At 47.4% G+C, this 112339-nt stretch overlaps 1 protein-coding gene across 1 annotated transcript; it reads left to right on the top strand.

Annotated features, from left to right (window-relative positions):
- The first annotated feature begins 19525 nt into the window (after positions 1-19525).
- Positions 19526-97413, top strand: DNAAF9 (dynein axonemal assembly factor 9). Its single transcript, XM_040419331.1, has 37 exons — positions 19526-19695; positions 31093-31172; positions 31343-31462; positions 31549-31673; positions 31759-31855; positions 32453-32559; positions 32867-32944; positions 34379-34477; positions 41232-41287; positions 48659-48794; positions 51647-51728; positions 52136-52172; positions 58378-58465; positions 59208-59284; positions 61915-61959; positions 62840-62885; positions 63684-63795; positions 64753-64823; positions 65293-65343; positions 65715-65802; positions 66986-67089; positions 69763-69909; positions 70253-70344; positions 73047-73148; positions 74121-74238; positions 76081-76169; positions 76877-77035; positions 89058-89183; positions 89288-89325; positions 89420-89555; positions 91919-92005; positions 93459-93565; positions 94307-94381; positions 94773-94978; positions 95060-95125; positions 96145-96238; positions 96748-97413. Exons 1-37 carry the CDS (start codon positions 19646-19648, stop codon positions 96858-96860), a joined length of 3504 nt encoding a protein of 1167 aa, XP_040275265.1. The 5' UTR covers positions 19526-19645; the 3' UTR covers positions 96861-97413.
- Positions 97414-112339: the final 14926 nt, after the last annotated feature.

The following is a 112339-nucleotide window of genomic DNA, read 5'->3' on the forward strand; positions in this document are numbered from 1 at the left end:
TGTACGGACGCTCTCTGTGGATGTGATGTACGGACGCTCTCTGTGGATGTGATGTACGGACGCTCTCTGTGGATGTGATGAACGGACGCTCTCTGTGGATGTGATGTACGGACGCTCTCTGTGGATGTGATGAACGGACGCTCTCTGTGGATGTGATGTACGGACGCTCTCTGTGGATGTGATGTACGGACGCTCTCTGTGGATGTGATGTACGGACGCTCTCTGTGGATGTGATGTACAGACGCTCTCTGTGGATGTGATGTACGGACGCTCTCTGTGGATGTGATGTATGGACGCGTTCTGTGGATGTGATGTACGGACGCTCTCTGTGGATGTGATGCACGGACGCTCTCTGTGGATGTGATGCATGGACGCTCTCTGTGGATGTGATGAACGGACGCTCTCTGTGGATGTGATGTACGGACGCTCTCTGTGGATGTGATGTACGGACGCTCTCTGTGGATGTGATGTACGGACGCTCTCTGTGGATGTGATGTACGGACGCTCTCTGTGGATGTGATGTACAGACGCTCTCTGTGGATGTGATGTACGGACGCTCTCTGTGGATGTGATGTATGGACGCGTTCTGTGTAGCATCGCTCCGCTGGCTAGGACACCTTTCACACGTCGTGATGACATCCGTGACAAGATGGTCAGTGGTTTATCCATGAAAAGTCCATGTGTCCATTTTTCGCCACCCAGGTGTCATCCGTATTCCATGGACACTACTAGAAATCCAGAGCATACTTCAGAAATCGTCAGTGTAAACCACTGACAGAACAGGGATACGTTTATGTTGTGTCAGTGGTTTTCACAGACCCATAGACTTGAGTGTTTTGTCTGAAGGACCAAAGTGGTCAGTAGAAAAAAAAGCATTGAAATCAATGGGTATGTGTTAGGGCTGGGCGATTAATCTAATTATTTCTATTAATTTGCCTATTTAGTGGCTGACGGTATAGCTCTTTAAAAAATTGTCATATTGATTATTTTTTTATTCTGGAGCGCTATGTCCGCCCAGTACGTGCAGGTCTTTTCAATCCCTGCTGTGACCGCCGTTATGAGGCTCATCATTGGACGTGGCACCTATGGCCGTGGACATGGTTCCCGATGTGCAGCCCCGGCCCAGTCATACGGGGGTCATTTACTTTTAGTAGTTGCAGGGGCTGTTTTTTTTTAAGTGTATGTAGTGGTTTTTTTTTCAACCCCTCCAGTATCTGGTTATATGTGTATATACCACCCACCAATTTTACTGATGGCCCCGGACATAAAGATCCAATGAGAAATTCAATAAGCTAAATGTGGAAATCAACAAAGTGCGCGCCGATCCCTCAGTCTCCTCCTCCCAAAATAAGTGCAAAGTCTGTGGAAAGGGGAGACAAGAGTGAGTATAGTGAGGGAAGAAAGGGGAGAATAGATATTAAATATTAATAACAAATCATATCATAGATATAATAAATATATATATAGTAGATATGCAAATAAATTAAATATGATCATGAAAAATCATGAAATCACTAATAGACCTGTATCGTTATATGTGTAAGTGAGTGAGTACATAAAACCTTATTATAAATAGCGTGACCAAAAATAGTATACATATACAATACATAACAATTCATATATGAAAAGAAAAATATTCTTACATATTAAAAAAGCATTGTGAATAATGAAATTATTAGATACATGATTGAAGTCCCTAAGCGTAGAAAGTTATATGCTATATATCATGTGTGTTCTTAAGCGTCCCAAGGCAGTAATTGCTCGGTCCGTTCGTTAGAACGTTCTCTCTACAAGAAGAGAGAGGGAGAAAGAATTCCCAAATCCTCCAGTCAGCACAGTGGGGAAAAATCCACCACCATAAATGGAACCAGCACAGCAGATGCCACCACTGGACCCACCAGGACACATATATATGTATATATAAAATAGAAAAAAAGCAGCAGCGCAGTCACTGATAGGAAGGGGGGCAATTCCTCCTGGATTTCAGGCAAAGATCCATAAACTCCGGGCTCAGTGAAGGCTGCTAGACCCGTTTATTTCCCAGATCAATGAGGCCTTTGTCAGGCATAAGAATGATGTCATGTGCAAACATTAAATACCCAGCAGGTAATGATAAGACAGGATTGGATAATTGATAATCAATAAACATGATTCAATGTATTTACATTCCTAAACGTGAATCCCTGATTCAGAATATACATGGTCGGTGTGCGCCATACTCCGTATCTGATAAATGACCCTCAGATATAGATACATTGATTGATAACGAGGAAATAATAAAGTGCCGAGTGATGAGTAATTGTGTAAAGTGCAATTATGTGAAATCCCAAACAGCAGCAGCTGCACAGTGTGACCATTACAGGGATTCTGTCACCAACACAGCTACTTGTCGGTCTCCCTGCGCTGTATTAAATGATGCCCTTATTAACTAATAGTCTTGATTTATTTCTTTATAAAATCGATTTGAGTTGATATGCTAATGACTTACATAAGGTTCCAAAGGGGATGTCCTTTCTTAACTTGGTGCCCAGCCGCACCCCTCGGTCCGGTGCCCAGCCGCACCCCTCGGTCCGGGGCCCAGCCGCACCCCTCGGTCCGGCGCCCAGCCGCACCCCTCGGTCCGGCGCCCAGCCGCACCCCTCGGTCCGGCGCCCAGCCGCACCCCTCGGTCCGGTGCCCAGCCGCACCCCTCGGTCCGGTGCCCAGCCGCACCCCTCGGTCCGGTGCCCAGCCGCACCCCTCGGTCCGATGCCCAGCCGCACCCCTCGGTCCGGGGCCCAGCCGCACCCCTCGGTCCGGTGCCCAGCCGCACCCCTCGGTCCGGTGCCCAGCCGCACCCCTCGGTCCGGGGCCCAGCCGCACCCCTCGGTCCGGCGCCCAGCCGCACCCCTCGGTCCGGCGCCCAGCCGCACCCCTCGGTCCGGGGCCCAGCCGCACCCCTCGGTCCGGCGCCCAGCCGCACCCCTCGGTCCGGTGCCCAGCCGCACCCCTCGGTCCGGGGCCCAGCCGCACCCCTCGGTCCGGCGCCCAGCCGCACCCCTCGGTCCGGGGCCCAGCCGCACCCCTCGGTCCGATGCCCAGCCGCACCCCTCGGTCCGGTGCCCAGCCGCACCCCTCGGTCCGGTACCCAGTCGCACCCCTCGGTCCGGTGCCCAGCCGCACCCCTCGGTCCGATGCCCAGCCGCACCCCTCGGTCCGGGGCCCAGCCGCACCCCTCGGTCCGGTGCCCAGCCGCACCCCTCGGTCCGGGGCCCAGCGGCACCCCTCGGTCCGGGGCCCAGCCGCACCACTCGGTCCGGGGCCCAGCCGCACCCCTCGGTCCGGGGCCCAGCCGCACCCCTCGGTCCGGGGCCCAGCCGCACCCCTCGGTCCGGCGCCCAGCCGCACCCCTCGGTCCGGTGCCCAGCCGCAGTATCCTGATCGGGGGGGGCTAAAAAATAATCCACAATATATTTGATTGTGGGGATGTAGATTGTGGCCACATGTGTGGTGACCAGAACTTGTGCCGCCCCCCAGGAGGTACTGAGCCATGGACACTGGTGTGTGCCTCCCCAATCCCCACCTTCATTTCCTATATAGGGGTAGTTGTTCTGCCGTTGATAATGGTGACACCCCCCCCCCCTTATATTTTCCTCTAAACTCTGAACATTTAGTGCCTCACTTTATGAACGGGATGTTTGTCCTCAGGAGTCGTCCTAACTACATAAGACAGTAGTTTCGGTCAGTATATTCTATGTGGGAGGTTCCTATTCTGGCCATATTATGTTTGACGTCTAATGACCCAGTCATGTGACCGCCCGCTCCCTGGGCTGTGCCGCGACTTTCTTGGAACGCTCACGTGACAAAGGCCTCATTGATCTGGGAAATAAACGGGTCTAACAGCCGTCACTGAATATATATATATATTATAGCTGTATGTGTATACAGTGCACTCCTCTATATACAGGACACCTCCTCCATAAAGTGCACCCTTTTTATATTCAGTGCACGTTTTTTTTAGTTAATTTAACAAGAATATTTTTTTTTTCGAGATGATCTAGAATTGACTATAAAATGTATTATTTTTGGCCAGTCGCCCAGCCCTATTTGTGTGTGCTGTCTGTGGAGCACGGGGGCAGCACAAGTCTGTGAGTCACTGATCCGTGAAAGAGCGCGCAGTGTACATCAGCGCCGGACGTATGGCACGGTATACGGGCTCCCTGGTGGATGCGGTACCTCAGTATAGCGTGCCCAGTGTGAAGCTGCCCTGTGAGAGGTGGCCCACATGCATTACCACTTTAGAGGGGTTTTCTGGAGTAGTGCGGAAGGTCTACTACAGCCTTAACCCCTTCAGCACCGGACCGATTTTCATTTTTTGCGTTTTTGTTTTTGTTTTTGCTCTCCGCCTTTCAAAAGCCAGAACTTTTTTTACTTTTCTATTCACACAGACGTATGAGGGCTTGTTTTTTTTGCGAGACAAGATGTATTTTTTTAGTTAAATTACTATATCTTGTATTGAAAAAACTATTTGTGGGGTGAAATGCAAAAAAATGCATTTCCTCCATTGTTTTTTGTGCTTTGTTTTTACTGTTTTCACTGTGCGATAAAAATGACACGATGACCTTATTCTGCAGGTCACCACGATTATAGCAATAACAAATATATATATAGTTTTTAAGATGTTTTAATTGATGATGTTTTAAAAAAACACTTTGAAAAAAAAAACATTTTTTTTTTTTTGCTTTGCATCGCCAATCGCCATATCCTGACAACCATAACTTTTCTACAGAGCAGTTTTTTGTGGGATGAAGCTTTACCTTTTATTGGTTCCTTTTCGGCTTTTTGATTTATTTATTTTTATTCAATTATTTTAGGGGGGATGGTGACCAAAAACAGAGATTTGGTTGTTTTGATTTTTGTTTCTGTTAGGCAGTCATCATACAGGATAAATACTTTTATATTTTACTAGTTCAGACATGTTTGGATGCGGTGATACCATTTGCTGTATTTTTCACTCTATAAGACGCACCTGACCATATGACGCACCTAGGAGGAAAATAAGATTTTTTATTTTTTTTATCAGACCTCAGATCAGACCCCCAATCTTTATTAGACACCATATCAGACTTCCCAATCTATATCAGAAGCCCAATATTTATTAGACCTGAAATCACACCCCCCAATCAGACCCCCAGTCTTCATCATACCCCCAAATCAGACCTCAGATCAGAGAGTAAAATAAGCCACTTACCTCTCCTGCTCTGGACTCTCTGCCTGCACTACATGCACTACGTTCTGACGCTATAAGCAGTCAGGACACAGAAGACCAGGGAGCGGTGAGTACAGCCAGCGCTAGCAGCACTACACTCATGGCTCCCTCCGCCTCCTGAATACTAATGAGTAGAGTTTGGCGCAAATATTCGAATAGCGAATATTAATCGTGAATATCGGCACTTTGAGAATTCGCAAATATTTAGAATATAGTGCTATATTCGTAATTTCGAATATTCTAGATTTTTTTTCATCAGTAACCTCCCCTTCTTGCTTGTGGGCCAATGAGAAGGCTGCAATGTCTTTGTCTGAGCTTAGCAACATCCCTAGCAACCAATAGGAAAGTTGCCGACCCCTTACTATATAAGAACCTCCCCAGCAGCCCTTGTATGCAGTATTCTGCAGATCTGAGAGAGAGCAGTGTTATTGCTGTGCTCTGTGCTCTGCTGTGTCATTACATTAGTTAGTTAGTTAGTTTATATATATAAGGCCTCCTGCACACGAACGTATTTTTTTGCGGTCCGCAAAAACGGGTCCCGTTTTTCCGTGATCCGTGACCGTTTTTTCGTCCGTGGGTCTTCCTTGATTTTTGGAGGATCCACGGACATGAAAAAAAAGTCGTTTTGGTGTCCGCCTGGCCGTGCGGAGCCAAACGGATCCGTCCTGAATTACAATGCAAGTCAATGTGGACGGATCCGTTTGACGTTGACACAATATGGTGCAATTTCAAACGGATCCGTCCCCCATTGACTTTCAATGTAAAGTCAGGAGTTAATATACCATCGGATCGGAGTTTTCTCCAATCCGATGGTATATTTTAACTTGAAGCGTCCCCATCACCATGGGAACGCCTCTATGTTAGAATATACCGTCGGATTTGAGTTACATCGTGAAACTCAAATCCGACAGTATATTCTAACACAGAGGCGTTCCCATGGTGATGGGGACGCTTCAGGTTAGAATATACTAAAAGAACTGTGTACATGACTGCCCCCTGCTGCCTGGCAGGTGCTGCCAAGCAGCAGGGGGCAGACCCCCCCCCCGCCCCCCTAGTTAACACATTGGTGGCCAGTGTGGCCGCCCCCCCCCTCCCCCCCCTGTAGTTAACTCATTGGTGGCCAGTGCGGCCGGCCCCCCCTCCCCTGTAGTTTACTCATTGGTGGCCAGTGGGCCCCCCCTCCCCTGTAGTTAACTCATTGGTGGCCAGTACGGCCGGCCCCCCTCCCTCCCCTGTAGTTAACTCGTTGGTGGCCAGTGGGCCCCCCCCCCTGTAGTTAACTCGTTGGTGGCCAGTGGGCCCTCTCCCCTCCCTCCCCCTCCTAATTAAAATCTCCCCCCTATCATTGGTGGCAGCGGAGTGTACCGATCGGAGTCCCAGTTTAATCGCTGGGGCTCCGATCGGTAACCATGACAACCAGGACGCTACTGCTGTCCCGGTTGCCATGGTTACTTAGCAATTTGTAGAACCATTATACTTACCTGCGAGCTGCGATCTCTGCGTCCGGCCGGGAGCTCCTCCTACTGGTAAGTGACAGGTCATTAAGCAATGCGCCGCACAGACCTGTCACTTACCAGTAGGAGGAGCTCCCGGCCGGACGCAGAGATCGCAGCTCGCAGGTAAGTATAATGGTTCTACAAATTGCTAAGTAACCATGGCAACCGGGACAGCAGTAGCGTCCTGGTTGCCATGGTTACCGATCGGAGCCCCAGCGATTAAACTGGGACTCCGATCGGTACACTCCACTGCCACCAATGATAGGGGGGAGATTTTAATTAGGAGGGGGAGGGAGGGGAGAGGGCCCACTGGCCACCAACGAGTTAACTACGGGGAGGGAGGGGGGCCCACTGGCCACCAACGAGTTAACTACAGGGGAGGTGGGGGGACCGGCCGCACTGGCCACCAATGTGTTAACTACAGGGGGGGGGCCCACTGGCCACCAATGTGTTAACTACAGGGGGGGGCTGCCCCCTGCTGCCTGGCAGCACCTGCCAGGCAGCAGGGGGCAGTCATGTACACAGTTCTTTTAGTATATTCTAACCTGAAGCGTCCCCATCACCATGGGAACGCCTCTGTGTTAGAATATACTGTCGGTTCTGAGTTTTCACGAAGTGAAAACTCAGCTATGAAAAAGCTTTTATGCAGACGGATCTTCGGATCCGTCTGTATAAGGCTCCATTCACACGTCCGCAAAATGTGTCCGCATCCTTTCCGCAATTTTGCGGAAAGGGTGCGGACCCATTCATTCTCTATGGGGACGGAATGTGCTGTCCGCATCCACATTTGCGGATCCGCACTTCCGCATCCGTGCTTCCGTTTCCGCAAAAAAATAGAACATGTCCTATTCTTGTCCGCAATTGCGGACAAGAACAGGCATATTTTATTATGTCGGCAATGTGTGGTCTGCAAAATGCGGAATGCACATTGCCGCTTTCCGTGTTTTGCGGATCCGTGTCTCCGTGTATCCGCAAAACACATTGCGGACGTGTGAATGGAGCCTAAAAAGTAACCTACGGCCACGGATCACGGACACGGATGCCAATCTTGCGTGCATCCGTGTTCTTTCACGGACCCATTGACTTGAATGGGTCCGTGAACCGTTGGCCGTGAAAAAAATAGGACAGGTCCTATTTTTTTCACGGCCAGGAAACACGGATCACGGATGCGGCTGCAAAACGGTGCATTTTCCGTTTTTTCCACGGACCCATTGATAGTCAATGGGTCCGCGAAAAAAAATGGAAAACGGCACAACGGCCACGGGTGCACACAACGGTCGTGTGCAGGAGGCCTAATACAGATAGTCAGAGTAGATTAGATAGTGATATAGTGTAGCTGATAGGTTCCAGTGCAGGGTGTTAGGTAGTGTGATAGGGATTACTGTTTCTCTGCTGTCCATACATACATGCTACAGACATAGTGCTGTGATGTCACAACAATACTTAGTGCACCAATCAGTAATATCTACTCAGACCTGCTAGAATGTGAAGTTTTACATATTGCGCCAAAATATTCACATCATTAGTGACGATTTGCGCAATCGGGAATATATTGGAGCACTCTATCTGCATATAAAGCCATTGTAATGTTCTGCCGTGCCAACCATTTTCTCCAGTCTCAGGAAACTTCTAGCAGCTTGGAAAATGTAGCAAAAGTGACCCACGCCGGTATTGCGCGCGCTTTATGCGACTATTACATTGCCGATTTTCGCAATCAAGAAAATAATCGCGAATTCTTGAATTCTTCTACAAAATATTTGTGAAATATCGCGAATTCGAATATTGCCCCTGCCGCTCATCACTACTAATAAGCACTGCCATAATAAAAGCGCTCATTAGCTTTTAGGGGAAAAAGTGTGTCTTATAAAGCAAAAAATACAGTATGAGGTGATTTCAGTTTTTAAGCGTTTTTTTTGTATTTTAAAAACATGATTTACCTTTTTTTACTTTTTTTTTGGTCCCCATAGGGGACTTAAACATACGATCATTTGATCACTTATGCCATAGACTTTAGCAGTATACTATAGCAGTCTATGAGTAATGCCGTCTGCAGGGCTTAGTAGGCAGTTTACTATGGCAGGCCTGGGAGCCTTCAGATGGCAGCGCGCCACCCCGCCATTGGATGTCACAGGCAGCCCCTTCCCATTGACTAACGTCTCAGATGTTGTGGTTGCTATTGACCATGGCATCTTAATGGTTAAATGACCAGGATCAGATTTTTCTCCAATCCTGGTCACTGCGGCCAGGTGTGCCTGCCCCATACCCCCCTCCTTACTGAGGTATTATTTTGTGGAGCAGTTCAGAAGGGACTAATTGAAGTCCCCCAGCCTGCAACATCTACTGAAAGACTCAGATTTACCTGCTTCTCGCCATAAACTAGCAACAGAGACCCCGATTAAAACGCTGTTAGTATTTTTTTTAGTCCTGAGCACTGGCGTCCAACCAATGTGCTCTACACGCGCAGGGTCCATGTGTTCAGGAGCCCCCAGCTTTCTACCTATACACAGTACAAGCTGTCAGCCATCTGGGGGAGCCACCGAGCCGGTGTCAGATAGGGCGGTGTAGAACTGCTGACAGATTCCCTTTGATGGGGTTGTCCCTAACAACTTCACTTTATAGATGTAGAATTTGATGTTATAAAAGTAATACAGATCTGTGGGGACTCCTGCAGGATAAGGGAATCTCAGAAATAGCTGAATCTGCTGTTCTCTACCTGCAGGCATAATACTGACCACAAGAGGTCGCTCCACCACAGCAGATACTAATGGCGTTAGCAAGAAGCGTCTTCTCCATTACTGTTATAGTAAAAAAAATATCTTTGAACCAAGTTAGCGAAAGAAAATATAAAAAAGAAGATTCCTTAGAAGATGACACCTATTAATGTCCGACAACAACTCCTCAGGTCTCTTTGTAGTGTCCCACTACGTAAGGGTGGGCACTACTCAAGGGTCAATTGGGTCACGTTGTTCTCCACCTCCTGTGGAACATGGTCATGGTATTTTATATTGTATTGTAATGTGTATTTTCATATTGTCTCCTGTGTACCAGGCCTGTTAGGGGTGTAGTTCCTCCTCCTAGGCAGTAGAGGGAGCTAGGGAACCCCCTAGTATATATAGTCATGTCCAGTCCAGAGAGAAGGAGTGCACTTTAACCAGAAGATAGCTGGGAATCAGCTTCTGACATGCAGCTAGATAGCCCAGGCTCCTAGCTTGCCACCAGGGGAAGAGGTTCCCTCCTGAAGGTATATAGCACCTTTAAAAGTACAGTGCAGAGCCACTTTCATCCAGCCAAATAGAAAGCTGAAGGGCAGAAGGATATTTACAGCAAGAAAGGTACCGTATATACCAGAGGAAGGTTTCTCTACCCAAGGATAAAGCCAGCAATAGGGCATACGGGCCTTGGATGAAGACAGACAGGATCTGAAGACAGTACAGCCTGATCTGTAAGTGTTATTCCCTCTGAGTATCTTGCAAAGACTTTGCCTGCCATTTATATCAAGCCTGCCTGTGACCAACATTGTACATGTGGAACTAACTGAAACCTGTAAATAGTTGGACTGTTCAGTAAAAGAAGTTCTGGGTTACTGCAACTTTGTGTACCTCAATTATTCCTACAATAAATCGGTGTGCCACCGTTACCGGCACTGGCGTCACGAACTTTAAGGGATCTTGCCACAGGCACACTAAACCTACAACACCCAGGGCACCTCACCTACCACCTGGACTGGTCCCTATACACAGAGAGTGCCCCAGAGGATCCATGTGCCAGCCTCTCCATCACTGCTGTACGCCTGCCCAGGGTCTTCTACAAACTGTGAGTACCAAGAGTAACCCTCGGTCTGTTAACTACCCCTGTGACCTCACATTCGCTCCCCCTGCAGGACTGCGTACTGCATCTTCATCAGGCATTAGACCCCAGCAGTCTCAAAAGCTTTCAGTTTAGTCATCTTTTCCGTTAGCCATTACTAGGTATCAACCACGAGGAATCCCTTTTTTATATGTTCTCCAATACTGTGCAGACCTCTCCCAGTGAGCACGGCCTGTGTCTCCATCATACCCCCCCGACGTGCAAAGAGACCAAGGAGGGACATTATCAGCGCTGCGCCTCTGCCCAATGCCTATCTATACACGCCCAGTACAAAAACGTTGTGCCCCCACACAGTAGTTTACCCCCACACCATTGTGTAGCCCCCTTACAGCAGTGAAGCCTGTATAATCTTTCCCTAACCCTGTGTCCCCGGTGATTGGAGCACAGCCGGCTCTCCCCAGCAGCGGGCACCACGGAGTGACGTCATCACGCCCGCTGAGCGAAGCGATCATCATTCCCCGGCTGTGTGCTCTCCTGGGCCAGACAAACAAACCCGCAGTGTGTGTCAGTGTGAGGACCCGTCCTGACCTCCCCTCCTTGGATAGGATGGCATAGGGTTAGGACTCGTTCACACGACCGTAGGTGTCCTGTTCCCGTACTGCGGACCGCAAAACACGGGCACCGTTCCGTTGTCATTCCGCATCACGGATGTGGACCCATTCATTTCAATGGGTCCGCAAATCCGGAGATGCTGAACGGAACACTACGGAGTGTTTTCTGGGGTTCCGTTCCTCCGCACCGTAAAAAGATAGAGCATGCTCTATCTTTTTGCGGAACGGAGGGATCACGGACCCATTCAAGTGAGTGGGTCTGCGATCCCCATGCGCCTGCCCCACGGAAGGTGCCCGTGCATTGCAGACCGCAATTTGCAGTTAACAGCACGGGACACCAACGGTCGTGTGAACGAGCCCTTATTATGATGTATAATGCTGTGCGACCCGGAGAGTCCTGGAATCTACTGAATTTGGGCTCATGTACACGGCCGTGCCCGCAAACAGCGGGTCTGCAATACACGGGCACTGGCCGTGTGCTCACTGCATCACAGATGTGGACCCATTCACTCTAATGGGGTCCGCAATCTAGAAGGTCCGGTGCAGAACAGAGGCACGGAATCCACACGGATGTTGCAAATGGCGGTGCATGAGGCCTTCCTTACACTGACACACGCTGCAGGTTTATCCCATTGAACTGCCTAGTGTGTCTGGCATTATTCTGCGCCACAGGCACAGTGACGTCAGCGCGCCTGGGACGGCTCCCTGCTTCATCACCGCACTCAGCCGCCTCCTCAGGACGCAGATACAGCGGAAAGCGGGACGTACCTGATATCTCGGCGCACCGTTCTGCAGACGTTTGGCGGGAAAGCATAGGACATTTCTGAAGGCGGCATGCACTTAGCTGGGATCCGTGTTTTGTGGATCTACAAATTGCGGACACACACTATGTAAATACCCACAGCATAGACTGACGTGCGGGCAGATATGACATCCGCAGTTTGTCCATTTTTGCTGCGGATCTCCTCCGTGGATTTCATGGACGGGGTGAAACGTACAGATATCTCGGCTAGTAATTAATAAGTAAGCGTAATCCAGAGCGCTGTATCTTCTTCATAATGGTGACCAGCGTGAAGCTTCTGCCGGGGCAGCTACCAGAGGGCCCGGCACCACAGGGGCCAATGACCTGGAAACTCAATTACAAGGAGCCCCGTATCCCTGCTGTGCCGGGCCCACATATAACTGCCGTGGCACAGTACACAGGGCCATCAGATCTCCTCAGTTTGCCCCCAGGACAGGACACATTATTTGGTAGGTAGAATATGCCAAAATCAGGACCTGCTCTCCTGACCGCAGGGGCCAGATACTGGTGGATATAGATGCTGGGCAGTGGTGCACCTTCAATGGAGGCAGACCACCGCACTTGCTACAGGGCCCGGGGGAATGGGAGCCTTCTTTCCATTGTCATGCAGCCACCACTAGGGGGAGCTCAATGCCAATCCATTATTTCCATTCCAGTAAATGGTAACTGTATACATTCCTATGTACTGATCTCCCCCTAGTGGTGGCAGCAGGCGGCCAGCTTTGTAATAGATGGGAAGCAGGAGATTCGTCTGGTGTGAATACAGAGAGATAGGGTGGAGGGAATGTGCGCCGTATTCATGGAGCACCTGTTCCGGTTTACTGACCTGGAAATCAGATACAAATTCATAGGGGGTTGCACTTTGCATTCTGGGGGGTTGCACTTTGCATTCTGCACTGCCTTGGAGTGATTGACGCATGTGTATTGGGGATCTAGGTTGGGCAGGGGGGCCATAGTAAGTTTTGCCATGGGGCCCTATGAGATCTGTGTACACCCCTGGTGTATTATAAAAGTCAGGCCTGCTGCCACTTTTGCATGCCCTCTGGCTACCCCAGGGCTAGGCCGAATCCTAAAGGGCACCTACAGGCATCTATATCATAAACTAGCCTCAGCAGTGATATAGCTGTACAGTAGTCATTGCAGGCAGCCAGACAGTGCTGGAGGGGGCAGACGTGGCTCACTTTTGTATACGGAAACATATAATAAATATGCAATGAAATAATGGTACAAACCAGCGCTGAGCAATAGTAATGTATTATAATAATAATAATGAGCGCTGAGAGTGGCCTCTAGTGGCCACCGTCAGTACTGCAGCTGCACAGGGCAATGACAATGAACCGAATGACCTCTAGTGGCCGCCAGCAGTACTGCAGGGCAATGTAGCGGGCAATGACAATGAACCGAATGACCTCTAGTGGCCGCCAGCAGTACTACAGGGCAATGATAATGAACTTAGTGACCTCAAGCGGCCGCCAGCAGTACTGCAGCTGCACAGGGCAATGACACTGAACTGAAGTCAAACGTTTGTTTATGAGAACGTACCACCGTGCAGGGAGAGGGGGGGGGGGTGGACGAGATAACATCCTCTGTTATTCCTGACGTAAACACCAGATAGGAACATTTTCTCTGCATTGTAACCTCAGACAGAGAAGAACCCGCCGACAGATAACAGATGATTGTAACAGTAGTGTTAAAGAGAGCGCTCCCCCTCCCCATCTGGGAGAAATGGTACGGGCCGTCGCCCGGGTGCTGCTCTGTGGCCGTTAGATGGGCGTGAGGACGGGAGCGCGCAGTCTGTCTTGTGCGCGCGCCTGGTAGTTAACTCTTTCACGTCTGCACTGATGTTTCTAAATACTGTAGAGGTGTGACAGAGCACGCAGGATGTACCATGTCTCATCAGGAGGGGGGGGGGGGGGGGGGGTCCTGAGCTGGAGACCCCCCTCTTGTCAGGGGCAGTTTTAGGGGTGACACACAGGGCAGTGTCCCACATTGAAGGGGTTGTCCACACTTTTTATGCATGTATATATGACGGTATTATATGGACACTGTATGGAGTTATTAATGAGGGGTTATATGACGGTATTATATGGACACTGTATGGAGGTATTAATGAGGGGTTATATGACGGTATTATATGGACACTGTATGGCGGTATTAATGAGGGGTTATATGACGGTATTATATGGACACTGTATGGCGGTATTAATGAGGAGTTATATGACGGTATTATATGGACACTGTATGGAGGTATTAATGAGGAGTTATATGACGGTATTATATGGACACTGTATGGAGGTATTAATGAGGGGTTATATGACGGTATTATATGGACACTGTATGGAGGTATTAATGAGGGGTTATATGACGGTATTATATGGACACTGTATGGCGGTATTAATGAGGAGTTATATGACGGTATTATATGGACACTGTATGGAGGTATTAATGAGGGGTTATATGACGGTATTATATGGACACTGTATGGAGGTATTAATGAGGAGTTATATGACGGTATTATATGGACACTGTATGGAGGTATTAATGAGGGGTCATATGACGGCATTATATGGACACTGTATGGAGGTATTAATGAGGAGTTATATGACGGTATTATATGGACACACTGTATGGAGGTATTAATGAGGGGTTATATGACGGTATTATATGGACACTGTATGGCGGTATTAATGAGGAGTTATATGACAGTATTATATGGACACTGTATGGAGGTATTAATGAGGAGTTATATGACGGTATTATATGGACACTGTATGGAGGTATTAATGAGGGGTTATATGACGGTATTATATGGACACTGTATGGAGTTATTAATGAGGGGTTATATGACGGTATTATATGGACACTGTATGGCGGTATTAATGAGGGGTTATATGACGGTATTATATGGACACTGTATGGAGTTATTAATGAGGGGTTATATGACGGTATTACATGGACACTGTATGGCGGTATTAATGAGGGGTTATATGACGGTATTATATGGACACTGTATGGAGGTATTAATGAGGAGTTATATGACAGTATTATATGGACACTGTATGGCGGTATTAATGAGGTGTTATATGACGGTATTATATGGACACTGTATGGCGGTATTAATGAGGAGTTATATGACGGTATTATATGGACACTGTATGGCGGTATTAATGAGGAGTTATATGACGGTATTATATGGACACTGTATGGCGGTATTAATGAGGAGTTATATGACGGTATTATATGGACACTGTATGGCGGTATTAATGAGGGGTTATATGATGGTATTATATGGACACTGTATGGAGTTATTAATGAGGGGTTATATGACGGTATTATATGGACACTGTATGGAGGTATTAATGAGGGGTTATATGACGGCATTTATATGGACACTGTATGGAGGTATTAATCAGGAGTTATATGACGGTATTTTATATGGACACTGTATGGAGGTATTAATGAGGGGTTATATGACGGTATTATATGGACACTGTATGGCGGTATTAATGAGGGGTTATATGACGGTATTATATGGACACTGTATGGAGGTATTAATCAGGGGTTATATGACGGTATTATATGGACACTGTATGGAGGTATTAATGAGGAGTTATATGACGGTATTATATGGACACTGTATGGAGGTATTAATCAGGAGTTATATGACGGTATTATATGGACACTGTATGGAGGTATTAATCAGGAGTTATATGACGGTATTATATGGACACTGTATGGAGGTATTAATGAGGGGTTATATGACGGTATTATATGGACACTGTATGGAGGTATTAATGAGGAGTTATATGACGGTATTATATGGACACTGTATGGCGGTAATAATGAGGAGTTATATGACGGTATTATATGGACACTGTATGGAGGTATTAATGAGGAGTTATATGACGGTATTATATGGGCACTGTATGGAGGTATTAATGAGGAGTTATATGACGTATTATATGGACACTGTATGGAGGTATTAATGAGGGGTTATATGACAGTATTTTATATGGACACTGTATGGAGGTATTAATGAGGGGTTATATGACGGTATTATATGGACACTGTATGGAGGTATTAATGAGGAGTTATATGACGGTATTATATGGACACTGTATGGCGGTAATAATGAGGAGTTATATGACGGTATTATATGGACACTGTATGGAGGTATTAATGAGGAGTTATATGACGGTATTATATGGGCACTGTATGGAGGTATTAATGAGGGGTTATATGACGGTATTATATGGACACTGTATGGAGGTATTAATGAGGAGTTATATGACTGTATTTATATGGACACTGTATGGAGGTATTAATGAGGGGTTATATGACAGTATTTTATATGGACACTGTATGGAGGTATTAATGAGGGGTTATATGACGGTATTTATATGGACACTGTATGGAGGTATTAATGAGGGGTTATATGACGGTATTTATATGGACACTGTATGGAGGTATTAATGAGGAGTTATATGACGGTATTATATGGACACTGTATGGAGGTATTAATGAGGAGTTATATGACGGTATTATATGGACACTGTATGGCGGTAATAATGAGGAGTTATATGACGGTATTATATGGACACTGTATGGAGGTATTAATGAGGAGTTATATGACGGTATTATATGGGCACTGTATGGAGGTATTAATGAGGAGTTATATGACGGTATTTTATATGGACACTGTATGGCGGTATTAATGAGGGGTTATATGACGGTATTATATGGACACTGTATGGAGGTATTAATCAGGGGTTATATGACGGTATTATATGGACACTGTATGGAGGTATTAATGAGGAGTTATATGACGGTATTATATGGACACTGTATGGAGGTATTAATGAGGAGTTATATGACGGTATTATATGGACACTGTATGGAGGTATTAATGAGGGGTTATATGACGGTATTATATGGACACTGTATGGAGGTATTAATGAGGAGTTATATGACGGTATTATATGGACACTGTATGGCGGTATTAATGAGGAGTTATATGACGGTATTATATGGACACTGTATGGCGGTATTAATGAGGAGTTATATGACGGTATTATATGGACACTGTATGGCGGTATTAATGAGGAGTTATATGACGGTATTATATGGACACTGTATGGCGGTATTAATGAGGAGTTATATGACGGTATTATATGGACACTGTATGGCGGTATTAATGAGGAGTTATATGACGGTATTATATGGACACTGTATGGCGGTATTAATGAGGAGTTATATGACGGTATTATATGGACACTGTATGGCGGTATTAAGGAGTTATATGACGGTATTATATGGACACTGTATGGAGGTATTAGTCAGGAGTTATATGACGGTATTATATGGACACTGTATGGCGGTATTAATGAGGAGTTATATGACGGTATTATATGGACACTGTATGGAGGTATTAATGAGGAGTTATATGACGGTATTATATGGACACTGTATGGCGGTATTAATGAGGAGTTATATGACGGTATTTTATATGGACACTGTATGGCGGTATTAATGAGGAGTTATATGACGGTATTTTATATGGACACTGTATGGCGGTATTAATGAGGAGTTATATGACGGTATTATATGGACACTGTATCGAGGTATTAATGAGGAGTTATATGACGGTATTATATGGACACTGTATGGCGGTATTAATGAGGAGTTATATGACGGTATTATATGGACACTGTATGGCGGTATTAATGAGGAGTTATATGACGGTATTATATGGACACTGTATGGCGGTATTAAGGAGTTATATGACGGTATTATATGGACACTGTATGGAGGTATTAGTCAGGAGTTATATGACGGTATTATATGGACACTGTATGGCGGTATTAATGAGGAGTTATATGACGGTATTATATGGACACTGTATGGAGGTATTAATGAGGAGTTATATGACGGTATTATATGGACACTGTATGGCGGTATTAATGAGGAGTTATATGACGGTATTTTATATGGACACTGTATGGCGGTATTAATGAGGAGTTATATGACGGTATTATATGGACACTGTATCGAGGTATTAATGAGGAGTTATATGACGGTATTATATGGACACTGTATGGCGGTATTAATGAGGAGTTATATGACGGTATTATATGGACACTGTATGGAGGTATTAATGAGGAGTTATATGACGGTATTTTATATGGACACTGTATGGCGGTATTAATGAGGAGTTATATGACGGTATTATATGGACACTGTATGGCGGTATTAATGAGGAGTTATATGACGGTATTTTATATGGACACTGTATGGCGGTATTAATGAGGAGTTATATGACGGTATTATATGGACACTGTATGGAGGTATTAATGAAGGGTTATATGACGGTATTATATGGACACTGTATGGAGGTATTAATGAGGGGTTATATGGCGGTATTATATGGACACTGTATGGAGGTATTAATGAGGGGTTATATGACGGTATTATATGGACACTGTATGGAGGTATTAATGAGGAGTTATATGACGGTATTATATGGACACTGTATGGAGGTATTAATGAGGAGTTATATGACGGTATTTATATGGACACTGTATGGAGGTATTAATGAGGGGTTATATGACGGTATTATATGGACACTGTATGGAGGTATTAATGAGGGGTTATATGACGGTATTATATGGACACTGTATGGCGGTAATAATGAGGAGTTATATGACGGTATTATATGGACACTGTATGGAGGTATTAATGAGGAGTTATATGACGGTATTATATGGACACTGTATGGCGGTATTAATGAGGGGTTATATGACGGTATTATATGGACACTGTATGGAGGTATTAATGAGGGGTTATATGACGGTATTATATGGACACTGTATGGAGGTATTAATGAGGGGTTATATGACGGTATTTATATGGACACTGTATGGAGGTATTAATGAGGGGTTATATGACTGTAGTATATGGACACTGTATGGAGGTATTAATGAGGGGTTATATGACGGTATTATATGGACACTGTATGGAGGTATTAATGAGGAGTTATATGACGGTATTATATGGACACTGTATGGCGGTAATAATGAGGAGTTATATGACGGTATTATATGGACACTGTATGGAGGTATTAATGAGGAGTTATATGACGGTATTATATGGACACTGTATGGAGGTATTAATGAGGGGTTATATGACTGTAGTATATGGACACTGTATGGAGGTATTAATGAGGGGTTATATGACGGTATTATATGGACATTGTATGGCGGTATTAATGAGGAGTTATATGACGGTATTATATCACTCACAGGCTTTGCCCCTGGTTGCCAAGCAGCAGAGGGATGCTGACAGGGGAGAAGGCCCGTGAGTGGTCTGTGAAATCACACACCCCGCAGCCAGGGCAAAAACCGCATCAGCCTGTCCCGCCAGCTCTGAGCTGCGGCTTCTCTGCAGGACGGTGACCATTTTACCTCACATTTCACTCCTGAGGCGCTCGGGCGCGCGCACCTAGTCTCCCCGCCTCCCGGGCGCAGCTGCGCATGCGTGGACGAGGCTCGGGCGCCGGCCGCGCGCTTGGAGCCCGTGGACGCGCCTGGTGAGAGGTCGGGCAGGAGGAGAACGGTAACGGGGCCATGCCAAGCGGTGCGCGCGGCTGTACGGTGTGAACTGGAGCCAGAGAGACGGCGGCACCATGTCCCAGAGGAGAGGAAGCCGCTACCAGAGCTGCTCCCCCGCTGGCAGGTAGGTGCAAGGCCTGGAGGAGCACAGGTCCCAGCATGCCCCATTGGCACCTCAGTAGCTTTTGTTGTCGGGGCCTGTTGTCATAGAGAGACGTCTCCATGGCAACCGACCCGACCAATACGAGAATAATGGCGCTCGCCAAAGGGAAAAAACGATGGCGATTCGTAATGTTACGCTTTTATTGTGTCACGTAATGGCGGTTTTACCGATTGTGGACACCATTGATGGCGAAGGAGAGCACGATGGCCATTCTAGCGCAGATTGTTCCGATATCTTATGACGGGTTGGTTACTATGGTAACGGCGTAACTACACTGTGACACTGTGACGAAAAATACCCGCTGTGCGTATATACATTGTGTTGTCGGTCTGTAGTCAGGGTTTTGTTGTCGGGTAAGTTGTCACCGTCGGTCTCGTTGCTATGGCGATGACCCTGGTGAACAATCCGGTTGTCAGGTCCAGTACTCCCCTGTATCTGCCGTGTACCCCCCCCCCCCCCCCCCCCCAACACGAGAGGGTTACAATCGGTGCAGCGTCCTGCGGATCTGATCGCAGGGACTGGACGCGCCGCCGTGAGCTGTGCACCAACCCCTGCAAAACCCATATACATATATAAGACCGATGCTTGATGTCAGTGAATAGAAACATCCTTCGTTACGTCCACAGCCTGACTTAGGGGCTGGGTCACTTCAGCAGAAATCATTTATTATGTAGATACAATGAATACAAGGCTCTTACTAATGTATTGTTATTGTCCATATTGCTTCCTTTGCTGGCTGGATCCATTTTTCCATCACATTATACACTGCTCGTTTCCATGGTTACGACCACCCTGCAATCCATCAGTGGTGGTCGTGCTTGCAGACTATAGGAAAAAGCGTCGGCCTCTCTGGTGACCGGGACCGTGGGAGCGCACATAGGCTGGTGCTGTGTCCTATTCAAGTACGACCACCACTGGTGGATTGCAGGGTGGTCGTAACCATGGAAACTAACAATGTATAATGTGATTGAAAAATGAAAGGAAGCAATATGGACAATCACAATACATTAGTAAGAGCCTCGTATTAACTTTCTCTTCATGATAAATGCTATTTGCTGGAGGGAGACATCCATATTGGGTGCTATTACTACGACATTGCCTAACTTTTTATTTTTTTGCAAAACTGCTGTTTTTGTTTCCAATATTTGGGGTCATTAGAGCCTAAAACCTCCCCTCTGCGATTTGACGGCACCATATAAATGCCCTCTATGGCTGCGATCCCATTCCCTGCCAGTGAGGTGTCTCTTAAGGAAGAGAAGAGTCTCGGCAGCGCCACCTAGTGGACGTGGTCCCTGTGAGGTAAGATCCGACAGCTGTTTTGGGTGGCTTGCCCCTCAGATCTTCACTCATAGGGAGCCACTTCCAGTAGGTGGCGCTGGTGAGACGGTTCTCCTTCTCGGGAGACCCCTCTTTGGATATTTGCTTCCCATGTAGCATTGCCCATAAGTCTCCATGTCAGGGCGCACTCCCAGTAAGTCTTTGTACCGGGGCGCACTCCCAGTAAGTCTTTGTACCGGGGCGCACTCCCAGTAAGTCTTTGTACCGGGGCGCCCTCCCAGTAAGTCTCCATGTCAGGGCACACTCCCAGTAAGTCTCCATGTCAGGGCACACTCCCAGTAAGTCTTTGTACCGAGGCGCACTCCCAGTAAGTGTCCGTACCGGGGCGCACTCCCAGTAAGTCTTTATACCGGGGCGCACACTCCCAGTAAGTGTCCGTACCGGGGCGCACTCCCAGTAAGTGTCCGTACCGGGGCGCACTCCCAGTAAGTCTTTATACCGGGGCGCACTCCCAGTAAGTCTCCATGTCAGGGCACACTCCCAGTAAGTCTCCATGTCAGGGCACACTCCCAGTAAGTCTTTGTACCGGGGCGCACTCCCAGTAAGTCTTTGTACCGGGGCGCACTCCCAGTAAGTCTCCATGTCAGGGCGCACTCCCAGTAAGTCTTTGTACCGAGGCGCACTCCCAGTAAGTCTTTGTACCGGGGCGCACTCCCAGTAAGTCTTTATACCGGGGCGCACACTCCCAGTAAGTGTCCGTACCGGGGCGCACTCCCAGTAAGTGTCCGTACCGGGGCGCACTCCCAGTAAGTCTTTATACCGGGGCGCACACTCCCAGTAAGTGTCCGTACCGGGGCGCACTCCCAGTAAGTGTCCGTACCGGGGCGCACTCCCAGTAAGTGTCCGTACCGGGGCGCACTCCCAGTAAGTGTCCGTACCGGGGCGCACTCCCAGTAAGTGTCCGTACCGGGGCGCACTCCCAGTAAGTGTCCGTACCGTGGCGCACTCCCAGTAAGTGTCCGTACCGGGGCGCACTCCCAGTAAGTGTCCGTACCGGGGCGCACTCCCAGTAAGTGTCCGTACCGGTGGCGCCCTCCCGGTAAGTGTCCGTACCGGTGGCGCCCTCCCGGTAAGTCTTTGTACCGGTGGCGGGCACAGTTCTTTCATGGGAGTGAGGCGCATACGGATGGTAGACAGAAGGGATCCGGATCTGGCGGATCCTCGGTTTGCAGAAGGTAATAACGGACCGGTGCGTGCATGAAGCGGAGCGTAGCGGGGTCAACTAAAGGGCCCAGAAGGAAAATGCTGTGTGAAAGCAGAAACCTATAGAGGTATCCAGACATAAACCCGCCATACGCCTGTGTTTGCTGGGACAGTAGTGCCGTATAGGTGGCGGTGGAGCCTTGTCCTGGGCCTCAGCTTGTTGTGGACGGGAAGCTTGGATACGAGGGGGTGGGGGTGGGGAGGAAGTCATCAATTAACGGGATGTGAGCGCTGAGCTCACTGCGTCCTCCCCTCCCCCGCCTCTAGAGGAATCTCACTGACCCGGATCATGTCACTGCTATTGGCTGGTGAATAGAGAGGTCAGAGAGCCCCCTGACAGGAGGAGTTATAGGGGGATTTCCAGTGATCTCACTGCCCCCCATAACAATAAGCTGAGTGTTCTGATATGTATTCTCCAGGCACCGCTGTGTACAGATGAAGCAGAGCTGAGCGAGTTGTGTGCCGACAACAATAGTAGATCTTCTGTTTTATTTTTTTGCGAGCCTGCGGAATGGAGGCGAACGGTACACGGAGTGCTGTCCGCTTCTTTTGCCGCCCCGTTGGAGTGGATGTGTGCGCTTCCGATCTGCAAAAATCACGGATTGAATGCGGAAAAATAATACGTTCATCTGCATAGACCCTTACATGTAAGATGAAAGTCAGCCAAACCTCTAATCCTAGTTGTATCAGTGATCTCCCAGTGTGGGGGGGCGTCCCAGCCCTCTCCTGTAGGGCCCCTTTCACATGGGCGAATAGTCCGTGCGGGTGCAATGCGTGAGGTGAAAGCATTGCGCCCGCACTGAATCCAGACCCATTCATTTCTATGGGGCTGTGCACATGAGCGGTGATTTTCACGCATCACTTGTGCGTTTTCCGTGCAACGCAGGCCCCATAGAAGTGAATGTGGCTGCATGAAAATTGCATAGCAAGTGCGGATGCGGTGCGATTTTCACGCACGGTTGCTAGGAGACGATCGGGATGGAGACCCGATCATTATTATTTTCCCTTATAACATGGTTATAAGGGAAAATAATAGCATTGTTCACGCAGCCGGCATCTCTTCTGTCTTCATCTTAGCTGTGTGTAGGAGGAAAAGGACCTGTGGTGACGTCACTACGCTCATCACATGGTCCGTCACATGATCCATCACCATGGTAAAAGATCATGTGACGGACCATGTGATGAGCGCAGTGACGTCATCAAAGGTCCTATTGCTCACAGAAGAAGACAGAAGAGAAGCCGGCTGCGCGAACAAGTGGATTAAGGTGAGTTAAATTATTATTATTTTTTAACCCCTCCAGCGCTGTTTTACTATGCTTTCTGTATTAAGAATGCTATTATTTTCCCTTATAACCATGTTATAAGGGAAAATAATACAATCTACAGAACACCGATCCCAAGCCCGAACTTCTGTGAAGAAGTTCAGGTTTGGGTACCAAACATGGCGATTTTTCTCTCGCACCTGCAAAACGCATTACAATGTTTTGCACTCGCGCGGAAAAATCGCGCATTTTCCCGCAACGCACCCGCATCTTATCTGGGCAAAAAACATGACGCCCGTGTGAAGGAGGCCTAATGGTTTTACATGGTGGGTGACGTGGGGGGGGCTGACACCCACCATGGTTTTACATGGTGGGTGTCAGCATGCCGTCGACCAGCTGCCGGTTGAGGTGTCGGAGAAGGCGTGCGCACACGGCCGCCCTGAGAGGCACTACTTCCATCCCCATGTAATAACAATTCTGAAGCATCTCCATGGTGTGCCATTCCTGTATTATTCCTGCTAGAAGTTATGAATGAATTGCTAGAAGTTTACAGTGAAGATCCAGATGGGTGTTACTAGTTGGGGATGTGTCCCTGCAGAGTCTAACACTAGGAGCGCTGATTCATGGACACCCCCCTCCCCCCCCCAACTGTTAACACCCATCTGGATCTTCATTGCAACTGCTGATAACTTCTAGTAGGAGTAATAGAGGAATAGCACAACATAGAGTCATAAGAATATAGGTTCCAGAATTGTTATTCCTTGGGGAAAGCCAGGAGTCAGTGAGACAGACGTGTCAGGAGAGGAGACTGTAGGGGATCTCAGCCTCTGGATGTTCACTGACAGCAAGCAGGTGTCTTTAACATGGTAAGGAATCTGGGAAAGTTAGCGGTTGACTGGCGTGAATCCAGTGAGCAGCACGCCAGGTAGTGCCTCACCTGTGTACTCATTACCGCACCCTGTCATTTCCAGCAGTGATTACGGCGATCTCCTTTACCTTTATGACGTGTCATAATTGAGTGTAATTACGTAGTGCAGCAGCCGGCGGTCACGCTGCCCCGGCGGTCACGCTGCCCCGGCGGTCACACTGGCTCATGGAAGACGGGCCCATGTTGACTTTTGGCGTACAAGGCTGCAGTTTAGGCCACGCCCCCTGTCCAGCTAAACCACACCCCTTAATTACAGAAATACGCGATGCAGCATTTTGCTTCAAAGTTGTGAGCAGAATCCGTAGTGAATCTGAGCCATTGTTTTGTGCCTCAGGACGGTTCAGTGGAGGTCCTGATGTGCCCCACTACTACCTCCTGACATTTACCTTTTATAGGGGCTGGAGCTCCACATCCAGAATCTGTCTGCCTGCTGCCACCACTAGGGGGAGCTCACTGCCCCACGTCCAGAGAATACACAGAGGCCGTCACATGCTCACTGTGGTTAAAGGGATTGTCCAGAAACCCTCTTATCATGCAGCAGGGAGGTCTTTACCTCCTGGCCAGGATGGAGAGCAGTTACCAAGAGCGTCTCTCTCTGTGGAGGACCAGTCATGTGTAATACCTAATTTCCCCTGTGGTGGCGCTGCAGGGAAATTGAAGGAGATTTATCAATGTGGCATCAAAAAGTCACAGATTATGGTGGCTGCCATATTTGTGCCAAAATGTAAAACTTCTTGAGCTTCTCGACACTTTTTAAAAGGAGCAGGGCTTAGCGAGTGGGGGCGGAGCCTCCCGCAACCCGCCAAACTGGCCTAAACTGTGGCAGGAATCTGTGCCAGCTCCTAGGCGGTGGACAGTTTTTGGCACATGGATTAGATTTCTGGCATCTTATTCCAGCGCAGTCGCCAGTGTAGTGACCGCCGGACAGCGCTGGGCTCATGTACACGACCGCGCGCCCTGTATCACCGATGCCGACCCATTCACTTGAACGAAGGGTGCGGTGCCAAACGGAGGCACAGATCGGAGCGCCTCCGTGGGGTTTCTGTTTGTGCCTCCGCACCGCAAAAAAGTAGTGCATGTAGTAGTGCGGGTCGTGGGCCCGTGTCTGCAGAAGCCATGTTTGGATTAACATGCGGATTCGTCATCACAAAAAATGGGGAAGATCTGCGTGCGTTTTTGGCGCAGGATCCGTGCCAGAAATCCTTTGTACGAACGTTCCCTTAGAGCGTGTTCAGATGGAGGGTTTTCCCGAATCTGCGCTGAGGCCGTACCACAGTCCATGCGGCCGAGGCTTGCAGCGCGGTCTTCAAGATGTACAGGTCTATTCTTGGTGCGGTTACTGCGCAGGCCCCCCTTACTGTCAGGACACCCCGCAGATCACTGGGGTCCAGCAGGGGGACACTTTGTCAGTGGAGAACCGGGATGTAAGGGGTGTACTGTGATGTACGTAGACCACGAGGGAGAAGACTGAGGGGATCGGGTAACTACAGGAGCGCGCCTCAACAAGGGGAGCAGACCGGCGGACACACGGCGCTGCGCTGGAGGGGGGCCTGCAGTTCATGGAGCTTTAGGTCGGCTGTCCTGGGTCCTAGAGATCCCGACCTGTCATCAATACCCCGGCAGCAGCACTTGTTTTGTTACAGTGTATCAGCAGAGGATGGTCTGAACAGTTGGAGCAGACCCTCAGCAGTGACCAGTATCGGCTTAGACCCTCAGCTTAGATGGGAATCTCCATCATATTCGGCAGCCGCCAGAGTTACAGAATGGGCCGACTGGACTATACAATGCTGTTTCTGTGACCTCATGGAAGTGAATGGGGAGAGCGCAGCCCACTCCGTATTTCCGTAATCCTGACCACCTCCAGCCCCACCGTGTGGCGCATGTATTCCAGTCTGTGACTGAGATGGGAGCACTGGTTCTAGGCCACGCTCCCTCCTGGAGACCACACTCACCCTTTCAATTATTTTTGTGCATTGAAGGACTTTTTGTGCAAACTGCAGCTTTCTTGAAGGGCTGTTCGATGCCATAATCTGGGGGGATGTGAAGGTGTCTCTGGCACGGTGGTCCTGGTCCTTGAGGGGGCTGATAAGAAGACACCAGGATTAGTAATGGAGGTTGGGGCTCAGTGAAGTCCTTGATTTGAGGCTGTGTAATCCCAGAGGTGAGCTCCGCTAGGACGGCGTAATGTAATCTGGAGGTGCGGGGTGTCAGGAGCCATAGGTTCTCCTTCCCGGGGTGCAGTATATACAGTCGTGGCCAAAAGTTTTGAGAATTACATAAATATTGGAAATGGGAAAAGTTGCTGCTTAAAGGGGTTGTCCGGGATTGGGAAGATTGGAGTATGTGTACAACAATGCCCTAAATGTTACAATCGTGCCTGTCCTACCTTTACCCGACATTTCTAATGCCCAGTTTTCACATCTCCAACTCTCAGCCGGAAGCGCTGTGTTTCCAAGACTCGGTGACGTACCGGGTCCATTTCTGCCGAGTGAAGCCTCTTCTTCCGCTTCGCAGGGAGCCCGGTGACATCACCCTCAGCCACATGAATTATTCAAAGTGCCTGGATGGGTGGTAACAAGGCGGCAACCAACCGCGCTAAGCCACGCCCATCTGGCCTTGTGACGTCACCGGGCAGGGCGCTTTATTATGAATGAAAGAGGCAGAGCACTGAATATTAATTAGGGGGCGGAGTCACGGCAGAGATGAAACCACATGATGGCGCGATGCGCTGGGAACCACAGTGCGGCAGGAAGGTAGGAAAAAATAAACATAGGTGTAAACAAAGCGTGGGGGGACCGTCTGAGCCATATAGAAATGGTGAAAATACTTAAAAACATATGGGGGGACCTTGATTCAGCTGTTAATAGGGAGTACACTTAAAAAAAAAAAATATAATAATTTGATCCCGGACGACCCCTTTAAGTTTTTATAATAGCAATTTGCATATACTCCAGAATGTTATGAAGAGTGATCAGATGAATTGCATAGTCCTTCTTTGCCATGAAAATTAACTTCATCCCAAAAAAACTTTCCACTGCATTTCATTGTTGTCATTAAAGGACCTGCTGAGATCATTTCAGTAATCGTCTTGTTAACTCAGGTGAGAATGTTGACGAGCACAAGGCTGGAGATCATTATGTCAGGCTGATTGGGTTAAAATGGCAGACTTGACATGTTAAAAGGAGGGTGATGCTTGAAATCATTGTTCGTCCATTGTTAACCATGGTGACCTGCAAAGAAACGCGTGCAGCCATCATTGCGTGGCATAAAAATGGCTTCACAGGCAAGGATATTGTGGCTACTAAGATGGCACCTCAATCAACAATTTATAGGATCATCAAGAACTTCAAGGAAAGAGGTTCAATTCTTGTTAAGAAGGCTTCAGGGCGTCCAAGAAAGTCCAGCAAGCGCCAGGATCGTCTCCTAAAGAGGATTCAGCTGCGGGATCGGAGTGCCACCAGTGCAGCGCTTGGCAGCAGGCAGGTGTGAGCGCATCTGCACGCACAGTGAAGACTTTTGGAAGATGGCCTGGTGTCAAGAAGGGCAGCAAAGAAGCCACTTCTCTCCAAAAAAAACATCAGGGACAGATTGATCTTCTGCAGAAAGTATGGTGAATGGACTGCTGAGGACTGGGGCAAAGTCATATTCTCCGATGAAGCCTCTTTCCGATTGTTTGGGGCATCTGGAAAAAGGGTTGTCCGGAGAAGAAATGGTGAGCGCTACCATCAGTCCTGTGTCATGCCAACAGTAAAGCATCCTGAGACCATTCATGTGTGGGGTTGCTTCTCATCCAAGGGAGTGGGCTCACTCACAATTTTGCCCAAAATCACAGCCATGAATAAAGAATGGCACCAAAACACCCTCCAACAGCAACTTCTTCCAACAATCCAACAACAGTTTGGTGAAGAACAATGCATTTTCCAGCACGATGGAGCACCGTGCCATAAGGCAAAAGTGATAACTAAGTGGCTCGGGGACCAAAACGTTGACATTTTGGGTCCATGGCCTGGAAACTCCCCAGATCTTAATCCCATTGAGAACTTGTGGTCAATCCTCAAGAGGCGGGTGGACAAACAAAAACCCACTAATTCTGACAAACTCCAAGAAGTGATTATGAAAGAATGGGTTGCTATCAGTCAGGAATTGGCCCAGAAGCTGATTGAGAGCATGCCCAGTCGGATTGCAGAGGTCCTGAAAAAGAAGGGCCAACACTGCAAATACTGACTCTTTGCATAAATGTCATGTAATTGTCGATAAAAGCCTTTGAAACGTATGAAGTGCGTGTAATTATATTTCACTACATGACAGAAACAACTGAAACAAAGATCTAAAAGCAGTTTAGCAGCAAACTTTGAGCTGCATCACGATTGTATATACGCTGTGCTCTCCCAGATTCTTGGCTGCAGATTCGGGAGACTAATTGAGGCCTCCCGTCCGGCCTCATTCCAGCCGTGTCTTCTTCTGCCCGTCCCTGGATGATTTAATTACATTATAGATGAGCGCAGCGCTCCCCGCAGCAGTTTTCTCACCTCGATGAATCCCTTGAGGCCTGAGCCGCGGTGATCTCTGTAGTCAGACGCCTCGTGGTGACTCCTCCGTAAGAAGCTTTCATCTGGGATCGCCGCCTTACAGCGTGGATATTGAGGGGTGGCTGCAGATCACCCCAATCCATAAGGGGCTGATTGGTGGGATCCTCATCTACTCCTGCTGGTGACATGGCGGTTACAAGATAGTCACCGGAGATTATATATATATATATATATATATATATATATATATATATATATAGCCTAAAGTGACAGCAGGTCTATAAAACCCCGGTAAGTGCCGCGGCCTCCTCCTAGACCAGTGACGTCCCGTCCATCGGTTACATTCTAGTGAATGGGTCTGGGCTGCAATACCAATCACCGCCACTACACAGCGTATGGCGCTCTGCTTGGTATGCTATGAGGTCCCGGAGCACCACAACCTCTCCAAACAGTGCCAGGTGTCGGACCCCCACCTATCCTAAGGGTAGGCCATCAGTATAACTCCCAGGAGACCCCTTTCTATAGCCCCAGCCTATTCCACAGCACTTTACAAGTGGACGCATGGACAAATACAATCAGAGGTTATAGAGTGAAAAGAAGAAAAAGCAAATCCAGAAAAGAGGAGTGAGGCCCCTGATGAGATAAGAGCGCCTGCTGAGTGCAGTAGTCCGCCAGCGTCTTCAAGTGCAGGGAGGGGGGATACTGCTGAATGAGGGGACCTGGGGGGGAAGGAACAGATTAGGGGATGTGATCGGCCACAACTACAACTGTGGAATGAGAAACTGATGCAGCTCAAGAGAAGTCTTGAAGATGGGAGTGAGAGGTTAAAGGGTTAACCCCTATAATGACCGGGCCCCTTGTATCCATTATACTTACCTGCTCCTCTGCGCCGCTCTAGATTCCTGCACGGCCAATGCTGCAGCTCCCCGTCGGTTGGATCAAAACAGAGCCATCGGTTGGGAGAAGCCAATAGCAGGCCGCGACGGGGACGAGCCTCCGTGGCGTCGCCCCCGAGATGGTGGAGGCACAAGTGCACTAACTGGAGCAGGCTGGAGGCACAAGTGCACTGACAGGCACAGGGTGGAGGAGTGGGTATAGCGGCTGGACAGATGGACGGCGGCTGCAGGGTCTGACGGGAGCCTCTTCATAGTGATATAGTGGATAACCCTGTCCTGGCACCACCGCGTGCTCTGCGCCATCCTTGTCACTTGCTGATAACAATCCTGTATTGTATGTGTAGTGACGGCGCCGCGCTGTGCGGTCAGACTACGCCGGAATATTCCGGGCTGTGGCCGAGACCAATTTATTGACTAAAGACAAAAATAGTTAAAAGAGGGACAGTAATGTTTCCTGGCCCCTTCCCCGGTCCGAGGACCGTCTTGTAAAGTGATGGCATGTCTCCAGCTTCCAGCTGATCCAGGGCGTTGCTGTGCTGGTCCCAGAGGTCAGACCCTCTTGGATCAATGGTTTGTAAGATGGGAGTACCCTCTGCACAGGGCAGATAAGTGTGTGATTGGTGGGACCTGCACTGTACGTAAGGATCCCGTGCCCCCCTGTGAGCGCTGCGCTCTATTCATAGTCCATGGGACTGCTGGAGATGGCTGGGTACAGCGCTTGGCGGTCTCTAACGGAGTGGCATATGCTCAAACTGCCGCTCTATTCATGCCAGGGCGTCCCAGCGGTCCCACCCCCCCCCCCCCCCCCCCCCCCCCCCCTATTGTTCAGATACCTGTGGAAACGTAAAAGATCAACTCTTTTAAAGGGGTTTTCCACGATTTTAATATTGATGAGCTATCCTCTGGATCTGATCGGTGGGTGTACGACACCCGGGACCGCCGCTGATCAGCCGTAAGAAGGGAAGGCGCACGTGCCGTCTCCCGTCTCTATTCCTGCTTGGTGCTATGTCTATGGCAAAGCAGCGGTGCCGGGTGTTGGACCCCTGCCGATCCTGAGGATAGAAGCCCGGAGACCCCCTTTAGTTCCCGACTGTCAGATCAGCTCAGACATCCCCCCTGCGAGCTCTGCGGCCATCTTTCCCTGTGGTGCAGTCGCCTGCTGTGTGTACACCTCCAGTAACATCGTTCTCTTATATCTTCAGCTGCAGTCGTCTGAGGAAAATACAAGAAATCCTCTCAAAATCCAGCAAATCCTCTCCAGATGGCATCCTGTGTATCCTAGGTAAGGGGGCGAAATGAACATTGTACCTGCTGGTATTGTAGAAGGGGGGGAGACGGGGTGGCATAGCGGGGCTAGCTGGTGCATGGGTCCGCTATGTGTAGGGAGGCGATACAGGCTGCACCTCTTGTTTTGAGCCCCCCGACCTCCATTGTCCTACCCTTGGTCTCCAGGAATTGACAGCCGCTACAATGAAGGATGCAGGGAGCTGGCCAATTACCTGCTCTTTGACTTGTACAGCCAGAGAAGCATGGAGTTTGAGAAGACGGCCTTTCCAGAAGAAGTCCTTGATGGTGAGACGACGGGAAGTCACTCGGGGGGGTCTCGTCTTTCTGGAGATGATTGTAGTGACCTTATCTTTGTGGATTCTTTCTTGTAGATGTCATAATCCTGATAAAGTCAGACAGCGCCCGCCTGTACTGTAATCCTGTGAACTACTCCTACCTGCTGCCGTACGTCAGCTGCTGGAGGAACCTGCACGTCCACTGTATGACCCCCAGCGAGGTACCTAGACCTACTCTCCTGAAGAGCTGACAATTAGTTGCATGAAGGAGGTATTATTCAGCGTTCTGTTCTCTATTGTCCTCAGTATGAAGATGAAGAAGCAGCAGAAGAGTTTAAAATTGCAAGTTTTGTCAACATGGTGCGAGACTGCAGCCGCATCGGGATTCCTTACAGCTCCCAAGGTCAGCGGTAATACAGTCCGGTGTCCCCCTCAGGACCGTCCAGCTGGTGGTCCGGGCAGAATAGAGTATCTGTACTAGTGCATACCCGACTGCTGGGACCCCTACTGGAAAGAAGTTCATCATCTCTACAGAGACAACAGCCTTGCTGCTCCCATTGACGTCAATGGAAGTGGTGACCTCAGTCCACTGTCTGCTTCAGGCACAAAAACTATTACTGATTGGTGGACACCTAGGGGTCAGACCCCCACCGATCAGCTAAGGATAGGCCATCACTTAATAAAAGGTGGACAACCCCTTTAACTCTAACTCTGCCCTAGACCATGAGGTAGGCAGGCATTAACTGCTAGTGGACTTGACCCCCTTAAATCCTTGAAAAACCCCTTTAATGTCTGCTTCTCTCTTGGTGTAGGGTAGTGGAGAGGTCAATGCTTGCCTGCTGGTCTAGGGTAATGGAGGGGTTAGTACCCGCTTCCCAGGAAGTCTAGGATAGAGGAAGGGGTCGGGAACCTTACTAAAAATGTGCCCAGTAGTCTGAAAACTCCTGGGGCTATAACCCTGCATCCACAGTGTCACCATTTCCCCATGTCTCACCCTCAGGTCACCTGCAGACCTTCGACATGTTCATAGTGGAGAAGTGGCCGATCGTGCAGGCGTTTGCCTTAGAAGGCATCGGAGGCGGTGGTTTCTTCACAATGAAGTACGAGGTACGTGAGACAGACCGAGACTCCTGTTCCTTTAGCGTTGTGGCACCATGCGGCTCGTCCTGTGCTCGGCTGCTGACTGCCTCCCTCATAAACTTTCCCCGTCCTCCTCTGTTCACTGTGTGTGGTAGGAGGGTGGGGACAACATGGACAGTTGGTGCTTTAGATCCAATGTTAGGAGGAGAAGGAAGACTACTGTCCCCAGCCTCCTGCCGTCGGTGTATTGTGGGGTGGAGGCCGGTACTGACTAAGGCTGTGCGTTATGTGCCATTCTCATAGCATAGGTGTCCCGTCCCTGTGTGTCTTACAGCTAATGGACGTGAGCGAGTCTCTGTGGAAGGTGTACAGCATCATGGACCCCGTGTCACTAGAGGCACTGCTAATGGAGGTACGTTTTGTTTCTATATTTATAGAACATTCCTGATTAACAAAAACCCAAGAAATATTAGTTCTTCCATTTTTTAAATGATGTTTGTCCTTGGCGACTCTAAAAGTGCCCATTCACGTACCAGCAGCCCTTCAGGTTATTGTCAGGTTAAAGGGGTACTCCAGAAGTTTAGCATTGATGATCTATCTTCAGGACAGGCTGTCCGTATCAGATCGCTGCGGGTCCGTCCATTGTATGGTAAATGCAAAGCTGCTGACATTGAAGTGAATGGGAGCAGCGCTGCAGGAACTGCACGATGGACGCAGCTGCGTAGTTCCCGCAACGGTGCTGCTCTGAAACGGCTGATCAGCAGGGATGCGAGATGTTGGACCCCCGCCAGATATTGGTGGCCTATCCTGAGGATAGGCAATCATTATTGCAATCCTGAAATCCCCCTTTAAAACAGCATCTCTAGGGTATAATTCTAGTGGTAAGATGTCACCGTTGTCTCCTATTTTCTTCTACATTTCTGGGGCGTCTGAAAGTGACGAGACAAATTCCTGCCGTTCTCTACCCGCTTATTACACCTGACAGTATGGATGGAATCTAGTCAGTTACAGCCATGTGATGTGCCATTACTGCCTCTGTCCGGCATGCTTGTCATCTGTACATTAGTCAGATATCTGGACATCCATCATCATGTGTAAATACCAGTTGCACATGGTTTGATTTATGGGCAGGCGTGGATGTGCATGGACAATCAGAGATGTCCCGTGACCTTTGTTGGCAAAAACGAAAAAATTTCCTGTGTCCTTAATGCATAAATTATATTACTCACGTTGTACTTATTCAGAGTTACGGCATGTGTTCTACTCCAGAGCTGAAATCACAGTGCTGCTGGTTTCCATTGGAACTAGTCAGCGAGCTTAAAGGATTATTCCGGGGAGATCATTTTAAATAGAAATTGGGGCAGAAATAAGAAATGGTGCGCACTCACTTTAATAATTCCTTGCTGCTTCGCTCCTCCTTTACTTTCGCTTCTCAGACTCAAGGCGCCAAAACGGCTTGACCTGCCAGATCAGCCGATCGCCAGCTGCACCGGTGAGCCGCCTCAGCCAGTGACTGGGCAGGCCACGTCGTTGCCAGCGTGCTGAGCCAGAGACGAAGTAGTGGACAGCACCGGGCACCAGAGTAGCGGCACACCGTTTGTTATTTTGCCCTGTGTAACCCTCTTTTTAATAGGATCTCACCGGAATACCCCGTTAATGAGTGTTCTACCAGGTTTGAGGAGCTCCTATGATACATCAGATGCAGTGGTGCACAGACCAGGTTATAAGTCACCAAGCTCTGTGCAGACACTGAACCAGCAGGGAATGCTAGGAGATGTATGGGAAGACTGTCTGCTGCGGTGTCGAGTGTTCAGTGTGGGACTAACCCCTCTGGGTTTTCCTATAGGATCTAGTAACATTTCAGCACCAGTGGAGCGGCTTCCTGTCAAACTTTGAGACTGAAATTCCTTTCCTCCTGGAGTTGTCGGAGTCACAGGCGGGGGAGGTAAGTGGTTATCTCACGTATTAGATGTTTTATAGTCCAGCACTTCTCAATGAGCAATCCCTTTAAGATTGGGGCTTCAAGCATATGGTTGGGCTACATACGAATGCAAAAGAAACATACCATAGCGGGCTCTATTAGATTTTATATATATTTAATTTTTTTCGTGCTAAGTTATTGCTTCCTACAAGAATTAGTCACCTGCACAGAGGCCCACCATGGCAGAAGACAAGGGGGGAGATATATAATCAACCTGCGCCTAAAAAGTCACAAACATGCATTGAAAAAAAATAATAATGCAAGTGGTATTTTTACGCCACACTGCCCCTTTTCTACAAGGGGGCGTGGCAAAGGCAGGAATGGGGCGTGGCCAGCCACAGCGGTAGATTTATCTGCCGTAAATGAGCACAGACATCTGCGACTGCTCAGAACTGCTGTAGACTTCTTTTTAGGCGCACGGACTGTCGGAGCCCGCTCCTCGTAACTTAGGCGTGTCCTCCAGCAGTGCAGGGGATGTCAAGGCCGACGCAGAAAACGTCATTTCTCACCCATTTCCTTGGGGGACGCAGGAAACCTTGGGTATAGCTCAGCTCCCTAGGAGGCGTGACACTAAGTGAAGACTGTTAAGCCCCTCCTCCACAGCTATACCCTCAGCCTGGAGAGAGAGAGACTGCCAGTTTTTGCTTAGTGTCCAAGGAGGCAAGACACTCCCTGCTCCGCAGGGCTGTTTTTTCTCCTTAATTTTAATTTTTTTTATTTATTTTTTTAAATTTACAGGGACAACAGAGACGCCTGGACCTCTCTGTTTCTCCCGGGGTCGAGCTGCGCCAGTGCCGCACTGCTGCCTCCCCCACAGAAGACAAGGAGGACCAGGGCAGCCTAGCTCCCCTGCATCCCGCCAGCGTAAGGGTCGCCCACACGTCAAGCCCCTCTCCAGCTTCCTGCCACTGCGGTGCCAGTAGCTGAAGGGGCGACCCTGCTGGAATGGACAGAGGGTGAAGACTTCAGGATGGTGAGAGTGGCTGTTCCAGCCCCCCCCCCCCCCTCCCCTCCTCTCCCGGACTTCGCTTGGCCACCTGTTTTTACCCCTCCAGGGCCTCCTCCACCTTCTCAGGCCGCCCCTCCAGGAGGGCATCCAGGCTGGGATCCTGGGACTTCACAGGTGCCCTACTACAGGCCAAGAGCCTTTACTTCAGGGGCATCCAGGCTAGGATCGCAGGCAGGCGCCTGCCGCAGCAGCAAGCAGCGGGCACACCCCTTCACTGCTCCGCGCGCAGGGAGAATCGCGGCAGTCGCTCTATTCCTCTGCCTTAGGAGAGAGCTCCTTAGGAGAGAGCGCCCCTCGGGTCGTGTGGTTTATCTATGGGTATATTCATTGTGCGCAATGGGGTCGCGGCCTTGAATCGTGCGCGCGAACGAAGCATCGTGGGGGGGGGGGGGGGGCTTCGCTTCCCGCTCCACTCGCATTCCTCCCGCCTTCCAAGCCACCGCAAGAGCCTGTTGCCACCGCTGCTGTCTCTTCTCCCTGAGGCTTGACGCTCTGGATCTGGACTTCTGGATGTCCCTCCTGCCACTGTTGCTGCTACTGCACTGCTGCCGTTACCTTCCTCACTCCCTGAGGTCTCCGGGTCTGGTAGGACTGTTAACCCCATCCTAGCACCAGCGGCCCCTAGCCTGGACAGCCCCCTCTTCCAGGAGCTGCCTATTTTTCTCATCACCAACATGTCTGACCCCTCAGGGGACCCTAGACCCTGGTACCACGCCTGCACCGCCTGTGAAGCACCCTTTCCACGGGGGCAATCTGACCCGCATTGCTCTGCATGCCAGGCTCCAATACAGGATCTGCCACTTGCTGTGCCGCCCCCTGTTTCCTCAGATCCACCTGACTGGGCAAGATCCCTGTCCCAGGCCGTGGAAAGCCTTACTCATGTTGTGGGCCGCCTTGTAGACACACAGCATGCCACGCAGCCTGCTACACCCCCTGTCGTACCCTCTGGGTTCGCTGCTTCTGCCGACCCGTAGGGGTCCCACTCTCTCAGCGACCCTTTCAGGGCCCGGCACCTCCAGAAGCGCTCCAGGGCGAAGTGCGCATCTTCCTCGGATACGTCCCTTTCCCCGCGTGTGCGGACTCAGTCGGGTCACTCCTCCTCACTCGACATGCCCTCTGAGGGAGAATTGGTGGATTCAGATTGGGACATGGACTCGGCATTGCCGTCCAAGCTAGCCTCTGCTGTGGGTCATCTCATCGCTAATATTCGCGACGCCTTTAAAATTCACGACGACCCTCCCAGCACTGACAAGGCCGGTGTGTCCTTTTTCAGCCCCAAACAGGCGTCCATGGTTTTCCCTCTCCACGCCGACTTCTCTTCGATGGTCTCTAAGGCTTGGGCTCGTCCTGATGCCCGTTTTACCCCCCCCCCCACAAGAAGTTGGATATCTGTTATCCCTTTCCAGCGGATTGCATCTCCACTTGGGCGTCTCCACCTAAGGTCGACCCTCCCGTGGCCCGCCTGTCTAAAAGCACGGCCATTCCTGTGGCGGACGGCTGCTCTCCTACAGTCCACTGAAGACCGTCGCATGGAATCCCTTTTCGAATGCCATATTTGCCGCCTCCGGATTAGCCCTCAGACCGGTCTTTGCTTCCGCCTGGGCCGGGAAGGCGGTCTCGGAATGGGCTTCCCAACTTGACCAGGAACTTGATTCGGACGTCTCTCTTCAGGACCTCCGTTCTTTAGCCCAGCTCGTTGTTCAGGCAGGGAAATTCATTTGTGAGGCCTCCCCTGATGCGGGTGCCCTCATAGCCCGTTCCTCTGCTCTGGCTGTCTCAGTCAGGAGAGAACTTTGGCTGAAAGTTTGGACGGCGGATGCCGCTTCCAAACGGTCTTTTGCTGGACTCCCCTTCGCGGTTTCCTGTTTATTCGGGACCCGCTTGGACGAGATCATTTCTGAAGCCACAGGTGGAAAGAGCACCCGTCTTCCCCAGTCCAGGACCAAGGGCGCCACTCGAGGCCGTCCTGGGTTCTCTAGTTTTCGGTCCTCCCGCAGGTCCTCTGCCCGAGACCGGTCCCTCCTCTAGTTCCTCCCAGGATAGGCGGAAGAAGCTCTTTTTTTCGGATTCAGCCCTCCTGGCGTAAGTCCCAACCTGCTCGCCCCTCCACGGCCAAGCAGACCTCCGCCTGAAGGCCGCCCCCTGCTTTTCAGGGACATCTGGCAGGCACACGTCTCCGACGCCTGGGCACTCAAGATTGTGTCATCTGGATCCAAAATCGAGTTCCCGTCCCTCCCTCCGGATCGTTTCTTTCGGTCCCGTTCTCCGCGGGACCCCGAGTGTGCTGCCGCCTTCTCCGAAGCCATTCGTGCCCTTCTGGACAAGGGAGTTATTACTCCCGTTCCTCCAAGGGACAGATTCAAGGGGTTCTACTCGAACCTCTTTGTGGTTCCCAAAAAGGAAGGCTCGGTGAGACCAATCTTGGACCTCAAACGGTTAAACCGTTTTCTCCGTCTCCGCCGATTCAGGATGGAGTCCCTCCGATCCGTGGTAGCTTCTCTGGAGAAAGGGGAGTTTGTCGTCAATCGACATCCAGGATGCTTACCTCCACGTCCCGATCGCTCGGTGTCACCAGCGTTTCCTTCGCTTTGCGGTGGGGAACGACCACTATCAATCTGTCGCCCTCCCCTTCGGCCTGGCGACGGCCCCTCAGGTGTTCACCAAGATCCTAGCCCCTGCCTTGGCCTTGCTCCGCTTCAGGAGTGTTTTTCTGCTTCCCTACTTGGACGACCTCCCTTTTCCCAGACGTCCGCCAGACCCTGGAGCGGTTCGGTTGGATTATCAACCTTCCCAAGTCTTCCCTTACCCCCTCCAGACAACTCGTCTTCCTGGGGATGCTGCTGGATACGGAAGCGGCGGAGGTTCGTCTCCCACCGGAAAAGCGTCTGACCCTTCACCGTTCGGTTCAGACCCTTCTTCCCCACCGCTGTCCGTCCTTCCGGTCCAGCATGCGGGTATTGGGACAGATGGTGTCCTGCTTCGAAGCGATTCCGTTCGCGCAATATCACTCCCGCATCTTCCAGACGGCGATCCTGTCTGCCTGGGACAAGTCCCCGGAGAGTCTGGACCGGACCTTCCTTCTACCTCCCCACGTTCGGACCTCCCTCCTCTGGTGGTTACGGAACCCCTCTCCAAGGAAAATCCTTTCTGCCGATGACCTGGTTGGTGGTCACCACCGATGCCAGTCTGCAGGGTTGGGGAGGGGTGTTTCCTCCCCGGTCTGTCCAGGGCACTTGGTCTCCATCGGAGTCCAAGTTGCCGATAAACATCCTGGAGTTGAGGGCGATTCTCCTATCGCTCCGGCACTGGACTCCCCTGCTTCGGGGCCATCCCGTCCCTGTCAAATCGGACAACGCCACGGCCGTGGCGTACGTAAATCACCAGGGGGGCACTCCCAGTGCAGCGGCTATGCAGGAAGTGTCCCACATCCTCCTCTGGGCGGAAGCTCATGTTCCGGCCCTGTCAGCGATTTACATCCCAGGGGTGGAGAACTGGGCGGCGGACTTCATCAGCCGGACCACAATCGACCCGGGCGAGTGGTCTTTACACCCCGATGTGTTCGAGTCCATTTGCCCCTGTTGGGGTCGTCCGGATGTGGATCTCATGGCCTCCAGGTTCAACCACAAGCTCCCCACCTTCCTGTTCAGGTCCAAGGACCCGAAGGCGTACGGCGCCAACGCTCTCGTTCTTCCGTGGACGGAATTTTCCCTCCTGTATGTGTTTCCGCCCCTCCCCCTTCTGCCTCTGGTTCTCCGGAAGATCGCGACAGAAGGCGTTCCTACGATCCTGGTAACTCCAGATTGGCCTCGCCGGCCTTGGTAAGCCAACCTGATGCTGCTCCTGGGAGACACGCCTTGGCCACTGCCTCTAAGAGAAGACCTTCTCTCTCAAGGGCCGATCTTCCACCAGCATTTAGGGTCGCTACGTTTAATGGCGTGGCTGTTGGGACCGCAGTTTTGACGCGACTGGGTTTTTCGGCGGATGTGGTTCGCACCATGATCCGCGAACGGAAGCCGGCCTCGTCAAGGATTTATTACCGGACTTGGCGGTCTTACCTAGGATTCTGTGAGAATCTGGATGTTCATCCTCTTCATTTTTCCCTCACCACGGTCCTGTCCTTTTTACAGTCTGGCCTGGACCTCAGCTCCTTAACGGGTCACGTCTCGGCGCTGTCCATCCTCTTCCAGCGTCCTTTGGCCCCTCTCGGGCCTGTCAAAACCTTCATCCAGGGAGTTGCTCACTCTGTTCCTCTGTATCGCTCTCCCATTCCGCCCTGGGACCTTAATGTTGTGCTCTCGGCGCTCCAAGCCTCCCCCTTCGAGCCGTTACGGAAGGTCTCTATTCGCCTTTTGTCCTGCAAAGTCATGTTCCTTGTGGCCATCACGTCTCTCCGACGGGTGTCTGAAATGGCGGCGCTTTCTTGTGCTGAGCCCCTTCTGGTCTTCCACCAAGATAAGGCTGTTCTCCGTCCGGTCCCTTCCTTCCTCCCGAAGGTGGTTTCCGCCTTTCATCTCAACGAGGACATCGTCCTCCCTTCCCTTTGTCCGTCTCCTTCTCACCCTCGAGAACGGGAGCTGCACCGCCTAGATGTCGTTAGGGCCCTGAAGATTTACCTGGAGATCACCGGCCCCTTTCGGCGCACGGACTCTCTTTTTGTGGTTTCGGAAGGTTCGCGCAAGGGGTTGGCGGCGTCCAGGGTGTCTATTGCCCACTTCATCAAGATGGCTATTGCCAAGGCTTACCGCCCCAAGGGCAAGGAGCCGGCCTTTGGTGTTACCGCTCATTCTACCAGAGCGGTCGGTGCCTCTTGGGCCCAGAGGCATCGGGCTTCGGCTGAACAACTGTGCAAGGTGGCCACCTGGTCTTCCTTGCACACCTTCACCAAGTTCTACAGGTTGAACACCTATGCATCGGCGGATGCTGCTTTGGGCCGCCTGGTCTTGCAGGCGGCGGTTTCTTGATTCCTCCGGTGGTTTCGCCTTGGGCTGTGGTCCCTCCCCTCTTGGACTGCTCTCGAACGTCCCAAGGTTTCCTGTGTCCCCCAAGGAAATGGACGAGAAAACAAGATTTTTGTATAACTTACCAGTAAAATCTCTTTCTCGCTCTTCCTTGGGGGACACAGCACCCACCCATTGTTCTGCTTCTACAGGTTACGGTTTAGTTGCCCTGTCGGGTAGTTTACTTGTTTGGTTCCGCATGGTTGGTCATTGCCTTTTTTTCACTACTTGGACACGCAACTGGCAGTCTCTCTCTCCAGGCTGAGGGTATAGCTGCTGGAGGAGGGGCTTAACAGTTTTCACTTAGTGTCATGCCTCCTAGGGAGCTGAGCTATACCCAAGGTCTCCTGTGTCCCCCAAGGAAGAGCGAGAAAGAGATTTTACTGGTAAGTTATACAAAAATCTCGTTTCCTTTCGCACACCGGTTTTGTGAAACCTCCCCCTAACAGTCCCACAGGCTACATACACATACAAGCGCATGGGCATGAGCCCTTTCACGTAGTTCTGTGACCATGTGATAATGCACAGGATTTTACAATTTGCCACCTGGTTCCTCCTGTTGTATCGACGAGTTATTTTTATGCTTTGTTATTATAGTGTGTGAAGGTTATCAAGATGTGACTCATCTGAAGCATCATTGTAGTGAATTGATTACTTGATAATAAATGATATGAATTCTTATAAGACTGTGTCATCTCTTATTATCCTGCAGCCGTTCAGGAGTTACTTCACCCACGGGATGCTCTCCAGCCATATCGCAGATAACAGGTTTGTGTGTCTCATTTTTGGAATTCTCTGTCTTTCTGAACAATCTCTGTTATTATCATTCCTAAGTTATATGCTGAGGGCTCCGGATGGAGGAAACAGTTACTGTACTAGAAGAATACCTCTGTGTACAATAATGTTATCACTGTAATACTGCCCCATGTATAAGATTGGAACTACTGGATCACTGTTTCCTAAGTACAAGAATATAACTACTATAATACTGCTCCTATGTACAAGAATATAACTACTATAATACTGCCTCCTATGTACAAGAATATAACTACTATAATACTGCTCCTATGTACAAGAATATAACCACTATAATACTGCTCCTATGTACAAGAATATAACTACTATAATACTGCCTCCTATGTACAAGAATATAACTACTATAATACTGCCTCCTATGTACAAGAATATAACTACTATAATACTGCCTCCTATGTACAAGAATATAACTACTATAATACTGCTCCTATGTACAAGAATATAACTACTATAATACTGCCTCCTATGTACAAGAATATAACTACTATAATACTGCTCCTATGTACAAGAATATAACTACTATAATACTGCTCCTATGTACAAGAATATAACTACTATAATACTGCTCCTATGTACAAGAATATAACTACTATAATACTGCTCCTATGTACAAGAATATAACTACTATAATACTGCCTCCTATGTACAAGAATATAACTACTATAATTCTGCCTCCTATGTACAAGAATATAACTACTATAATACTGCCTCCTATGTACAAGAATATAACTACTATAATACTGCTCCTATGTACAAGAATATAACTACTATAATACTGCCCCTATGTACAAGAATATAACTACTATAATACTGCCTCCTATGTACAAGAATATAACTACTATAATACTGCCTCCTATGTACAAGAATATAACTACTATAATACTGCTCCTATGTACAGGAATATAACTACTATAATACTGCTCCTATGTACAAGAATATAACTACTATAATACTGCTCCTATGTACAAGAATATAACTACTATAATACTGCTCCTATGTACAAGAATATAACTACTATAATACTGCTCCTATATACAAGAATATAACTACTATAATACTGCTCCTATGTACAAGAATATAACTACTATAATACTGCTCCTATGTACAAGAATATAACTACTATAATACTGCTCCTATGTACAAGAATATAACTACTATAATACTGCCTCCTATGTACAAGAATATAACTACTATAATACTGCTCCTATGTACAAGAATATAACTGCTATAATACTGCCTCCTATGTACAGGAATATAACTACTATAATACTGCTCCTATGTACAAGAATATAACTACTATAATACTGCTCCTATGTACAAGTATATAACTACTATAATACTGCTCCTATGTACAAGAATATAACTACTATAATACTGCCTCCTATGTACAAGAGTATAACTACTATAATACTACTCCTATGTACAAGAATATAACTACTATAATACTGCTCCTATGTACAAGAATATAACTACTATAATACTGCCTCCTATGTACAAGAATATAACTACTATAATACTGCTCCTATGTACAAGAATATAACTACTATAATACTGCCTCCTATGTACAGGAATATAACTACTATAATACTGCTTCTATGTACAAGAATATAACTACTATAATACTGCTCCTATGTACAAGAATATAACTACTATAATACTGCTCCTATGTACAAGAATATAACTCACTTAAAGAAGCACTCCCAGAAAAAAAAATATTCTCTGACCTATTAGAAAAGTACATGATGTAAACTGTAGTGAAGGTTATCTTCTCACCAGTGACTGTATTTGTGAGTTATAACCTCCCTTCTGATCCTCAGGTGTGTTGTGACCAGCACTCTAATCTCTAACTGAAACCAGACAGGAAGTCAGTTACTTCTCTATTTATTTCTATGACACGGACATGGAAGCTCCTATAGAAATACATAGAGAAACTAACTTCCTGTCCACACATAAGATGCATGACACAGCTGAGGATCAGAAGGGAGGTTATCACTCACAAATAGTCACTGGTAAGAAGATTTCCTTCACTGCAGTTTACATAATGCACCTTTCTAACAGCTCAGAGAATAATTGGATTTTTCTACTTACTGTAAAATTCCTTTCTCGTTCAATTCATTGGGGGACATGGCACCATGGGTCTACGCCCAGCTACCACTAGGAGGCGACACCTAGATATGAAAAAGGTTGGCTCCGCCCAGGTAGCCTAGGCCCTCTCCACAGACACTAGGCTAATCATTTTGTAGCAATAGCAGTAGGAGAGAGAAACAAAAGCAAAGAACCAACATGTCCTAGACCGGGGAAGGAAAGAAGAACAGCAGCCCGGTGACTAAGAGAAATTAAAACAAAAGGGTGGGATCTGTTTACCCCAATGAACTGAACGAGAAAGGGATTTTACGGCGAGTACAAAAATCAAATATTCTCGTTAATGTCATTGGGGGACATGGCACCATAGGACATCCCAAAGCAGTCCCCGAGGGTGGGAAGGAAATCTCATCCAAAAAGTTGGGTGCACAGGTGCAGGAGAACCATGTGACCCAGCCGGACCAGGAGAGGCCATAGCATGATATGGTAGATAGAAAACTAATGAAGCGAGCCGAGAGGCTCCCGAACCAGGAAGAGTCCAAAGAAAAAAATTATGGGAGATCGCCAGGATCCCAAGGACAAGTGCCTGGGAGAAAAGGCCATATGCAAGAAAGGAACAATGGGAAACGCCCAGCTCCACCCAAGGTGGGAAAAATAAGGAAGCTAGAGAATAGGGAGCAGGGCTAGATGTCCTGCGCAAGGACCGAGTGTTGAACAAGTGCGCACTAGAGAGCCAGAGGAAGGATCTGGAAGAACCAAGGCTCCTCCGGAAGAAACATAGAGCAGCACAACCAGAAGGCGTCTGTTGGTCATGGCCTAGCGCTCTGCATATAGAAGGATGCTCCAGGATCTATAAGAGGACAGACCCGACAAGAAAAATTAGACTATGAGGGAACCTGGCAGGAGAGAAAATGTCTGGGAAAAGGACAGGAGCAGTCCTGGAGACAAGCTAAAGGAAGACCCTGTGGACCACCGCTCGGCAAAAGGAAGGCGATTCCATAAGGCCTGGAAGCAAAAGAACCCGACCAGTAAGAGGACCCAGCAAGGAAAAAAACTCTAAATTGTCTCAAACCAAAAACATGGCCTGTCCGTGGCAAACACCATGTAAAGGCTAGGGTAGAGGGGAAACAAGGAAGCACTGGAGGCTGAACGGTTGAGAGAAAGAATAGCAAAGACTCACCATGGGAAGGGAGCAAGCCTCCTTCCATTGCAAGGCAGGTGGGGAAAAAGATAAACACCCTAGGAGAAGGTGGACACCCCATCCTGCCAGAGAAAGCAGCCAACCTCTGGGGGAGAAGGGGGTCCTTGGTAATGGCCAGGAGAAGGGAACGTAAAGACAAGGTTCCCACACAAAAGAAGGCGAGAATCGAGCTTCAGAAAAACTGGAACAAAATATCACTGCGAAATGTAAGACCAGAGAAATCCCTGGCCACATGAAGTCTCGGGAAAAAAGGAACCAGTCGCAGGCCCTGGTAATACAAGTGGAGACACACTCGTCTGAGAGATATTGGAGTAGAAGAGAAAGGACTCCAAACAGCCTAAGGAGGAACAGTTCTCAAATCGAGGGAAAAGTTCCATCCCAGAAGTGGCCAATATGAATGTAAATTTCAAACTGGAGCAACAAACCCCCAGGTACCAGGACCCGAACCTGGGGAGATGGGACAATAGGTTAGAATCTCAAGAGGGAAACAAGTCTATGGGGATCCAGGAGGGAAAAGAACCAAACCAGGCCCAAAGAAGTAGTAGTTGTCATAGAGATGCAGTGAGTAGCTTCCCCAGAGGGAATCGGCCAGCTAGATGGTGTAAGAATCATTGGGACAGGGACTCCAAGCAGGATTACCCAGTCAGAGGATCAAGTAGGGTCCACAGAACTGGGCCACATGAGGACAATAATAGCCAGATTATCAAAGGAAAAATAAAATGTAGTAACCATAGGGAAAAAAAAACATCAGCCATGGTTGGGGTACTTTTACACTTGCGGCAGAGGATTCCTGCCAGGTCCGGCAATTCGGACGCAAACGGATGCATTTGTGAGATGGATCCGGATGTGTCTAACAAATGGATTGCAATACCAGATTCGTCTTTCCGGTTGTCATCCGTGGATGGCAGGGAAGTCAGAAAACTGATGCGGCCTTGTCACAGCCGGAGCTAGGGACTAAAGTAGGTGCCGCAGCCGAAAATGAAGCACCCTAAGCGGGCGGACACCACGGGACCTGGACAGGACAGGAGGGAATGTCCTGGGGGGAGGGAAGGGGGGGTTCATTGCGAGAGAGAGAATGAGCCACACAGAGATCCTGGATGCCAGGAAAAAGGCCGGGACTGGTGTGGCCTAGTCCAGGCACAAGCCAGGGACTAGAGTAATTAGGAGTCCGAGGAAGGGAGGGGACCCGATGGAGTATGGATGGATGGGAGGAAAGGAATCCCTAACTAGGGCAGGGAGCATACTCGCCATCTGGCGTCTTCAGGCGCTGCATGGTCACCCCTTCGGTAAACTCTCACTAGAGTTGGATTACCGGTACTCCACTGCAGATGCAGTAATGGGGGAATGGGTGACCGGTGAGGTACCGAGGTAAGCGCCCGCAGGGGGTGCTACTAAAGTGGATTTCTCGCACATTCCATTGGGGGACACAGACCATGGGTATAGCCTAGGACGGTGATGCAGGAGGCGGAGAGGATCCTCCAATGGTCGGAGACTCATGTTCCAGTACTGTCGGCAGTGTACATCCCGGGGATCGACAATTGGAAGGCGGACTTTCTAAGCCGCAACACGGTGGATCCAGGAGAGTGGTCCTTAAATCCGGAAGTTTTCGAGGACATCTGTCGCCAGTGTCGACCTGATGGCGTCCAGGCTCAACAACAAGGTTCCCACGTTTCTGGCCCGTGCTCGCGACCCAGAGGCGTACGGGGTGGACGCGCTGGTGTCTCCGTGGCGAGGCTTCCCTCTCCTTTTATGTCTTTTCACCTCTGCCTCTACTACCAAAGGTCCTTCGCAAGATCACGTTGGAAGGGATTCCGACCATTCTCATCTCCCCCGATTGGCTGCGCCGCGCCTGGTTCTCGGATGTCACTCAGATGCTGGCAGACGTGCCGTGGCCTCTTCCTCTCAGGGAGGACCTACTGTCTGAAGGACCGCTCTTCCACCAGAATTTACGGTCACTGCGTTTAACTGCGTGGCTGTTGAGACCGCCATCCTGAAGAAGAGGGGCTTCTCGGACTCTGTGGTGAAGACCATGATCAAGGCCAGAAAACCAGTTTCATCCCAGATATACTATCGTACCTGAAAGGCCTTTCTTGCGTTTTGTGAGAAACTGGGAGTTTTTACCCTTCGTTTCTCGGTTCCGGTGTTCCTCTCCTTTCTCCAGTCGGGTCTTGAGATGGAAATGTCCTTGAGCTCTCTGAAGGGTCAGGTCTCTGCTCTGGACATTTTCTTTCAGCGATCCCTGGCTCTGCTCGGTCCAGTGAGGACCTTCCTACAAGGGGTGGCGCATTCGGTCCCTCCGTATGTTCCTCCCCTGCCCCCCTGGGACTTTAACTTGGTTCTGTTTTCCCTCCAGGCGGCTCCCTTTGAACCTTTGAGGGAGGTTTCTTTGAATCTTCTCACCTGGAAGGTGGTCTTTTTGGTGGCGATCACCTCGATCAGGAGGGTATCGGAGCTGGCCGCGCTTTCCTGTAGGGAGCCCTTTTTGGTCTTCCATCAGGGTAAGGCGGTGCTGCGCCCGGTCCCTTCATTTTTGCCCAAGGTAGTCTCCGCCTTCGACCTTAATGAAGATATAGTCCTGCCCTCTTTTTGTCCATCTCCGGCGAACCGCAAGGAGCGCGCTCTCCATTCCCTGGACGTTGTCCGGGCTCTGCGTGTGTACCTGTCGGTGACTGCCTCTTTCCGCCGTACGGATTCCCTTTTCGTGGTTCCGGAAGGGCCTCGTAAAGGTCTGGCGGCTTCCAAGGTCTCGGTAGCCTGATGGATTCGGACGGCTATTGCCACGGCTTATCGTGCCCGTGGCAGGGTTCCCCCAGCTGGGGTTACCGCGCACTCCACCAGGGCGGTAGGGGCCTCCTGGGCTAGGCGTAATCGCGCCTCGGCATCTCATCTTTGTAAGGCGGCCACCTGGTCTTCCTTACATACCTTTTACAAAGTTTTACCAGTTGCACTCTTTGGCATCGGCTGATGCTGTCCTTGGGTGCAAGGTATTGCAGGCGGTGGTTCCTGTTTGACCGCTGGCTGTTTTTCTCCTGGAGGTGCCGGTTTTTCCCACCCCATGGACTGCTCTAGGACGTCCCATGGTCTGTGTCCCCCAATGGAATGTGCGAGAAAAGGAGATTTTTTGTGAAACTCACCTGTAAAATCTTTTTCTCGTCTTTTCCATTGGGGGACACAGCTCCCTCCCATTCTTACCTGTTGTAGGAAGGGTTGGTTTAGTTCTTCCGGTCCTGAAGGTTTTTGGTCCGATGGCGGTATTGCCTTGTTCTGGTCTCTATGGCTTTGGTCTCCTTCTCCTACTGCTTTTGCATGCACTGGGGTCCTCCCGGTGGAACATGGGGGTATAGCCCAGGGAGGAGGAGCTTTCTTTTCTATTTGCATAGTGTCTCCTCCTAGTAATGACCTAGGCTATACCCATGGTCTGTGTCCCCCAATGGAAAAGACAAGAAAAAGATTTTACAGGTGAGTTTCACAAAAAATCTCCTTTTCCACGATGAAGACCCCCTGCTGCAGGATAAAAACCTGTACCTATAAAGTGAAGAGAAAAAAGAAAGAAAAAAAGAAAAAATAGTAGCAGCAAGACCTCTAGGAGAAGAGCAGGTTGTGTCTGCCTCCTATGGACACTAGACCAAAACTGATTAGCCTAGTGTCTGTGGAGAGGGTACAGCCCACCTGGGCGGAGCCAACCTTTTTCATATCTAGTGTCGCCTCCTAGTGGTAGCTGGGCGTATACCCATGGTGGCGTGTCCCCCAATGACATTAACAAGAAAAAACTCTTTGTTGGAGCGCTCCTTCAATAATATTGTTGCAGTCCATAGTCGTGGTGTGCTGTTTTGATTAGAGGGTATTAAGGGATTGCAGGCTACAGAATGCCATCAGGATTTCTCGACAGGCAGTGAACGGCTTCCTCTGGATTTGTCTTCAATTGTTATCCCAGATGTGGTCTTGTTCCTGTTATTCCCTTTGTGCCTCTATAAGTCCAACAATCTGAATTGGTGAGAGGCATCTATTTGGTCTTTTCTAATTGTCTGATCTTCATGTAGTCCTTGTAGGCAGCCATTTGTACTGTTCGGCAGTCATTCCACCAAAGAGAACCTGAAACCTGGCAACTTTATATTCCCATCAGAAGGTCACCTGGTCAGGAACACAGGGCCTGGACGCAGCACAGCCAAACACCTGGTAAGGAGCAAGCAATCTGTAATGTTCCATAGCTATTTACACTGCATAACAACCGAGGCACATTATTTATCTTGTATTGAGTTCTATCCTGTATTATACTCCAGAGCTGCACTCACTATTCTGCTGGTGCAGTCACTGTGTACATACATTACTTATCCTGTACTGATCCTGAGTTACATCCTGTATTATCCTCCAGAGCTGCACACACTATTCTGCTGGTGGAGTCACTGTGTACATACATTACATTACTTATCCTATACTGATCCTGAGTTACATCCTGTATTATACTCCAGAGCTGCACTCACTATTCTGCTGGTGGAGTCACTGTGTACATACATTACATTACTTATCCTGTACTGATCCTGAGTTACATCCTGTATTATACTCCAGAGCTGCACTCACTATTCTGCTGGTGCAGTCACTGTGTACATACATTACATTACTTATCCTGTACTGATCCTGAGTTACATCCTGTATTATACTCCAGAGCTGCACTCACTATTCTGCTGGTGGAGTCACTGTGTACATACATTTACATTACTTATCCTGTACTGATCCTGAGTTACATCCTGTATTATACTCCAGAGCTGCACTCACTATTCTGCTGGTGGAGTCACTGTGTGCATACATTACATTACTTATCCTGTACTGATCCTGAGTTACATCCTGTATTATACTCCAGAGCTGCACTCACTATTCTGCTGGTGCAGTCACTGTGTACATACATTACATTACTTATCCTGTTCATATCCTGAGTTACATCCTGTATTATACTCCAGAGCTGCACTCACTATTCTGCTGGTGCAGTCACTGTGTACATACATTACATTACTTATCCTGTACTGATTCTGAGTTATATTCTGTATTATACTCCAGAGCTGCACTCACTATTCTGCTGGTGCAGTCACTGTGTACATTACATTACATTACTTATCCTGTACTGATCCTGAGTTACATCCTGTATTATACTCCAGAGCTGCACTCACTATTCTGCTGGTGGAGTCACTGTGTACATACATTACATTACTTATCCTGTACTGATCCTGAGTTACATCCTGTAATATACTCCAGAGCTGCACTCACTATTCTGCTGGTGGAGTCACTGTGTACATACATTACATTACTTATCCTGTACTGATCCTGAGTTACATCCTGTATTATACTCCAGAGCTGCACTCACTATTCTGCTGGTGCAGTCACTGTGTACATACATTACATTACTTATCCTGTACTGATTCTGAGCTACATCCTGTATTATACTCCAGAGCTGTGCTCACTATTCTGCTGGTGCAGTCACTGTGTACATACATTACATTACTTATCCTGTACTGATCCTGAGTTACATTCTGTATTATACTCCAGAGCTGCACTCACTATTCTGCTGGTGCAGTCACTGTGTACATACATTACATTACTTATCCTGTACTGATCCTGAGTTACATCCTGTATTATACTCCAGAGCTGCACTCACTATTCTGCTGGTGCAGTCACTGTGTACATATATTACATTACTTATCCTGTACTGATCCTGAGTTACATCCTGTATTATACTCCAGAGCTGCACTCACTATTCTGCTGGTGCAGTCACTGTGTACATATATTACATTACTTATTCTGTACTGATCCTGAGTTACACCCTGTATTATACTCCAGAGCTGCACTCACTATTCTGCTGGTGCAGTCACTGTGTACATACATTACATTACTTATCCTGTACTGATCCTGAGTTACATCCTGCATTATACTCCAGAGCTGCACTCACTATTCTGCTGGTGCAGTCACTGTATACATACATTACTTATCCTGTACTGATCCTGAGTTACATCCTGTATTATACTCCAGAGCTGCACTCACTATTCTGCTGGTGGAGTCACTGTGTACATACATTACTTATCCTGTACTGATCCTGAGTTACATCCTGTATTATACTCCAGAGCTGCACTCACTATTCTGCTGGTGCAGTCACTGTGTACATACATTACATTACTTATCCTGTACTGATCCTGAGTTACATCCTGTATTATACTCCAGAGCTGCACTCACTATTCTGCTGGTGCAGTCACTGTGTACATACATTACTTATCCTGTACTGATCCTGAGTTACATCCTGTATTATACTCCAGAGCTGCACTCACTATTCTGCTGGTGCAGTCACTGTGTACATACATTACTTATCCTTTACTGATCCTGAGTTACATCCTGTATTATACTCCAGAGCTGCACTCACTATTCTGCTGGTGCAGTCACTGTGTACATACATTACTTATCCTGTACTGATCCTGAGTTACATCCTGTATTATACTCCAGAGCTGCACTCACTATTCTGCTGGTGCAGTCACTGTGTACATACATTACATTACTTATCCTGTACTGATCCTGAGTTACATCCTGTATTATACTCCAGAGCTGTTCTTACTAATGTTTTGCAGCAGCAGAATAGCGAGTGCAGCTCTGGAGTATAATACAACTTGCTGAGCATCCTGTTTACCATGCAGTTCTGTCACACTGTGACATTTAGTGATGTGTGTGCTGTATACATCCCCCCCCCTCCCATCTGACAGGACATGCTGCTGTGAATCTGGCCTGTCAGTGCTGGCTCTGGTAATTACACGTTCTGTATGTGATGACTTCAGGAGTGAATATTCCTTGTGTAGACGGCAATGCTGTCCTTGTGTATATGTGTACTGTATATACTGTGTGTGTGTGTGTGTGTATATATGTATATGTATATATATATATATATATATATATATATATATATATATATATATATATATATATATGGCAAAAAGTGCTGCTTCTTTTCTTTATTTCTCTATATATATATACTCAGATCTCATTTTTATTCACAGGTTGCACAGTGCGTCTCTGCAAAGGGGCCCTTAGCCTGTTCCAGGACTTACTTTTTTGGGGCCACCCATGTTCCATATTTGGGTAGGTTCACTCTTGGCATTGCGGACTGTTAGTTGTTCAGGACTTCCTCCCACTTCTATACCATTAATGAGGGGGAAGCCCCTCTTACACTGTCCAGCGGGCATCTTTCAGGGCAGCCTACGTGTAGCCACTGAGCTGCGTCCCCGCTGTCATGGCCGTCTTTCTGCACGGTCTGTGGCTTGTATAAACTGTGCTGCCGACCACAGAGCTTTGTGCCATTTCCCTCCCAGGGTAGGTTACCAGCACATTACCTTGGTAGTGACCTGGGCACTATTGGAAGGGGCGCTCTGCCCAGTCCCGACCCACAAATACCCAGCTATCAGTAGTATCGCCCTATCGAAAAGCATTGATTCATCCTGACTCACAAGACAAATGTCTTCATGACTTTTCCTTCTCTTTTATTTTAGGTTGTGACAATGAGACTCACAAGAAAAATGAGCAAATGTGAGTATCCCTGTCATGGAGTATCTGTAATTAGTGTAGTGCTGTAAGCATGGGGCCCCACTGCACCCACCGTGGATAAAGCTTCCACACCCATCAAGGGGGCCCCCACTGCACCGACTGTGGATAAAGCTTCCACACTGATCAAGGGGCGCCCACTGCACCCACCGTGGATAAAGCTTCCACACCCATCAAGGGGGCCCCCACTGCACCGACCGTGGATAAAGCTTCCACACCCATCAAGGGGGCCCCCACTGCACCCACCGTGGATAAAGCTTCCACACTGATCAAGGGGCCCCCCACTGCACCCACCGTGGATAAAGCTTCCACACCCATCAAGGGGCCCCCCACTGCACCGACCGTGGATAAAGCTTCCACACCCATCAAGGGGGCCCCCCACTGCACCGACCGTGGATAAAGCTTCCACACCCATCAAGGGGGCCCCCACTGCACCCACCGTGGATAAAGCTTCCACACCCATCAAGGGGGCCCCCCACTGCACCGACCGTGGATAAAGCTTCCACACCCATCAAGGGGGCCCCCACTGCACCCACCGTGGATAAAGCTTCCACACCCATCAAGGGGGCCCCCACTGCACCGACCGTGGATAAAGCTTCCACACCCATCAAGGGGGCCCCCCACTGCACCGACCGTGGATAAAGCTTCCACACCCATCAAGGGGGCCCCCACTGCACCCACCGTGGATAAAGCTTCCACACCCATCAAGGGGGCCCCCACTGCACCGACTGTGGATAAAGCTTCCCCACTGATCAAGGGGGCCCCCACTGCACCGACTGTGGATAAAGCTTCCACACCCATCAAGGGGGCCCCCACTGCACTGATCGTGGATAAAGCTTCCACACCCATCAAGGGGGCCCTTACTGCACCGACTGTGGATAAAGCTTCCACACCCATCAAGGGGGCCCCCACTGCACCCACCGTGGATAAAGCTTCCACACCCATCAAGGGGGCCCCCACTGCACCGACTGTAGATAAAGCTTCCACACCCATCAAGGGGGCCCCCACTGCACCGACCGTGGATAAAGCTTCCACACCCATCAAGGGGGCCCCCACTGCACCGACCGTGGATAAAGCTTCCACACCCATCAAGGGGGCCCCCACTGCACCGACCGTGGATAAAGCTTCCACACCCATCAAGGGGGCCCCCACTGCACCGACCGTGGATAAAGCTTCCCCACCCATCCCGGATTTTGCTGTATGCTCTGAGTTGGCTTCCTCTTATTTCCTATAAATGATGCCAGCTGGACACAGCATAGGGAATACGCTCCTGATGTCTGCAGTACTGAACTGCTGGCACCTGGAGCAAGGACCTGGTCTGAGCACTCTCCAAAGGATAAGTTCCCGCGTCCTGCCTCTCCGTTCATTCTCTGTGGGCCTAGATATAGCCAAGTGCTGTACTGGGCTATTTCCAGTGGCCCCATAAAAAATGAAGGGAGTCGCAGGGTGCATGCTCCACTCTTGATGGAGTACATCAAGACGGGGGAACGGTACACCACATTCTCAGGATTAGAGGGGGTCCCAACAGTCGAAACCCCCCACTGTCCACCGAAAAGGTTAGTTATCCTATATCCTAAATTGAAAACTTGGCACATCCCCTTTAGGGCAGTCTATTGTAATAAGAAGTACTAGAGTGAGTGAGTAAGAAGTCCCAGGATGGAGCGCCTCCTGCTGGGGAGGATCCAGCAGCACTGAAATCACTGACATATCCAGTAACATTCTGCTTTTGAAACATGTATTCAGCTAGGGTTGGGCGATGTCAAAAATATTCCCACGATAACAATATTAAGACATTTATTGTGATAAACGATATATATCGCGATAAATACCCATTTAAAAGAAGAAAACCCTTAGGGCCACAAGGAGACATTATACTCTATGGGGGCCACAAGGAGATGTTCTACTGTATGGGGGCCACAAGGAGACATTATATTGTATGGGGGCAGCCACAAGGAGACGTTCTACTGTATGGTGGCCACAAGGAGACGTTCTACTGTATGGGGGCCACAAGGAGACGTTCTACTGTATGGGGGCCACAAGGAGACGTTCTACTGTATGGGGGCCACAAGGAGACGTTATACTGTATGGGGCAGCCACAAGGTGACGTTATACTGTATGGGGCAGCCACAAGGTGACGTTATACTGTATGGGGCAGCCACAAGGTGACGTTATACTGTATGGGGGCAGCCACAAGGAGACGTTATACTGTATGGGGGCCACAAGGAGACGTTATACTGTATGGGGGCAGCCACAAGGAGACGTTATATTGTATGGGTGCACAAGGTGACGTTATACTGTGGGGGCAGCCACAAGGAGACGTTATACTGTATGGGGCAGCCACAAGGAGACGTTATACCGTATGGGGCAGCCACAAGGAGACGTTATACCGTATGGGGCAGCCACAAGGAGACGTTATACTGTATGGGGGCAGCCACAAGGAGACGTTATACTGTATGGGGGCAGCCACAAGGAGACGTTATACTGTATGGGGGCAGCCACAAGGAGACGTTATACTGTATGGGGGCAGCCACAAGGTGACATTATACTGTATGGGGGGCAGCCACAAGGAGACGTTATACTGTATGGGGGCAGCCACAAGGAGACGTTATACCGTATGGGGCAGCCACAAGGAGACGTTATACCGTATGGGGCAGCCACAAGGAGACGTTATACTGTATGGGGGCAGCCACAAGGAGACATTATACTGTATGGGGGCAGCCACAAGGAGACGTTATACTGTATGGGGGCAGCCACAAGGAGACGTTATACTGTATGGGGGCAGCCACAAGGAGACGTTATACTGTATGGGGGCAGCCACAAGGAGACGTTATACTGTATGGGGGCAGCCACAAGGAGACGTTATACTGTATGGGGGCAGCCACAAAGAGACATTATACTGTATGGGGGCAGCCACAAGGTGACGTTATACTGTATGGGGGCAGCCACAAGGAGACGTTATACTGTATGGGGGCAGCCACAAGGAGACGTTATACTGTATGGGGGCAGCCACAAGGAGACGTTATACTGTATGGGGGCAGCCACAAGGAGACGTTATACTGTATGGGGGCAGCCACAAGGAGACGTTATACTGTATGGGGGCAGCCACAAGGAGACGTTATACTGTATGGGGGCAGCCACAAGGAGACGTTATACTGTATGTGGCAGCCACAAGGAGACGTTATACCGTATGGGGGCAGCTACAAGGAGACGTTATACCGTATGGGGGCAGCCACAAGGAGACGTTATACTGTATGGGGGCAGCCACAAGGAGACGTTATACTGTATGGGGGCAGCCACAAGGAGACGTTATACTGTATGGGGGCAGCCACAAGGAGACGTTATACTGTATGGGGGCAGCCACAAGGAGACGTTATACTGTATGGGGGCAGCCACAAGGAGACGTTATACTGTATGGGGGCAGCCACAAGGAGACGTTATACTGTATGTGGCAGCCACAAGGAGACGTTATACTGTATGGGGGCAGCTACAAGGAGACGTTATACTGTATGGGGGCAGCCACAAGGAGACGTTATACTGTATGGGGGGCAGCCACAAGGAGACGTTATACTGTATGGGGGGCAGCCACAAGGAGACGTTATACTGTATGGGGGGCAGCCACAAGGAGACGTTATACTGTATGGGGGGCAGCCACAAGGAGACGTTATACTGTATGGGGGCGGCTACAAGGTGACGTTATACTGTATGGGGGCAGCCACAAGGAGACGTTATACTGTATGGGGGCAGCCACAAGGAGACGTTATACTGTATGGGGGCAGCCACAAGGAGACATTATACTGTATGGGGGCCACAAGGAGACATTATACTGTATGGGGGCAGCCACAAGGAGACGTTATACTGTATGGGGGCAGCCACAAGGAGACGTTATACTGTATGGGGGCAGCTACAAGGAGACGTTATACTGTATGGGGGCGGCTACAAGGAGACGTTATACTGACATATGGGGTCTTGTGGCCACCATACAGTAATGTCTTCTTGTTGGTCATGTATAGACCATGAGGACTCATGAGGACTCATTCCCTGATGCCTGCTATTTCAGTGTGCAGTAGTGCGGTGCAGCTTGCAGGCAGTAAGGGGTAGGCCAGAGTCAGACAGGGCCGCAGTAGAAGACATCCATGGTCACCGTCATGGACGGACATTACACCTTTATTCACTTGGGTTGGGGCCGGCTGTAATATATATTAGGGTCTCTCTTCACTTGCACGCGAAGTTGTGAACTCTGTGGGGGTCGGACTCGGAGTAACTTGAGAGACTTTCCTGCCACTCGCTCCTGTCTTGCTTCTCGGCGGCCTCGCTCATCATCTGATTCAGATGTCGGTGGGCAGAGACTTCATTATGGGAGCGAGGAGGAGCCGGGGGCGGCCGCTGCAGGCAGTAATGGTGCTGGGGGTATGCAAACATTCAGGGGCGGGCAGCCGCGGATGCAGATTTTGAAGCGGTCAGAGCACATGACCGCTTCTATGACGTCACAAAATACTCGCCATATCGCTATTTCCTAATACCGCTGTATATTGCCAAGACCGGTATATCTCCCAACCCTATATTGAGATTTACAGGAGATCTCAGTAAATGACAGGGATTTTCCAAACCGGACTCCACCTTTATATCTATATAGGTGAGATTTCAGTCATAACACCTTGGTGTCTGCTTCTCAGATGCGCTGATATGTTCTGGAATGTCACTGATAAGGACTTCATGTTTGGGCCCGCACATCGGGTCCTGGAGCACTGCTCTGGAGGGTCCATACCGCTCTGCATTACACTGCTGTTAAGGCTGTATTACACTGGCCGATATTTTGGCCGATAATTGCTAACGAGCGTTTGCAGTGTAATTCTGACGCCAAAGGCTATCGACACTTTAGCCCTTTTACCTTCCTAAAGGCAAAAATTAAGTAACTTTCTCTATAGTCTTCATTAACCTGTAGGATACCAATGCCGTACATGTACGGCGCTGGGAAGTGTGTCTGAATTCCCAGCGCCGTACTGCTACGGCGCGTTGATTGGGCGGGCGCAGGGTTCCAGCAGTCACTGATAGCCGGACCCCTACTGTATGCGCTGTCATCGGTGAAAACACAGATGCCGACGCATTAAACCTCGGGCTGTCGTGGTCAGCTCCGACTGCGGCATGTGCCGTATCCTGACGGATACCGGGTGTCCATTGGGTCCCCGCGCTGCTGTGACGGAGGCCCGATGGCTGGGATGGCAGCCTGTGAGATCCAGCCCCCTGTATTACACTGTGTAATACACTTACAGCCAATGCATTACAAAACAGAAGTATTGGAATGCATTGTAAAGGAGATCAGACCCCCAAAAGTTGAAGTCCCAGAGTGAGACAAAAAAATAAAGTAAAAAAATAAAATTTTACAAATAAAAAATTTTAAGTTTCAAGTAAAAAAAAAAAAAAAGCATCCTTTTACCAAATTAGTAAAAAAAAAAATAATGTGTAATGATTGATAACCATTTTATAAAGTATTACTATCTGTGTATTTAATATTTAGAAAATTGTGAATTTTTTTCAAATTTTTTGTGAATTTTGGATTATTTTATAAATAAAGGTGTAATATATCGACTCAAATTTACCACTGCCATGAAGTACAATGTGTCACAAGAAAACAATTTCAGAATGGCTTGGATAGGTAAAAGCGTTCCAAAGTTTTTACCACACAAAGTGACACATGTCAGATTTGCAAAAATCGGCCTGGGATTTAAGGTGCAAAGTGGCTCGGTACTGAAAGGGTTAAATATTCAAGATGCAGAGTGTGTGTAACTCCTTCACATAGCTGGCTGTGCTGATGCTTCAGGATGTGATGGCTCTCTCTGCACTCCCACATTTTTCTCAGTGCTATAGACAGCAGTAGGAAGTGAGGGGGTGGACAGAACAGATCAGAGAGTGGAGGAGAGGGAAAGCATTAATCTCTCCAGGGAGAGCAGATCACACAGGCTGCCCTCGGGTATTGTAATATACAGAGTGAGGCAGTAGTAGTGGACACAAGCCAACTAAACTTACCCCAGATGGGGTCAGAAGAAGCACTGCACCACCCCACTGACTCGGGGAGGAGTAGTCAGATGGTAGCATAAAGGGCATGTTCAGGTGAAGATTTAGTTGCACATTTGCAGCAAAAAAAGTTTGCATTGTGTGCACTCAGCCCTAACGTTTGGGATTTCTCTTTTAGCACGCTGCTGTCTCAGATCTACGCTGCAGTGGTGGAAGCCGTTCTCACCGGGATCGCAAGTTACGCCAAGTGTTCCAGTTTCACCAAGGTAACGGCCGGGTTTTCTTACATTGTCAGCATTCGCCACTTATGATCTGCGGCATTGGTATCCAAGCTGTGGATCTCGATCTGTTGTCAGAACACGCTGGGAGTTGTAGTTTCACAAAAGCTGGAAAGCCACAGGACCTGTGCTGGGCCATACAGGGCAGAAGATCCTGGGTGTGGTGGCTAAAGACATCAGAAGAGACAACGAATCCTTGCAGGGGTTATGGGACTTACAAATGACATGTTTTTGAGTACTTTACCCCCCAGTCACACAGCTTTTCATGTCTCGTCAGGTGATAGGTGATAAAACTGGAATTATAAAAATCTGTAAAACCAGGCAAAAACCTGCATGCTTATCATGTAGTTACAAAAACAAACCGTGAAAAACCCATCATAAACTGGGAGTTAGAAAAGCTGAAGACGTCACCCGGAGGGCGGGGGAGCAGTAAAATGGAGGCTGCAAAACAAGGAACTGCCCAGTATACCCATTATAACCGGGCTCCTCACCTGCACACAGTGCATTTTCCAGCCTCCCCCTTGTCTGAAGTGACTGATAACAGAGAGCAGTAGATGCTGTTCAGTTGTATAGCAAATGGAGTTTAAGGGACACTTTAGGTTTAGTGACACAATGGCAGACCCCCACCACCACTTAGCGGCCTCTGGTGCATTCATTTTGTGGTCCTACCAGTTCAGATCTGAGGACCGAGCCGACCCTGTGACTTACTGCACGTCTCGTCTTTCCCCAGGCAAAGGAAGCGGCGGAGCACAATCTCTGGATGCTGCTGGACTCCTTTAATCTCGTTCAGATGAAAGCTGCTCTGAGGTTCGTTTGATGTTTTCTCCCGTTTTGTGGAAACATCAGGTTCTGTAATTGCAGAAAGCTTTCTTGCTGGGGCCTGTAATCCAGTGCGGAGGGGGTAACATCAAGACGGGCGCCTTAATTAGCTTTTTAATGTGACAGTGAAAGTCCTGAAGAAAAAAAAAAAAAAGTAAAGTGATTGTCCACACAACCTAAGGTTCTGTTCACATCACTTTTGATCTTCCAGGACTTAAAGAGGACCTTTCACCGCTTCTGACTTGCCTGTTTTAATAGCTTCATGCATTCCCTATGTAATATGAATTCTGGAGCAGCTATCCTTATGTCTGTATGTTGTGCCATTCCTGTGTTATTTCTACTAGAAGTTATGAATGAATTGCTAGCAGCCTGCAGTAAGGGTACAGAGGGGCGGTAACCAGTTGGGGGCGTGTACCTGCACAGCACTGATTGGATAGAGTCCGTCTGTGCAGGTACACGCCCCCAACTGGTTACCTCCCCTCTGTACCCTTACTGCAGGCTGCTAGCAATTCATTCATAACTTCTAGTAGAAATAACACAGGAATGGCACAACATAGAGACATATGGATAGCTGCTCCAGAATTCATATTACATGGGGAATGCATGGTGGAAGATCCTCTAAGTATAGATGACCTATCCTCCAGATAGGTAATTTAGATCAGATACGGGGGGGGATCAGCTGTTTGAAGAGGCGAGTGCTGCACTGTACCAAACAAAGCTCTGTACAGTCGTGGCCAAAAGTTTTGAGAATGACACAAATATTAGTTTTCACAAAGTTTGCTGCTAAACTGCTTTTAGATCTTTGTTTCAGTTGTTTCTGTGATGTAGTGAAATATAATTACACGCACTTCATACGTTTCAAAGGCTTTTATCGACAATTACATGACATTTATGCAAAGAGTCAGTATTTGCAGTGTTGGCCCTTCTTTTTCAGGACCTCTGCAATCCGACTGGGCATGCTCTCAATCAACTTCTGGGCCAATTCCTGACTGATAGCAACCCATTCTTTCATAATCACTTCTTGGAGTTTGTCAGAATTAGTGGGTTTTTGTTTGTCCACCCACCTCTTGAGGATTGACCACAAGTTCTCAATGGGATTAAGATCTGGGGAGTTTCCAGGCCATGGACTCAAAATGTCAACGTTTTGGTCCCCGAGCCACTTAGTTGTCACTTTTGCCTTATGGCACGGTGCTCCATCGTGCTGGAAAATGCATTGTTCTTCACCAAACTGTTGTTGGATTGTTGGAAGAAGTTGCTGTTGGAGGGTGTTTTGGTACCATTCTTTATTCATGGCTGTGTTTTTGGGCAAAATTGTGAGTGAGCCCACTCCCTTGGATGAGAAGCAACCCCACACATGAATGGTCTCAGGATGCTTTACTGTTGGCATGACACAGGACTGATGGCAGCGCTCACCTTTTCTTCTCCGGACAAGCCTTTTTCCAGATGCCCCAAACAATTGGAAAGAGGCTTCATCGGAGAATATGACTTTGCCCTAGTCCTCAGCAGTCCATTCACCATACTTTCTGCAGAAGATCAATCTGTCCCTGATGTTTTTTTTGGAGAGAAGTGGCTTCTTTGCTGCCCTTCTTGACACCAGGCCATCTTCCAAAAGTCTTCACTGTGCGTGCAGATGCGCTCACACCTGCCTGCTGCCAAGCGCTGCACTGGTGGCACTCCGATCCCGCAGCTGAATCCTCTTTAGGAGACGATCCTGGCGCTTGCTGGACTTTCTTGGACGCCCTGAAGCCTTCTTAACAAGAATTGAACCTCTTTCCTTGAAGTTCTTGATGATCCTATAAATTGTTGATTGAGGTGCAATCTTAGTAGCCACAATATCCTTGCCTGTGAAGCCATTATTATGCAACGCAATGATGGCTGCACGCGTTTCTTTGCAGGTCACCATGGTTAACAATGGAAGAACAATGATTTCAAGCATCACCCTCCTTTTAACATGTCAAGTCTGCCATTTTAACCCAATCAGCCTGACATAATGATCTCCAGCCTTGTGCTCGTCAACATTCTCACCTGAGTTAACAAGACGATTACTGAAATGATCTCAGCAGGTCCTTTAATGACAGCAATGAAATGCAGTGGAAAGGGTTTTTTTGGGGGTTAAGTTAATTTTCATGGCAAAGAAGGACTATGCAATTCATCTGATCACTCTTCATAACATTCTGGAGTATATGCCAATTGCTATTATTAAAACTTAAGCAGCAACTTTTCCAATTTCCAATATTTATCTAATTCTCAAAACTTTTGGCCATGACTGTACATTGTATAGTGCTGTGCTGGGTGTTGCACTCTTGAATGGACTGCACAAAGGATGTGTGACTTGACGTCGCATTTGCTGGCTGGCCTCAGCGGTGATGTGTCTCCAAGCGGCAAGTCCCCACTGGTTCACGTGCCGCTTGTGGACAAGTCACCGCTAAAGCCAGTCATTGACCATGTATGCTGAGGTGAAATCCTTTTAAAAAATCGACAGTGTTGTGAACATAACCTAAAAGACACGGCTTCCCCTGGTGATAACTCATTGTCCCGCAGCTTCTTTGTGATATTATCACTGTAGTCACTCTTACTGGTTACGCACGCTCTGATCTGTGCTGTATGTCTGATTTTAGGTCCAAAGTATCATTTCAGATTGAAGCTGTGAATAGTCTGGGCCGGTGAGTATTATATTTCCATTTTACAAGCTTATTTATCACTGGGGTGTGCCGTCCACCTCTGGGATCCACTACTGTCTCCAGAATGGGGCCCCGGAGGTGAAGGGAGAGAAAGATGTACATGCGTGGACACCCTCCGTTCACTGGTATGAGAGCTCCGAAAATAGCTGAGTGTGAACATGTCCCATAGCAATCACTGGAGAGCAGGCTGCACATGAGTGGTTTACAGCTCTTAAATGTTAAAAAAATGAAAACCTCTTTGCCACCATTTTTTAACTTTGGTAATTACGGTGGTGCCATCACACGCCGTTTGTTGACGCTGGGAGGCATCTCTGTAGTCTCAACTTCATGCTGAGACTACATTTCCCATCCTGCCTTGCACACTGTAAGCAGAGTTCTGCTGATCGATAGCACCCATCATCCGGCCCCAACCAGTGACTACCCGCAGAAATTCCCCAAAGCAGCTTTCTGACTGCACAGGTCAGAGATCTTGACGCATGCGCTGTGCTGTCTCTGTGTGTGCGGGCATGAGAGTGCAGAGAGGGCACCTCTAAGGGCATGTCACCAGTGACCTCCTGTATACTGGGCTGGTGCTCCTTGGCTGTGTGATTGGTATACAGAGCAGGCAGACAACGGCCCAGTTGGAAAACAACGGCACGTTTGTAAATGTTAAAATCGGTGCCAGCAAAATTTGGGGAAAACCTCTATAAAAAATAAAATAAAAAAAAGCAGCTTCTCATTCACTGACAGCAAGCAGATGTTGAATTGAAACACAAAGTATTGCATATTAGAAAATGTCACTACTTGTCAGTATGCACTCATTAACATTTTCTTACGTAACACTGGCCGACCCTTTAACAGATTTTCGTTCTTGCTCCTTCAGGAGTGTCCCGTTGGACCATGAGGACAGCGCAGACTTAATAAAGACTGTAAGTATCGCACTGAGGATATACACCTGCTTTCTGGGGCCCCCGGGGTCCTTCTTGCAGCAAAAATCATCTTGAGCATTTTCCTAACATACTTGATAAGGCCGCAATCCCCTCTTCCTGTGCAAGTCACTCGGCTAAGACCACTAGTGGGCAGGCTGTATATGGCTATTTAAAGGGGTTGTGCACTTTCAGATTTTTTTTTTTGGCAACCCCCTCCTCTTGGTCACACCTGTGAGGGGCCTCCTACTTACCTGCGTCATGGCACTGGCTCCCCCCGATCCTTGTCACCTGGCCTCGGCAGCTCTGCTGCACTCTCAGGATGTCAACTTCCGTTTTGACACTGCTGCAGCCAATCGCTTGCCACAGCATCACGTGACCATTTGACATGACCAAGGGGAGCGGCGTTAAAACTGAAGTTGACATACCTTTCATTTATGTGTGCCTGTTCAACAAAAAATATCAAGGGACTACAGGAGCCTTAGCTGTAGCATGGCTGTATAAGGTGAGAAGACACCTTCTGCAGGGGAAGTAAGAAGGGACTTTACTGTCAGCTGCCAGGGGGTGAAGGAGACTGATTCTGCTCAGCAGCACAGATTAGCCAGAGGGGGAAGATTAATTATTCTGTGCAGAATCTGTCCCCAGCAGCAGAGATTAGTGGGAGGACCAAGGGGGACACATGGTCTGTAGCTTTGAGGGGGAGTTGATCAGAGCCATTTTCTTCAGATGCATATGAATGATAGTACAGTATAGTAAAGGGGGGTAAGCAGCCTCTCATCCTGATGTGCACTTGTCTTCCAGGCGTCCATGACCATCTATGACATTCCTGACCTGCAAGGCGGAAGAGGAAATTTGGGATCCATCGTCTTCTCCGAATCTTTTCTGAAGTCGGAAATACTTGTTAGAGACAAAGGTGGACTTATTTCTGCGTCTTATTACTTCACTCTTCCTTTTGCTTGTGCTGCAGGAGAGGAGCGAGGATTCCGGGGGTGTGATTGTTTACTTTGGTGCTGCCTGGTTTTGGGCGGCTGCACATTCCCCTGTTGTGTAGGATGTCTGTGTTAGCAGGTAAACATGGAAGCAGGAGAGCGACTACATGATCCGGGCTTGTAGACACATAATTACAGGCTGGATCTTCTGCATCTTGTGTACACGCCAGTGATTTATGTGATAAGTGGGAGATACAATAAGCGGGTGGTAATGAATGGTGACATTGTGGGTGAGATGTTCAGCGGGGGTAGTGGGGCGTCTGTCGATACTGGGAGCACATGGCATAGGCACAGCAGGGTCATACTTGGGGTTGGTATGATGACAGTACAGGTGAATGAAGCTCATACAGGTTATACTTACCTCGCTCCCCATCACCCGCTTCACTCCTGATTCCCGCACGGCGGCCGCTGCCTCTCCCTGTCACTTGGATCAAAACATCCTGGGGGAGGGGGCAGGCCGTGACGGGATTGAGCCTCTAAGCATCACTCTGCATACAGAGGTGAAAGGGCTTGTCCCATTAGAAACAATTTAAGGGATAAACATGTCATTGGCAGAGGACGGGGGCCGCTGTTCCCCCATTTGAATGGAGAGATGGGCAGGCACGCTCGCTGCACTCTGCTCAACTCTCTGGGGCTGCCGGAGATAGCCGAGAGCTTCTGGCAGTCCCAAAGAGTTGAATGGAGCTGCAGCGTCCATGCGTGCCTGTCACTCCATTCAAATGGGGGACCCCCACCAATGTATTCAGTGGTCAGACACCTGCTGATCATCATAGGGGATGCGTTGTTGCATTGGGACAACCCCTTGATTTGGGATGACCAGACTCTACGCGTCCCCCTACAGAAAATGTATCACTGATTATCCCGTCTCCTCTCTATCTCAGATGGAGCGCTCACATCCGACTGTAACTACATCATCCTGACCGCTGCTGTGCCTCGCTTCATGTCATGGCTGGTGAGTACGAAGCCTTAAGATCATACTGGGATTCACCCCTCCCTGTACAGTGTGTATTAAAGGGGTTCTGCCGTTTGTTTTAACTGATGATCTATCCTCTGGCCCAGGCCAGTGATACTAGTCGTGACATCACTGGGCCAGCTGTAAACCGTGAGAAGGCCGCCGATCAGATGCAGAGGATAGATCATCAGTTAAAACAAACTGCAGAACCCCTTTAACCTTCAGTCTGCAAGTCCCTATAATCCTCTCAGGGGCGTCCGAAGGATCAATGTGCAGAGTTCACGGCTGACAGCAGGGCTCCAGCAGGAGAGAGCGTCTGCGAGCTCAGGAGTGGGGGTCCTGCTGCTCATTAATGGAGTTTGTCTAAAGTGGATAAGTGGAGTCCCCCATTAGTTTATGTAAGGTTAGTTTTTTTTTGGCAGCCATCTTTGTACCTTTCTTATTTATTACATTGTATTTCACCCTGTAGGTGGAGGAGAATGAAGTCAAACTTTCTGAGAAAGCTCTGAATACTGTGAAGGTAGGTGGGGGTCTAATCCCCGGACTACTTGATTTTAAGTGGCTATGTTGGGTTACACTGTCTCTGTTCCAAATCCGTCTCAACACGAGGCTGTGAACATGATGAGTGCAGTGTATACTAATTACCGATGAGCCGAAGTTATTGCTTCGCAAAGTCTTAAGAGACTTCGTGCAATAACTTCATAAATTGATTTCTACTGTAAAAAAATAAAATTTTGGAACCGAAACAGAGTTTGGGAAATGTTTTTTTTTTCAGTACAAATTAATTTCTGAAGTTATGACGCAAAGTGTACAGTATTGGAACGAAGTTTTATGCGCATTCACTCCTCCCTGGTTATGACGCTTGTATAGCTGATGACCGTTGTTTTGCAGGAAGAGGAATCGTATCTTGGCAGCTTCCTGTCCGGTGGTGATGGGGCGTTCATGTGTTCCAGTAGTCAGCACATAGCACCTGAAGAAGGTACACCTGCTGCAGTAGATTATAGCCAAGAGAAAGAAAGGACTTCCAGATTTTATAATATATATTGACAAAAAAACACACCAAGATCGAAATGCAGAGCTCAGCGTGCGGTTATGTCTCAGGCAGATATGGAGATGGGGGTGTAGTGAAGGTGCTACTCGTGGGAGATGAAACAATCCTCTCTACTGGTCTGTCTAAACCCTTCCCGAGCCTCTTCACAGTTTGTGCACGCTCTCACGTAGGGCAGAACGGCTTAGGTGGCAGGTACTTCGTCAAAACGACCATCCTGCTTCTCTCAGGCCAATGATTCACCTCCACTCAAACTCTGTCAACTGGGGAGAGAGAGCGTTTTCGAGGCATGTTTAGCAGTCAACGATCTCTCAGCAAGAGGTACACTACCCAAAAGTAGCCTCTGAGAAACTTTTTTATAGGACAGCAGGGGAAACATTTTTACGCCTTCTTATGGCAAGACCCAGAATCTAATCAGACCTCACCTGTAATCATTAATGTACCGTATCTGCCTGATACATAACTGCATGGTGAGTTTTGCGGCTAATCTGACATTTCTATCTGGGCATGTTTGTGTTTTTTTGTCCCTGAGTGAATATATTGGTGTGTAAGTATACATACATTATCTATCTATCTATCTATCTATCTATTATCTATCTCCTATCTTTCTATCTATCTATCTATCTATCTATCTATCTATCTATCTATCTATCTATCTATCTATCTCCTATCTATCTATCTCCTATCTATCTATCTATCTCATATCTATCTTTATATCTATCTATCTATCTCCTATCTATCTATCTATCTATCTATCTATCTATCTATCTATCTATCTATCTATCTATCTATCTATCTCCTATCTATCTATCTCCTATCTATCTATCTATCTATCTCATATCTATCTTTATATCTATCTATCTATCTCCTATCTATCTATCTATCTATCTATCTATCTATCTATCTATCTATCCTAGTGATTGCTCTAGTATGGCAGCTGTTATAGACATCTATGCGCTGACCCTGGACCTTAAACAAAAAATAGATGAAGAAAAGGGTCAGCAGCCTTTTGGGACCTTTTGTATGAACTTGAGTTGTCGGAGAACCCCTTTACAAAACCTGCATTTATGAGCCGGACAGACTTTGTGATTGGTTGCATTTTATTTTTCCTCAGGTAAATTGTATTTCTTCTCGGATGGCGTCCTGTTTGTTCATCCAAATCATGGCAGTGTCGCCATATCGAGGAGACACATGACCGCTGAAAAGTTCTATGATGGGGTAAGTACTGGGTAAGGACCACTGGCGACTGGTGAGAGTTTTGTGGCGGTCCCTGCCATCTGTTACACACATCCGCCTGAGGTTTCAGTAAGGAAATCCTCCCTATGGAAGCCTTGGACGCTCACCGCAGATACAGTGGGACAAGGGCTCAATGTGCTGCCAGCCTCGCGGTGCGTCACTTGTCACGGTGCTCCTGCGCAGCAGCCAGGCCACGCTCCTATCTGCACCTGAAGTGAACTGGTTAATCACAGTTCTTACTCCTCGACAATGGTTTCAATAATAGGAAATGAATATTTGCTGCAAGTAGAAAGCACACAATAGCGGTCATGTGTTTTATCCTGACTGTGCGCTTATTACATTATCTTCCTCCACCCACTGCGAGCGCCGACCTTCCTGCTATTGTGGTGGGCAGCTCATGAAGTGGATATCTGTGCTAAGTATAGTCAGGGCACAAGGCCAGGTCTGAAGATAAAAATATATATATATGTGCTCTTTTTGTGTGATAAGGAAGCCATTGCCGGAGCAGTCAAGTCCCTGGGGGTCATTTACTAACAGTTTAACGTGTGTTTTATGTTAAATTGTGGCACAACCTATTTTTTTTGCATATTTGTAACGCTCCTGTCACATCATTTTTTGCACAGTGACCAGGGCCCTAGTCAATTTACTAATTCTACGTCCGAAAAAAAGTCTTGCGGAAAAATTATGCCAGACAGAGTGGGCTAGATTGTACGGCAGGCACACGGCCGGATGTGCCTAATGTATGACCGGGTGCGCGCCCTGTCATCGTCCAGCAGTGATGGTAGTAAAAAGACCGTCAAAAAATGACAGTTAGGCCTCATGCACACGACCGTTGTGTGTTTTGCGGTCCGCAAATTGCGGATCCACAAAACACGGATGGTGTCTGTGTGCGTTCCGCAATTTGCTGAACGGCACGGACAGCCATTAATATAACTGCCTATTCGTGTCCGCAAAACGCAGACAAGAATAGGACAGGTTATATTTTTTTGGTGGACCACGGAACGGAGCAACGGATGGGGACAGCGCACGGAGTGCTGTCCGCATCTCTTGCGGCCCCATTGAAGTGAATGAGTCCGCATCCGAGCCGCCAAAACTGCGGCTCAGATGCGGACCCAAACAACGGCCGTGTGCATGAGGCCTTAATCAGTGACCCCTTCTGTCTCCACTGGGGCTCGCAGTCTAATTCACAGGTAGCTCATTAACCTGTCACTGTGTTTTTGGAGAGTGAAAGGAAATCCGGAGAACCCAGAGGAAAGATGAGCTGGAAATAACATTGGTTCATGCTCGTCTGACCGTTCTCATGCTGATCATCCTCCATATTTATCAAGCCTTCCACCAGAAGGGGGCACGCCCGTGTTTTCTGTAGAAAAAGGAGTGCAGCTCCTGGTATGAGAGCAAGATCATGAAGGCCTAATGAGCGAAGTGCAGGCATCACTAGGTGAAGGCACAGAAGATCCACACAGATTTCCATGTGGATGTATGTATGTTTCTGCAGCATATCCGCACTACAATCCACAATGTCTAACAGCGGATTTGATGCGGTTTTGCCGCAGATCTCGCCCTTCCACTGAAAAGGGGTGAAATCTGCAGCGAAAACCTCAAACATAATTCACACGCTGTGGATTTGGAAATCCAAAGAAGGTCAGTTTCCTCACGGAAAAAAATCTGCCACGTCTAGATGAGATTTGGGTAATCTGGTACTGTAATACGCTGTGGATTTTCTGCACAGGAATCCACACAGAAAAACCGCACCTTATGCCACAACGTGTGGCGCCTTCACGCTCTGCAGGTTTTGTTGCAGAAAAATCAGTCCCTTCATTTGAATGGGGCAGAAAGCACGTGGATTTCAGCGAGCCCTGTTCAGGTGAGTGGAACTGATTTTCAATCGCGGAATGTATGTGAAGGCGTCCTAATACACCCCCGCAGCGACGAGACCCTGTGATCTCCACCATTTAACAGCGTGATCAATGGTAATTACCGAGTTCAAATGGAGGAACCTTCCTGTTTGATCATGTCACCGGCGCAGGGCTCATCCCTTGTTGAGAAAGCATCTCGGGGATTTCTGACCCATTAGGGCATCCGTCCATCCTTGGGTGTGCTGTCAGTAGAGATGTATACATATGTGATAGTGAAGAGAACTAATCGATATGACAAATCCTCCTGGGATGGAATTCAGTCTCTCGATTATGATACATTCAATGCGAGTCTCATGGGGGTGCATAGAGGAAAAGAAAGTTCTTGTCCTCACATCCAAAATTGTCCAGGGCCTCTAAATGCCTTTAAACTGTAATCAGCAGGACCTGATGGGTGTCATATTGTCGGATGGTCATAGAAATAAGGTCCCATGCACACGACTGTATGTATTTTACTGTCCGTGGAGCCGCTAAATACAGAGACCGGCCGTGAGCTTGCCGCATTTACCTAATAATAAAACTGCCTATTCTTGTCCGCTAAACAGACAGTAGGGCATGTTCTATACAAGTTGTAGAATTATTCTTGTGTACTTTCCGTATAATTTCCCTGTGGTCTTCAAGATCTCTGCTTGCCGTGATTCAGTAGGAACCATCATGGATAAAGCCCTGTCTGATTACCAGACCACACTCGCTCAGCGGTGTCTCCTCCGTGCCTTACACTGCCGCTGTTTTCCTTCCGCAGGACTCCAGCAGTACCACCGCCATCCTGCTCATCGACTACAAAAGTTCTCTGCTCCCCCACCTGCCCCTGCATTTCATCACTCCCGGCAACTTCCTTACATTTGCACTTTTCCCCAAATCCAAGAGCTACCGGGGCTTCTACTCCCAGGTGATGTAGACGGCGCTCTGTTATTTACTATATGGCGATGGAATATAACGTGTAGAGAAGACATTGGGGCAGAGTTATGAAAACTGGGGCACAGGAGAGGCGGAGCGGATACCCATAGCGGCCTGTCGGGTGCCCCCTTCATGTGAGTGCTTACTATGGGAAGCTGCTCTGCTTTTCCTTTGCACCAGTTTGATAAATTACCCCCACTGTATTTACATGTATACGTATAGACATAACCCTGCTGTATCCATGGCAACTGGAATAAAAAAACACCATCCTTTACACTGAAGGCTGAAGCTTTGATGTCTTGTCAGTTTCTAATGATTTTTATCCTTTCCTGTAGGTGCTGAAGAAATGGCAGGGGCAGACGGAAAGCTCGGGGATAACCCTACAGCTGATCCAGGAACACCAGCTCTCTAATGAACAGAGGAGAATGTAAGTGTTACCGCCACGATACAGGCCGTGGCCACCCGTCACAGCGTCCCTCACTGGTCAGTGAACCCAGCATTACAACTTACATGCTTTCTCATGCCTCCCAGTTGTCTTCTAATCCTCCTTTGAATCCAGTAGGTAATAATAATAGATTTGCTCCAGACATGCGCTCTCTCCGATTTCCAGCTGTACGTTGGTACTGGGGTACTGCACGACATTGGAAGAGACGGCCACGTAACACACTGGCCATGCAGCTACCACTAGGGGGAGTTTTCTGTATATGGATTTCTACAGCTCTCGTTGAACACATTGGGGGTCATTTATTAAGAAGCCTTCGCCAGTTTTTGGTGTAGAGAAAAAAATAAAAAGATTGCCATAGCCTGTTTTGTGACCTTTTTAGTGGTCATGCAACAACATTTTGTCACATGGGTGTTTTTACGCTGTCCTCGCCACTTGGGACTGACAAGGGAGCGCCGGGAGCTGGACTGGGGATGGGATGTCGCCCCAAGCAAATTTACTAGCACTCCTGGAAACAGGTGTAAAAGAGGAGTTAAAAGTTCTCCGCTCAGGGGCTGTAGTAGATTTTACCCCAGGCGCACGGACCGTTGTCGTAAATTATCTGCTTCTTCCGGCAGCGCAGGGGCAATCGATGGCCAGTCTTTGATAAATGACCCCTCTTCTGTAAGAAGCTCCCCCTCTGATGGCTGCAGACTGGATTTTATTATTTGCTGGGGAGCAGAGAGTCGGTCTCATGGCACATACACCATGTGAGACCATGGCTGGGCAGCTCACCTCATAAAAAGAAGCCATGTTTAGACTCCGTATTACCTCCTTTTCTGTAACCCTGGCGTGTCTGCATTCAGCATGTCCGTTTCTGTCTTGGGGCTCATTCACACGACCATGTGGTTGCCATGACGGGCATCAGCCATGTGCACTCTGCTGCGATGCGATCGCCGACCCATTGACTTGAATGGGTCCGCGATCCACAAGATACGGCAAAAGATAGGCTTTCGTGCCTCCCTCCTGCCAAAGATTGGACATGTCCTATCTTTTGCCGTATCTTGCGGATCGCGGACTCCTTCAAGTCAGTGGGTCCGCCGCACAGAGTTCACATGGCCGGAGCCCATGTTTTGACCACGGCCATCCCTTGTCCTCACACTGCGGAGGTGATCGCTGCGTGTAATTACAGCTTTTCACCTCCACTAACAAGCCGGTTTCTTCCTGACGCGCTGCAGGTTGGAGCGTGTAAGGCTGAGTTCACACTTCAGTTATTTGATCCATTATTTCCATCAGTTATTGTGAGCCAGATACTACTCAGATATAAGATCTAATAGAAAGATCTTCACCTGGTCTGTGTTTCTGACCCGCACCTGGTTTTGGCTGACAATAACTGATGGAAATAACTGACCAAAAAACTGAAGTGTGAACTGAATCAGCCTCCCACCTACTAACATTCTGTCTGCTTCTCATTATTGTGGAGATACATATAGATCGGTGGGAATGTCCTTTTAAAGGGATTGTTACCCTGTACCCAATGGCAGATTGTAATAGGGGCGTTTGGTTCTTTAGCCCTGGACCCGACATCTCTGTGGGGCCCAACGCCGCCCCAAACACCCACATTGAAGAATACATTCAGCAGCGCCAAGCATTGCGGTGTCCCCCTAAGCGGCACAGCTTCCTTTCCTGGCTAGTCTGTAACCAGCTCAGGGCCGCTCTGCAGTCCCGCTGTAGTCCCTGCCTCCTCCCTCTTGCTGCTGTTATCGATGTGTTATATGGGGTGTTACATAGGACTGCAGGTAGTATCTACTACATTATCTGTACTTGGACAGTTATTGATGTGTTATGTGGGGTGTTACATAGGACTGCAGGTAGTATCTACTACATTATCTGTACTTGGACAGTTATCGATGTGTTATATGGGGTGTTACATAGGACTGCAGGTAGTATCTACTACATTATCTGTACTTGGACAGTTATTGATGTGTTATATGGGGTGTTACATAGGACTGCAGGTAGTATCTACTACTTTGTCTGTATATGAGAAAAGACGAGCCGGATGGAGTCCAACAGAATAAAAAACGCCAAATTTTATTCGTCTATATAAAAGGAAAATAAATCCGATCCGTGAAAGGTCTCTGCACAGACATATGCGTGTCGCACATTCAGGGTATACCCCGCCAATCAGCTGTTTGAGGAGACCGTGGGGTTCGCTCGCTGCATACTAAGCACAGCGCTGTCCATTGTATAGTGGCTGTGCTTGGTATTGCAGCTCAGCCCCATTCACTCCTTGTGACTGATGAATGGAGTGTCTCATGGCCTAGGAAGAGACTGCAGAGCTCACGGAGCACCACAGCCTCTCCATACAGAAATAATAACTATTGGGCGGTGCACGGAACGGAGGATGTCAGGGGAAAATGGAGGCAGACGGGCCCACGTTGGGTAGACACTGCCCCGGGCCCATGATGCACTTGCATGCCACTCCATTCATCTCTATAGGAGTTCTGGGAATAACTAAGCATTGATCTCCGCTGAGCCCCCCTGCCCCTTTGTTTTAGAGAAAATTATAGGTACCCTTTAATCACTGTATTAAAATCACCGCAGTGTGACCGGTATAATCTCCCCCAGCGGTCAGTGTCCGGTCCTTTGCTACCTTCCAGGACTGCCTGGGGTCTGATTAGTCATTTTCTTTTAATTTTTTTCCCCAGTTACTTGAACATGCAGAGTCTGTATGAGACCTTGTCCTTCTCGAGCACAGAAAGATGGAGTCATCGAGCAGTGATCCCTGCCAACCTGCCGGGGCTGGAGAGGTAACCTACAGCGGGGCTCCTGGTCTGTCTTATAGTTATGCCTTGTATCATGTAGGTGCACATGTCTGGATTCATCCACGTCATCTCACGCTTTAGGGCCTTTCATACGGGCCGAGAGTCTTAAAGATAGGAGCACTCGTTAGTGATTATCTGGCGGTGTAAATGCACTGACAGTTACCCGATGAACAAGTGGAACGCTCGTTCATTGGGTAATCCGATCGTTTGTGCGGACGCAAAAAACATTGTTTGCCGGCAGCCGACTGCGCTGTGCAATCACCGAGTCAGTATGGGGACGAGCGATGGCGTTAGTTATCACTCCTCCCCATACATCGGTCTCCTCCACCAGCGAGCAGCAGATTCCCTCCCGGCAATCTGCTGCTGTCTTGTGTGAATGGACCTTGAGATATGTACTAGAACATGTGGGGAAAGGTGGCCGATGGGGAAGGGGGGTTCGTCCGATATTAGCTGCCACACTGTGAATAAAGAAGTTTTCTAATTTAGGAGATTTCTGGTTTTAGTTACAGTGGTTGTCCAGGATTAGAAAAAACATGCTTGTTCCAAAAACAGCGCCATGCCTGTCCTCAGGTTGTGTGTGGTATTACAGCTCAGCCCCATTGACTTCACAGGCACTGAGCAGTGACACCAGGCACAACTCAGACAGGGGTGCTATGGTTTTCTAATCCTGGAAAACCCCTTTAAATTACACTCGATGGATGTTCAATGAAATATTTGACATGCCAAAAAAATAAAAAGATCCTCTTGATATTCTTTGTATTTCGATTGATCACCAAGTTTTCTGCTTGCTGTCAGTGACTAGTAAGACGGATCTTGGCTTATAATCATAACCTGATGGATTTGTTGCACTGCCTGGATACAACTGTAACAAACCCTCAGATAGTGGAGTGCACACATTAGCTCATGTATGATCACTTGTCGGGACCTTCCTGTAATGCTTCCACTTTATATCCTCAGCTTCTTGCTGCACCTGGCTGTCAGCAGCGTGAGCCGAGAACCCGTCCCGAGATCCCATCTGCCAGCGCTGCTCCAACACTCGGAGACCATCGCTGGGAGCCAGGCGCAAAACGACAAGGTGATTACCACCCAGCTCATGAATTATGGAGGACCGGGGTGTGAGGAGTAATATAATGGGGCTCACCGCCTATTAACTAACAAGGGCTTGGGGGGTTTAGTGTCAATTTGATGTGTCCTACCAATGTGTGATATGATAGTATGAGAGGGGTAGGAGGTGTGACCCCCGAAGGGGTGGCCACAGCCGCTGTGTACTGGTGTCCACCTCACAATGGCCTTTCCTCCTTCTGTTTTCTATCAGGCAGGTCCAGAATTAGAGACGGCCCTCTGAATATGCGTGTGGTTACACATTAGCTGAAATTAAGAATACGTTTCGGGTTTTAATACGTCCTTCTTCAGGGAGATAAGAGATACGATTTTAGGGCACATTTATGGCAGTCCCTTTGCACGGTGAAAAAATTAAGCCAGACCCTGGCTGGTGTAGTTTTTTGCTAACATAAATGTTTTTAAATTTGCCTATGCTGGAGCCCCGGCCCCTGACATGCTGGAGCCCCGGCCCCTGACATGCTGGAGCCCCGGCCCCTGACATGCTGGAGCCCCGGCCCCTGACATGCTGGAGCCCCGGCCCCTGACATGCTGGAGCCCCGGCCCCTGACATGCTGGAGCCCCGGCCCCTGACATGCTGGAGCCCCGGCCCCTGACATGCTGGAGCCCCGGCCCCTGACATGCTGGAGCCCCGGCCCCTGACATGCTGGAGCCCCGGCCCCTGACATGCTGGAGCCCCGGCCCCTGACATGCTGGAGCCCCGGCCCCTGACATGCTGGAGCCCCGGCCCCTGACATGCTGGAGCCCCGGCCCCTGACATGCTGGAGCCCCGGCCCCTGACATGCTGGAGCCCCGGCCCCTGACATGCTGGAGCCCCGGCCCCTGACATGCTGGAGCCCCGGCCCCTGACATGCTGGAGCCCCGGCCCCTGACATGCTGGAGCCCCGGCCCCTGACATGCTGGAGCCCCGGCCCCTGACATGCTGGAGCCCCGGCCCCTGACATGCTGGAGCCCCGGCCCCTGACATGCTGGAGCCCCGGCCCCTGACATGCTGGAGCCCCGGCCCCTGACATGCTGGAGCCCCGGCCCCTGACATGCTGGAGCCCCGGCCCCTGACATGCTGGAGCCCCGGCCCCTGACATGCTGGAGCCCCGGCCCCTGACATGCTGGAGCCCCGGCCCCTGACATGCTGGAGCCCCGGCCCCTGACATGCTGGAGCCCCGGCCCCTGACATGCTGGTTTTTCGATAAAAATAGTCTCTAGTCTCTTAATAAATGACCTCCGTTATATCTCGTTTTATAAAGAGCCTGAAGAGGGGCGCATTACCACCTGAAGCATATTTTTCACTTCATCTAATTTGTAGACATATTCACACCATAAGGCCTCATTCACACGTCCGTTGTTTCTTTCCTGATCTGTTCCGTTTTTTGCTGAACAGATCTGGACCAGATCTGGACCCATTCATTTTCAATGGGTCCTGAAAAAAATCAGACATTGAGCTGTCCGTTTTTTTCCAGGACCCATTGAAAATGAATGGGTCCAGATCTGGTCCAGATCTGTTCAGCAAAAAACGGAACAGATCAGGAAAGAAACAACGGACGTGTGAATGGACCCTTAGGGATGTCCCTAATTCTGGAATTGTTGGAGCTTTGACCCTCATTTCTACCCTCCTGTTACTGGTGATCCACTGACTGTAATGACACATCAGTCGCCCCCTAGTGATGCCCAGGAGGTATAGAGCTCACAGAGAGAGAGCATCAGCCCCTTATTACCCGCACCCCCAGTAGGACTATCTTCTGGCATGTCTGTGTACTGGGAATTGGTGCAGGGAGTTACACCTAATGTCTCTGTCTTGCAGGTGGCTATAAACATTATAGTCGGGCTACCAGGAAGTCATTGTAACGAGCTGTGTGATTTTCTGGTGTCCTTCCAGAAGGAGTATGGAAGGTAGGTCCTCATACAGGAGCTCGCGTCTGACAGTCGCTGCTCTGGCGGTGTGTGCAGTAGATGAACACAATCCAGTATGTCATCATGGCTTGGTTGTACTGACCATGGATTATAATCCCATTTTATTCTCCAGTCACACCCAGATCTGCATTCAGTGTACAGAGCAAAAAGCAGACAGCTTTCAAGTGAATAGGGGCTTTGCTGCAGTACGCCGGCGCCAGAAACAGCACAGTGTATGGAGCATTCTGCATCCATTCCTTACACTGTGTAGTTTACAGCACCGTGGCTACCCGAAACAGCTGATTTTACGGGGTATCGGACCCTCACTGATCTGTATCTATAACATCCCTGCACTTCTTTACTTTTTTTTTCTTGCCTTATGTTGTAATGATCACAAATTGACACCCAGAGCTGCATTCACAGTTCTGCAGGCTGCCAGAGATAAGTCCAACTCCTGTTCTGTAGAGATCCTATAAAATATTGCATTCTCAACACTTCGAAGTTGCTGGCATGATTTGAGGTTCCATAGCTGAATTCTGAATGCAGCTCTGGATGTAAATTCAGGATAAGTAAAGCATGGCATTTGCAGCATGTCTACAGTTTTCAGTATCTGAGCACTTGTGTGGTCGTGGGACACTGCTCTCGTGTCTTCTGCTTTGTCTTTCTGTTGGTCATGATATAGATGCTTGCTGACTGTTTCCTTCCAGGTGGATGGTGTACCGTCAGCCCACGGATGGCACTGAAGAGTTCAGTAAAGCACAGTTCCAGAGGTTCCTCTCAAGCATCCTGGAAGCACAGCGCAATCGTAGTGCCCGCCAGGCCGTCTACTCCAGGAAGAAGATGAGAGTCCTCGCTGCTCTAGAAGGGTAGGTAGTCCGCAAGAATAGGCTTTTCTATCATAGGGCTGGCAGTTCAGTTCCTGCAAAATACGTAGCGCACACTGCTGGTATCCGTGTTTTGCAGACCGCAAAACGGATACGGTCATCTGAATGAGCCCTATGGATGAAAGACAGGGGCTATATTCTCCACAAAGTAATTGTAATGTAATCATACGTCCGCAGATAAAGGCCGTGGAACGGTAATCGTACATGAACAGGCTTACTTAGATGGATCACTATTCATTAAAGATCCGATCACAGATATTAAACGCGATTATAAACGAGAAGATTTCCTACGTGCTGCCGACCGCCGACACCACTCTTATTTATTATTTACCCATGTAAATATTATTTACCCACCGTTTCAGCAGACAAGGGGTTAAAATCCGTTCAGGCGATATGCCCCTTTCTGAGAGACAGGCCCAGCTACTGCAGAACACCAATGTCCCGAACTGGATACAAAGTAGCACTCCAAACTGGAACCTCACGAATAGCTGCTAGCAGACGAACAGGGATCAGCTTACACTTCTGGCAATCGGTCCTCTAACAGCATACAGCGAATCCCCCCAATAACGAGACAAGGCTCCATGTTGAGGGTCAAGCAGTGGTCTGACTGTATTTAACGTACAGCCTCTTTTATTCATAAACCACAAACATAGTACTGCCCACAGGGGTTTGAAATACAACCAATCAGTAATTTACAACACATACAATGTAACTACAGCAACCAATCGTTCACGCCCCCAGAGGACCAGAATGAAGACTGTGACATAGGACAACATATCCCCACAATGCATCATCGTTCCCTCCTCTCTGTCCCGGAGACAACCTGAGGAGCAATCCAATTATCTCTCAGGACAAAAGGGAGATCGCCAATACACATGTAGATACAACAGGACAGACATCACCATTTAAACACACAATGGGACAATGGCACAATAGAAACACACCCGCATATTCCTCCCAAGCTGACAAGTTACACTTATTATAAATTTTTGCAACTTTGTGAGTTTACATTGGCCATACATATAACTTACATCAATTTAAACAGTATAACTTGGGGACAAACCTATCCAAAATTCACTTGAATAGGTTCAGGGGTTTAAAAGTTAGTATATGGCCCATAATCCTGGGGCAAGAGGCCAGCAGCCAGTCCTCTCCAAAACCCAGTGGCGAGGTTGGTTTCGCCACACATCTCCCCCCCCCCCAGGGAAGACTAACCAGATACCTGACCTCACGCCGGTCGGTACCTGAGTTAGTCTGGCAGCCCACCCACAACCCAATACTGGACCTGTTGCATTTGGTAGCCTGTCTCTGTCCAGTGAGTCCACCAAGGTTATGTTGGAAGCTGGTACTCCCGGTCTCTGTGTTGCTCCCTGGCTTGGAGTGGAGGTTGCTTTGTGGGCAGGTATCAGCGGTACTCTGCCCTGGTGCCAGCGCTACCACGGAAGAAGCCTGGTTGGAGCCTGGTTGTTGGAGGGGGAGACCGACTGTCTCTACCCCCTGTGCTGTAAGTGCAGAGACCACGGTCCCATCTGCACTGTTGTGGGGCTTACTGTCTCCCCCTGGTGCGTTAAGCTGCCGCTGGGGAGAGGGGGTAACGAGCTCCTCTCCTATACATACTTCCAGCCGCTGGGGAGGGCGACCGACCGTCTCCGCTCCCAATACAGTGTCCTGCTGCTGGGGAAAGGAGACTGGGCTCTCTATTCCCTGCTGGACACTCTGCCGCTGGGGGACAGGACCGACTGTCTCTGCCCCCTGTAACTCCGCCTGCCGCTGGGGAAAGGAGACTGGGCTCCCAATCCCCAATAATTCATACGGCCGCTGGGGAATGGAGACTGGGCTCCCAATTCCCAAAAAATCATGCTGCTGCTGGCGGGCAGGAACAACTACCTCTGCCCCCTGTAACTCAGCCTGCCGCTGGGGAGGGAGGACGCTACTCTCCTCTCCCTGCATTTCACACTGCCTTCCCGGCATATCACTCTGCTGCTGGGGGGCAGGAACAACTACCTCTGCCCCCTGTAACTCAGCCTGCCGCTGGGGAGGGAGGACGCTGCTCTCCTCTCCCTGCACTTCACACTGCCGCTGGGGAATGGAGACTGGGTTTGTCACCTTACTGTCCTGCTGAGCCTTCTCACTGGCGTGGAACAGCTGCTGGTAGCCCTGTTCCAACTCCATCTCCCGGGTCACCAGGTGGACCAGGTCCTGCTCAATCTCATGAGTGTCGTCCCAGTCATACCTGCTCTCCCTCCATTCCAAGAGATCATGGAACCGGGCTTGTGTAGGGCTCCCAAACTCCAGCTCTGAAAAAGTCTCCCATAACAAGCCAGGACCATCAAACTCCTCTCCCTCCGGCTTGTCATGCTCAGCTGTCCTGGGTAGGTACTGTGCCCCATACCACCAGAGCGCCTGGTAGGCATCTTCCAGCCACAGCTCCCGCCATGCTAGGAGTTCCAATTCCTTTACCCATTCCTCCCGGGGCTGCTCTCCCAGGAAGGGCATCCGCAGGGCTACTCGCTTCTGCAACCGCTGGTCTTCCGTGGGGAGTCTCTCATCCTGCATATACTCCACAATACCCAGTACCTGGTACCAGATGCCTTTGCGGACTGCATCACGGTCATCCATGACACCCTCATCGTACTCCACTGCTGTTTCCATTCTGGTGCTGTCAGGGTCGCTGTACTGGGACATACGTTGCCCTCAAATTGTAATTCCAGGGAATGATGTTTCTTTGTAGCTGTCCTTCTGGGCTGTGGGAACGATCCCACTGCTGCCACCAATGTAACGGACCGTTTCAGCAGACAAGGGGTTAAAATCCGTTTAGGCGATAAGCCCCTTTCTGAGAGACAGGCACAGCTACTGCAGGATACACCAAACTCCCGAACTGGATACAAAGTAGCACTCCAAACTGGAACCTCACGAATAGCTGCTAGCAGACAAACAGGAATCAGCTTACACCTCTGGCAATCAGCCTCTAACAGCATACAGCGGATCCCCCCAATAACGAGACAAGGCTCCGTGTTGAGGGTCAAGCAGTGGTCTGACTGTACTTCACGTACAGCCTCTTTTATTCATAAACCATACAACACATACAATGTAACTACAGCAACCAATCGTTCACGCCCCCAGAGGACCAGAATGAAGACTGTGACATAGGACAACATATCCCCACAATGCATCATGGTCTCCTCCTCTCTGTCCCGGAGACAACCTGAGGAGCAATCCAATTATCTCTCAGGACAAAAGGGAGATCGCCAATACACATGTGAGGACAACAGAACAGACATCACCATTTTAAACACACAATGGCACAATAGAAACACACCCGCATATTCCTCCCAAGCTGACAAGTTACACTTATCATAAATTGTTACAACTTTGTGAGTTTACATTGGCCATACATATAACTTACATCAATTTAAACAGTATAACTTGGGGACAAACCTATCCAAAATTCACTTGAATAGGTTCAGGGGTTTAAAAGTTAGTATATGGCCCATAATCCTGGGGCAAGAGGCGGATAAACAAGCCTCTCCAAAACCCAGTGGCGAGGTTGGTTTTGCCACAACCCACAATACAGAAATCCTTAGTAAATCCCTGCGGGCGACCGATCATGTCTGGATTAAACTCCCTGACTTCTAATCTGTCCCATTTTATAGATTTATTGTTACAAGACTAAGTGACCCCTTCACCTTCTTCCTTGACGGACTCCATACAACTCATCGCTGAAATGAAAGCCTCATCTCCACCTGACACTTTCTCATTTTCTCACCAAAAATGTCATCTCCCAGTAAAACCAGATAGTAACACATCTCCTTATTTTCCAATCTGTTTTTATTTTCAGATTGCAGATTATTTTTTTTATTTTATTTCCTGAACTTGATTATGGGGCGGCCATCTTGCCTGAGCTGTTCTTAACAGGGTTTAGAAAGCATTAAGAAAAATGCTTTATGGCAGCACCATGGGCCGTACACCGACTTCACTGACTTCTATGGGAGAGTTTTTTCTAGGCATGAAGCGCTCCAAATGGTGGCCAATGCGACTTAGAATTTACGAATGGTGACTAGACACTGGGCACAGGAGATGATAGTTCTCTGCCCCGCCGCCGATCACCCTCATAGGCTTCAGGCTTAGTAGGCCTGAAGCCTATGAGGTAGTAAATACCCACGCAGGCGTGCGGGATGACGTAATCACGGCCGGCGCATGCGTGATGACATAATCACGCCCTTCCTGCAGCGGGACACAGTGAAGCGATGTGGCCGTAGATCAGAAGAGGTTGTGGCATCGCGAACACCGGCGAATGTGGGATACAGGTGAGTATCAGTTGTTTTTTTTTCACTGCCAAATTGGGGCCTTTACTAACAGGAAGGATAGCACTTTGGGGCATTACTCAATGGAAGCACTATGAGGGACACTGTGGGGGACATTACTACAGGAGGGGCACTGTGGGGGACATTACTACAGGAGGGGCACTGTGGGGGACATTACTACAGGAGGGGCACTGTGGGGGACATTACTACAGGAGGGGCACTGTGGGGGACATTACTACAGGAGGGGCACTGTGGGAGACATTACCACAGGAGGGACACTGTGGGGGACCTTACTACTGGAGGGACACTGTGGGGGACGTTACTACTGGAGCGACACTGAGGGACGTTACTACTGGAGGGACACTGAGGGACGTTGCTACTGGAGGAGCACTGTGAGGGACGTTGCTACTGGAGGAGCACTGTGAGGGACGTTAGTACTGGAGGAGCACTGTGAGGGACGTTACTACTGGAGGAGCACTGTGAGGGACGTTAGTACTGGAGGAGCACTGTGAGGGACGTTAGTACTGGAGGAGCACTGTGAGGGACGTTACTACTGGAGGAGCACTGTGAGGGACGTTACTACTGGAGGAGCACTGTGAGGGACGTTACTACTGGAGGAGCACTGTGAGGGACGTTACTACTGGAGGAGCACTGTGAGGGACGTTACTACTGGAGGAGCACTGTGAGGGACGTTACTACTGGAGGAGCACTGTGAGGGACGTTACTACTGGAGGAGCACTGTGAGGGACGTTACTACTGGAGGAGCACTGTGAGGGACGTTACTACTGGAGGAGCACTGTGAGGGACGTTACTACTGGAGGAGCACTGTGAGGGACGTTACTACTGGAGGAGCGCTGTGAGGGACGTTACTACTGGAAGGGTGCTGTGGGGGATGTTACTACTGGAGGGGCACTTTAGGGTTCATTACAACTGGAGGGGTACTGTGGGGGACATTACTACTGCAAGGGAACTGTGGGGGGCTTTACTGTTGAAAGTGCACTGTGGGGGACATTACTAGTGAAGAGGCACTTTGGGGGACATAACTGGCAGCATAATTGGGGCACTCTAGAGGAATTTTTGGTACAAGGGACAGTATAAGGGCCATTACTGGTGGCACTGGGGACTTTTAACACTGAGGCCCTATGGGGGGCATTACCAGGGCATTTTTTAATGATGGCACTATATTGGGCATTACTGGATGCACTGGGGGGCATTTTAATCTTGGGGCACTATAGAGGGATTTTTTTTGTGCATGGGCATTACTACTAGGGGCACTATAGTGGACATGGGGGGGCGGGTCCATCTTTCTGGCGTGAATCTCCCCGGGAGCACGCTGGCTCCGCCCCGGTCCTTGGGCAGTTTAACCCTTCCTGCACAGCCACTCTTTAAGGCCGGCACCAGTTTACCCTAGGTTTCTATCTGCAGGCACAATGTGCCTTAATATTGCAGTATTCAGCCCTTCCTTTCTCTTCTCCATTTGAGGCTAGGTCCTCACAAAAAAAAGTGCGCCATACAGATCCTGCCCTCCTCAGCCACACATCACCGCAGGATCACCCTGGCTGATGTACCAACTGGGTCTGTGCCCTATCCCGGACAGTGGAGGATTTCACACAGTTTCCCAATCGCACTCAATCGTTGGTTGATAATTCTCCACCTGCGCAAATCCAGTGAAGGACAACTGAAAGTTCCCAATCCACCCTCCTGGGTCGTTTGGTTAATAGAGCACCCTCTGCACAATCCGGTAAGCGGACCTTTAGTTCAAGTCCACCTCCGGGGTAGTTGGGTTGTTATATCAACACCGACACAGCCTGCAACAGCCCTGGGCTTGAGGCTGAGAGGTGGAACTGCACATGAGCGGGCCGAAGCAGGACATAATTCCTACTGGCTCACCTCCGCACCCCCACTCTTCATCCCAGGGTCACGCTCACACCCTCCCTCACTGGAGGGGTTAGTTCCGAGGGGGGGGGAGCAGTTATTCGGACTCTGACATGAATCCGGTTCAATCTTCCAAGATTACGTCCATGCTGGCCGGCGGTACAGGTGTATGCATTAACCCCTTGCTTAGGCGGTATTTGCACTTCTACTGGATACAGTACTTACCTTTATGTATTACCTCCTTCCTTAGGTGGACTGACCGCACTAGCACTGGTCTCAATGCCAGCCATAGCCGTCCCCCGTTCCGTAAGGGGCGGAATTGCAGTTCCGCTGGGCACAGTACTGGCAGTAGGCATTCTCACTGCTGTTGCAGTGTTTACGTATGCATTACCCCCTTACTGGGGTGGAATATTTGCACTTCCCACCGGGTACAGAACTCGTCATAGGCAAGTTCCTGCTGTGAGTGTTACCCCTTCGATAGGTGATGTATTTGCACTACCTCAGGTTACAGTACTTGCTGGATATGTTGCTCTCTATCATAGGTGGAGTGATTGCTCTGCCACTGAGTGCAGTGCTTACCGTAGGCATTACCCCCCTCCATAGGGTGGGTAATTACACTTCCATAGATTGCGGTTCTGACTATCGCGCTACCACCTTCCCTAACCGGGGGATTGCACTACTATTGGTTGCTATTCCATCTCTCATTCACCATCACATGCTTCCTGTGGCATTACCCTCTACAAATGATCTATTAACGGGGGAATCACTAAACATCTTTGCATGCTATAATTAAACTACGCCACGACACTAGATGCCTTGGCTTCCTTCACAGGTGGTCCGTGGCAACAGTCGGTACCCGCTGGTGCCTGGTACTCTCCATCTAGTGGAATACGGATACTGCCACTGGATACTATGGCTACTCCCATACTGTATCCTTCTTTTCTTCCGGCACTGGTTGGGGACACAAAAGGGGGGTCACCCAGCGACACTTCTGGGTCCTAGAGACCCCCCCCCATCCCCATGAGCCTCCATTGTTCAGGTCAGTCACATTACACAGAATACTGTAATCACGATTCAGCAAGCAGAGTATTCCACTGACTCTGGACGCTTCGTCTACCACTCTTCCTTATCTAGGTGAGGGTGTTATGCTGGCACTCTGCAGTGACTACTACAACGGGTTCTCCTTCGCAGGGGAAGTCTTCACGCTAGAGCAGGATGATCGTAATCGCTGTAGTGAGGCAGCCCCCTCAGGTAGGGGTTCTACCCTGGCATTGCTTCGGCGGTTGCTCCTGTTCAGCGCCCTTTTCAGGTGGAGGGTTTAGGGTTAGCTCTACTAACTGGGACAGCATGGTACCATGACTTCTACTGGATGTCCTCAGGCCTCCCCCTCAGTTTTACGTTGGCGGAGCATGCGGTAGCTCCTACTGCACAAGGGGTGTTTGCGTCACCATTACATGCGAGGGTTCCTACTGCACAGCTCTTTCGTCAGGTGACGGATTCTTCTAACACGAGAATCAGTGGCCTCTACGGTGTGGCCTCCTCCTCAGCTGGAGTATGGCGTGAGCATTACTCTTGTGGCTTCCCTTGTATGGCCTCATCTTTAGGCGGAGTATTGCATTACCACTAGATTCTGAAGAGCGCCAGTCTCAGATGGGAATGGGCTTTAGCATATTTCTGGTTTACACTACCGATAAGGGACCGTTGCTCTGACAACCGTTGTGCTTCTGTCATCAACTCGGGCGTGGTGATGGCGCATTTGCCATTGCTGATCAGCACCTACCTACGAGTGCGTTCTACTGGGTAGCTTACACTGGGTTCACACCTGAGCGTGCTGTATGGAGCGCTCTGTATGCGCGATTTTATCGGGCGTTTACTATTCGCGGCCAGCAACAAGCAAACGCCCATTGTCACACGTTCCCGGAAATCTATGTACGGGAACGCGCGACAATATGCCCCAAAGAAGCTCCTGTACTTCTTGGGGCGTAGGGTGTTTTACAGCGCCTTAATTACTGTGATGCTGTACAAGGAATGGGCATCACAGTGCGCATGCGCCGGCCGATGGACTGAGTGCGCAGGCGCGGGATCTCGGCGAAACATGAAGTAAGTAGATGGGCGGTCAGAGGGAAAGGATGGGCGGGCAGAGGGAAAGAATGGGCAGGGGGAAGCAACGATAAGGCTGAGCTAGCTGGGCACCTACGAGGTTAATGCCGCCCCTGGGCACTTGCGAGCCCTCATTTGCATATGCTACTAAGATGTTTTTTGCTGGTTTTATAATTCCAGGATTGCTCATAAAGGTAAAGTTTTTATTAACTGTAAAGCTGCTAGAAAGCTATGGGAAGGGTTAAAAAAGTGAAACTTTGATGACAGACTCCCTTTAAATAAAATACATGGGGGCTACACAACACTTATCATTTTTCCCATTCATCAATTGATTTCCTAGACTTAAGTTTTTTTATAGAGCATCTGTCAGCAGTTCTGTACCTATGACAATGGCTGACCTGTTACATGTGCACTTGGCAGCTGAAGACATCTGTGTTGGTCCCATGTACAGTCGTGGCCAAAAGTTTTGAGAATTACATAAATATTGGAAATTGGAAAAGTTGCTGCTTAAGTTTTTATAATAGCAATTTGCATATACTCCAGAATGTTATGAAGAGTGATCAGATGAATTGCATAGTCCTTCTTTGCCATGAAAATTAACTTAATCCCAAAAAAACCTTCCCACTGCATTTCATTGCTGTCATTAAAGGACCTGCTGAGATCATTTCAGTAATCGTCTTGTTAACTCAGGTGAGAATGTTGACGAGCACAAGGCTGGAGATCATTATGTCAGGCTGATTGGGTAAAATGGCAGACTTGACATGTTAAAAGGAGGGTGATGCTTGAAATCATTGTTCTTCCATTGTTAACCATGGTGACCTGCAAAGAAACGCGTGCAGCCATCATTGCGTTGCATAAAAATGGCTTCACAGGCAAGGATATTGTGGCTACTAAGATTGCACCTCAATCAACAATTTATAGGATCATCAAGAACTTCAAGGAAAGAGGTTTAAATCTTGTTAAGAAGGCTTCAGGGCGTCCAAGAAAGTCCAGCAAGCGCCAGGATCGTCTCCTAAAGAGGATTCAGCTGCGGGATCGGAGTGCCACCAGTGCAGAGCTTGCTCAGGAATGGCAGCAGGCAGGTGTGAGCGCATCTGCACGCACAGTGAGGCGAAGACTTTTGGAAGATGGCCTGGTGTCAAGAAGGGCAGCAAAGAAGCCACTTCTCTCCAAAAAAAACATCAGGGACAGATTGATCTTCTGCAGAAAGTATGGTGAATGGACTGCTGAGGACTGGGGCAAAGTCATATTCTCCGATGAAGCCTCTTTCCGATTGTTTGGGGCATCTGGAAAAAGGCTTGTCCGGAGAAGAAATGGTGAGCGCTACCATCAGTCCTGTGTCATGCCAACAGTAAAGCATCCTGAGACCATTCATGTGTGGGGTTGCTTCTCATCCAAGGGAGTGGGCTCACTCACAATTTTGCCCAAAAACACAGCCATGAATAAAGAATGGCACCAAAACACCCTCCAACAGCAACTTCTTCCAACAATCCAACAACAGTTTAGTGAAGAACAATGCATTTTCCAGCACGATGGAGCACCGTGCCATAAGGCAAAAGTGATAACTAAGGGGCTCGGGGACCAAAACGTTGACATTTTGGGTCCATGGCCTGGAAACTCCCCAGATCTTAATCCCATTGAGAACTTGTGGTCAATCCTCAAGAGGCGGGTGGACAAATAAAAACCCACTAATTCTAACAAACTCCAAGAAGTGATTATGAAAGAATGGGTTGTATCAGTCAGGAATTGGCCCAGAAGGTGATTGAGAGCATGCCCAGTCGGATTGCAGAGGTCCTGAAAAAGAAGGGCCAACACTGCAAATACTGACTCTTTGCATAAATGTCATGTAATTGTCGATAAAAGCCTTTGAAATGTATGAAGTGCGTGTAATTATATTTCACTACATCACAGAAACAACTGAAACAAAGATCTAAAAGCAGTTTAGCAGCAAACTTTGTGAAAACTAATATTTGTGTCATTCTCAAAACTTTTGGCCACGACTGTACATATGTGCCCGCATTACTGAGAAAAATGGCGGTTTTATCATATGCAAATGAGCCTCTAGGAGCAACAGGGGCGTTGCCATTACACCTAGAGGTTCTGCTCTCTCTGCAACTGCCGCCCCCTCTGCACTTAGATTGACAGGACCAGGTGTGATCACGTTTACACTGCCTGGTCCTGTCAATCAAACTAGAGAGGACGCGGCAGTCCAGAGAGAGCAGACTCTAGGTGTAACGGTAACGCCCCCGTTGCTCCTAGAGGCTCATTTGCATATGATAAAACATCATATTTCTCAGCAATGCGGACACATATGAACATGGGACCAACACAGATGCCTTCAGCAGCCAAATGCACATGTAACAGGTCAGCCAGTGTCATAGATGCAAAACTGCTGACAGATGCCCTTTAAACAGATTTTGGCAGCAAGCAGCACGCTAAATGGTTACAGAACACAACATTTGGACAAACAAGCAAATCAGAAAAAAATTGAATTTCAGAAATGGATTTTATTTCTCTTTCTATGTTGTTTTTTGCGCTAAAGATTCTTCGCTTAGGACGACCCCCGAACCTCTTCTGACATCAGCTTGTATAATGGTGAAAGTAAAATCTTCATCTCGATATCACTATGACTCGGGCAATATGGAGATTGTGCCTCTACTTGTGTGATGTTCAGTATAGTGGGAGACACTGAGCACGTGGCAGTAATGTGCAGGCGGCTCCCTCCATTACACGTTACATACTACAGCAGGGAACCTTACTGGATTCTTGGCTTTAGCAGAGTTCTATGAAATGTTGTGTTTGTTTCTTCATTTTTTGGTGAACTGTAAGTTTTCTAATCATTTTTCAAATTTGAATGTAAGTTTTGCTGAAGGATGCATTTGCACGCCCCGCAGGAGTTCTGTTGTCAGCGCTGATCCTGACCGTTCATCCGATCCAGTATCCGAATGTTTGTAATAATGCTTGCTATTTAAAGGGGTTGTCCCACCAAAAATATTCTACATTTTTCAAACCAGCCCCTGGATCTGAATACTTTTGTAATTGCATGTAATTAAAAATGTAGTACAGCCGCTGAGTTATTCACTGAGATCTATCTGTATAGCGCCCCCTGCTGTTTGCTCTTTTTGGTAAATTTCTCTGTCCTGCTTACTGAGATGAAGCACATGCTCATATCCGTCCTTCAGCTGTAGCAGACAGGACATGCTCCCCTGAGAAAGGACACACTGGGCTTTTTCTGTTGGTGACTTATCCTCAGGATAGGCCACCATTATCTGATCGGCGGGGTCCGACACCCTGCCCTCCTCCTGACCACCTGTTCTGCTGTAGCTCCAGGACTGTTCAGCTCCTTCCGTGGTGGACAGAGCTGGTTACCAGTCACTTCAGTGGGGGCAGCGCTGCAGTAACCAGCTCCATTCACTTCACCGTGGACATAGCTGTAAAGTTCTGGAACTACTGCAGAACAGCTCATCAGAAAAGCACTGGGTGTCAAACCCCCACCAACCAGATATCGATGGGTTTTCTTGAGAATAGGCCATCAAAATAAAAAGACTGGAAAATCCCTTTAATTCCTTGCCTGTGGCTGTGCTGGTGCTGTCAGTAGTGGATGCAGGGTCCTGATCACAGTGCATTCTTATGGTGGGGCCCTGAGCTCTGCCAGCAGTGCCCGGCCGCTGACAGCTCTTCTTATACTTAATTGTCACCTCCATGTCTCCACTCGTCTCTTCTAGATACGCAGACGTCATTGATGTAGTGCAGGCAGTGCAGACTCACGTGGACCCTCTCGTCAAGTCCTCCTTCGTCATTGGCACTGTGAGCACTTGTGTGGATCCTCTAAGCTGCATCATGGAGCACAGGTAGGGCCCCGCTCCCCAGGACTATGTGGAAGGGCAGGCTCATCTCCTGCACAGTTAGAAAATCTAAATCAGCTAATAATTCTTCCTTTCCTTTATTTTTCTAGGTTCTCTTTCCCTAAATTCCTGGAACAGTGTTCCCAAGGTACTTCTCTCATTATCCGTGACTTTACATATCAGCCGCACATACAGGTCAGTGGTGATATCATTCATACGTCATGTCTGTGTGTTTCCTATAGGTATTGTCAGCAACATCGTGTTCACAAGCCTGACCTCGGAGCAAAGGCACCCATCCCTAGCACTCGCCCAGAAGCTGCTCCGCACTGTCAACCCCGGGGCGGCCTTTATTCTAGCAGAGAAGGGAGTGATCACCAGGTAACCATCCCAGCACAGCGGATGTAGTAGGAGACTGCACGTCCCGGGGCGGCCTTTATTCTAGCAGAGAAGGGAGTGATCACCAGGTAACCATCCCAGCACAGCGGATGTAGTAGGAGACTGCAAGTCCTGGGGCGGCCTTTATTCTAGAGAAGGGAGTGATCACCAGGTAACTATCCCGGCACAGCGGATGTAGTAGGAGACTGCAAGTCCTGGGGCGGCCTTTATTCTAGCAGAGAAGGGAGTGATCACCAGGTAACCATCCCGGCACAGCGGATGTAGTAGGAGACTGCAATTCCTGGGGCGGCCTTTATTCTAGCAGAGAAGGGAGTGATCACCAGGTAACCATCCCAGCACAGCGGATGTAGTAGGAGACTGCTAGTCCTGGGGCGGCCTTTATTCTAGAGAAGGGAGTGATCACCAGGTAACCATCCCAGCACAGCGGATGTAGTAGGAGACTGCAAGTCCTGGGGCGGCCTTTATTCTAGCAGAGAAGGGAGTGATCACCAGGTAACCATCCCGGCACAGCGGATGTAGTAGGAGACTGCAAGTCCTGGGGTGGCCTTTATTCTAGCAGAGAAGGGAGTCATCACCAGGTAACCATCCCGGCACAGCGGATGTAGTAGGAGACTGCAAGTCCTGAGGTGGCCTTTATTCTAGCAGAGAAGGCAGTGATCACCAGGTAACCATCCCGGCACAGCAGATGTAGTAGGAGACTGCAAGTCCTGGGGCAGCCTTTATTCTAGCAGAGAAGGGAGTGATCACCAGGTAACCATCCCGGCACAGCGGATGTAGTAGGAGACTGCAAGTCCTGGGGTGGCCTTTATTCTAGCAGAGAAGGGAGTGATCACCAGGTAACCATCCCGGCACAGCGGATGTAGTAGGAGACTGCAAGTCCTGGGGTGGCCTTTATTCTAGCAGAGAAGGAAGTGATCACCAGGTAACCATCCAGGCACAGCGGATGTAGTAGGACACTGCACGTCCTGGGGCGGCCTTTATTCTAGCAGAGAAGGAAGTGATCACCAGGTAACCATCCCGGCACAGCGGATGTAGTAGGAGACTGCAAGTCCTGGGGCGGCCTTTATTCTAGCAGAGAAGGAAGTGATCACCAGGTAACCATCCCGGCACAGCGGATGTAGTAGGAGACTGCAAGTCCTGGGGTGGCCTTTATTCTAGCAGAGAAGGGAGTGATCACCAGGTAACCATCCAGGCACAGCGGATGTAGTCGGAGACTGCAGGTCCTGGGGCGGCCTTTATTCTAGCAGAGAAGGCAGTGATCACCAGGTAACCATCCCGGCACAGCGGATGTAGTAGGAGACTGCAAGTCCTGGGGCAGCCTTTATTCTAGCAGAGAAGGGAGTGATCACCAGGTAACCATCCCGGCACAGCGGATGTAGTAGGAGACTGCAAGTCCTGGGGCGGCCTTTATTCTAGCAGAGAAGGAAGTGATCACCAGGTAACCATCCAGGCACAGCGGATGTAGTAGGAGACTGCAGGTCCTGGGGCGGCCTTTATTCTAGCAGAGAAGGAAGTGATCACCAGGTAACCATCCCGGCACAGCGGATGTAGTAGGAGACTGCAAGTCCTGGGGCAGCCTTTATTCTATCAGAGAAGGGAGTGATCACCAGGTAACCATCCCGGCACAGCGGATGTAGTAGGAGACTGCAGGTCCTGGGGCGGCCTTTATTCTAGCAGAGAAGGAAGTGATTACCAGGTAACCATCCAGGCACAGCGGATGTAGTAGGAGACTGCAAGTCCTGAGGTGGCCTTTATTCTAGGGAAGGGAGTGATCACCAGGTAACCATCCCGGCACAGCGGATGTAGTCGGAGACTGCAAGTCCTGGGGCGGCCTTTATTCTAGCAGAGAAGGCAGTGATCACCAGGTAACCATCCCGGCACAGCGGATGTAGTAGGAGACTGCTTGTCCTGGGGCGCCCTTTATTCTAGCAGAGAAGGGAGTGATCACCAGGTAACCATCCCGGCACAGCGGATGTAGTAGGAGACTGCAAGTCCTGGGGCGGCCTTTATTCTTGGGAAGGGAAGTGTCTATGATGTCCTGTAGCCATATTCTTTCTAAATGGTGCCATACCCTGGAACTATTTATAACCGCCACATACCCTGGTTTATTTAAGGGAAGGGGCCACCAGGTAACAAACTCTTGTGGTGGGTTTATTTTGAAGACTGGAAGGTGTCGACATCTACCATACACAGCTGCTGGCTGAAGGGTTGTCCAATATATATATAAAAAAAAAATGGAACCTATTAGATTAGTAGTTAGACATACCGTCCGGAACCCCCTCCGCTTTATCACAGCCTCTGCGCAGATCTGTCCTAAAATGCCTCCTCTTTTCTTCCTCCTGCAGAAATGAGGACATTGAGCTGGTCCTGTCAGAAAGCGGCTTTTCCAGTCCTCCGATGTTAAGAACGCGACATTTGATGTACCCCGGATGGTGAGTCTAACCCTGGGGATCCCTCCCTTATTTCTGACTGCCTCTAATACTTTTGAAGGTCACTAACAAGAAATAGACTCTGAGACAAGATGCAATGGTGATCAGAGTATTGGCAGGTTCTGAATCTCCCCGACGGCAATCTCTGCTGGCTGTCTGAAGGGGTGGGGCATGACACAAGGACCCCGCCTACTCTGACCCTGCAGTAGACATAACACTAGAGTTTCAGTACAGCCTGGAGTGTTCTCGTAAGCCTTTTAGGACTGGCTTATATCATCATGAACAACGGCCTCTTCAAAATCCCACATATTATTCACCTTTAGATACAGGAGGACTACAGCCCCCAACGGGCATCCATGTCCCAATATTTGTAGGCCAAGTAGTCCCTGGTCAAAGAATGACATAGTTACCTGAAAGAGTATACATGCACACTGCGCTGCTCATTAATCGCACAGGTTTGATCTTAACGTGTCCATCTTTGTTTCCACTGGTGATCAGCAGCTGCTTAAGTTAGCCGCTTATCACATTCTCATCGTAACATTCTTTCCTATGCATGTCTATGGGGAAGATGGCCGTCAGCTAGACGACTCTTCATCAGTGAGATCCCTCTCCATAGAGACCCCTTATTTAACCTAGACGTTGCGTCAGGATCCACGTTTAGCCGATTTGGGAGGGGGTGTCACTGTGGTGTTTAGGGCCCTTATCGCCCCTCATTCTCTAGAACAGTGTTCCCCAGCCTGTAACTTTCTAACTCTTGAAAAACTACAATTCTGACCTGTGGCTATCAGGACATGACAGGAGTTGTCGTTTTGGAACAGTTGAGGATCACTGCTCCAGAAGACTATCCCTACAAGCCCTACATTTTTAGGTTAAGCTGAAAGTGTAGAACATATCAGAGGATTGCCTAAATAGCAGCCCCCTAACTGAATATTATCAGCAGACCCCACTACTAATGTGCCACGTCATCTGGACACATCACCCTTGTCCTTGAGGAGTAGTCCCCTCATTTCTAGGATGCATGATGGGAGTGAATGACCCGGCTACTTTCTGATGTCACGGTGTTAGGGGGTTGTTAGTTCAGCAATGCTGGTGGATTTTATTCCCAGATTCGGCCGTATGAATAGAGCGTTGCTTTACTTTATAACGGCCGCGTCCTCGTTCCCCGGGATTTCCTCGGAGTCCCCCAGGGGCTGCCTGACGGTGATGGACACACGTCCGCTGCTGTACATCTGATCCACTCCCTTCTCTGGATTAGCCTTGCCTTTACTAAGCTTGCAGCTGCCACATGGCGGGGGATGGGAACCTTCTCCGCGGTGTCTGCGCGCACAGGTTTTATCCTCGGCAGATCCGTCTTGAGACGCTGCAAGGCTCCAGAGTTTAATTAGCATAAAAAGAAAAGTTTTGTTAAGAAAATGCAGACGAGAAAGGAACGGAGTGTTTCTGTAATGTATTGCAGGTATGAAGGGAAATTCTCAGCTGGACCTGTCTCACCGAAGGTGGACCGTATCTGTCTGTGGTTCAGTCGGCCTCTGGAGAAGGCCCGCTTCATGACGAGGTGTAAAAGTGAGTAGACGGAAGAAGGGAACCTCACAACTGGGCAGAGGACCCAACACAGGGGCAGATTTACTGGTAATATTTGGATAGATATCACGGGCTGAGGCTGGAGGATACGTTTTTACACCACCGGTTGGTTGGCCTACTGTGCAGAAACATGTTGGCTCATTTTAAACCCATGCCCCTTTCCAGCCACGGCCCTTGTGGATGAGGTGCAAAAGGGTTTGAAACACATGATAGCTGTGGCACAGGGCATGTGCCCACAATTCAGGAGCACGTGCCTCGGTAAATCTCCGGCATTGTTCTGAGTCTTTCTCCTGCCATGCCTCACTGGTTCCATATTCTCTTTACCCTGGAATGGGCTCCGTATCGCCTCCTACTGGGTAGTGAGCAGCCAAGAGGAGTGGGGAAAGGAAAAGGACAGCTGCTGTAGGCTGATTTCTGCTCTGCTTGAGATGGAGGGAATACAATAAACTCCTCTAATCTGGCATTATTATGACCTGATAGTTGCCGGATTATTGGGTGTTCTGGATTACTGGACAGTCATTGAGAAACATGCAGATCTCCTAGACGGTGACATGCCAGATTAACGGATTTCTACAGTAATATAAATTAAACTTTGGGCTCCTGGACTTAATAGGGGACAAATACACATTTGACTTATACTGCTGTAAAGTAGTACTATAAATCCCAGCATGCCCTGTATCACAGTTGGACCATCCACGTAATATGTTGTTTTGATTTTTTTAGCCATCAAGTCCTCCATCAAGTCGTTCCCTTTTACAGGAAACATATATCACATCATGGGACGAGTGAAGTTCTCTGGTAAGTGACATTTCGTGTCCCCCCCCTGTATCTGCTGCCCCCCACTTGCTGCAGCTTGTATCTGGTATTGCTGCTCAGCTCCTTTGATGTAAATGGGGTTGATTTTTGATACCACGTACAACCTATGGACAAGTGTGCTGCACTTTTTCTTTTATTCGAAGGGGTTGCTATAGTATAATATACACGATGGCGCGTGACAGTGCTGCCCCCCCAACACATTTCCTGCCTAGTGTAGCAGGGCGAGGAATGTCAGATGATGATGTCATCAGAGAGAATTAAATAACCCAGCCCCCCATCAATTTCTAGATTGAAGGTACTAACGGGTGTACCGTCGGTTTCTGTCTCCCTGGTTTGTTGTTGCTGTAATAATCACATCTTTCTTCATTACTAGACTCGGAGCAGATGGTGGAGGTCTGTCACAACACCGTGACCAACTCTCTCAGTCTGATTCCATCGGTGGAAGGGCCGACACCTCCTCCTGATCCAAGACACGAGCTGAGAGACAACGTCCTACATCAGCAGTGTGTCCTGGTGTTCACAGGCTGCACCCTCCAAGAAGACGACCTGAAGGACTGGCTCCGGCAGTGTGCCAAGCAGGTGAGCCCGCTGCACCACTACATATAGTGAATATGGAGGAGTCAGGTATTAACTCATTATCTGCTGCTCACTGTCTCCTAGAAACCTCAGAAAAAAGCATTAAGAACAAGAAGATCATTATCCGTACAGGAGATGCGGAACATACACGTAAGGCTGGATCTCTCAGCTTCCTCATATCTGTCCTATCTATTATCTATCTATTATCTATCTATTATCTATCATCTATCTATCTATTATCTATCTATCTATCTATCTATTATCTATCTATCTATTATCTATCTATCTATCTATCTATCTATCTATCTCCTATCTATCTATTATCTCCTATCTATCTATCATTTATCTATCTATCATCTATCTATCTATCTATTATCTATCTATCTATTATCTATCTATTATCTATCTATCTATTATCTATCTATTATCTATCTATTATCTATCTATCTATCTATCTATCTATCTATTATCTATTATCTATCTATCTATCTATCTATTATCTATCTATCTATTATCTATCTATCTATCTATCTCCTATCTATCTATCTATCTATTATCTCCTATCTATCTATCATTTATCTATCTATCTATCTATCATCTATCATCTATCTATCTATCTATTATCTATCTATCTATTATCTATCTATTATCTATCTATCTATCTATCTATCTATCTATTATCTATCTATCTATTATCTATCTATTATCTATCTATCTATCTATCTCCTATCTATCTATCTATCTATCTATTATCTATCTATTATCTATCTATCTATCTATCTATTATCTATCTATTATCTCCTATCTATCTATCATCTATCTATCTATCTATTATCTATCTATCTATCATCTATCATCTATCATCTATCTATCTATCTATCTATTATCTATCTATCTATCTATCTATCTATCTATCTCCTATCTATTATCTATCTATTATCTATCTATCAATCATCTATCATCTATCTATTATCTATTTATCTATTATCTATCTATTATCTATCTATCTATTATCTATCTATCTATTATCTATCTATTATCTATCTATCTCATATCTATTATCTATCTATCTATTATCTATCTATCTATCTATCTATCTATTATCTATCTCCTATCTATCTATCCATCTCCTCTCTATCTATCACTCTTCTGGTTTCTTGTACCTATAGGCAAGGCGACACTTGGATCCTCTTCCTGAGGGATATTTCTACAATGGAACTCAGTTTGTGAATTTCCTTGGAGAAAAGATGGATTGCCATCCACGTATCCTTATACCGTACACTTGAGCACTTATCTGATAATAGTGGTAGTTTTGATGATGGGGGTTATCTTCATTAGACCGTGGATATGTCATGATCTGTAGTGGGACACAGTGAGCCCCATCATAGAACCTCATTTTATTGATGTGCCCCTTTTATATGCCCTATTAATGTATGGAGAGGGAACTGTACACATAAACTCATTAAAGGGGATGTCCTAAGATTTCAACCATTCCACAAGATAGGGGATAAGTATCTCATCAGAAAGGGGGGTCCCGGGTCCCCCACATTAATAGGCCGGTGGTCATGCATACACACTGCCTACATCTCTTGGCGACCTCATGGATGTGAATAGAGTTGCACTGTGCATGCTCGAACGCTGCTCCATACGTTCAGGGGACTTGGGACCCCTCCTTCTCATGAGCAGTGGGGGTCCCAGCTAGTCGGTGCCATCATGCTGTTATTAGGGCAGCCCAGTTGACTTGAGACTTGTCCTTGACTCCCGGCCCTCAGTAATGGATCAGTTTATATACGATTATGTCATTGAGGCAAACAACGAGATTGAGAAGTACAATGGCGAGCTGGAGCAGCAGGAGTACTATGACGTCTTTGGACAGAAGCTGTGAGAGCGCTGCCGTCTCATTGATGTAGGGTTCAGCATCACCAGCTATTAGTGCCGCAGCGACCATCTGTGCGCCGCGGTTCCCTCCTGTACAGATGTGATTAGTCTTCTCCCACAATCTGCTTCATATTCGGGGATGGGGGGGCAGTTGTAAATCAATTTGCACCTTATGTGTTCGGTCTGTTCACAAGAGCGCGGCAGCTGAGAGCCAATTACCCGGCGTATGTCAGGTTGTAATGATCCACTTAGTCACTGTGGGCCTTACAGTAAAGGCCGTCATAGCCGATGGTGGATCCTGTGGCTCGGAGTGCAGGATGCTCTTTGTCTTGGGTCTCGGAAGTTGTGCGGCTACCTTCTTGATCTCCATGCACTCCTCCTGTCCAGTAGTTGAGATTTTGACTAGATGAGATGCGTGTGCGTCTTCCATCCTTTTGTATCAAGCCCACATCTATATGTCCTATCACATTTAAAGGGGTTTTGCCATCTCAGACAATGGGGGCATATCACTAGGATCCGCACCTACAATGAGAACGCAGCGGGGAAATGAATGGAGGGCACACTGCGCATGCGCGGCCGCCCTTCATTCATTTCTATTGGGTCGCCGAAAATAGCCGAGCGCTGGCTCAGCTATTTCCGTCTGCCCCATAGAAATGAATGGGAGCAGGGGCCTGGAAAATCCGGGGTCCTCCAGCCACAGCCCTCCCCGCTCCGTTCTCGTTCACCTCTGGGACCCGCACCTATCAGACAATGGGGGCATATCCTAGCGATATACCCCCATTGTCTGAGATGGGAATACCCCTTTAGGCAATATCCATGATAATTAAGGGGACGCTCAAGCCTCGTGTACAGTATTGTTTCCCTGTTAGCTCCTCGTTAGAGGATTGTATAAGCCATTCCAGATCAGCCGTACTGGGGACCAATAACCTCCACTATCAACCAAGCCCAGGTAGCGGAGGCAGCCATATAATGGGCGGGGCCTACATTCCTATGATGTCACCCTCCCCCTTATTGCCGATTTCATGCCTTCACAATGGCTGCCTGCTGTATGTTATTGTGGGGTACACAGCCCCCTTACTTTTACAGTCTGTAGACTCTCCTAAAGCCATAGAGCTAGACAGTGAAACACTCCATGTTAGGAAATCTCTACAGAGGCGTCTTCCGAAGGCGGACTTACGTCAAACATGTATACCTGGCCTTAAAAGTCTACATCTTTGTAGAATTTTTATTACCTCATTGCATCTAAAATGAAGTAACTTTGCAAATTGTTCAGATTTTTAAAAAAGTCCTTCCGTTTTCAGTCTACAGCACCTATGCAGACCTGTGTTTCTCCGCGGTTACAGACCGCAAAGAAATTGTGTAGTCTGATCCTGCAGTCATATGTTGCTCACTTCCATCCCCCCCCTCTAGATCGGCGAGAAGAGGGACGTGGACTACATCAGGACTGCAGGACCTGACTACACTGGGTTTGTTTGCAGTCTGTAACCATGGAGACCTATAGGTCTGTTTAGGAGGTGTGTACACAAAATGATCATGTTTTTCCTTAATTTAAACTTGTTTCTCCCATGATTAGGGACATGATATAGCCCATATGACAGTCTCTTCATAACAAAGCTAGAACCAGCCCTGCACGTGGATCCCTATTAGTTGTGCTGCTGGATTTTCTTCAGGCTGGCAGCTCGGGGGCCATGTCTTTTCTTCAGCTTTCTCCCTGTAAGGCTACAGCTACACGGCAACATGCTTATAGGGTACAACTACTTTGCGACATGTGTCGCACGGCATTGATGTCTCACCAAAGTCTTGCAACATTTTTTGCAATGATAGTCTATGGTGTCATCTTGGATGGATTTTTTGCGACTGTCGTGTCGCAGCATGTCGCAATGTCACACCATACACCATCTTTCTAAAAAAAAAATGTTAGGCGACTTTGGTGCGACATCAATGGCGTGTAGCCCTAGCCTAATGCTACATCCACACCGGCAGCAGGCATTGTGGAATACTGCAGCGGTATTCTAGTGGATGGGATCCAGCGGACCCCAGCAGTGTCCGGCTCTGCCCGATAAAGGAATTTCAGTATTCTGTTCCTCTGTCAGAACTGAATACCTCAGGTTATGATGTAGCCTGTCACAGCTCAGGGAGGCATATCCTTCCTGTAACTGTCACGGCTCAGGGGGAATGTCCCTTCTGCTGCAGATCTCTCTCTGGAACTAGAACATCAGATCTGGCTGGTGAAGCTTAGCATGTCTGACCACCTCAGCAAGGTGGACAGAGAAATAAGGAAAAGAACAAACAGCAGGTGGCGCTGTACAGATACATTTTATTGAATCACTCAGTGGCTATACTAAATTTCTAATTACCTATTCAGATCCAAATGTTTTTTGTGGGACGACAACCCCTTTAAGACTTTGCCAGGTTGCTTCATTATAGATGCATCAGAGCAGTGGTTTGTAAAGTATACACACCCTTTAAACATTACACATCCCCATGGTATACCCTCACGTCTGATCCTCTCTGGCAGCCATTCATCCCCTCTCTCTACATAATATGTATGGACGCTTGCAGGGGTCTGTGGCTGATGGGTTAGCCTCCGCAGCGAGCATTTGATCCCATCATCCAGAAAGCTAAAGCTGATACCTTGTAGGTTCTGCCACATGAAGTATCACCTCCATCATGCTCAGCAGGTGCCAGGTCGGATGTGAGGTAGACCCCGGGGGCACTGTAATGCAGCTGTCTCCTACTGGCAGAATCCTTGGTTATTTTAAGACTATTATCCTCCCCCCATCTGAAGCCCCCGGCAGCAGGGCCTGCAGTCATCTGTACTCACACAGTATTGGACCACAGTTACCCACCGTACTCCTCCTTCAATTTCCTGAAGGGTCCAGCATTCAAAATTTTTTGTCCCAAAGCGGTAGAATGTCTTCTATAAAATATTGGAGGTATTCCGACCCCCCCCCAGAAGACACATTTCTAATGTGAAAAGAAAGCGTCTTCACCCCGGGCACATGGAGCCATGTTTGCAGGACTAGTCCGGTCTGTGCCATACACTTTCTGAACGCAGCCATTGTGCAAGCTTGAGCTATTTTTTTTTAAAGGGACACTACACTTGATCCTCTGCTGGGGTTAAAGGGGTAGGCTCAGCTTATGTGTTGTGGGGGAAGCAAAGCCGCCTCACAGATAGAGCAGCTTAAGGTTCGCCCATTGCACCCAATGTTTTGTTCACGTGCACTAGCACTGGATCGGGGGGGGGGGTCGGTGGATTGCTGCTGGGACACACAGTATTGTATTTTTTTGAATTCATGATGCAAGTCCATACCATGATCAGTGCAGCTCTCTCCACCTTCACCCTTGGAGCCTTGGACATCACCATCATCAGTGACCTATAACTTCGCTAAGGACATACAGTATAGGACACTAAGGTGGGTTTTGCCTTTGGCTTCCAGTTAGGTTCCAGCCTTCTTGTACACACGGCATACGCTTGAATACAGCCAGCACAATGGCTTCCGCGCGTTTCCTCGCTCTCCAGTCTCTGCAACCATGGCTCCAGAACCTCCGGTTCTCCTCCCTTCTTTTTTTTTTTCTTGTTCTTGTGATATTTTTGTTTCTTTTTGCTCACATATAGACTCTTATTACTACCACGACTTGAGATTATATCGTGTATTGTGATCTAGATTTAGATTTGTTACTGATTTGTGTTTCGGAGGTTGGAACGCGCTGGCTTGTCCGAGAACAAGCCGCCATGTTGTGACCTCCTAGTAATTGGAGAGAAATGTGACTTATCTATGCATGGACTTGGGCGACGCCGTGCCTCTTAGAATGGACCGGGATTAGCAGCAGATGTAATACCCGCATGTACCTAGAGCGACAAGACCACCACCCGACACTGCTTGGAGGTTTGCAAGAACTCATTTCTCCAACTCTATGAGAATGGCTGCATACATGTAAACCTCCCAGAGCAGGTAGGTCAGTCTTTGTCTCCCTCAGATGAAGCATAGCACACGGCCTTTTCATGTTTAAAGGGGGCGCCCCTCTTTGGCAAGTTTCTTCTTACCTATAATTGGAATTTCCATTGCTGGGAAACCTGGCATCAAGTGCTTAGTTTCCCTACAGCGCCCCCGCAGGGGAAGTGAAGTATTGCATGTTGCCAAATAAATGTCTATTTAATGCCCAAATGGGCAGGGTGTTTTAGAGCGAAAAGGGACCCTATTTGTATCAGACGATCGCCGTGGATTCAGCTTCTGGCAATCGGCTGTTATTCCTAAGGAAAGTCTTGTCTAGCAATGCATTTCCCCTGTAGAAGTCGTGTGTGTAATACATGGGTAAGCCGGGTTGGCTAGAGCAGGAGCTACTGACACTTGAATGCTCCCAACTCGGGCTCTTGGGGCCACGGGACAGGCGTTCCTATGATATATAGGATATACAGAAAGGCTGGCTGAGTCGGAGAGCTGTAAGGTGTATGGAGAGGACTTCCCGTGACCGCTACAGTACATGCAGCTCCATGCAAGAAAGTAGTAGTCGCCCAGACAGGAACAAAGCGTTTCCTTGGCAACTTGAAGTACTGCAGCTTAAAGGGCGACCATAGATTCTACTAATATGACGATGATGTCCTAATGCGTCCGCACTGCTAGTCCCTAAAGGAGGATATAACGCTTTGTGAAGCCATACTGACGTAGACTATGTGTAGTTTAGTCACGGAGGCACAGATTGTACGGACTGTGCCTCCCGCATCATACGCCACCACTTGGGCTCAGACCCCCCGTGATCTCTTTACAAACAGCGCGGCTCAGAAGTGTGAAATGAGACGAGCTGAACTTCAAACCATGGCCTGCCAACGAGGCACGAGGTGCCCACTGCAAGCTGAAGGGGCGTGCCCAGGTAGGCAGCGGGCACGCTTTAACGATGAGCACACACGAGCCGGTTTTTAAAGGGACACAGCCCATGTAATATCTAGTGCACTTTGTATCCATTGTAGCTGTTGAATACCTTTCACCAGACTGGTACTACACTTCCATCGAGAAATCCCCGATACGGCACTGTATCGATTAGCATACCTCAAGAATTATTTTTACTTTTTTTATATATATATATATATATATATATATATATATATATATATATATATATATATATAAATTTCTAGGAGACTGTGACGGTGCTATTCCAGGTGAGACAGCAGTGCCTTCCAGTCACAGCACAAGTAGCCTTCGAGCTGCACCTATTCAATTCCAGTAGATTCCCCCAGGATTTTACGGGGTTAACGGCGCTGGTGAAAGGATATAAAACTCGCTCCTCCGATTATTTTCCAGCACATTCTATATGTATAGGAATTTAAGAAATTGTAAAAAACAAAAAACTCTTTGGGGACTGAAGCTGTTAGAATAGGATTGTAAATACCGACTGAGAGCAGCGCCCGCGGGGGACGAGACTCCGTCGGTTTCTGGTTAAAGCTGATTTTTTTTTTTTTAAAGTATTGTACTAAAGCAGGAGAGATTTCCGCATGAAATTGACCGGCAGGGATTTCACTGCAGTCAGATCTGCGGGCATTGAATTGGTAAAATGACCAAATGAATGAAGTGCCATTACAGTGCGCGACGACCGTCGCCGTGACATGGCCGCACGTAGCGTCCTCAAGGAGTTTACATGCTTGGCTGACCTTACCTTTGGCAGCTTGTGTTTATCACAGAGTGAGTGCGTCAAGAGTTGCTGAAGTTATAGGGCCAGAAGGAACGGTAATGCAAAAAACTTTTCCCTGTATTTTTTTTTAAAGAGCATCTGTCAGCAGTTTTGTACCTAGGACACTGGCTGGCCTGTTACATGTGCACTCGGCAGCTGAAGACGTCTGTGTTGGTCCCATGTTCATATGTGTCCGCATTACTGAGAAAAATGTATGCAAATGAGCCTCTAGGAGCAATGGGGGCGTTGCCGTTACACCTAGAGGCCCCTGTTTATCTGCATCTGCCACGACCTCTGCACTTTGGTTGACAGGGCCAGTTGTGATGATGTTTTCACTGCCTGGTCCAGTCAATCAAAGTGCAGAGAGAGCAGAGACTCTAGGTGCAATGACAACGCCCCCATTGCTCCTAGAGGCTCATTTACATATATTAAAGCATCTTTTTTCTCGACAATGAGGACACATATGAACATGGTGGGACCAACACAGATGCCTTAAGCTGCCAAGTGCACATGTAACAGGTCAGCCAGTGTCATGGGTACAAAACTGCTGACAGATGCCCTTTAAGGCGTAGTGCCGCTTGTCGGACAATGTTTGACTCCAAAAATACTTTGATTGCATTCTCTTGTACTGACCGTGAGTTAGAGTTTGCTTAAGGCTACATGCGCACGAGCGCTGTTGGTTTCCGTGTCCGTTCTGTGTTTTTCGTGGATAGGATGCGGACCCATTCATTTCAATTGGTCCGCAAAAAAAATAAAAAAGATAGCATACAGATGTCATCCGTGGTTTATTTTTTTTGCGGACCGCAAAACACACAACGGTCGTGTGCATGTAGCCTAAAGGGAATCTGCCAGCAGTTTTCACTTCCTAACATGTTCATGAGCTCACGGCTCTCCGCGCCCACCGGCCTCCGATTGGCAGGTTCTTTTTCCCCATACGAATTAGCAGGGGGTGGGCGGGGAGAGCCAGGGGCTCGTGAACATGGGGACTCATTGGCTTGTGCTGCAGCTATTCAGTACTAGATTTTTGGCAGAAAGGCTGGGTCAGTTAAAGAAAGGGACCCAGCATTTTGCTAAGGAGCTCTGTCAGTAGTTTACGTTGCTCTTAGGACACACTAAAACTGATGACAGATTCCCTTTAACTTAGCTTTTACTGATCTTGACTCTCGTACTCTAGTCACATCTAAAGCTGTTCACTTTACATTTCAGAACCTCGCATCTCATTGCTGCCCACCTATGCAATGCAGAAGACATTGCAATAATATGTTTAGGAGACAGCAAGCCAGTGTTCTCTGCAGCTGTAGATGGGAACGGGGTTGACACTGCAGCATTACATTTTTAGGCTATAAAGCAGGATTTAAAGCTGCATTCACAATCCCCATCCCCTGTTAGGGCTCAGTCTGCAGAGCAGGTCCCCTGCGTCTTCAGGGTCTATACTAAACATGCCTTGTCCTGATGCAATCTCACAATACAATATACTGTACCAGTAAACAGAATAGTGAGTGCAGCTTTGGATGTGAACAGAGTATAAAACATGATGTAACTGAAGCAGTAAAGCAATGTAGCACAAGATCATATTCAGATTTAACTTACAAACCGATGTTCAAAAGCGGAGCAGGGATTCGAATTAGGCCTAAGTTCACATGAAACGCTGCCCTTCTCTGGGACCTATCCCTGCTTTTTCATATTAAAAAAGCGTGGAGTGTGAACATGGCCTGATTCCAGAAAACCTGCCACATATACAACGGGAGGAGTGCCATTGTGAAGCATAACCGTTCCATGAAAGTTTTCTTTTCTTTTTTTTATGTTGTTTTGCACATTTGTCCACATTGTTGGATACCTGCTGGTATTCACCGAAAAGGGAAAATCTTTGAGATTAAAAACTGTGACTTAGAGATCTATTAAGTTCTAGAACTTTTCTTTACCTCAGAGCACTAGTGAGATGTAGCTACAGTCTGTTCACCACTGAGAGGCGCTAACACGCTGGGCTCTCCCTCCACAGTGTGCCAAATTCACTTTATTTTTATTTTGTGTCTGGTTTTAACTATTTTACTTGATTTTAGGGTGTTTTTACTCTCGTCCACAGACACTACTGTAACTTCAGTAAAACTGAACTGTGTGATTGCAGCTTTTGCTATAACTATTGTATTTATTACAACTTAGTATAGAAAGATGTTATTAAATGACCTTTCCATTTATTTTTGTATTACTTTTAATGTTTTTACTTGCCGATGTGCAAATCTGATTTTTACTCTTAACTCTAATGTAATGCTAGACAACAATAAAGTATTTTATGTCTGTTTATTTGTATCCTGGTTGTTTTTGTTGGTTAAATAACTGCTATAATACTGCTCCTATGTACAGGAATATAACTACTATAATACTGCTCCTATGTACAAGAATATAACTACTATAATACTGCTCCTATGTACAAGAATATAACTACTATAATACTGCTCCTATGTACAAGAATATAACTACTATAATACTGCTCCTATGTACAAGAATATAACTACTATAATACTGCTTCTATGTACAAGAATATAACTACTATAATACTGTCTCCTATGTACAAGAATATAACTACTATAATACTGCTCCTGTGTACAAGAATATAACTAATATAATACTCCTCCTATGTACAAGAATATATCTACTATAATACTGCCTCCTATGTACAACAATATAACTACTATAATACTGCTCCTATGTACAAGAATATAACTACTATAATACTGCCTCCTATGTACAGGGATATAACTACTATAATACTGTCTCCTATGTACAACAATATAACTACTATAATACTGCTCCTGTGTACAAGAATATAACTAATATAATACTCCTCCTATGTACAAGAATATAACTACTATAATACTGCCTCCTATGTACAAGAATATAACTACTATAATACTGCCTCCTATGTACAAGAATATAACTACTATAATACTGCCTCCTATGTACAAGAATATAACTACTATATTACTGCATCCTGTGTACAAGACTATAACTACTATAATACTGCCTCCTATGTACAAGAATATAACTACTATAATACTGCTCCTATGTACAAGAATATAACTACTATAATACTGCTCCTATGTACAAGAATATAACTACTATAATACTACCTCCTATGTACAAGAATATAACTACTATAATACTGCTCCTATGTACAAGAATATAACTACTATAATACTGCTCCTATGTACAACAATATAACTACTATAATACTGCCTCCTATGTACAAGAATATAACTGCTATAATACTGCTCCTATGTACAAGAATATAACTACTATAATACTGCCTCCTATGTACAAGAATATAACTATTATAATACTGCTCCTATGTACAAGAATATAACTACTATAATACTGCTCCTATGTACAAGAATATAACTACTATAATACTGCCTCCTATGTACAAGAATATAACTACTATAATACTGCTCCTATGTACAAGAATATAACTACTATAATACTGCTCCTATGTACAAGAATATAACTACTATAATACTGCCCCTATGTACAAGAATATAACTACTATAATACTGCTCCTATGTACAAGAATATCACTACTGTAATACTGCTCCTGTGTACAAGAATATAACTAATATAATACTCCTCCTATGTACAAGAATATAACTACTATAATACTGCCTCCTATGTACAAGAATATAACTACTATAATACTGCCTCCTATGTACAAGAATATAACTACTATAATACTGCCTCCTATGTACAAGAATATAACTACTATATTACTGCATCCTGTGTACAAGACTATAACTACTATAATACTGCCTCCTATGTACAAGAATATAACTACTATAATACTGCTCCTATGTACAAGAATATAACTACTATAATACTGCTCCTATGTACAAGAATATAACTACTATAATACTACCTCCTATGTACAAGAATATAACTACTATAATACTGCTCCTATGTACAAGAATATAACTACTATAATACTGCTCCTATGTACAACAATATAACTACTATAATACTGCCTCCTATGTACAAGAATATAACTGCTATAATACTGCTCCTATGTACAAGACTATAACTACTATAATACTGCCTCCTATGTACAAGAATATAACTATTATAATACTGCTCCTATGTACAAGAATATAACTACTATAATACTGCTCCTATGTACAAGAATATAACTACTATAATACTGCCTCCTATGTACAAGAATATAACTACTATAATACTGCTCCTATGTACAAGAATATAACTACTATAATACTGCTCCTATGTACAAGAATATAACTACTATAATACTGCCCCTATGTACAAGAATATAACTACTATAATACTGCTCCTATGTACAAGAATATCACTACTGTAATACTGCTCCTATGTACAAGAATTTAACTACTATAATCCTGCTCCTATGTACAAGAATATAACTACTATAATACTGCCCCTATGTATAATAATATAACTACTATAATTAATACTGCCTCCTATGTACAAGAATATAACTACTATATTACTGCTCCTATGTACAAGAATATAACTACTATAATACTGCCTCCTCTGTACAGGAATATAACTACTATAATACTGCTCCTATGTACAGGTATATAACTACTATAATACTGCTCCTATGTACAAGAATATAACTACTATAATACTGCCTCCTATGTACAGGAATATAACTACTATAATACTGCTGACTATGTACAAGAATATAACTACTATAATACTGCTCCTATGTACAAGAATATAACTACTATAATACTGCCTCCTATGTACAGGAATATAACTACTATAATACTGCTCCTATGTACAAGAATATAACTACTAAAATACTACCTCCTATGTACAAGAATATAACTACTATAATACTGCTCCTATGTACAAGAATATAACTACTATAATACTGCTCCTATGTACAAGAATATAACTACTATAATACTACCTCCTATGTACAGGGATATAACTGCTATAATACTGCCTCCTATGTACAAGAATATAACTACTATAATACTGCTCCTATGTACAAGAATATAACTACTATAATACCGCCCCTATGTACAAGAATATAACTACTATAAGGCTACATTCACACGTCAGTATTTCTCTATATCCCGATTTTCGGTCCGTTTTTTGCGGATCCGTTGTTCCTGAAAATTTTTCCGTATGTCATCCGATTTTTAAATTTCAATAAGCAAATAAAGTTGTTTGGATTTGTTTGAAAAAAATAAAATAAAAATTAAAATGTAATTTCCAGGAACGGAATCCGCATAAAACGGATGACATACGTAATGACATCCGAATGTCTTCCGTTTTTTGCGGATCCATTGACTTTGTATTGTACCAGGATCCGAATTTTGCGGAAAAGAATAGGGTATGTTTTATATTTAAATGGACATGCGGAACGGAACAACGGAAACGGACAGCACACATTGTGCTGTCCGATTTTTTCCATGACCCATTGAAAATGAATGGGTCCAGATCTGTTCCGCAAAAAACGGAACAGATCAGGAAAGAAAAAACGGACGTGTGAATGGACCCTAATACTGCTCCTATGTACAGGGATATAACTACTATAATACTGCTCCTATGTACAGGAATATAACTACCATAATACTGCTCCTATGTACAGGAATATAACTACTATAATACTGCTTCTATGTACAAGAATATAACTACTATAATACTGCTCCTATATACAAGAATATAACTACTATAATACTGCTCCTATGTACAGGGATATAACTACTATAATACTGCTCCTATGTACAGGGATATAACTACTATAATACTGCTCCTATGTACAGGGATATAACTACTATAATACTGCTCCTATGTACAGGGATATAACTACTATAATACTGCTCCTATGTACAAGAATATAACTACTATAATACTGCCTTCGATGTACAAGAATATAACTACTATAATACTGCCCCTATGTACAAGAATATAACTACTATAATACTGGCTGCTATGTACAAGAATATAACTACTATAATACTGCCTCCTATGTACAAGAATATAACTACTATAATACTGCTCCTATGTACAAGAATATAACTACTATAATACTGCCTCCTATGTACAAGAATATAACTACTATAATACTGCTCCTATGTACAAGAATATAACTACTATAATGCTGCTCCTATGTACAAGAATATAACTACTATAATACTGCCTCCTATGTACAAGAATATAACTACTATAATACTGCTCCTATGTACAAGAATATAACTACTATAATACTGATCCTATGTACAAGAATATAACTACTATAATACTGCTTCTATGTACAAGAATATAACTACTATAATACTGCTCTTATGTACAGGAATATAACTACTATAATACTGCTCCTATGTACAAGAATATAACTGCTATAATACTGCCTCCTATGTACAAGAATATAACTGCTATAATACTGCCTCCTATGTACAAGAATATAACTACTATAATACTGCTCCTATGTACAGGGATATAACTACTATAATACTGCCTCCTATGTACAAGAATATAACTGCTATAATACTGCCTCCTATGTACAAGAATATAACTGCTATAATACTGCCTCCTATGTACAAGAATATAACTGCTATAATACTGCCTCCTATGTACAAGAATATAACTGCTATAATACTGCCTCCTATGTACAAGAATATAACTGCTATAATACTGCCTCCTATGTACAAGAATATAACTGCTATAATACTGCCTCCTATGTACAAGAATATAACTGCTATAATACTGCCTCCTTTGTACAAGAATATAACTGCTATAATACTGCCTCCTATGTACAAGAATATAACTGCTATAATACTGCCTCCTATGTACAAGAATATAACTACTATAATACTGCCTCCTATGTACAAGAATATAACTACTATAATACTGCCTCCTATGTACAAGAATATAACTACTATAATACTGCTCCTATGTACAAGAATATAACTACTATAATACTGCTCCTATGTACAAGAATATAACTACTATAATACTGCTCCTATGTACAAGAATATAACTACTATAATACTGCTCCTATGTACAAGAATATAACTACTATAATACTGCTCCTATATACAAGAATATAACTACTATAATACTGCTCCTATGTACAAGAATATAACTACTATAATACTGCTCCTATGTACAAGAATATAACTACTATAATACTGCTCCTATATACAAGAATATAACTACTATAATACTGCTCCTATGTACAAGAATATAACTACTATAATACTGCTCCTATGTACAAAAATATAACTACTATAATACTGCTCCTATGTACAGGGATATAACTACTATAATACTGCTCCTATGTACAAGAATATAACTACTATAATACTGCTCCTATGTACAAGAATATAACTGCTATAATACTGCTCCTATGTACAAGAATATAACTGCTATAATACTGCTCCTATGTACAGGGATATAACTACTATAATACTGCTCCTATGTACAGGGATATAACTACTATAATACTGCTCCTATGTACAGGGATATAACTACTATAATACTGCTCCTATGTACAGGGATATAACTACTATAATACTGCTCCTATGTACAAGAATATAACTACTATAATACTGCTCCTATGTACAGGGATATAACTACTATACACTGCGTGCAGAATTATTAGGCAAATGAGTATTTTGACCACATCATCCTCTTTATGCATGTTGTCTTACTCCAAGCTGTATAGGCTCGAAAGCCTACTACCAATTAAGCATATTAGGTGATGTGCATCTCTGTAATGAGAAGGGGTGTGGTCTAATGACATCAACACCCTATATTAGGTGTGCATAATTATTAGGCAACTTCCTTTCCTTTGGCAAAATGGGTCAAAAGAAGGACTTGACAGGCTCAGAAAAGTCAAAAATAGTGAGATATCTTGCAGAGGGATGCAGCACTCTTAAAATCGCAAAGCTTCTGAAGCGTGATCATAGAACAATCAAGCGTTTCATTCAAAATAGTCAACAGGGTCGCAAGAAGCGTGTGGAAAAACCAAGGCGCAAAATAACTGCCCATGAACTGAGAAAAGTCAAGCGTGCAGCTGCCAAGATGCCACTTGCCACCAGTTTGGCCATATTTCAGAGCTGCAACATCACTGGAGTGCCCAAAAGCACAAGGTGTGCAATACTCAGAGACATGGCCAAGGTAAGAAAGGCTGAAAGACGACCACCACTGAACAAGACACACAAGCTGAAACGTCAAGACTGGGCCAAGAAATATCTCAAGACTGATTTTTCTAAGGTTTTATGGACTGATGAAATGAGAGTGAGTCTTGATGGGCCAGATGGATGGGCCCGTGGCTGGATTGGTAAAGGGCAGAGAGCTCCAGTCCGACTTAGACGCCAGCAAGGTGGAGGTGGAGTACTGGTTTGGGCTGGTATCATCAAAGATTAGCTTGTGGGGCCTTTTCGGGTTGAGGATGGAGTCAAGCTCAACTCCCAGTCCTACTGCCAGTTTCTGGAAGACACCTTCTTCAAGCAGTGGTACAGGAAGAAGTCTGCATCCTTCAAGAAAAACATGATTTTCATGCAGGACAATGCTCCATCACACGCGTCCAAGTACTCCACAGCGTGGCTGGCAAGAAAGGGTATAAAAGAAGAAAATCTAATGACATGGCCTCCTTGTTCACCTGATCTGAACCCCATTGAGAACCTGTGGTCCATCATCAAATGTGAGATTTACAAGGAGGGAAAACAGTACACCTCTCTGAACAGTGTCTGGGAGGCTGTGGTTGCTGCTGCACGCAATGTTGATGGTGAACAGATCAAAACACTGACAGAATCCATGGATGGCAGGCTTTTGAGTGTCCTTGCAAAGAAAGGTGGCTATATTGGTCACTGATTTGTTTTTGTTTTGTTTTTGAATGTCAGAAATGTATATTTGTGAATGTTGAGATGTTATATTGGTTTCACTGGTAAAAATAAATAATTGAAATGGGTATATATTTGTTTTTTGTTAAGTTGCCTAATAATTATGCACAGTAATAGTCACCTGCACACACAGATATCCCCCGAAAATAGCTAAAACTAAAAACAAACTAAAAACTACTTCCAAAAATATTCAGCTTTGATATTAATGAGTTTTTTGGGTTCATTGAGAACATGGTTGTTGTTCAATAATAAAATTAATCCTCAAAAATACAACTTTCCTAATAATTCTGCACTCCCTGTAATACTGCTCCTATGTACAGGGATATAACTACTATAATACTGCTCCTATGTACAAGAATATAACTACTATAATACTGCCTTCTATGTACAAGAATATAACTACTATAATACTGCCCCTATGTACAAGAATATAACTACTATAATACTGCCTGCTATGTACAAGAATATAACTACTATAATACTGCTCCTATGTACAAGAATATAACTACTATAATACTGCTCCTATGTACAGGAATATAACTACTATAATACTGCTCCTATGTACAAGAATATAACTACTATAATACTGCTCCTATGTACAGGGATATAACTACTATAATACTGCTCCTATGTACAGGGATATAACTACTATAATACTGCTCCTATGTACAGGGATATAACTACTATAATACTGCTCCTATGTACAAGAATATAACTACTATAATACTGCCTTCGATGTACAAGAATATAACTACTATAATACTGCCCCTATGTACAAGAATATAACTACTATAATACTGCCTGCTATGTACAAGAATATAACTACTATAATACTGCTCCTATGTACAAGAATATAACTACTATAATACTGCTCCTATGTACAGGAATATAACTACTATAATACTGCTTCTATGTACAAGAATATAACTACTAT

The sequence above is a fragment of the Bufo bufo genome, chromosome 2, assembly GCF_905171765.1.
Source record: "Bufo bufo chromosome 2, aBufBuf1.1, whole genome shotgun sequence".
In the NCBI taxonomy this organism is placed as follows: domain Eukaryota; kingdom Metazoa; phylum Chordata; class Amphibia; order Anura; family Bufonidae; genus Bufo; species Bufo bufo.

Bases quoted from the DNA above. Each gene is read 5' to 3' on its own strand.
- DNAAF9 (XM_040419331.1), top strand. From the start codon at position 19,646: ATGTCCCAGAGGAGAGGAAGCCGCTACCAGAGCTGCTCCCCCGCTGGC. The intron at 64,824-65,292 runs GTGAGTACGAAG...TTCACCCTGTAG, and splicing joins CTCGCTTCATGTCATGGCTG to GTGGAGGAGAATGAAGTCAA. The intron at 94,979-95,059 runs GTGAGCCCGCTG...ACTGTCTCCTAG, and splicing joins TCCGGCAGTGTGCCAAGCAG to AAACCTCAGAAAAAAGCATT.